The following is a 144,179-nucleotide window of genomic DNA, read 5'->3' as shown; positions in this document are numbered from 1 at the left end:
TTTCAAAAATTTTGCAAACCACTGAAGTTAGACTCACAGGTCTATAATTTCCCGCACTCCCTTTAGACCCTTTCTTGAAGAGCGGTGTAATGTTAGCCAGCTTCCAGTCCTCTGGCACTGTCCCCAAATTATAAGAAGCATTGAAAATGTTTGCGATTACATCTGCTAATTCCTCTGCACATTCAACTAAAATTTTCGGATAAATATTATCTGGCCCCGGAGCCTTAGTCTCTTTAATTTTTTTTAAATGAAGTAAAACGTCATCCCTGGAAAATACAAAGTCCTCAAGCACATGCACCTGTGCTTTTGTTCTCTTTTACATTTCTTTTGAAAAATTACAGTTGTTTACGTAATTAGCTAATCAACTGGTAGTCATATCTGGTATATGTCTAAACCTGCTGAAAATATGAAGAGGGGGATGGAGCACCTGCTCATTTGCTATCCTTAAGTGCATATAAACTACTGTATTAGGACTGAAAAAAATGTGTTAAAAACATGATTTATGGAGATGTTGATCCCTTCTCCCCTCATTCTGCAAACTGATACAGACGTACTGTACAAGAAGAATTTACAACAAAAAAAAAAGAAAGAAAGAAAACAACTTTGTTTTCACTAAGAAACCACCCTACATCGAGGTATAAGGCAGAAATATGTGAAATACACCGCCAACAAAGTCATTCCAGCCGAGGACTGCAGTTTCGTGTTTATTACCACACATCCGCCCGCAGCTGGCATAACTTACTGCAATTGAAAAGTTTTTTTCAAATAGGTAAGTTTTCGAAAAACCTTCAAGTGTCTCAATTCACTAGTTAGTCTTGGCGAACATTTATTCAAAACGGAACTAATGTTGTCTTTTTAATTAAAAATTTTTAAAAACCCTGACTGAGTTGCAACTGTAGAATCAAGAGGGAAAATTGAAAATCCTTTTAAAAGCCATATACTCTTAAAAATCAATTTCAAGTATTTTATTTGCTAACAAATAGAAACTGGCAACACATGAAAATTTTAAATCATTGCATTTAATTTCCTTGTCGGCCAACAATGAATTCGGTTATCAATCGCGTGAATAAAGGCTTAGCCATTATTAAAATCTGCTTTAAAAAACATTATAATTGGAATTCTATGTAACGTGGAAGTTCCAAACACATTCTATCAGACACGGAAAAGAAATTCTCTTGATTATGGTATTAAGTTTTGTAACTTTTTAAATATGTTTCCACTGCAAAAATCACAAAAAACTTTTTAGAGGTTTTTAATTAATATCTTTGTTAATTAATGTCATCCAAACACGCAGCCTACCTAAGAACACTCTCTATCAACTCTCCTTTCTAACAAAAAATTTTTTCCCAACATCGGTCCACCTGTTTAGGCACTAGAGTAGAGAGTGCCACAGACAGATACACACACAGACACATCAAACTTATAACCCCCTTCCTTTGTGTGTCGGGTCAGGGGGGGGGGGCGTAATGGTCTGGTTAGGTCAGGAAATAGTTCAACAAAGGAAGGGTATTTTTAACTTGAAGTTTGAAGCTATTACTAACTATTACTAATTTTTTATGCAATTTAATTTAAAGAAGTTTCTGTTTCACTGGATTTCATTATCAGCTTTAGGGAAAAGTTCCTAAGAAATATGAATAGTCGTAATTATGAAAAGTTAATTATTGGCTGCAAGCTACAGAGAGCTTTTGAGTGATGGCACATCTAACTAGTAAATTGCTGCAATGCCAGAAATTAGACCTAAAGATTTATCCTGGTTCGGAATCTCAACCAGCGTCCTGGGCCCAGTAACACGGCCCATAGGTACATGGGTTGGGAACTGCTGCTTTAAGCTGTTGTACACAACAATCACTTTTACCTATTTTATGGATTATCCGCAGTTAGTGTGCTATTCTATTCTGCGGATAATGAGAAGTTTGCTGTGTAGTTAATCTTACTACCATTATATTTGCGGAAGTTTGTCTGTATGGATGTATGGATGTTTGTTACTCTTTCACGCAAAAACTACTGAATGGATTTTGATGAAACTTTACACAATAATATAGTTTATGCATCAGAATAACACATATGGTAGTTTTCACCTCGTTATGGGGGGCAAATCCCCCTAGGGGGCGATAAAACCCAATTTTCGTATAAATTCTCTAATATGAGGATGAAAAAATACTTGCACACATTAACATTATATGTCCATCGGAAGCTCTGATTTTTCAGCTGAAGATGGCACCTGTTCCAAATTTCTAAGTAGAATAAAAAACAAGTTATGAGCTTTTTAGTTCCATGTTCGAAGGCTTTCCTCAACACAATATAGTATTTAGGGTATCATCTCAACTCCCTGTCGATAGCGACAATTGTTGTATTGTTGACTATTTTTGCTTTTCGTCTGACTGTCCAAGGCTTTTCTCAAGTCAAATTTTAAAGTAAGATTTTTTGCACAAGATAGGCAAATAATACATGGATTTGGCTGATTATTTTCCATTTTAATGCAACTTTGAGGCAATTAAAGGGTTTTTTTTTTTTAAATTTATTTGTGTTGACTGGGTATTTAATCGATCAACGGGAATCTAGCCAAACTTTTTTTGCGGAATCATGTCAATAGCTAGGGCATGTGGCAATTTTTTCAATTGTCGCTCTTTTTGAAGCTAAGAACTATGCGAATACTGTTTCTCATTTTTCCCCATGTAACCAAAATATCGCCATTTCTTTAATATTTCTTTCTTTATATCATTAGTTAACATGTAAAATGATCCGCCAGCTAAATTAATCAAATCCAGAAACAGCACAAGTTTGCACACAGTTTCAAACACAATTGCCAAACTTTACTACTTATTTTGGATACATTTCGGATAGCATCATTTCATGGTAACCAGATGTATCTCAATATTTGGCGATATATCTCTTCGATAAAATTTGTAACACAGTTTTACAAAGTAGGGAGGGGGAGACTTATCCAAGGTATCCCAAAACGATTACCGCTAATTTCGTGACATTTTAAATCGCAGTAAGGGATTACGGGCGGCTACATTTTTTAAAAGTTTGTATTTCAATAGCAGTATAGAGACGATTTTAGAATATGTTCAAAAAAAAAAAGGTAAATCGTTTTAAACAAGTGAAGTTGAAATTCATATTTTGGAAATCTTCAAATTTGTATATTCTTAAATGTCTGTTTTTTCGTTTCTAAAAGAGTGCTATTTTGTCCTTCGTATTTATAGCCTTTTTACTTTTATGGGTAAGGAAAAAGCTCAATTTTTAATCACGTCAAAGCAGTGTGTTTTGAGTTATTTCAGTTACAGAAGAAAACGTATAAAAGTAACTATATTGTTTCTCACAACTATTACACACCCAGGCAACGCCGGGTATTTTTGCTATGTACAACAATCTGGTAACTAAATAAAGAAAGTTATTAAATAGAGTTTGCCCCCTAACCCCAATTACCGTCGAAAAACTATTTATTTTTTACCAGGAAAGGCCAAATACTTGCAAAACATTTTCTTTGTAGCATCTTCTGTTCGGAATTAAAAATTAAGCAAACATTTTACGCAGTTTTAGACACTTGGCAAGTCTCTGGTGAATGTATGGCACTGTGGTCCTTTTTCCGATAAAGAATGGATTTGGATTATTTTACATTTTGACGCTGCTTTTAATTGCAAAAATAGATAATGAATTAGATTACATTCGTTGAAGAAAATGAATTTAATTGCAAAAAAAAAAAGACATTTCTAATACCTTATTCGATAGGCAGAGTTATGATAACGCAGTCGGGATGAGTGTTCAAAAATCTTGGTGCTACAGCCATTACAAAATTTGCATTAAAATGTAAAAACTTCGCCAAACTAATTTTGGTAAAAATATCATTAAATACTATGTATAGGGTATTGCGGTTAAAATTAATCCACCAAATTAATGAAACAAGACACTCAAATAACATTAAAACTGCTATTAAAATGTAAATTAATCCACCAAATCCATTTTATATCTCTAGACTCACCAGGCGACTACGTTAGCGCATTGGCAAATTTTTTAAAATTTTAATGAAACTTTTAATTTTCTTTTTTTTTTCTTTTTTTTTGTGTGTGTTTTTAAGATTAATGGTGCTAATTAGGATTTTGTGGAATTAATATCCCTACTTTAATAGCAACAATAGGGAATATTGTTCTTTCTTTCTTTTTTTTTAAATTTGTTTTTTATGCTATCGGACCTGTACTGATGAAGATTTTTGGAATTAATCATGAAGGAGATCTTCAGAGGGAGATGTTATTTGAAAATGCTGATATGACCATTCTAATAGAGACTTTAGGGAATGTTTCTCTTTCTGAAATGAGAAGTTTTTTGTACTATTGTCCTCATTTAACTGGGAACTTAAAAAAAAAAAAAAACTGTTGTTCTTACTCTGATTTTAATGGTATTTTTACTCTGAACTTTTTTGGTATTTTAATCAGGACTGTTTACATTGTTAAGAAACAGTTGATTTCCTTCATATGGGGGATTTTAAAGGTTTGATGTTCTCACTCTAAAGGGACATTACTAGAATCTGGATTTGTTGTGACTGTTGACCCTATTTTGGGACGATTTCTCTGGTAAGAAGCTATACAATAATTTAGATAGCAGGTGTAGCGCTGGACACCATTTGACAGGGGATGGGGATTATAAGGGAAATGGTTGACTTTATTTAAGAATTGTTGACCTCACTCAAATTGGAATTTTTGAGAATTACCCAAACTAACTTCTTTACAACTCCTGAACGTTTTCCTGATTTATGTTGTGTGATTTTTTGGGAGTCTTCCCAGTTTCGCCGACATTTCATAACCCCCCCCCCCTCTCCCTTGATTTTCAGTTTTCATCATATTTTTTAATATATTAAAGGGGGGAGGGGGGCATTTTAACTGTCGGCGAAACTGGGGAGAAACCATTTTTTGGTAACTATTTGACCTCTCCCTGTGTTGACCATTAACTTGAATCGATTGAAAAAAAACTACATCAACGTGAGCGAAGCCGCGTGTAAAAGCTAGTTATGATAATTTACATGTATGCGAATGTTTGTGATATTTTTAAGCTGTTCTACACAACAATCGCTTTTACCTAATTTGAATTATCGGCCAAGTAGCTTATCCCCGGGTAGCATGCCATCCTATTCCGCGGATAATCGGGAGTTTACTGTATAGTTAATTCATCACAGTTTGAATAATGTAAATTAAACCAAGACTATAGAAAAAAAGCAGATGGGCTAGGTCACACGCCACATTTGACTGTGATGCACAAATTACGGAGATTCAGCGTTTTGATCATTTTACATTTTCGTGACACTTTTTTTGGGGAATGGCAGTTATGCCGATGCGGCATTTCTACCAGAAATACTTCACTTGAAATAGTTTGACTTCAATATAATTTCAATGTATTGTTAACAATCTTGCAAGTTTAAAATACCGTTGTCAAAAATTTTGAACGTTCCATTCTTTTGCTAAACGAATTGTAATATTTGTAATTTTTTTTTTCAGATTACGAAGAACTATATGTAAAAGTTTGGCAGAAGCTGTACGCGAAAGTGAGATTGCCAATGCTGACCCTTCAACAGTGATGGTTCATGCAACAAAACAGAGGTGACTTTAATGTGTCTATTTTCGAAGGAAAATATAGACACAATTTATAATATTCTTCGCATCAGAAAAACTGTTGAGTTTTGAAAAAACATTTTAAATGTGAAGCCAAACTTTTGACTTTACCTTCATATAACTGTGATACTCTTTGTGCACAGCTATATTTTTATTGTAATTGCAAATTTAGGCTTAATTGAAAAAATCATAGGAAATGAAAGGAAATGCTTGTGAATAGAATGTACGAAGAGATCAAATTGCATTTAGTTTTGCCAATTACCACATCGTTTGTGTTCATTTTTGCAATTTATTTTTCTATGTTGGTTAAATCATGTATAATGTGTACAAAAGCTGTTTTGAATAAAAAATATTGTAACTATCTTTTGTGTGATTTTCATAAATATTTTATATGTTTTAAGACATTTAAGCAGTCTTAAAATTACTATTCTTAAGATAAAGTAGATTCATGCTTGTGAATAGGAATTGTTGGTGAACTTTAAACTTTTTCTTAAAATGCCTGGCTTCTGATTAACTTTAGGAAATGTTTAGTTTTTCTTGCTAGTATGTAAATTTTTTCCTTGGTCTTTTGTGCATTTAATAGTAGCTTATCTTTTGGACTTATTTAGGCTTACTGAAACAGCGAGGTTACTAAAAAATGTTTTTAGAAGGCCCTCATCTCATGTACCTGCTGTTCCTTTGGAAATGGAACTGCAACGTAAGTTGACTCTGCAAGTTTCTTGTTTTCTGTTGTGGGATCTTATTTTCTATTTCTGAACACATGCATGATTTTCACCAGTGATGTATGTTTTACATTTTCTGTTTTTCTAAATTGCATGGTTGCTTTAATGCATGCCCCTGCATTTTTGTGTGCTTTTGCTTCACTGCTATTAACAAAATGCAGCTTGTTAGTTTTGATTTATCAGGGGTGCTTCCTTAGAATGATGAATATTTTATTTATTTATTCATGGGGGCAGTTTACTTTAATGTTTAAAACATCTGTCATTATGCTGATTTTACAAGTTGTTCTGAAAAGTTTCTTACATTCCATCATTCATAATGCTTGCCTAATCTTTATTAAACACCTTAGTCCATAAGGGAAAAAAACCTTTCTGCAGAGGAGTAAAAGCAAATCAATGTTTTATGGTTATTAGCAAATTACTGCATACACGTGTTTCGGGGTTACATGGAACCTCTTTTTCAATGCAAAATTGTGAGCTTTTGGGTGTAAAGACATTTAAATCCAAAAGATTGCTATTTTGCATTGAAGAAGGAGTTTCCTGAAACCCCAAAACATATCTGCTAGTTTGTGCGATAAAACATTGTTGATTTTTCTTTTACCTTAGTGGTTCTTAAACTACCATCCTGTTTTGTTTTTTTTTTTTAATCTAATTTCAAGCATCAACAAGGATTTAATATCATATAAAAATATCAGCGAAAAAAAAGTCAGAGCAAAAATCATTAAGCATTTCAAAATCTAAAGTGGAATCAGAAAATGGATTTTCGATATGGAGGAACTGTGTTTTTCAGTCTTTCTTTTTGCATGTCTTCCTCTGCTTATTGTCTTTTATAGAGTAGCCATCTCTCTGAAACAAAATATTTTTTTTCGAAAGATCTCCACCAGGAAACTGCAGCCCTATGCTTAATTATTTTGATTTGAATAAGTCAAAATAAGTCACACATTTTCATTCAAATTTGAGCTTTTAGAAAATCTACACACATATTATTAGACTTCATACATGGTAAAAACTTGAATCCTATATGACTTGATCTAAGTGGTGGATATGCTTTTGATAAACTTGATTGGTAAGAAGTTTTGACTTGATAGGTCTATCAAATATATTGTTTTAATTTGAATTTCTCAAGCTTTGCTTTAAACAGTTCCAAAATGCCTGGCATTGCTTTCTCATCTGTAACCACTTGGCCAAAACTCGTCTTATAGCAAAGGACCAAATGAGATTAAATGAGCAGTTGTTGATTTGAATCCATATAATTGATATAAATGCAGCTGCTAATAAAAAAACATATTCTTGACTTTGGTTACAGAACGTCAATAGAATGAAACTGTTTGCGGTCAAATGAATTTTCAATTTAGGGGATTTTATGGAAACAACAAACAGCCCATATAAGGTATAGAAAATGTCTAAGTAGTGCTATGCGTTTTAACTTGATTTAAAACAGCATAGTGGTTAAACTCATAGTGGTTAGCATCTTTCCCCAAATTTGTGGGTTCAAACCCAGAGCTTGTTAGTGGGTTTTGAAGATACAGAAAAGTGACAGCATCCATGTTGTATAATTGTGGATCGTGTTAAAGAACCCGTGAGCATTTTTTGACCTTGAATTGTCTAAGCATGATTAAATTCCCAGTGCAGTTTCCCATCGAAGAAAGCCTTGATGCTTCCATCTTGTGGAGAAAGTATTTATCTTTGTAATCTCTGTCATTTTATGTTAAAAATCAATTTTTTTCCTTAATTGCATTTATTTAGAAATTTTAGCTGCATGTAATTTTCAAGAAAATAAGAGAAAAATATTTTCAAGAAAAATATTTTCATTGTGTAAAAAAAATCAGGAAAATATTTGTTTTTTTAATAAAGTTTTAAGAAATGCTTAAGTATGTTTGCAAATTTAGTTTCAAGTTTTTTTTATTATCATTATTATTAATGTTTTTTGCAATTAATATGATTTCATTTCAAGCAAAAAGTTAATTATTGGTGAAATTTTGAAAAAATAAAAGGCAGAAACTAATCAACTACATGTAATTGTTATTTTCAGTCTGAAGAAAATATTTATTTAGTTGTCTACTTATTTAAAAGAAAGGTTATTTTCTTATAGTTTTACTTTAAATTTTCACGTGTCGGTGCTTTTGATCAGTTCTTTTCTTTTTTTTTTCTTTTATTAGTATGAAGTTTTTGGTTTCAGTTTTAATTATAGTTTCTTTGAGTTTAGCCATTTTGACTGAATGAATTGATGTACTATAGCTTGTAATATGTCCTGAAATGAAGAGAACAACAGATGTAGAAAACATCAAAACCCATATGTTTAATGAAACACATAAATTTGGCTCTAGGAAGCTGTTTCCCTCAATTATAGTCCAAACAAAAAGTGTTTAAAGGGGCTAAAAATTCTGAAGAGTGTTTACTCTTATCGTTTTTTAATTGTACTTTTGTTTACGATGTCTCTTTAGCCATTGCTCCATACAAGCAATTTGTTAATCTCAAGAAAATGAAAGCTATTGGAAAAACTGTAGTATAACTTATGAAAACCTTCTGTGATTATGACAAAATATGACTCTTAGAAGCCTAACGAAAGAGAGTTTTGTATTTTTGATGAATTATTTAAATTTAATTTAATTGTTAAAGCAGTTGTATTTAACTCATCAAAATTTTATGCTTTGTATGTGTTTTTTTTTTATTTATTTTATCTTAATGCGTCATATTTTGTCATTTGTCTACTTATGATAGATTTGTTTGGAATTATGTATGAAATTCTGCAATTAATTAAAAACAATTTTTCTAATTCAAAAAATTTAGCCCATGAGTACTTTCAAAGTCTCTTTCCTGCGTTGAAAATCTCTGTTCTAAATACACATTAAAAAGTTTATAATGTAATGTAAGATTACATTGCAAACTTTTTGCTAACTTTCTATTGCTGACTTAAGAGCCAGGGTGCTTATTCCAAGCTCGAAATTCACCTTGCGAGATTAGTTCTGATCGTCTCACTAGATGGCGCTTTAAGGAAAATCGCAGTCTCGCAGTTTAAATCTCGCAAGTTCGTATTCTAAGCTCCAAAAGAAGGGGAAAAAGTGACTTTTCGCGCCTTTACTTGCGAGCGAAATCTCGACTGCCCCGAAGTAGGTGAGATTATGCGATTTTTGTGATACAATTATGGGAGTTTGTTTTTCTGAAAGGTATTGGATCAAGGAAAACGAATTTGGATGATGCCAATCTTGGAAATTGTTAAGGAAGGGGGGGGGGGGTTAAAACTGCACCGGGGGGGGGCAAGTGGTTTTCTATTCAATTTGTGATACAATTGCGGGAGTAAGTTTTCTGACAGGTATTTATTGGCAGGAGGATAACAAATAAGGAATTAGGATTTTGCCGGCGCCGAAAATGGTGCAGGGGGCAAGAGGGGTCGTAACTGTACAGGGGGAGTGGTTTTCCGTTCCATTTTCGTGCCGCAAAAACGGGAGTTAGTTTTCCGCTTGCCAATACATTTCAGAAAAACTAATTTGAATGTTGCGAACACCGAACATGGTGCAGAGGAGGGGGGGGGGTGCAAATGGTTTTTAGTAGAATTTTTTTGATAAAATTACGGGAGTTGGTTTTTCTGAAAGGTATTGGCACGAGGAAAACGAATTAGGATATTGCCAACCCTGAAAATAGTGCAGGGAAAAGGTTGGGGGGGGGTCATATAACTGCACTGAGGGGCAAGTGGTTTTCCGTTCAATTTTTGTGACACTAAAACGGGAGTTTTGCAAAAACATTTTGCAGGGAAGAGGGGGGGGGGCAAAGTGGATTTCGGTGAAATTTTCGTAATAAAACTACGGGAGTTGGTTTTTCTAAAAGGTATGTTATTGGTACGAAGAAAACGAATTAGGATGTGGCCAACCCCAAAAATGGTGCAGGGGGGGTAGAGAGGGGGGGAGAGTTATAACTGCAAACATAAAATAGGTATATATGCAACATTTCTCACTTTACAAATAGTTTTCAATGCTTAAAAGACTTAAACCCACTTTCACAACATCATAATACACAAATATCCGAATTAAATTGCAGACACGTGTTTTGGAGACATTAAGAGCTCCTTTTTCAATGCAAAAGATGTCAGTTTATGAATAAAAATGCATTCTCGGCTAAGGTTGTTTATTTTTATGGATTTCATTTTCTTTTAACCAAATCCATCACTCAGGAAATACGTTGGGCGGGGGGGAACGGGGACTTCCATTTTCAAGAAATAATGCATTTGAAAAAATTAAGGAGCTATGAATTTTCTACTCCCCTTTATTGGTTTTTGACCGCTTGACGGCCTGCACAAATGCGTCTAGGGCAAATTATATAAAAAGCGTTCATAATTTTTATTTGTCTTTTGTACATTATCCCACTTAAAATTTAGTTGTTTCACAAAAGTACTATTTGTTTCTGAAAATTGTATGAATTTCAAGTTTAGACAGAATATACAATCCCCCTTTTTTTGCGTTTAAGGGGGGGGGGGCGGTGACATCACAAATTACCCGCCCCGTCTGTCACCCATGCTAGGTACACCACTGACGAATGTAATTTTTTTTCTGTCTTCTTTTGCTGTAAAATCTTCCTCCCCCGTTTTTTCCCCTAAATTCTTTATTTGTTACTTACTGTCATTATTCAATTTCAATTGAATTTAACTTGTAAGAATTTTTTTTTTCTTTATTGAAATTTGATATTGATTAACTAATTACAAAAAAGTACAAAGCCTGGTAATTTCTGGGAAATTGTTTCCAAAATTTGATTTTCCATTTCGCCCCGATTGCTCCTTTTTTCATTTCTTCTTCAATTTAGAATCTTTCCTATGGGTTGAACGTTTAAAGTTCTTTATCAGCCGAAGTGAAACGATGATTAAAAAATCTTACTCCCTTTACGAATATTTTTCAATATAATTTACAGAAGCAGAGTATTTATTCATTTTAAACTGCTCTTATAACCAAGATTGCTGTTTTGACTTTTTAATCTTGAAGATAAAGATGAAATTATGTAATCATAGTTACAAGTTGCTTGTTTTGAAAAGGAAATCTAAAAAAGTACTGTTTTGAAGATATCTTAAGATTGGGTCTTGGAAAACAATACCTAGAAAAAATGGAATTTGAAAACAGGAATAATGAAGAAATAAAACTTTTTATTTAAGCATATGCTTATTAAATTATAATTTTAAAGAAAAAGAGAAAAAAACTGGAATATGTTTTTGATACTGAGATTGTTGCTATAATTACAAGTTACAACTGAGCGGGGGGAAAGGTTGGTTTTTACATTACCAATCCTAATATGGAAGATTGTATACTCTGTTATGACTGCTCTCATCCCCAAAAGCTCAATTAGCCCAACAAACCTTTTACATGTTGCAGGGGTGCCCCTCCCCCCAAATATCGCAAAGACTCCCCCCTACAAAAGCAAGAGCCCCCCTCCCCAATAAACAAATACCTCTCAAAACACCACCACCATCCCCTAAAAAATTCAATAGCGCAGTCAGCGCCATAACCTAGCCCCCCCCCCCCCCCTGCATTTTAGTGTTTTATATTCAATTTGAATTAGCAGATTTTTTTCATCAAGACTTTTGGATGCAGCTAAAACTTTCGCATTCGACACGAGAAACGACAACAACATAATATACAATCCCCGATTACGGACTATTAAAATTTCTTCATCTGCATTTATGATAGTTAGGATTTTTTTTTTTTTTTTTTTTTTTTTGATATCATGATTTTTTTCTAAAGTTATTATTATTATCATTATTTTGATTATAGTTTCTCGGGAAAAATATATTTCATACAAGACGTTCTTACTATTATAGATGGTTTTATATTATAAATCAACAAAATGTACGGTTAATTTTTTTTCTCATGTATGTATTGGCTTTTTTCCCCTCTTCAATTTTTGTTTTAGACACTGTAATATTGAAATACTCGTATGCATAAAATATGACTTACCTTTAGCCCTCGGCTCTTTTTTCCTTTGTGTACTATTTTGTAAAATTTTCGGTGAATTTATTTTTATGAATTCTGGATTTGCTTCTAGAAAATCTAAAAGTATTTCGATGTGATTCTTTGCAACGTAAAACGTATTCTTTGAAGTATGAGCCAATCGTCAAAATTCGCGCCTTATCTTGCACGGATGGAGCAAAACAAAAAGTATCTGCGCCTAAAGACCATTGGTTGGAAGAAATCACGTGCCTCCTCCCCTCCCCCCGCGCCGCCAAAACCGGCGAAAAACTCTTCCTTCCCCATCGCGGCTGGAACTTGGACTCGTCGCCACATCGCAATAAGAATTTTTTCCCCTCAGAATACCACTTTGTGAGATTTCTCGTCACGTGATCGGCTCTGACGTAACGTTTCGAACTCGAAAGTAGAAAATGTTTGGAATGACCTCCCAGTTGGTCACCAAAGATGGCGAGCATTCAATGGATTTGAATGAGGCTTTTAAATAGACCTGCAAACCAATCTAAATTTCGAATTTGCCTAAAATTCTAACAATACAAACTATTTTTCCAATAATAAAGTTTCAACTACTTTTTCTGTTTGGTTTGAAATTATAATTTTACTAACTGCAAATATTATGTTAGCTGCTTGCAATGTTTACAATGCATGTGTTTGGCATTTTATCATTAAAATTAATAGCACATCATATTAATAATTGCAACAAATCTAAATAGATCCTTAATAAATTCTTGCACCAAACATTTCACTGAAAGAAAATATATTTGAAGCAAGTATTTTTTCGAGTTTTGTGGAATAGTTCAATGAAAATGTTCCTATTTAATGGTGAATTTTTTAAGGTTTAAAACAGTCTTCAAGTTAGATACAATACTTTTTAACTCATTGTGCTCGACTGTTGGGGCAGCAATGCAAACATTGCTGCATACAGGGCTGCGCCGTCCCTATGTGCAAGGTTGTGCGGCGCACGACGGCGCCAGAGTCAAAAAGGCGCCGAGCTCTACCAATCAAAAATGCTCCAAATGGAGGAAAAAATTGCCAATTAAAAGAATAAAATTGAACTTTTCGGAATAAAAGTAGCAGTGAAATTATACTGCTCATTAAAACAAGCAATCCTCCTTGCTGCCTATCTAAAGGAAAAATTATAGCCTTGTTCTGTCTAAGCATGCTATTCAAAAGCGCAATCTTTTACACTGAAAGCACATGATGCTAATAAATGCATACATTAGCACTTTGCTTCATGTGTGGAGCCATAAATGTTATTACGTTATGTCTGTAATGTCACAAGGTTGAGCATTTTTCTTCAACTATTTATGTATCAAATTAAAGAAAGAGGCACCCTTCTGGTTGCACCGCCCCATGCCCCCTCCCCTACAGAATGCTTAGTTGAATGTTTTTCAAAAATATTTACTATTAAAGGGGGGGGGAAACGCACTTTTGGAAAGCAAAGTGACTTCAATACGGAAAGAATAAGAATGTTGGGATAAAGCTTTAATTTCTTTTAAAACTTAATACTTTTAAAAAGAAATCTTGGAGTTAAAAATTCTCAATAGTTTCAGGTAAGTGATCAACTACTCCCACTCCGTCCTATTTCTTTTCTTTTTTCCTTGTTGTTATTTTTTTTCTGGTTGGCTTGAAAATAAGAAAGTTTTCAAAATGCTACTCCTCTGAATCCCCCCCCCCCCCCAGCATTACGAACCATCTCAAATTTCGTTTCCAGATCTTCAATTTCGAAAAATTTTACGAAAACTCACGAATTTGAAACAACATTGCTTAAAACTGCGTTCGAAAATCAGTTAAAAGTGCGTTCTTAGAGTTTCAATTTCGAATGATTGCCAGTCCAAATGTTACTAATATGGTCTTATATTCACGTTTTTAAGACTTCAATTTAAGAAAATATTCGAACAAGGCCCTTCGAACCTCCTTCGTTTAATGTAATCAAAAATTAAGTTTTTCAAACATGACTTACGAAAACTTTAAGTTAGAATAGCCTCTCAAAGAAACACTTCTCTGAATATCATAGAATACTGCTTAGGTTTTTAGTACTTTAATTTTGAAAATTTTTCCAGGGGGAAGCTTCAGAATTCCTTCCTTGTAAAAATCTTCAAAGTTGTCTACAGTTGCGTTTTTAGAAGTTCAATTTCGAAAAATTGGAGGAAAGAAAAGGAATTGATTTCTCTGTGTAAAAAAAAACCGATCGGGTAGAATTTCAGAGTTCCATCCCTTATTCTATCGTCAATAAATATGGCCTATAATTACGTTTAAAGGGTTCAACTTCTATAAATTTCCGTGGAGCCCCTAGAACCTTTTTCTTCCATAACACCACCAAAGACGGTCTAAAATTGCGTTTTTCAAACTACAAGTTTCAAAACTTTCCCGGGGAGAAACCCCGGACCCCTCTTATTAAAATTAAAATTTTTTTCATATTGTGCCCCCTCCCCCCGAAAAAAAAAAACTATTTTCTAATTGCGCTACTGCTCCTGTTGTCATCTTTTGACAGGCATAAAAGTTTTGTTAATTGTTTATCACTTAGAGATTTAGATAGATATTCAAAGTGGCTTTAACTTAGATATTAAAATATTTTCTTCTTCCAAAACACATTATTAGCATATCAGAGTAGCTGCTGAACTCGGAATAATTTCGAGATATGAAGTAAAAACGTACATTATATTGCGAAATTAAATATTCACGCATTATGTTTTTATAAACTAAATGCCAAAAGTTTTTTTCCCATTTTATATTTTTCTACAAAACCTCCCTCCTAGTGTTAACTGCATTTTTCTCGAACGTCAGAGCATAAGAGAGCTCAAAAGACATTTGCACGACGGCGCCGATCAGGCTTGGCGCGGCCCTGGCTGCATACTTGCATGTAAAACGCTACCCGCCACAAACTTTAACTGGTAAGTTAATATTGCAAGTGCAATGGCTGTGTACAGTAAAAGAAAACTAAGTTGATAGGCTTAAGATGAAGACTAACTAAATTGATAATTTTAGACATAATATTTTTGTTTGGTTTGTTTCATGATTTTGTTCTACTTTTGAAAATATACATTCAGCAAGTCTATCTGAGCCCTGTTAAAACAAGGTACCAATAGCGTTTGTCATTGGCTTGTTGAGCTGATGCTCTGTTTTTCTTTAAACTTATCATCCTGGTTTGGGCTTAATTCATTTGTGCTTTGTAGTGGTATTTTTGAAAATGCATTTTAATCTAATCTATATTGACAATGGGATCATTTCCGAAATTTTAAAAATATTTTTTTCTGAAAGAGCATGCTTAAAAACATAGGATTTGACCATTTTTTAAAATAATTTGACAAAGTTTACTATTTTTTTTACATTGTTTAAATTAGTTCACAGGCTCAATTTTATTTTTTACGCTTCTGTGCATGACATCACAAATGATGATCTGCCATTGACTGTTGCCATTAGCCATGCAGTATTTAATTTACTTCTTTATTCTTGTGTACTGGCAAAGATACGGTTGATAGCAAGCGTAGAGCAAAAATGTTTAATTCACTTCTGAATTATCATAATGTAGAAATGCAGTAGACATCAAGCATAAGCATTCAACACCCCAGTGGAATATTTGTCTAAGTTCATCATTTGTGACATCATAAAGACCACGCCTTGTTTGAAAAATTGGACTTTTAAAAAAATTAATTAAAAAATAACTGTTGGGAAAAAGAGTATTTTCTGGGTCCATTTTATTTATTTATTTATTTATTTTGGCTCATTCTATCTACTTCAGTGACTAAAAGTAGTACTTTTGACTGAAGGAAACAACCCCATTCTGTATGCTCATAATTTCTTCGCTCTTTCATTTTCTTATATTTTTAGTTGCATATAAGACCGAGTTTTTCCGTCGGTTTTATCATGTAGTTCGCATAATCCAAGTTTTCAATAATCAGAGTTAATGTTGGTCCAGAGCAACTTGGATTATCAAGTCTCAACTGTAATTATATAAGCAGGCAAAGAGAGCACTTCCTTGAATTTTTCTTACCACTTTGTCAAAGCTGTGCAACTTTTTATCAGCCTCAACATACATACCCTAATTTTTTGAGCAAGTCTCAATTTTTTCTTGGGAATTTTCTACTTGTTTTTTTTTTTTTTTTTTTTTTTTTTTTTTTTTTTTTTTTTTTTTTTTTTGTAAGGATCATTAGCTATACATACAATGCAGTTAAAAACCTGTCTGATTTAGCTAAGTAAGAAAAAAGGTTGTAAAAATATCAATTGTTAGGAATGAAAACATGTAATTACAAGGTCAAACAACATTAACTTTTTTACTTCAAAACATAAAAAGACTCATTTATGGATCAGATTTTCTTTTTCTTTTTTTAATTATATAGGTTTTTTTTTATAATTATTTACCCTATCACAATCAGAGGAGGTTTGGTAATAACAGTTCTTATATTTTCAGTTGGTGCTCTGTTTTACTACACTCCCTTTAACAATGATCTCTATTTAAAAACAATTTTTTGAGAGGTCCTGTGACATAGGCGGCTCGTACGGATGGAAGGGGGCAACTGCCCTCGCACTTTCAAAAGTCAAAGGGCCTTGCCCCCTCTCTTTCGAGAGTTAAAAATTAAGGATTGATTAAAAAATAATATTTTACTCGGCAGATTTATTTAGTTCACAAAAATTAAGGCTAAATATTCCACAGAAATGGACTTTTCTCGTGTGTTTTCATAAAAATGGCACTTTGAATTGAAAGGGTCTCGTCTACAGTAGCCACCTGTCACAAATTTTGACATCACATGCAATTTTTAGAAGTCATTTTATCAGCAATGTGAAGATCCTATAATGAAGCAGACCCCGAAGAGTTCCTATTTTTCCTACTTTTTAGAGCTCTTTCAGTATTTTCCTACTTTTTCCTTTTTTTTCCTACTTTTTCTTTCTTTAGTATAGCAGTTGTGCATTTTTTCTTATTTTAAACAATGCCGCACCAATATTTTTCTGCATGTTTCAATTTTAAAAAGCAAAAGAATCAAGCGAATCCTAAGTTTTTAATTCACTGACTACAGTAATTTCTGGAAGGAACACCACGGCGTCTGCGTGTTTAAAAGTTAAATATTCGTAAGTGACTTTTATGCCGTTGCGGCGCTTAAGATCGACTTTTCTTTTTATCGCCCCGACTTCAGTCCTACTGTTTTAATGAAACAATAAGGAATTAGATACTGGCCCATTCTGATGCAATTATATATTATTTACCCCTCAATTAGAAGCTTTAATTAAAGTAAATGGCCGACTGTCCAAAAAGTGCAAGAAAAGCCGAATTTCCTATTTGCCAAGTTTTTGTATAGTTTATTAGAAGTGAGAGGAGCTCTATTTAAACAGAAAGGCAATGAAAAACCATAAAAAGAACGTAAGGAAGCATAAAATGAAAAACCTGTACACTCTACATATTTTATTGATGTTAGTACAAAATAAAAGGCACAGATAACAGAAATTCACAAAAACGGATCACTTCAAAAATAACACAAACTTTTTTCATACATAAATATGATTATTGTTCATTCTAAATCGTAAACATGATTATAAAATTTATAAAATTTCATTTTCTTTCCTTGCAAAGAGTGCATTTGCAAAAAAAAAAAAAAAAAAAAAAAAAAAAACACGACAAAACCTAGATGGGCAAAACGTTCCCGATTTTTGGAGGAAAACCGGAAATCAATTTAAAGGCGAGATTCCATTTTTATTTCTTTACATTTTTAAAAGTTGGGGGATAGAGCCACAAGCAAATATGTACTGTTATTTTTTTTCTTTTTAATAGGTATTTTTTACTCTGATATATCATCAATATGGAAGAGTTGCTCATAATTTTTATGTGCTATATTTATGGCAATGCGGCATTTCGGAACATATAAAAATTTTTTGACAGACTCTTACTCTTTCCGGGGTGCGACAATTATACCGATGTGCCATATATACTGTATGTTATTGTACTCAGGGCGCCTGATCAAAGGGGGAGGGAGGGTGGAAGAGATATATGCTGGCATTTGATGCCAGGTGCTCCCCCCTCACTCTCAATTTCGTGAACAATTTCCAAATGAATATTTTTGTCATATGATGAGGATAGAACGAAACTACATGTCTTCGCTTTTATGCACAGAGAAGCATTAGAAACTGATCTTTGACTTTAATAAAAATGTTATGTTTACCATGCATGTATTTTTCATTTCTTTTCAGTGACAAATTTTGGAACAAGAAAGAGGTAAAAAATCATCAAACCAATAAAACAATATTTGTTTTTATTGCTTGATTCAAATTAAAACTGGCCCGTCATTCTGATTTTTCCCCGAGGCTGTCTAGCAAAGGATGTATACTGAATGCAAATTTTATCTGAAAACAACAAAAACCGCAAACTTGTATAGTTAAGCATTAATTTGCCAAAGCCAGTGAGGGGAGAAATTGACCCCACTGACCCCCCATAAATGACGTGCCTGAAACAAAAATTTATGTTGAATGTTAAAAGTACACAACATAATGCAAACCCTATAGTTTACTTATTTCGTTATTTATTTAGTTTAATTATTTTATTATAACTTTTATGTCCCATATTTAAGAACAATTTTATTTTAGTTCTGCATTTTCAGTCTTTTCCCTTTTTCTTCAAATTCAAACATCTGCCTCTGTTTATGCAAGAATTGCATGTCAGCTGCTGATTATTTTTAGCTAACACTAATTTAATATTCGCTTTGGCTTTTTGTATCATAGTGTATGACAACAGGAGCTGAAAGTGTTAGTATTTTCAAATGATAAATGGATTCTCTCGAATGTGGTTTTTTTTTTTTTTTTTTTTTTTTTTTTTTTTTTTTTGACAAAACAAATCTTTGACAAAAATAGTTTTATTGCACCAAAATATGAGTTTTTCTTTTTTTTTTTTTATTCTTTAACACTTAAAATTTTTATTACTGTACTGTTGAAAATTGTTGAAAAGTGTTTCTTTGTTTGGATCTTATTTTCATGTATCTTTGTTTCCACCAGTTTATTTTTCATACTGATGATTGTCATCTTGTTTCTTTTGTTTTGTTTTTGCGACTCGTCCTTTCATTAAATCCCTTTAATACTTCAAAAGTACTGTTAGTTTATTTTTGGGACAGTTTTAAATCAAAAATACTCTTATTTTATTTTACACTAGTGGTACCCCGCACGGCTTTGCCCGTAGTAGAAAATTAAAAGGTCATTCGGTTCGCCTGTGTGTTTACAAATAGTGGATGACGAATTTCTAGCCAATTGGCTATGTTCATTCGCTTTCCCATTCCACATCATGATAATTTCGTAATTTACTCGTCCATCTTATGATAATTTTGTTCTTAAAATTGAAATAGAAAAAGAACAAAATCGAATTTTTGAAGAATCGCTTCAAGGTGCACACCCCTATGCTACAAACTAACTTTGTGCCAAATTTCATGAAAATCGGCCGAATGGTCTAGGCGCTATACGCGTCACATATATTCAGACATCCAGACAGAGAGACTTTCAGCTTTATTACAGTGAAACCTCCAAATAGCGGACAGTCAAGGGACTAGAAGTTTTGTCGGTTATTGGGTGGTGTCCGAAATTAGGAGGAGCTACTTAATTTACCTTTTTCAAAATGGGCTGTTCCCTTTGTAGAACACAATTGAAACAATTGCGAAAGGTTTGCCACATTTTACGTCAAGTGTGATTAATCTGTTTTTTCTTAATAAAGGTATACTAGCAGCACACACTTGTCTTAAAAAGCATTTAATCAATTAAAGTAATCAGTTAAAACAGTTTGACATCTCTTTTTTGCATTACAAGCCTGTTTCTCAATATATTTAAATCTTAGCAAGTCTTTCAGTGTCCCCTTTGCTCAGGAAAAAGTTCTTCAATTCTTCACTCTATTTCAGTGCTTCCGAAAAGTCTTTAATTGTGCACAATTTTCTAATTTCGTCTTTATCTTTTAAAATTTCGCTGATTTGAGTTTTTCCAACTTGAAAACGATCGGCAAAACAGCGCACACTTATTTTTTCTTTTTCGGCAACATCCAAAACATTAATTTTTTCTTTCAATATCAGCCTCTTTCTTTTAGTTGCCATTTTAAAACTCAAATAATATTGTCACACAAAAAAAATCAACTAAATCAACACACCTTTAGGGAAGTTTGCAACTGCAAAGCTGCGATTGCTGCATGAAAATTAGGTTCGCTTGCCTCTCACTTCATCTCAGGGTATGAATATCCCATTACCAACGGCGGTGATTCGGCGGTGCAACCCCCCCCCCCAGCCCCCCCACACACAATTTTTTATGGTTAATTTATTTATTTTATCTCGAGTATCACAATTGCATGATTGACAGTTGGCAATATGACCTTGAATATGGGCAAATCTTTTTCATGTCTAAAAATTAAACAACCCAACGAAACTACAGCTTCATAAAGCCGACTACTACCGGCGCTGGTCTGCTCAATTGCATCTCCTGAGAGCCGCTCTTAGAAAAAGCGCCCAGTTTCCTCATTTTTATCTTAACTTTTGAATAGTTATTGTGAACAAAATTCATTAAAATCTTAAGAAAAACGTACGTTAATTGTTAGAGAATGACATCAGTTTTCACATATCTGCTTCAATACTCTCAAAACTAGCCGTAACAAAATTATGACTTTTTTTCTTTTTCATTTTTTTGCTGCCCGCAAAAAGTACCATGTCTTTTAGTTCTTTTTTTTTTCTGCCCCCCCCCCCCCCAACTTTTTTAAGCCCCAATCGCTGCCTCTGCCCATTACCACCCTTTTAATTCCAAGAAACAGTGGTAAGGAAATGACGGGGGGGGGGGGGGGAATATCAGTTGTGGAGGATGAAAAGCTTTGTAAGGCAAGCAATTAATAAGATATTCTGTGAAAAAAAAAAAAAAACCGGAAGTGCTACGATCGCAAGGGAACTTTTTTGTGAAATAACTGTCGGTTATTCAGAGTGAATTACATGGAATGGCCTGTATTGAGGGACTGGGACTTGTAAAAATGTCCGTTAATTAGATGTGTCCGTTATTCGGGAGTGTCCGTTAAGGGAGGTTTCACTATATTAGTAAAGATTAGAAATAAAATTTACTCTAAATTTGTTTCCTCTTGACGTGTATGTAGTCCCATCTCTTCCTATTTTTTCCTACTTTTTTAGGTGATTTTTTTCCTACTTTTTCAATTTTTGATTCCTTATTTCCTACTTTCCCTCCCCCCCCCCCCAAAAAAAAAAAAACCACTTCGAGGTCTGAATGAAATCTAATTTTATTTTGAATAGAGAAATAAAGAGAACAAAATCAGATTTCATGGCACCTCCCTCTAGCTCCCACTTCTTTGACTCTCCCCCATTTTTGATGTACCAACCGCCTATGGTCCCAGAGAATCCATCATAGAAAAATCTCTATTACGGATCAAAGCATTTCTGTTTAATGTTGATTGTCTTTCAAACAAGAATCGAAATTCTTTGGAAAAAACACAAAAAAGACCGATTGACATTTTCTTTTCTCAACTTCGGAAGGATCTAAGAAATTTCTCCCACAATTCTTGGAGAATCAAGAAAAAAGTTTTAAGAATATTATCAAAAATCATTGTGAGTGTTGAAATAATATGGATTGTTTTTGCAGCTTTTACTTACTGGGGTTAAAAACACCATTTAAAAATACTGAAAGGAAAAAAAAAAGAGTGCTAATTTTATCCACTTTGATTAAACATCCTCTAAATATTAAGCAGTTAGTTTCTGCCCTTAAGCCAGGGCTAAGCAGAACTACTTGCAATACACTGACAGCCACAGCCCAGTTATGCCATCCAGAAACTGCAGTTTCGTTCATGTTATGAACTCAGTCTTGAATAGACTAACCATAGCTGAACCATTGCAATCCCCTCTAAATCAGCGGTCGGCAATCCGTCGATCGCGGCAATATTTTGGATTTTTCTTCCAGACAGAGTGCCATGGAAAACATAATTTTCTGGATAAAAATTAAATTTAATCAGAGCGTCGGAGTCCAGAGTCGGTCATTTTTTCTTTGACTATGCAGCCCTAGGTTATTTAACATTGAAATCGATAGTTATTTGAAAAACTTCTAAACTTTTAATGCTTACTGAAATTTTTACTGTCATCATTTTATCAATTTTAAAGTAAGAATAATAGTTGTTTGAAAATATTTTGATTCAAGTTAATAGTGTTCACATAACACTATTTTAGCAAACAATTTTTTAATAGCTATCAAAGTATGTTTTTATCAGAGTTAACGTACAATTTGTAATCAGTACTCTCAACTTAACCGTATGTGTGCAACATGGCGGTTTAAATATATAGTGTATACATCACCTCCTACCCACAGCTTTCCAGTTGATCTTTGTGTTCACCAAACTTAAAAAGTCGATCTTCAGTCAATTTAGGTTGCCGACCGTTGCTCTAAATAATCTTAATTAATGGGTGTCTTGAATCAGAAAAGTTTTGAAACACCTGCCATACACAATTTCAGATTGACTTTTTAAAGAAGAAAATGAAATGTATTAGGTCTGTAAAAGATGAAAAACAGCCTATCTAAGCATGTATTTACTTGCCTAATTAAGCTCATACTGAGCTATCAACTTCTAAGCTATCCAAAAAAGAATATGCTTGATTGGGACAATTGCTACTTGATTCCTTTTTCTTTTTTTAAAAAATCATATTTATTATTGATTTATTTCTTCAAAAATTGTCCTCAATAAAATCCCTTTCACACTTTCTCTTATGAATTTATTCATCTGTAAGTTTCTTATGTGATTCTTTTTTCTCAAACTTAACTAGATGGATTTGCCTTTTCCCAAGAAGAACATGGAGCTGTACCTCAGGTAATGTTCCTTTTTAATTAACTATTTGTTTCAAATTTATTTCATAAAATAAGCTATTATAAGACTTTTTAGGCGAGAATTCTGTGTTGGAATATTGGCTGATTTATTCTTATTAAAAAAAAAAAATACTGATTTTTAGAATGAAAACAGCTTCTTTTCAAAACAGAGATGCTTAATACTTTGTACTATTATTTTCTTAGGCTGTGAGAGCCTAATAATGTGGATAGCTAAAGAAAATATATTAGAAAGAATTTACAATTTTCATATAAAATTTAAACAAGGTGATTTAGAACTATTTTTAAGAAATCTACATTTATATCGGGCGCACAATAACTAACAAGAATCGTTTTGGAATATGTGGTAACAATGCAACACTGACATACTGCATGCCCACAAAGCCAGAAACTGAAGGATGCAAAACAGGTCACAAATAATAATTTGTCTATCAAATTGCGATTCTCGAAAAAATGTCCCATGCCTAACGCTAATTTTTTTTATTTTTTCCAGCTTACCAAAGCCTTCAAAAAAATAATGTTGTTGGGGAATAGTACATGCTTTAATATGCTATCAAAGCGTAACAGTTAATCCCATATTTAATTAATAGTTACTTGAATAAAATTTAAAAACTTAGCGACATTTTTTTCGAGAATTGCCCCAAAGATAGTTTTGCACTGTTTTTTTGTTTTTGAAAAAGTTTTATATCAGTTCTTCAAACTTGCAGCTGGTAGCCATAATCATAATGCAAACGTCACAATAACAATACAGTGACTGATAAAAAGCTCATCAGGATGGGTGGCGGTTGCAATGGATTGTCGTTGTGACCAGGGCTATGGAGTTGGAGGCACAATGATGGATTCTAAGAATTTTAAAGCCTTGGGCTCTTGACTCCTCTAACTCAAAATCACCCAGACCTACTCTACAAGCACTGGCAGAGTTGAAAACTTTGAGGGAAAACGACCTAGGAGCCTCTTTGTCTATCACAGAACTATGTAAAATATTTTATCTTGTGCATTTTTGAATCCCCTTCAAGGCCCCCATGTTTGTGGGGGGGGGGGAGGTTGGCTCGTAGTTGTGTCATAGTAAATTCGTCACTGATTGTCTTTAGTAATTTACCATCCTTTGTGACCTGTTTTGCATCTTTCACTTGCTGGTTTTGTGTGAATGTAAAAATTAAAATATAATGTGTCAGCATTGCACTTGGAACCTTGTGTTCCTATGTGATTCTGGCTTGTCATCATGTAGATTTTTGATCTACATGATGACAAGCCAGAGTAGATCATTAGTAGATCTACATGCAGATTTTTCAACCATAGTTCTGAATCGTCCTGCATATACTTTCAGTACTCATAGTAAATACTTTCGCACAAATGAGGCAGTGAGAAGCAAAGGGATGTAAGTGTCAAAATTAAAAATTTGTACATAACCAGTATAAATAATAGGGGAACCTCTTCTCTGTCTTTGGGCAAGAGATGGTACTAGTAGCCCTGGTAGATGCTGCTACACAGCATGATTTAGAAAAAAAATTCAATGAAAACCAACCTAGGATAGGACCACAACTTTAAACACGTTTTACTCAAAACTCACATTCCTTTGCTTCTCACTGCCTCAAATGTATACATACATGCTCAGTATGTGCAGTTTCATTCAAAAAAGAAGCAGTGTCCTATTGATTCAGTTATTTAAATTTATTAAAAACTAGCTGCGTTGCACAGTTTCGCCCGGTCCACCTTGAAAATAAAAATTGTTTCAAGTGATGTATATTCAACAATCAGACTTTAATAAATAAATAAAAAAACATCATGCAAATTTTCCCTTCCTAACAATGACGACAGATATTAAAATACTTTTGATGAATTAAAGTGAGAAAGATGGATTTTAAAAGCGTGGGAACACAAAATAAAGTAAGTTTAAAGAATTAAAATGCAAAAGAAAATGGTTAACAATTTGAATGGACATGAGATTTTTTGAACTTGATTTAAAAAGGTTTGTAACGTTTTTTCCTTTTGAGAGAGAAGCTTATTTTTTTGACCATAGGTCGAGATAGATCTGGAGTAAAAAATGTCCCTTTTTCCAATGGTGTCAAAAAAAACTGTGGGACAATTCCTTCACTTTTTATTGATTTATTTAATGAAGAAAGTAGTACCTGAATTTTAGCTAAGTAAGCCTAAAAAAATTCTATCTAAAAACGCAAGTAACTCCCGCCGTAGTTCAGTTAGAGCATTGAAAGAAATTGCGTAGAACGCAGAAAATTCTGCCCTTTCCAACGATATGTAACATTAATGTGTGCAATTAATTTTTCACCCTTATATCCGGGAATTTATGTAAAATCTGGGCCTACATTGGAATAAAAAAAAGAACTATTTATCGGATTTTTTTCGAATCATAGCCTATGTCACTCAGTAAGAAAGCACCTTTCATATAGTGAAGGAATTTTTCAAATAGGTGCAGTGGTTCCGGAGATTACCTCGGAACATATAAACACACAAAAATCCGCTCTCTCTCTCTTTATAATATTAGTATAGATAAAGTTTTTATGCCCTCAGATATCCATGGAATATAATTGTTGTATTTTTTCTCCTTTGCAGTTTCGCTTTTTGTTGAGATTGTTACTTGTTCATAGTGCATGGTACTCATCAAATTTTTTTTTCAAACTGGTCTGCAAACCTTTCCGGTTTTAAAACAAAGACACTGTGAAAATTTCAGCGAAATCGGACGGGTAGTTCTCGAGTTTTGCACGTTCAAACAAGCAGACGCTTTTTGGAGACTTCATTTTATACTATGTAGCGATAAAGATGCTGATGGGTGAAACTTTTAATCACATACCAGAGCCAGAGATTAATTCTTTTAAATGTTTGAAATGCGAGTCAAATAGTGAAGCAGCACACCCCTAATTGCCAACCTAGCTGGCACACAACAACAACAGGGAAATTACAGTGTCGGTAGTGTTGAGGACATTTGGAATAGCTTGCAAACAGCAGCTGTGCTTGATTGGGGTGAATAAAGTGGTCCTTGATATTTATTAAAATTAATAAATTTATCAGGACCAGGCCTAGCTGGGTCTGTTGCTTATTTTTTTTTTTTTAAATACACATAGTAATTTTTAATATGTTATTACTAGTCGACCCGTGCGGAACTCCGCACTCTGCTTAGAATCGTTTCATGTGGCATTTCTTTAAAAATTTAGAAAAAGAACATTATGAAGAAGAATCGAAAAAGTAAACGGAAAACAGTAAAGGCACAAAAGAAGGCATGTAATTTTAAGACATCAGCGACAAAACCTCGTTAAATACAACGTTGTGATGATGTAATCATCGCTCACTTTTTGTTTGTACGTATTTTCAATGCAAACATAAATATCATTAAAAGTGTGACTGAGTGACTCGTGGAAAAGCAGTAATTGTGCATGTGAAAAAATGGGTTGTGGCAAATACAATCCTGCCTATGTGAGCCTGTGACAGAAAAAAAAGAGGCATAAAAGAGATATGTATTGGCACGGATTCGAACTAGCGCCATTCTGATTGTCAGCATTACACTCCAACAACTCCGAGCAACTTCGCCTTCATTTTCGAGTGCTATTCATTGAAGCAATGTGTAATAAAAAACAGCCAAAAATCTTTTTGCCAAAAAAAAAAAAAACCATGCGTCTATATTTTGTCATTAGCCAGCTAATACGTTTTAAAATTATTTGTAAAACATGGAATTTGATTAAGGAATGAGGAAGATTTCACGTAGCGATCGAAACAAACATTCTAGAGAAATAATATATTAGATTGAAAATAAATGTTTTTATTTTGAAAAATCGATACAATTTCCCATAGCAGGCTGCTTTAACCGTTACGGCTTGAATGCCAGCACATGTTTTTCTTTTAATCGAACACTTAAAATTCAAAACCAAAACCAGTTGAACTGAATCCGTTTTTTAAGGGTAATTTTTCAAACGTAGAAAAATTGCATTTTTTTTTTCCGCCGAAAGCAGAGGATAAGAAAAGGATTTCTTATTTTTGAAGTTGATAATAAATTTAATGTTTTACATCATATTCGAATAAATAGTTAAAGGTTTACTGGGTGAGACTCGTAATTTCAATTTGGCATAGTAGATTTTATTTGTACAAAAGGTCAACAAACTTTCTTAGTAGTTTTTCAAAAATATTCCAACTAAAATCCGAGCCAATAACACATCTATTTTTCACTAAACTCCCCTAAAACAGGTAAACATAGTTAAGGTCACAGCTCAACTAACCAGAGTTGAACTATACATGTAATGCGTAATATTAATCTAAATTAGCTATAATGGCGGACCCGAAGTTTAGCCAATTTATAGCTGAAAGCTCTACCAAAAAAAACTTATTAATGAAACCGAACAACTAAGCCCAGTGCTTTTGAGCTTTATTTAAAAAAAGAAAAGAAAAAAAAAACAGATTTAATTGTGAATTTTTTTTTTCATCGAAAGCGGTTTAAAAAATTGAAAATTGTCTTAGAATTTTGAATTTAAAAAAATCTGCCTAAAGACTACAGGCTGCATCAAGGCTACGCAAGAGCAAGAGGCGTTTCCGAAAAATTGATTTTTCGACCGTAAGTCTGATTTTTGTCATTAGCCGGCTCGATAAGCTTTAAAATGAGAGGTAAATCAAAGAAATCGATCAAGAATTGAGGAAGATCTCGCGTAGGAACAAAAAACAGGCTACAGAAATAAAATATAAGGATCTCGCATACCGACAGAAAAATAATCCACAGAAATAGTATATAAGAAAAGATATTGAAGAGAAGAGTTGAACTATGTTCGTCTTTTACGGGCAGCTTTTCGAATGTAGTAAAAATGTGACTGGCTGTTTGTTTTTTGCCGAAAGAAGAAAACAATGATATTTTACCCATCAAGTTGCTAGTAATTAATTTTAATGTTTTACTTCGTATTCTAATAAATATTCATTGGTTAACTAAATGAAAAGCGTAATTTCAAGTTGGGGTAGTTTTTTTTTTTTTTTTTTTGTCCCAAGAGTCAAAAACTGTCATTAGAAGATCTACATTTTAGTATACGATTTTTTATCGGAACAAAAATTATTCCATTCTAGTCTGAAATCTTAAACCTGATACTTATATTTTCGCTTACATCATGCTTTATATTTCTGACCGGAGCCAAAGCTTTAAAAACAAACCAAAAACCTTATAGTTAAGAATCAATTGAGCTACAGGTTGTATCAACTTTTCGTAATATCAAAGAGCGTTTCAATCGATTTTATTTTACTCCCTCACTTGTGGTATTTGTCGTTTATAAATGTCCATGTAATGCATGATATTTGTCTAAATTTTCGATGCAGATCATCCAGGACGGGGCCCGAACACTCATTCTTCTGGTTACCAGTCGAACGCTCTGCCAATCGAGCTATTCTGCTCTGCCGATCACGGAGCAAGTTAAACTTATAAATTTAACTGAAAACCTCAGTTTGGTGCTTTAAAACAGGTTTTTAAATAGAAAAAATTTTTAGACTTTGGGTCTATTTTTCGTCAGTAGCTTAAACGATAAGCTTTAAAATGAGAGGTAAATCAAAGAAATCGATCAAGAATTGAGGACTATCTCGCGTAGAAACAAAAAACAGGCTACAGAAATAATATATGAGGATCATTTGCACTATCTTAAAATTCAACCCTCTCTCACTTTCTCCCCATGCACAAAAAGTTCCTGAAAGATGAAATACTCTTAAATCAAATATTCATCATTCAATCGAAATTTACCAAATTTGAAGTCTGTTTTCATCATATGACTGAAATGCTGAAATGAAAGCATTTTTTGACTATTGTTTTTTGCTATTAATGTTCAATTATTTCATTTTTATTTTCAAGAAAATAATATTCAAGTTAGCTTAAGAATAAGTAATATTCGTAAACCAATAATGTCTTAACTACTTGAGGCTCAGAAAGAAATGGCTTCACTAGATTTCATTGCCCCATCAACACAAATTCTTGTGTTCTTATTTTATTGCGGTACAAACTCACTGCAACATTTATAAATAGTGATTTTTAAAATGCATTTTTGCAATTTAAAAGACATTATTATTATGTATCATCAGTCGGGACAACTTTGCCATGTGGGAAAATTTTAGCAGTTTTTGAAAGCCATGATATTTAGTACTCTACTTACTTACAAAAGCAGCTAATAGATGAGAGTGTTTTTGTTAAACAAAGACCCATCACACTACCCATCCATCAGCTGGTCTTGGAACAGTCAAGTGCCAAATATCATCCCTTTCAAAAATTGGCTAAGTTGTCCTAGTTAATGCTACTCGTGTATGAAATGGCTTTCTGCAGATTTAGAATTTTGATATGTATTTGATTTACATCTGTATATTTGTCATATTTTCAAATAACTGAGCTTTATGAATGTTCATAATCTGAACAGTAATCTGCATTTTAATAAATTTGCAATAAATTTTAAGTTTTAAGTGAAAGCAAAGTTTTCATAGGTGAGAACATTTATCTACAATTAATTATTATTTGTAAAGGACTTGAACATTGCAATATGGTTAGAGCAGCAGTTCCCAACCTTTTCCTCCTTGCGAACCCCTTCCAAACTCCAAAAGAAGTTGGCGAACCCCTTGGGTACTGGGTAATAAGTAACAAGCAAAAAAAAAAAGTGTGCTCACACAACTATGCATGGACAATAAAATTTGTGAGATTTTTTTTTTTTTAGTTTGATGCCGCTGCATAGTTTATAACAAAAGCGAAAACATAATTGCAAAATACAGAATTACAAATATTGCTATGAACTAAAATGATCGCTAAAAAATGAATGCGAAACAAATTCTCCAAAAAATAAACACAATGATTATTCTGTGTTGAGCTTCATTCAACTTTGAAAAAATTATGAAAATGAGATATTTGGAGCAAAGAGGATCAAAAATTGGCTGAAATTTTTCTGACCCTAAAGAACATTTATCTCTATTATAACTAAATCGGAAGTCAATGAAAGAATGATGTTTAAAATACATTTCAGGGAACTCTCAGATTAACTAAATGAACTTTTTTCTTACAGTAAAATGAGAAAGATCTAGGTTTAAGTCTTCTTGAAAAGGACTATGAGCCTAGCTGTTTGATAAAGATTTACTGCTTACATTAACCGTTTGATTGCTGAAGAATTTTCTTGTAACTATGCTATAAGTGCGGAGTAAACTGCAGAGAAACCTGTGTATAAAGATACTGTCTATAACAATATTTTCCTTGGTCCCAGAAAATTTCAGCATGAATAATCAAACTGTCTCTAACGATAACCTGTCTATAACAATATCTTTTTAGGCCCCAACAGAATCGTTGTAGACAGGTTTTACTGTATATTGAAAAATAATAGAAGCGTCTATTTTCAATATCCGCATTTACTCTAATTTTTATACAAAAGGTAATTTTTAATAAAACAAATATTGTTAATTTCACTCGCTAGAAAAGAAATTTTGTACACAAATTTCATAAATTCCTTATTTACATATAGCGCAAATTAAGTTGCATAGTTAAATTCCATTGTCTTTTTGTTTTTTTTTTTTTCTTTTTTTGCGTAAACCTTATACCACCAAACTTTCACCCACGAAAATTTTCTATAGTAATTAATTTTTTAATACTTACTGTGGTATTTTTGGGTTGCTAGCCATTCTGTACCTTTTTCAACAGTAAAGCTCAAAGTAAATTGTAGTCTATGTAGTGTGAAAATTATAGCAACAAACAACAGCATGATCACACTTCTATCATATTTTTGACTCAACACTAGAGAAGAACGCTAGCTCTTCGTCAGACTCAAATAGTAAAGAAACTAAACATCAAATACTTTAGCTGCTTGTATATGTTTCATGCTGCATGTAATGTTTTCATCAAGTTTAATCAATCTTTCCGATCAAAAGCTTCTGAGAAAACGAACGCTTTCAAATTCTTTCACCTGAGGACATAGTATTCATAAGTGGAGCCTTTTCAGCATGGTTTCAGGGCTATCATCTATCATTGTCAATGGATGCGCTAAAACTGGCACTTTGCAATGACAGACTAAATTATTTAAATGTAAAATATGTCGAGAAGTATGCAAATATTGTCAAGCTAAGATAATCGAATGTGCGAGAGACAAATGAATAAAAAAGGAGCAAAATTTGCTTGAAACCATTTGAGCATGAAACTTCATCAGAAACAGGCATGTTAAAACTTCGCCATTACATTTTTTTTTTTTTTTTTGCGAACCCCCAGGGGTTTGCGAACCACCGGTTGGGAACCTCTGGGTTAGAGCATACATTTTGTTTTCCTCTTACTCATGTATAAGTCGACCTAACCTTTTCATCTCCAAATTTGTCAAAAATGTTTTGCCTTGTTCATAATTTCATAAATATATTGTAGTCAAACGGAGAACACTGTAGAACTAGTTTTTTTTTCTGTAAATTCTTCATTCAATTCACCTTTGTTTCATTAAAAGTAAATAATGAACTTTTTCTCTTGCAGTCTGAATTGATTCGTGCCTATGACACTACAAAAACAAAGCCCCAAGGCGTATGAAATCGAAATGCAAATAAAATCTGCCACTATTATGATATATTTTACTTGTAGAAAGTGGAATTACCAACATTCCATGTCATTCGAAGACGCTACTGGCATTCTTACATGGCTACTGCAAGAAGTGACAAGAGGCGTAAGATTTTACATTTAACATGGCAGATGACAAATTCACCTAATGAGATCGATGTTCACACCAGGTGTACAACAATTTTGCCTCATCTCAAGCCTGAATGATATTTGAATTTTATTTATTTGGATGTGGACTAGTGTAGAAAATTTTATGGTACTGGTGTGTGCTATATGGAAAGTATGCTCTGGCTGCTGTTGTGTTTGGCTTTTTGAAATGTTTTATGCATTGTTAAGATGTGGTTTGTATAATGTTTTTAGAACCATCTGTGTTTAGAAGTGTTCATTTGTCTTCAAAATGATCTGTGTTTACTTAATAAATCTGGATCAATCCATGTTAAATATTCAACTAATTTATGATGAGATAAATTTCTGGTGTGAACATGTTGATAAAGTTTTCTGTGATACTATTTTTTCTGTTTTTGTTTTGATATTGCAACATATGTGCTACTGTATAATTTTTTACATCTGTTGTTTTTAATTCATAATTTTTGTAGAATTAATGCATTTAGTGTTTTCATTTTCATTACAAGTTACAAGGAAGGTATTGAATTTGATCTGTGACAGTTTTTGTAGAATATTAATAATCATCTTAAACTTTATATTAAATTTTAACCTTTCATCTTAAACTTTCATTATAAGTAAATTGTTCAAAATTAATTAGTAAATTTCTAAATCATATGTTCTCACCTAGAGGTTTTACATTGAGATTAAATTTCAGAATTATTATGGCCAAATCCACAGAAGATACTAAAAACATTTACTTAATATTGTGCATTATTTTACATTAAGACTCAGAATATCATATTAAAATCCATAGCAGACATTTTTAAGAATCTTGTACATACATCAGGGAAATCCCCCCCCCCCCCGCAAGAGCATTGGTGCACCCTCCTTCCCAAATACCACAAGGATCCCTCCAAAAATATATATATAACACCCTACCAGGTACATGAAATACACCACCAACTCAGTCATTTCCAGCTGGGGACTGCAGTTTCGTGCTAATTAGCACTCATCAGCCCGGCATAGGAAAGTGACTGAGCTGGAGATGGAAAACCTCTTAAGGAAGCCAAGAGTGCCAAACAAACTGGTAGCTAATATGGAATTAGTGCAGACCAGACGAGTGACCGAAGCAATGGTTTGGTTCAACTCGAGGATTGGCTATAAATGACTGATCTGGGGGTGTATTTCATGTATTTCTGCTTTAGCCCTGGCTATTGGGCGGTAATTTACTGAATACCCTTCCAGATGTTTCACTTTTTTTGGAGGGATCCTCATGGCAACCCTTCGGCGGCAGCAATACCCTGCGGCATTGAAATTTTTAAAAGGAGGGGGCTACAAATTTTAATGCTGCAGTCTGCACCATGACACCCCCAACCCCTTTCTATGTTGTGTACCCCTGAATCAGAATGTAGTCAGATTTGCAAATTTCATCTGTTGCCATCTTCTACTTGTTAGCAAATAAAATGTTTGTAATTAGTTTAAGCAAGGCTTTCAAAATGATCTTCAGTTTCCTCTCTGATTCTATGATGGGATACTTCGATAATTGGAAAATTGGTGATGTTGTCAAATTTTTGTGTGAGTAATTTTATGTTGGTAACCCTGTTGTTTTATGGTGATTCTTTGCAAATAGATATTTCCCTACATTTTGTTTGGTTGGCAAAGGAAAAGCATTCCTCCCGCTGGTATTGGTGCCAGAAAATTTAACTGTAATGAATTAAGATCGCCAATTTCTCAATTATTGCGATCTTCCCGTTTTTGCAAATACCAGAATTTTGTAGTAGGAATTATACGTTAGATCCAAGAATTCATAATATAGATATGGAAGAAAGTTTCATGATGGCCACAACATGCTAGGTTTTTTTTTTATGTCAGAGATAGACAAGTTATTCCATTTATTCCATTTGGAAAAAGACCTTACAGAAAATGAAGGAAAGAGTTGACCTTTTTGTGGCTTGCAGTTCCTTTTTTTTTTTTTTTTGACTTATTAGTTCCAATAAAGTTTTACGTGTTTCTGCATGATGTAGCACATGTGTTGCAATATATTATTTCTGTTGCAATAGTAAAGATCAATTTTTACTTTTCTTATTATGAATTTGAAGTTATAAAGTTATGGTTTTTTCTACGAAAAAAACTATATATTTATGTATATAATATGATAATGAAATGTAATATGAAGTTTGTATGTTTTAAATTTTCTTCTGTTTCAGTTTTATTGTGTTATGCGTAATCCCAAGTATTATCCTCACTTGATTTTCTCTGAGCAATAAATTTTTAATTAAGGTACTGGAATTCTTAATCATGGATATTTTTAAAAATGCTCTCATAAGTTCTGACTACACAATGATTTGGCAATACTGAGAGTTGATGATGATTAGTGATTAATTGTGTAGAACTAGTTTATTTCTCTTGCGTTAGTTTAAAACGTGTCAACTATCAATCACCACAATTTAGTGAATTTTTTAAAAAGTATAATGTGGTTTTCTCTCCCTCTTAAAAATTATACCTCTATGATTAAGTGTGGATTATATTTGGGGACAGGTCTTATTTTCAATTATTTAATATGATTATAATAGTTCACATATTTTGAACAAATGCATTCCAATTTCGAACACTTACACTTTGTGTACATTTTCAACCAAATCGACTATGTCTACACTGTTTTTATGTTTTGTGTCACTAATTATACTTAAAGTAGGTAGAGTATTCATTGTAAAAAATATTTATTGTTTCTGATTAGCTACACATGGGCATATAGTTTTGTTCATTCAAATGTTGTCCGCCAAGTATAAGGAATATATTTGTCTCTGTTGCATTGTTGAACTGCTCTGCCGATTGATGCAAACTGTAATATCATGTGAAATGTTCATTATTGTGTACGTTTTGACTCAGACGCTAAGGTATTTGTACATATATGATCTGTACTGTCAGTTAAAATCTGAATGTATTTCTGCTGACTCATATCACTTAACTCTAATATGCCCATGTTTGGAATTGCAAGTACAAACTAAAAATATATATATATTCACTAAAAATATTTTGTATATAGCAAACCTAGTCAATTAGTTTCTGTCTATTATTTATTTCATTTAAAACCGAGTGATATTTCGTGTAATGTTGTCATTGCATATTTTCTGTCGACTGTATTAGTTTCATTGTTGCAATCGAAAAGCCTTTACATATCTTGGAAACGCTTCTTTAGTGAAATTTAAAGTTGCTAAATCTGCTCAAACTTAGTTATAAATTAAAAGATTTTTTTTTCAATGCTTAGAAGTATTTCATTGTAATATTTGTTGTAACTTATTTTGTAATCCTTTTGCTTTTGACTTGGAAATAATGCTGTAAAAAATAATTTACTGTTTGGTTTATGCCAGAAGTTTTTTTTTTTCTTTTTTCTTTTCTTTCCTTCTTAAATTATTTATTCATTTTTGGATGTAATTTTAAAACTAGAAAAAAAAAAACATTATTTTGGAAATCACAATGGTATACTTTTTGTAAATATAATTTTTTGACGAATATTAGCACATAATGCGAGAATTGTCCATGGTACTTTGCAATCTTCAACTTCAAGTATTTTTCATATTTTAAATGGCAAATTCATCTGGCCAGATATTTGCCTTTCAGCTTTAATATCTTGCCTGATTTTTGATAGCAAAATGTCTGCCTATTTAAAATTTTCTTATTTTTATTATTGTTAATAAAGCCACTAACATAATTTAATGTCTTCATTTTGTAGGGTGATCAATTGATAGAACAAATATATCAATTAGAAACTTTTTGCATAGAAACAGTTTAAAATGTTATAGTTTGATTTTAATATTTTTTAGTATCATTACTATGTTTTCCATTTTTTAATTTTATTGAGAAATGACTGTTCTTTTTTTTTTTCAAAATCAGTTTTGTTCTTAAACATATTCATACCCTATAAGATGAGTCACAACCGGATGCTTACTGCTTCTAGGTAAGTGTTTATAAAGTAGGAAATATTTGTTAAATGACAAAACTCCATTTTACAAGCTACTATGTTATTAGAGATTAGGATTACTTTGTTGTGAGAAGTTAGGATTACTACGTAATTTGAAATACTGATTTGAGTTAAGTTATGTATTATTCTCTGTCAACATTCTGTGATCGTGTATGGTTATTATTTTCATTTAGTTAATTACTGCGCATCATCTTATTGAAATTGCCTGATTTGATAATTAATTGATTTAACAATTGCGTATTAAACTCATGTAAAAAAGTTTGGTAAGACTTCCTTTGGGGGGATCTGTTCAGTTTTGGTATTGTTTTCTCAAAAAAAAAAAATCTTTATTTGATAGAGTTCAAACGGTATTTACTTGCTAGGAAGGATGCATTCAAAAGTATTTTTGGTTTTGTTTTGTGATGTTTTATTGAAGAAACGTTTTAAATTTACCTTTAAAATATCATTCAACCTTTTGAAAGAATTTTGAAAACTGAATTATCTGGTTTGAATAAAATAATTCACATGTTAAAGTTTAAAATAAATCAGTTTTTTTAAGCCAAATGCATTTTGGTTAATAACTCTATTTTGTTACATATTTAATATAAATTCATATTCATGAAGAGGGTAAAAGCACTTAATTTATTGAAGCAGCAAGCAGAAAGTTGCCCACTCATATTAATGACATTTAAGTCATTCATCTTAAAATCATTTTCATCATTTGATTTTGAAACAAAAGAAAATATTCAAATACATTTTTTTTTTTCCTTTTGAAACATATTCCTTTTTTCAACATAGCAACAAGTTTAATCATTTTACCAGAGTTTGGAGAACAAGTTTTTAAAGTGTGGTTTGATCATTTATTTGTAATGTGACTAAGGTATGGACGTGCACATGACATGAGTGCTTTTTGGAAAGCAATTGTCTCCTTTGTTTTGAAATAGATTCTTGTTCTCAACATGTGGCACAAAATCGATATTTTTAAAATGCTCACCCAAAACTGAACTATTTCTTGAGTAATGTAACATTTCTTTTATGTGTACATGTAACATATGCATGAATTTTTTTAACTTGATCAGTGCAGATGTTGAATACCTCTTTTGAACTTAGATTCAAAAGTTACTATTGTTTTAAAGGGGAAACAATATTGGATAATAAAGATACAAACTTACCAATGGTTTAGAAATTAAAAAAAGTAAAAATATTTTGTAGAATTAACTTTTAACGTACCTTTAAACATTGTTAATTAATGCTTTTCAGTGCACCTGGCTTTTTTAAGTATTAACAAATTGAAAAAGAGTCTTAAAAATCTACTCAATGTCAGATTCAAACACAATTTTCAAGATATTAGTATTGTTAATATTTGTATCATTATCATTCAGTAAAATGAAAAACAAAATATTTAATTTACCTTGTGGCATGTTTATTTTAAAGTGAACACTGATTATTATAATTATTCTGCATTTTTTCTGTTTTATGAGCAATTATATTTTTACTTTGTGTTATCAGTTCAGTTGTTTATTTTTATAGTGAATAAAACTTGTATATATTAGATTTATAAGTTTTTAACGCCTACTGCTTTTACACTTTAGGTATTTTGATACTATATGTTCAATTTTTTTTTTCCAATATGGGTTGCTTGCAATTATCAGGGAGAAATAGGTTCTCAATATATGAATAATGAGTGGTAGAAACAAAAAGCTGAGAAGGAAAATTGTATGGAGGGGTTTTTTTTTTTTTTTTTTTTTTTCAAATTTATAAAAGAAAAGAGTAAATAAAAATTGTCCTTCATGCAGCAAAAAAAAAAAAAAAACATTTGAAACAAATTGTTACAGAAGTAAAAACTAAGCATGGAAAGCATTATTTAGGAAAATGACCTTTTATGAATTATATTGAAATGGCTTTTTAAAACTAATTTCAATTGTAGTGTTTATCTTTGTACTAATAAGCATTTATTCAGTAAATTATTCATTTTACTAAAAAAATTACTCTCTTAGTTTCTATGGCAGACTACTCCTGCTCGCTACAGCTCATTAACCGCTGATCTTTTTTAGTTTGTAAATAATTAAATCCTCTGCTACGAAGAGTTAGATTAAAATATGCAGTGCAGTTACAACAAAATGAAAATTTAACTCGCCATCTCGTAGAAACAGAATTTAATTAAAAAAGAAAATTGAAACAAACTCCACCTTGTGCAGAAAAAGAAAAAAGCTCTTTCAAATCACATAAAGGGTGGAGGGATTCTTTCATCCCCTTATTAGGCAATCTGAAATTTTAGCTCAATAAAGTACTTACTAAACATTAATTCAAACTTAAAAGGCTCTGATGTGAAGACTTCTATGATTCGAAGTAATTTCGTAGCTAATTTCAAGGCTGTAGGTGCTATGGGGTCTCCTGAATATGGGACAGCCGCAGACACAATTACACAATTTTTTTTTTTTTTTTAACTTATAGAGATGTATATACTGTTAGATTAATTTGATGAAATAATATTCTTTAAATTGTTAATGACTTAAACCAGTGGTTTTCATTAATACTAGTAACTAGCAATAAAATATATAATCTTTTATTTGTGAAATTACGTTTCTGAAAATTGATGGTATAGTTTTAATTGTTCTGAAAATTTGAATGTTGATATTTATGTCATTATTCTATCAGTTTTCGTTCATTTTTGATACAAATAAATTTTAACACATGCCGCCATTTACAGTGAAAAACAAAATTAATCCTTACAAATTTGAAAAAACTCATTGTCAATGTTTCAAAATATCATTCTGTAAAAAATAATACTTTGTGCAAGCAATGTATATTTAACAAATCATAGAAGAGATAAAACAAATTTGTGAATCAAAAAATTAATCATGATTGAAATATTTTATAAACATTTTGATAAATAGTACTTTACAAGCTATAAAGCATTGTGAATTTTCTAAACACGTATTTAAAATGCTTAAGTATTTTTTTGAAAAAGATAATAATAAATGATGATAATAAATTTTAATACTTCTTCTCACCGTCCAACTTGGAAGAATTTATTAATAAAAAAAGCAGAAAACTTTTGTTCATAATTATTTTTATTTATTTATTACTTTCCTGTTAGTATTGATATAACTAAACATTACATTCATTTTGGCTACAAAAATCAATGTACAAAATGTTTGTTTTTCTTTGATTACTTAAATAAGACGTAGCATATTTCAAAACTTAATTACCAAGTGCTTAGAACACTAAGTCTTAAAAATTGATTTATGAATTATTTAAATAAAATATTGTTTTATGATATCCATCTTCACATAGCCAAATTTTTAAGTTTAATGTAAAACAATATTGAACTTTAATAATGAAAAATATATTAAGGATCAGAGTGATACTAGAAGGTATTTATTGGAGCATACCATGATGTTTCATTTTCTCCTACTGAATTTATTGTATTCAGTATTATTTATACTAATATTAATTATGTAACACTGAGTACCCTAAGTTTTTAATTCTTTCATTGTGTTCTTTTAAAGTAATATTTTAAATCATAGTCAAATTTGTCTAAAGACATTTCTCCCCCCGCCTCCTTTTATTTATATATATATATATATATCAATTGCTATTACCAGTGTAATGTTAGAAACACTTGGCTTGGCATTAAATTTATATATTTAGTGCTTGTATGAATGTGCAGTGTGAGACCCGTTGAATTTTAACTATTCATAGACATTTTTATTGCATTATTAAAATCTGAAAAATACTAGATATGCAGGAGTGCCCATCCCCACCAAGAGCAATGGCACACCCCTCCCCAATGCATTAAAGACCCCAAGAGTGGAAACTCCCCCCCCCCCCCTCCTGAAAATTTCAATGGCAGTCTGTCATGACCTTCCCTCCAACCTCGCTAGGTGGGCCCCCCTGAGATAAGATACTTTGTTTTTTGCCTTTTAGCTGTTTTTTAACAGATCCAAAACAAATAAATTTAAAAGAAATTTTCTCCTTAAACAGCAAAATTTAATTTAAAATTACCTCCAAAATCCATGCATAGCTTGTTTCTTCCCTCTTAATCTTTTACTTGCTTTACTCCCCCCCCCCCCTACATTTTATTTTTTTATCCAATGTAAGGAAAAAAAATTATTGGGTTTTAGTTCATTTTACTGTTGCTTCAAAGCAACAGTAGAACAGTAGGATATCTTACTGTTGTTCTCAGGCTTAGTTGTCTTACTAATGTCTGAGGCATATATATATATATATATATATATATATATATATAATAAAAGTGAAAAATATTGAAAAGACCACACCAAGAGCCCATAGATGCGCAACGCAGCAAAACTAAAAAGCCAAGTAAATATAAAATTAAGCAAACAGAATTACAAATATTAAACAAATTATAAATAACAAATGATGATAAAAAGGAAAAATGCAAACAGCTATTAAGTAGGAATAGATAAAGAGTGAATCCAGAGCTCATCAGCCGTGGAGGATTCATTAATTATGGTCAAAAGACCAAAATTTTTAACTATGAACTAGAAGAGACTGTTTAAGCTCCAGTACATGTAATATAGAGTAACAATGGGCAAACGCACCACTTGCTAAGCTAAAAACAGGCTAATTATCGGAACTTGTTTTCCTAATTAGTCGAGGCGAAACCCCCTGCTTTTAGTTTTAGGTTTGAGCTCTAGTTTATTGTTTTTAGTTTAGCAAGTGGTGCGTTTGCCCATTGTTACTCTATATTACATGTACTGGAGCTTAAACATTCTCTTCTAGTTCATAGTTAAACATTTTGGTCTTTTGACCATAATTAATGAATCCTCCACGGCTGATGAGCTCTGGATTCACTCTTTATCTATTCCTACTTAATAGCTGTTTGCATTTTTCCTTTTTATCATCATTTGTTATTTATAATTTGTTTAATATTTGTAATTCTGTTTGCTTAATTTTATATTTATATATATATATATATATATATATATATATATATATATATTGAAGACTTAATTTCTATTGAATATTATTTATCAATGTTCTGATCTCCATGTTGCAGCTAATAGTCTCTGTTAATCATCGATTGATTTTCTTTATGTATCTCTCTATGACTTGCTTTAAAAATAACTAAAATTAGACAGATGTGCATAAAATGGAGAATTTTTTTTCTGAATTAAAAATTTTGCATACAGAAAAACCTTTTCCATTTGTAGAAGGGTTTTCCTTCCTTGGCCTTTTAGTTGGAAGAAAAAAAAAAGTTAATTGTTTATTATTGAAATTTACCAACATTTTGATTGCACAACATAATTTCCTTGTAAATAAAGGCAAATATTGAGCCAAGTTCCATTCTAAATAGTTACTGTGAGCTTTTAAGAAAAAGTACAGCAGTTTTAATATTTTTGTAAATAGCATTAGAAATTTTGTGTGAATTCTCACTTAAAAAAAAAAATTCTTATATATGAGTGCAAATGCTCAAGTGCAATAGTTCTAAGATGAAATTTTTAAATTTATCTTTTAAATAAATTAACAGTTTTGAGTATCTAAAAAACTATGGTCCAAAAAGATAAGCAAGTCCTAGAAACTAATTTTTTTAATAATCTTCAGTGTAAAACTTGTTTTTAATAGATTGTATTGTGAAAAATACATGTTGTAAAAAACATATTTTTTTCTTGTTTTATTTAATTATTTATTCTTTTTATTCTAAAATTTAACAAGCCTTTCAAAAGATCAGGATGATTACTTGTGACTTAAAATCATTCAAAATAAAAAAGTTTAAAAAGGTGCACAAAATTCACAAATTTGAAAGTTTTAGAGCTCTTTAAATTAGAAAAGAATTGTAAAGGATAGTTTGTTTTCAACTGAAAAACTTTTTCTAGTAAAAAGCCTTGAAAACATTTTTCAAATCATACATAATGTATTTTTATATCCAAAAAATCTTGAAACAGTCACACGGTTCATGGATGCCAAATATATGTAAATGATTTCCATGAAGATAAAAAATTTAAATTAAATCCTTCAAAATTTCGAGCATGAACTCTATGTGAGATTAGTTGCAATAGAAGCATCAAAGTTGTGTACAATTTTTATGAATTTTAGCACACTTTGAAGTGTTTGCATAGAATGCATAATTCCTTAAACGGTTTGAAAAATTCTTTAAAGTTAGCTAGATTTTGCTTATTAACCTTGTGATTCACCTCACTCGGTTAAGAAGTTTGAATTTGAGAACTTTGTTCAGCTTACTTACCATCACTAAAACAATTTTGTGTGTTAACATTTGCTCATCAAATTTTGCATTCATTCTGCCTCTTGTGTGTAACAAATGTACTTTTCCAAATAAAAGTTGTTATCGTTGTTGTAATGTGTCTTTGACATGGCATACATTAATGCAGAACATACAGTGAAACCTGTATAAGTTGACCACTACTATAGCAGTCAACTGAAACAGGTAATCGACTTATAGAGGTTGATTTCTATGATATGGAACTAATTCTGTACCTAAAAAAAAAAAAGCGGTCAACTTTACAGGTTTCACTGTATATTATGAAAACATTGAAAAGCGAACCAAGGTGCCGCACAGTGGGACGAAAACGCCGAAAAGTGCTTATAAATGGGTTTTTGCCGCCTGCCTTGTCTAGTGGTCAGAGATGTCTGCCTGCGACAGGAAGGTCCGGGTTCGAATCCCGGCCAGGGCCTGATTAACGCACGGTCCGGCGGGTCCGTGGACCTGGGCACCACAAATTTAGGGGCACTAAAATAGCCTAAATTCACTTAATTCCTTCCTTTCCAGCTTTGAAAAGAATCAAAAATCCTGAGAAGCTGCGTTTCTCAGGATAATTTACAGGCATTCTTCTTATCGACCATTGAAAATACTGTGACACCAAAATTAGATTTCGATGATGTGATCGACACATTTGCCTCTGTTAAAGCCAGAAAGAAGCCTTTTTAAAGTTTAATGTCAGAATAAGTTTTTTTTTTTGCTATTTTCGCAGTTTTAAATTGTTTTTTAATTCATTTTCACCTTGAGGTAAGGCAATTTTGACTATGATTAGTATGGGGACTATCAAGTGTTTGGTATTCAAATCCCAGGTTTCTGTAGTAATGTGTAGGTTTCTAGTACAGAACATTGACTTTGAAATTGCGCTGATTTTCTCATGGGGGAGCAGAAATTTTTACTTAGGACCTGGGCACCAGTTTGTTTTGATCGGGCCCTGATCCCGGCTCGGGCATGTACTTACTTTCTCTCTCCTGTCCTTCTCCTTCCTTTGTGTGAATGTGTTGTTATGCTGTGAATGGTTGCCTACCCTATAAACGGGTCCCTGTGGCATATGTGTACTGTAGAAGTCGGACTTCACACCAAATAACGGTACAGTTGGAAAAGTGAAGCAGCGCACCCCAAATTGCCAGCCTAGTGCCAGCCGTTGTTGTCGTGTGCCAGCCTAGCTGGCACACGACAACAACAACAATGGGTTTTTTTTCCTATACTAAACCAATTGAGGATTAATAAATTTGCACAGGCCTACCTATTAGGCAATCAGAACTGGAATTTTAGAGCCCTTCATCCACTACAAAGCTGAAGGGAGAACTTAGAAAGTTAAAAAACCATGAGTGCGGGAATTTACAAAAATTGCTTTTAAGCAGTCTAGATTTTTTTTTTCTTATTAAAGGCGGGTATATTTAATTTCTCTCGTGTCCAACGATAGTAATAGGACGAAAAAAATCGAATTCTCAAACCGAGAATCGGTTCTGATCATCACCAAAAATTTGGGAATTCAAGGTTATTTTTTTTTAAACACTCTACAAAAAAATGTCCTCTTAAAAATTATTAATTAGTCATAAATGGTCTGTAGAAAGACCCTGAAAAGGAATTAGCTGCGTAAACCTGCGAACTTTGGACCCTGAGCCTAAACAAATCGAGAAAAATCCATTATAACATGACTGTGCAAACAAACCAGAGAGAGAGGTTTAAAAACACTTTTAAGCTTTTTTTTGGCGTTTTCGCCCCACTGTGTGCCACCCCGACTCCCCTTACTGATTTTTCTTTCAAATGATATTGTTTCCATTAGCAAAATTCTGTAAATGAAACATAAACAACCATTTTAAATATTTCTTACTAATACCAGTCAACTTTTTTCAAGCAATCCAATGTTGACACTTTTCTGAGCCCCACCACCTCTCTAACAACCGATTTTTCTCAGACCGGGGCAGGGGCGGATACAGAAAAATCTCTTGGAGGGGGCCCGGGAAATTGAATACATTTTTTTTTATTTATAAGATCCCTTCAGGCCAATGAATCTACTTTTAAATTAACAAATGTACTTTGAATAAAAAAACGCAAAATATCTTTAACATTTCAAGCCAATTAAATGCTAAACCCAATATAATGTCATCGAAATGCTATACAATGAGCAGTCTTAATTAGGAACATTGTCATAAAGATTAAAACAAAAGGGCGAGCTTATGAAATAAACCCATACTTCATTTGAGTTTTTATAAATTAATTTATGTTTTAACTAAAATATATGATTAAGAAAATCATAGCTTCATAACATATAAGTTTTATTGAAGAATTCAGAAACTATTTATGGGTGAATTTCAAAGTAGTTGCTGATTTTTTTTAAAGCCATGATACAATTGAGATAACATTTTAATACTACATGCCAATTCCATTAGTATCATGGTCTTGCCAAGAAACTACCATATGATTTCTTTCATTTCGCATTTTTATAAGCTGAAAAAGAAATCAATTATTTCGCAAATAGCTTTTTGGATCAAAATGACTATTTTAGGCACGCCTAACACATTTTTTTTTAAAAACGTTAATTATTAGTTCTATCAACGAAGAATTAATGGACGAATCACGATACAGTGAAACCTCTCTAAATGGCCACTTTTTTGCGCCACGGATTTTTTACCCCATAGACTTAATGTTAAAAACACCCCTAGCAACTGCCACCCAATCCTTCTGAACGGCCGCCGAGTGGATGTGTCCATTCCATTTTTCAGAAAAGTCTAATCTGCAGCTTTTCAGTTCAAAGAGGAGAACTCTTATTGGCCTTTGACAAATTCCGATAATTTTGGAGTAAAAATGTCACTCATGTTGATTTTATTAGTTGGTCAGTATGTATGTGTAATCTGGGTTGCAAACAACACTGTCGGAGATCATTTTATGAATCTCGAACTACGTATTGAAATTCTGAGCAATATGAACACGGTAAATCGGCGAGAGAATTAATAGAGTACGATTTCGAATTATTTCCAGCGCAAAACAGAAATGGGGAGCTTTGATAATTACATTGCCGACTGAAAGAAAAGTCTTCCGGTTAACAAGTCTGCGAAAATAAGCGTTTTTCAGTCAAATCTAATATTAGTTTGGGATTGGTTTAAATTAACTTATCAATTCGCGGAGTGTATTTAACGTCTTTTGAGCAAATACATTTTTATGCCTTTCAAGCACTAATTCGGCATCTGACAATCAATTTGCGTTTTGTAATCATGAGCAAACTAAATTTTCAACTGTAGTGATTTTGAGGATAATAAATAAAGTCATCGGAAGTTCAGATGCAATAACAAATAAATTGGTTAGAGCAATTTATTTATCATTTTGAATTGCAACAAGCAACATCTTGAATTGGATTTTAAAAACAATTGTTGGAGAAGATAAAAAACTTAAGTCACAAATTGTATCCTTTCTTCTAAAAATGTCAATAATATTTAAATAATCTACAATTTCCCTTTTAGAATGGTCTCAAACTTCATTTTGTCTATTGTAGAATTATATTGCAACTGTAACAAAAACCCTTTAAAGCGGCCACCTCCTCTGAATGGTAGAAATTTTGCGGAACGGAGGGGTGGCCGCTCAGAGAGGTTTCCCAGTATTACGTTCCCTTGAATTCGAAAACAGTGAGTTAAATGTGTTTTGCTACTCTGGCCTCTAACTCCAATATTACTTCTTTAGCAAACAAAATATTTTTGTACAAAATATACTGTTTGTGTTCTTTTTAAATAACTATAAAAATATTTGCTATAGAGAAGTCAATTAAAAAATAATTATATAGTTGAATTAATTCATCCTTTTGGGGGGTGCCCCCCCCCCCCTAAAATCCGCTACTGGACCGGGAATGGTTCCTGCTCAGAAGTTTCATGGTATTACATTGCATTTCACACATCCGTATGCAAGGGGAGGATTGTTTATAGGATTCAAACCCCCTCTGAAATTATTAAAAGCTATTCCCAAAAATGCTTTATGAAAAATTTCTTTTGTGCTGAAAAAAAATATATTATTTTTATCAATTTCATTTGAAAATTGAAATTAGCTTTGTTGAAAAAATGTATGAACTCTGCAGAGTTGATTTTTATTGCCCTTATTACAAACATTTTTTGTAACATAATATGGGCAGGGTTACTACTTAATTCTATGTAGCATTACAATCGAGCAAACATTGATATTTGTGTTAAGATTATGATGGTTTCATCATAGGAAGAAAAAAATATATGTAAATAAAAATAAGAAAGTAAAGAATTCATTTAAACTGAAGTTTTTGCTTTTATGATAGACATTTAAATATTTACAAAAACAAAAACTTATCACTTTTTTTTTCTTTTTTTGGTAGTTTACATATTTTGACATTGGATTTTTGTAACTTTAAAAAAAAATAATCGAAATTCCCTGCTCTTTTGCCGTCTTTAAGGAGATTTTCATGGATTTTCCCTGTTTTATGAATTTTCTGTATTTTTCCTTGTTTACAAAGTTTCCCTGTTGCATGGCAACCCTGATGGGGATTTTCTTAAGATTTTTAAGCCTGTCAAACAATTCCTACAAATATGTTTGTCACAGGAATACAAAGGTTGGGACTTGGGTTCTCATAACACTTAGGGAATAATTAATAAGTTTTTTTTAAATTACCCTGTTATATCTCAATGAGGATTAAGTTTCTACATACAATATACTAATGACCTGAAAATTGCCATTTTTGGACTCAAGTTAGTCTACTCCAAGTTCAGTATGTTATAAGGTCACTCTTTAAAATTTCTTTAAAAACAATTCAACTCACCCCACTTTCTTCTAATAATTTTAAGTAAGATAAATTTAACTCTCCAATGATTTTGAAAGTCTTATCACACCCTACTGACTATGTTTCAAAAGCATTTTACTTATTTTTCTGATGCTAAATGTTTATTGTCAAATGGTCCAAGGCACAGTGCGGTAGCTAGGCATTGATAGAAGGTAGATCACTTAATTTATATGGAAAGTCCTGAAGCAGAATACTTGACAACGTTCTGCAACGAAAAATTATTTGACCAAAATTGTTCAGCAAGTTCTTCAAGTATTGTATACACAAGCAACCAACATTACCTTTTCCACAAATCTGGAGCTCTAAATCACAACAGTTTCATACAGGAGGTTTTTTTTTTTTTTTTTTTTTTTTTGTTTTTTTTTAACTTCACTGTTGTTATGCATTTCTATAGAACCTAAACCAATTTGGAATCTCCAAAAATATTTTATATGCTTTCTAAAATGTATAAAAAGAGTAAAGATACAACATTTTATGAAAATCCAAACCTAGGGCTCAAACCACATTTTTTGGTTAATTTTTCATGGCATGAAAGAGTAATTAAAATAATGTTGATAAATTCATAAATTACTAAAAAAATAAATAAAATGAGTCAAGTTAGGGTATCATACAATAAAACAAAATAATTAAATATTTTCAGGATGTAAAAGGATTGAAATCTCAAACAAGCCACGCAATTTTCGGCGATGGACGTGTTCAATGTTGGCATATTTCCAAAAACATACATTTATGGAGGAAATTGTAGAGGTGAAGATCGATTGGGAAAAATAAGGAAAAGGGGAACCAAAAACGCTAGGAAAATCAGAATCTTTTCAGAAGTAGGATGCAAAATTTCTGCAGAAAATCTGTAGAAACTACTGATTTTCTACAAATATCTTCCAACTCATGATGGAATTTTGTACAAATTCTACCGATTTCTTTAAGTTCAAAATAATAAATCTAAAGTTGCTGCAGATGACTTACGAATTCAACATTTTTCGCAAGATTTCCGCCGAATTATCATAATTTCTGAGAATTTTATGTTTTTTTCTAATTTGAAGAAATCTGCAGAATTTGTGCAAAATTTTATCTTGAGTTGGAAGATATTTGTAGAAATCTGTAGAATTTCTGCAGAAAATTTGAGATTTCCTCTCACATTTGAACAGCTCAGGGATCTGTTCTGAGACGTACGTCACAAATTTAGCAGTATTCTGCTTTGGGGATGGAAAGTTACTCAAAAAAAAAAATTTCATAGGGAAGAATTTCACACTCGTGACCCAGGACTGTCAGAGGGTTAAAATAACTATCACAAAACCAAGTGATTTCTTTGAAAGAAAACTAATGGGTAACTTTTATAAATTAATCAACTATTTTCTATTCAATGTAATTCAATTATAAATATTAAAGTTCCAAAAATACGAATGAAATAATTTATTTTACTGGTTTCATTTACAAACAGAAAAATTTCAGTTAGTAAATATTAGTCTACCTTTAATAATCAGCCTTTCCATAATTTTACAGAAGTATTTCTAAATCAACATACATTTGGAAGGGTAGAAAACTCATATTGTACTCCTAATGCAAGAAGGTCAATAACACAAAACTGACTAGCTTTATTTTTAGGAGAGATGCTATAAAATTTTTAAAATTAAATTTTACTCCTGAGCAGGAACCAATAAAACATAAAATATTCCACAATAAATAAATAAATAACCCAAGTCAAGCATGAAATACTAGAAAATCGCCCGTCAAAGTATGATGGGTGAAAATTGCTTCTACATTTGAACAAAGCAATTGCCTGTTTGGTGATATTTTGATAGTTGAAATTTTAACCCTAACTCCATAGGATTAACACTAAACTCCAGTAGATAGCATTTAGTTGTTGACCACTTTTTTGTTTCTTCATTCTCCTAAACAATGCCAAAAAATATTATCAAATTGAACTGAAAGCAACTTAAGCAATGAAATAATGCCTTTAGGCATGCTATAGCACAAGTTTCATTGTTGCAGGGCTCGTACTCAATTTCAGAAATAAAATGAAGGGGCCGTGGTAGCCTGATCGGTAAGGCATTGGACTCGGGACCGGAGGTTCTCTGGTTCGATCCTCACTGGTCGAAGACCCACTGTCGTCATTAATGGTGACTGGGCGACGTTAAATATGCTCGTGGTCACAATGTCCTCCAAGTGAAACGATACCTCTGGGGGTGCCAGACTAGGAAGTTATTCGGCTCCTGGCCTGGTTCTAAATTGTCTCTCGAACTGTCCATAGATGGCACCACCATCTATTGTGTTGTCTTTGTGCTGTCCTGGAAAAACAAAATCCTGGAAACATTGTGGATTAATAGAGGTATAAGCTTCCCTAGTGGAATAGCAGAAACCTCAATCTGTGTGTGTGAAAGAAAGAAAGAATAAAATGAAGGAGTTTTCAGAAATAAAATGAAGGAGTAAAATGAGATTTTGAAGGAGTACTAATGTGCTATCCTTTAATGATGTCGCACTTTTTTCTCAACATGTTTGACCCCCTTCCTTTTTGTCACTAAATGTCACACTTCACCTTATTACTCCTCTTGTCATATGTCATATTACTATAATAACTGTGATTTCACTTTTTGTCACAATTTCATGAACTCGTCTCCCCTCAAGGCATGACATCACTTGTGAATGACCCTTTGTACAATAACTGTGATTTACTAAACAATTGTTTTTTTAACACAATCACTTAATATAGTATATCTACCTATTCCATTTTTAAATATTTAAATAATAATTAGACAAACTAACTTTTGTTGCTGAGAGTTTGGGAGGGAACAGCAATAATCATAAAACTTGAAAAAATAGCCAAGCACCATATAAGCATGTTTTACAACACTTATGAAATGTCTTAGTCATCTAATAATATTCTCACCTTCAACTTTTAAGACTTCTATGATCAATTTGTAAATCACATCTTTTGAAAACAGTATACGCAATTACTACATGAAAATCGTCAATATACCTTTGCCTTGTGACGATGTTAAGTTGTCGATCGATGTATTTTAAGTTACTGTCATAGAGGAAAATTATGTAGTCTTGAATTAAAAAAGAAGGAGTTAAAACCAAAATGAAAGAGTTTGAAGGGCCCTTCAAAAAAATTTCCTGAATGAAGGAATATTGGAGGAGTTTTGAAGGAGCGTACGAACCCTGTTGTTGGTGTCGTCAGAGCATTACTCGATCAGTGATCCTGGCTGTTATATATATGACGATTCCATTAAAATATAAAACTGAAAAATGACAACAGCTATTTCAGCAAAGGGATATTTTTTCGAAAAATTTGGCATGTTCAATGTGATTATAATTCCCTCATTTTATGAAATTATATATTTATCTTTGATTTTAATATTAGTTATGGCTGGAAATCACTGGAATAACTTAAAAACTGATAAAAATAAAGATATGTCATTAGTACATGTAAACAGGACCTGACTACTGAATAGGCCAACAAAGCTGTGCTCTAGAGCTCCTACTTTTTAAGTTCCCTCAACTGGCTAAAACTGTTTTGGCCAATAACTAAAAGTAAAGTTTGATTGCATGGGAGTCACAAATAAATGCTTAATCTAGGGCCTCCAGTAACTTAATTAGGCTCTACATGTAGAACAAATAAAAATATACCTAATTCTAAATTTACTGTGGTTTCTATCATTTGCTTAAGACCCTCTTGCATTGGGTGTACACTGTAAAACATATTGCTATCATATACAGGTTGTAAAACTCATGTTTTTGGTGTATTAGAAAGCACTTTAGCTTTTTCAAAGGGAAAAACTCTACACACAGCTCTGCTTCGAAGTAAACCTATAGGTACAGGTCCATAATTGCGAGAATCAGTAGAATTGTCTTTGTTGTCGCCTTCCAACCACACATGTCCTTTTGGAACAACATGAGTACTAAATCCTCTTCGAACTTTATCCCCAGGAATTGCTCGGACTCGTTTACAGATATACAGCTTGGGGTTAGAAGGTGACCTGGAGACAATGATGTCTCCACGATCAATTTTATTCAAAATTATTGACACATGTTCGGTTAGAATGATATCGTTAGAGTTTATCGTTGGTTCCATCGATGGTCCTTGACATATAACAAAATCGCCTACATATTCTAAAGTGCAATATACTATGCAGCCAAAGTATCCCATGTAACCAGCACCCAGGCAAGTTTTTGAAACAATCTTGCGAATAGTAAGCCATGATATTTTCATGTTTCGTAAATATGTGTAAATAAATTTGCAACAGTCAACTGCAGTTTATTTTCACAAACACAGCATGAACCAATTCAAACACTACAGCTTCATTTTTCTTTACATTAAAAACACATTCTGAAAGATATATTTCATCAAAAAACACGGTTTAGAAAGCAAATGTAAAAAAATGCTCTATAGGCAATTCGATCAGTCCTTGTGATCTTGAAAATTCAACACGGCTTTTAAAAATAAGTCACTTCTTTGGCCGGAAAAATAACAAAAGGCATTGTGCTGAATGTAAAATCTTTTTCCTCTTTTGTAGACTTCAATGTGTTCTTGTATCTAAAAATGACATTGACAAATTTTAAAATTTACAAATTGTTAGATTGAAAACAAATTCACTTCGTTTCATTTCTTTTTTGGTGATGCTGAGAAGGAAAATCCTCACAGATAATTGGACAACGGCTCTCCTCTCCAAATTTGACTCGGTACTGTTTCGAATAATTCGGATAGTTGGATTTTCTCAGAAAAAAAGGGTGGGGCGGGGGGGGGGGGGTCATACACATTAAATTGACGACTCAGGATTCAGCTGCAGATCTGGTACTGGAAATTTTACGAATTCAGGCCTGATTATATATCTCAATAAGGAAATTGAACTTTTCTTGCAGTTGTGTTAAGTCAAAGAAACAGGAGCTTTATCTACTAATTTATTCGCAACTCCAACGAACTATAGGGGACACTGAAGTCACTGTCTAATGGCGGACTTAAAAGCTAAAACAAACGCACATGGTAACGAAGAAAATGCTAAAAGTGTTGTGATTTTTGTTCGTACGTATGATTTTTTCGCTTTATTTTTTTTAAATTAATTTTCAAAGTCTTGTGGATATTCTGGCCCACGTAGAAAGAAATGAGAATTCAAGAAGCATTACTAAACGTCAAAGATTAATGCAAACTACGTAGTTCGTAGTTCTAAGCAGCTATTTCCACGATGTTGAATTCGATATTTATCAATTCTTGATAAAACTAAATAATAATTGTGGCCTGACAAGAATAACAATTAATGCTAGAAAATTCAATATGACATTACAAATTGTTATCGAAAGAAGATGATACTTTTTTGCCTTGCTTGGCTAGCGCTTATTGTTTTCCATTTGTATAGCTGAGTTATTTCTCTCGAATTCCCGAATCGGTTAATTTAAAATTTTCTGTTTCGATTTTTCTAATTTCTGAGTTACGATTTAACTGTGTCATGTTCAATCATCAACAAAATTCTCACGGATATATGGTGGTAGTTTTCTTTTCAGTTGATTGACCATTATTTCTTTTCACTTATCGAATTCTGTAATCTTACTACCATTTTATTCCACTCATGATAAAAATTAAAAATGGTTTAACTAAAAACGCGAAATCTCGCCAAGGCTACTTTGCTCGCACTATACTAAAACTATAACCCTAAACAAATGTGGCGAAACCTTTCAGCTGAGAATAAAAGGAATAAAGTAAATTCTTTCTCGGTTATTCATTTTGTTCTACGATAATATATTCAAGAAAATATTTTGCATACTGTCCATTCCAACTAAATAGCTGCTGTAAAATACGGTAAGTTTAATTAATTTAAGATTAAAAAAACCCCCATATTCTTACAAATTCATACAAAACAATAAAAATTTTTACCTTGTATAACGTTATCCAAGTTTGTTAATCCAGAATTTTCGCTTTCACCAATTATTAAGGAAATAATGAAAACTAACATTATTTTGAGAAGCTCGAGAATACTACTAAGGGACAAATTAATTTCTGTAGCTGAAAGCAAACTAAGACACATCGATTGCGTTAATGACTCAGAACAAACTGCCTGTGTTTACGTCAACAGACTCACGTGGAACTCAACGTGGCAATGTTTTAGTTTCATTTGCTGTTTTGTAAATCACCGCAAGGTAGCGTATTCGAGCGCTGGAGTTCCGAATTCATTTTGCCATTAGGTGGTAGTAGAGTCCAGGGACTCTAGCTGGTAGAGATCAAAGAGGGAGGAAAAAATGAAAACTATTTCTTTATAGGATGATACTTCATTTTAAATTTTTTTTTCAGACCGGAAACAGGAGAGCTTCTAAATCTTCCAACTTCCACAGCTTTCCCAAACAACATGCCAGCGCCTAAAATTGCATTTGTCAAAAATGGTTTCGAGAGTAAGCATCGAATAGATCAAGATGTCTCACACTGCTCTGCAACATGAAACAGGTTTTTATTTGATTGTGACATGACACATGTCGCGCCGCCACATTTCATTGAGTTAGAACGATATTTATCTCTTGGCGAAAAATGTTTCGTACAGCTCGTGTTTACATAATTAGACCAAAGTGATTATGTCCTAAGATATTAAGTATGATTAATATGTCCAAGTGGTTGGTTTGCTTCCCAGGTATGGAGTGCATAGGAGCTGGTTAAACCAACGGGCTAGGTGTATGAACATGGTACTCAAGGAAATTTGCGTTAAGCGTAGTATCAGGTTTATTGATGTGTGGAGTAAATGTAAACGAGATTGGATTGCTAGGGATGGCCTGCATCTGAGTTCTACAGGGGTCAAAATGGTTAGTGGTTTGGTTTTAGAGGCTTCAGAATCAAAAAACTAAGCTGGAATGGGGGGCATGGTTTAAAGAGCAGAATTCGAAAGGGTACTAACTATTGGGATTTTAGTAGAAACCGAAATAGGGTGGCTAATAAGAGAAAAGATTTTAACAGTTGGGATTCAAATAATCGTGCAGCATTAAATAAAAGTAAAATGGGCTTACTAAAGGTTTTTTTACACAAATGCTCGTAGTATTAGGAACAAGATGGAAGATATGAAAAGCATAATTATAGAGGAGAGGTTGGATATTATTGGAGTTACCGAGACATGGGCGACCGAAAGTGATGATGACTTATTATCTATTGCTGGGTATAATTTGTTTAGACAAGATAGAGTAGGTAAAAGAGGTGGTGGGGTTTTATTTTAAGTCAGAGACACTTTAATTTGCAATGAATTGGTAATTAATAATAAACCTAACGAGATTGATATGATTTAGCTGGAGTTGATTAGTAATAGGGGCAAAAAAACTACGTTTAGGGAACATTTATAGGCCACCCAACTTAAGCCAGGGTCAAGACGAACAGATGTTTAGTATTATTAGTGACATTTCTAGCAAGGGGTCAGTCATCATAATGGGAGATTTTAATTTTCCAGGAATTGATTGGAATAATTTTTACCATAGTAATAGCAGAGAAGAGGATTTTTTGAAAGTAATTGGTGACTGTTTCTTAGATCAAATTGTAACTCAGGGTACTCGACAGGACGCGGTTTTGGATCTAGTTTTCTGCGACATGGAAGGCTCTGTTCAGGGGTTATGTGTAGGGGAACATATTGGAGATAGTGACCACAACAGTATTAGGTTTGGGATTAAATTTGATATGCACAAAGTAGAGAATTTTAGGTTTGTGCCCAATTTCAGAAATACTGACTTTGTGGCACTTCGGCAGAGTTTGAAAGCAGTTTTTTCTTCTGGATTGGACAATAGCGATGTGAATCTTCAGTGGGCAGAGTTTAAGGAAAATCTAGCGAATACGGTTAGGGATCATATTCATTTTAGGAGAAAGGGTGTCAACACGAAAATTTGGCCAATGTGGTTCTCCAGGGAAACTAAAGACGCTCTAAATTACAAGCAAGCTGCTTTTCATAGGTTTAGAGAAACAGGTCACAGTGCAAATAGGCAGGGACGTAACTAGGTCATTTTCAAGCAGGGGCAAGACCTCGTTTCGGCGCTTCCCCCCCCCCCCCACACTCATAAGTAAATATCAAAAAATTATTATTTTAAAAATATAAATTGAAATTAGGCAGTGATAAGGATGCCGCATGTGTTGATAAGCGTATAAATGGCGACTTTTACGTAGTTATAAGTTTTTATAGTTTTATCACTGGATTGCATTTTTTTAAATTTCAATAGTAGGTAAAAATAAATAAATATTTTATTTATTACTAGCCGCCTGCGGCGACCAGCCGGTCCGCTTTCTTACGCCATTCGCCTTTCTATGCAAGCAGCCACCTACGGCGGCTGGTTGGCTAACTTGTCATTTAAATTTTTACTTCAAGTTTGCCGCCTTCGGTGGCTGTTTAAATAAATTTGACAGCAGTATTAATCATATATCTGTATTTTTTGTTGTGCCATTCACATTTTTACGCCAAGATTGCCGCCTTCGGCGGCTATCTACCTTTACGATCTTTCTCTAAATTTTCTTATCCATCTCTATTTATTTTAACCTCCCCTCCCATTTCCTAATAAAAACAAAGATCACTCAAAAAACCCATCTTTTTTTATTTAAGTAGAGCAAAAAAAAAAAAGTTATCTTCAAAATTCCCCATAGTGTGCAAAAAGTAGCGTTTGACAAAGAAAAAAAATCTGTTATTATTGAATTAAATGTGCATAACTATGAAATGTAACGTAATATAGATGCAGCAAAACGTTCCAGCTTGGAGGGGGGGGGGGGGAATGGAAAAAGAAATAAATGCAATCCCTAAATAAAACAAAACAAAAAAAAAAAGGAAAGAAAAAGCAAGCTCTGCCGGAAAACACGTGGTCATTACGTCATAAAATGTAGAAGTAAGTTGTATTGTAAAAACAAAAGATAAACATTGTTTGCGATTAAGATTCCATCGTAAATACCAAATCGAAATCCAAGTAGTGACGTCAGAGGCATAAAAGATTGAAGAACGCTTTTTTCGACCGATGCGTGGAAAGACATTATGTGTTCAGCATTAAAAAATTGTTTAAAAAAAAACTATTGCGTATTTTTAAGAACTTTTTTCTTCTGAAGAGGGTGAAATGGTTTTACTATTACCAACTTAAATTTTAGAAATGGGGCTTTGATACTTCTCGCAGGATGATATTTAAAAAAACAAAACCCAGAAAAAATGCAAATAAAAGGTTTTTTGAAAAATTCATAAAAAATACAAAAATTGCTCTGTTTTCAAAATTTTTTCATTCATCATATTTAAAATTAAATCTTCTACTTTATAGTGCAAAAAATATTTGTGTGGCTCGATTGTGGTTCGGGGTCTGTGAGGTAAAAAGTGCAAAAAAAACACATAAAACATTAAATAACTTTTTTTCTAATTAAAATATCAAAAATCGAAGCCCGTGGTGCACATCTTCAGCAAAAACTGCACCTGTATACCAAATTTCATCTTTCTAGGTCTTACCGTTTTCTCGGATGCGCGCCACACACACACACACACACGAACCCCCGAAGATTGCTTCGCAACCTCATTTGATTTGCGAAGATTTAAATCGTCTGTCAGAAAGAATCAGAGTGAAAAACACGTTATGAGTTCCGTTTAGAACAAAGTGAAAGTTCCCCTCTCCCTCCCATAAAAATAGAGTTTAAGTGAAGAACTAATTTTTTGAACACAATCCTACTCCTACCCGAAAATACAAAAATAGTTTGATAGAAACATGCATGAATGAGATGATATTTGAAAAAAAACAATCGCTTTGAAAATAGCATTTTTCCTCGTTCCAAACTAACTTGAACCAACTTGTACAGCTATAGGTGCTGGTGCTAAAGAGGCTCCTGAGCATTGCCAAACGGCAGTTTTGTACGTTTGAAAAACTGCTTTTAAGTTCGTGATCTGTAGTAATATATTTTGCTCTTTAGCTCCGGACTGAGTGTAGGACTTTTCGCTAAAATAGAAACCCTTATACCTGTTGTTCTAATTTATTGATAAAATTGTTACATGCTTTATTTGATGCAGAAAAAATCTTTTTGGAACAATATGAAATATTAAGGGATGTGAGAAATCTTTCATCCCTTTAAAGGCAATTTATGTGAAATTTTAGCTTAGAAAATTAATTACCAAAAAAAAAAAAAAAAAATTAGAAATTTAAAGTAAACAACCCCAGGTTCAAATTCTTGGGGCTGGAAGTAATTTTGTGCAAAATTTTAAGGCTGTAGGTGCTCTGAAGTCTCCTGGACGCAGGCCCGCCGCAGGCATCTTTACACAATTTCTTTGACGTTGTTTTTTTTTTATATAAATGTATCGAGATGCGAATTTAAAATTACCACTTCAAATGAAAACAATAAAACAGAAATGTTTTCAATTATTTATTTTTAAGTATTTATATTATACTACTATGAAGAAATTTGTAAGAAAATAACAATCTTTAACAATATGTCGCAATAACGTGTGAAATAATTTTAACTCTGATGAAAAATTTAGTGGGCTATTTGTCTTTGTTTCTCACACGAAATTAATTCAATATTGCTACAACTTAGTATATTGACTTTAATCTGACAACTTACAATAGCTCGAATCAAACAGATTGTCTTTAACATTACCTTGAAAATTTTACATGCAACACATTTTAAATTGTTGCAATCTGTACGTCAAATATTAATTATTAAAAGAGTTAATTTTTATAAAGGACGCACGTTCCCCACCTCTGGTATTTAGTATGCATCTGAAAAACATTTTTTAGAAAAACAGATATACCTTTTTTAAAAAACACAAATCTTAAACATATTAATATTACATGTTTTCACAGTGAGTTTCTTTTCAGGTATTTCCATTTACAGTACAACCTTATTTATTTGGACTAACTTGGACCGAAGGCAGTTTTAATAAACGGAAATCCGGATAATAAGCAGTAATTAATTCGAAAATAAGAAGACTTATCTTTTATTAGCAGCAAAAAACGATCTTTTGTAGCAAAATTACATAGGATTGTTACTCGCAAATGCTTGGTCATTAATAGTTCAGCTGCAGTGGTGTCAAATTGACGCTCCAAATACGTCACGTAGTTCATTAGATGAAATTAATTTATTGCACCACCTATATATAGCAGTTGTGTATTTAACCAAAATAAGCGAATATTTGGCACGTTTATAGTTTCGTTCTTACTATCATTAATTTAGAATTATCAGTTTAGTGACTATATTTTTTAACTCTACAAATTTGATCCGGATAAGCCGGATGTCTGGATAAACGGGTGCCAGATAAATGGGTTTCTACTGTAAATATAAATATGCATCAAAAGTACCAAAGCAAAATTTGAGAGGTGTAAAAAATAGTTGATTTCTAACACATTAACTGAAGTAGATGATTTAAGCACATTTAAAATATTGTGTGGGTGGTAAAAATATGTCGAAACTAAGTCTAAAATTTCTCATTTTAGCTGAATTTATCTTCAAAAACCTTAGTATTTTCTAAAGAAAAATGGGCAGCCTCTCGCACTTTAAGTTGAATCCACATTATTATAGTGCGAGATTTTTCACCAAGAATGAGAAAAATTGTAAACTAAACTAGGCCAATGGAAGTGTAACGATTTTCCCTTAAGCCAATGGGGTAGACAAGCTCTCGTCATTGTAAATGAGAGGAAGACATCATGTTGGCAGCTTTATGACGTTTAAATGCAGAAAAATGACATTTGAGCATTTTCGCTGTTTTGTACTTCCCATAGCCTTGTTCTTATATTCCTCTTCAGAGGAGCAGGTTCTTTAAATAAGATATAACAAGTGCTAGTCACTCTAAGAAAATACTTTCATGCTATTTACTGCGCCCTCCTCGCTCTCTTTCGGTCTATCTTTACCACTCTTTATCCACATTAAACTGTGCAAGCTTTCTGCCTGCGCCCGCACTGAGAGTTTTTTTTTTTTACTTCTAATAATTTTTTTACAAAAAATAATTTGAATATTAACTTTGTCAGTTTAGCGCCCCTAAAATCTGACGCCCGGGGCACGAGCCCCGTCTGCCCCCCTCTAGTTACGTCCCTGCAAATAGGCTCCAATATTGTAAGGCAAGAGTAAATTTAAGTATTTGGTACGGATTCACAAAAGAGAGTTGGAACAAAGACTGGCAGATAACATAAACAGGAATCCCAAGAGGTTTTTTGCATACGCTAATTCGGGGAAAGTTCGAAATAGTCATATTGGGCCACTGGTTGATGAGCACGGAATTTTAATTCAGGACGATAGTGATATTGCTAATGTTCTTAATAACTTTTTTTCGAGTGTTTTTAACGATAACTGTATCTCAACAGTTGACACCAACAAGACACAAGCTATAGTACAGCTTGAGGACTTTGTATTTTCCAGGGAGGACGTTTTACTTCATTTGAAAAAAATTAAAGAGACGAAGGCTCCGGGGCCATATAATATTTATCCGAAAATTTTAGTTGAATGTGCAGAAGAATTAGCAGATGTAATCGCAAACATTTTCAACGCTTCTTATAATTCGGGGACAGTGCCAGAGGACTGGAAGCTGGCTAACATTACACCGCTCTTCAAGAAAGGGTCTAAAGGGAGTGCGGGAAATTATAGACCTGTGAGTCTAACTTCGGCGGTTAGCAAAATTTTTGAAACATTGATGAAAATTAAGATAGTAAATTTAAGTATTTGGTACGGATTCACAAAAGAGAGTTGGAACAAAGACTGGCAGATAACATAAACAGGAATCCCAAGAGGTTTTTTGCATACGCTAATTCGGGGAAAGTTCGAAATAGTCATATTGGGCCACTGGTTGATGAGCACGGAATTTTAATTCAGGACGATAGTGATATTGCTAATGTTCTTAATAACTTTTTTTCGAGTGTTTTTAACGATAACTGTATCTCAACAGTTGACACCAACAAGACACAAGCTATAGTACAGCTTGAGGACTTTGTATTTTCCAGGGAGGACGTTTTACTTCATTTGAAAAAAATTAAAGAGACGAAGGCTCCGGGGCCAGATAATATTTATCCGAAAATTTTAGTTGAATGTGCAGAAGAATTAGCAGATGTAATCGCAAACATTTTCGACGCTTCTTATAATTCGGGGACAGTGCCAGAGGACTGGAAGCTGGCTAACATTACACCGCTCTTCAAGAAAGGGTCTAAAGGGAGTGCGGGAAATTATAGACCTGTGAATCTAACTTCGGCGGTTAGCAAAATTTTTGAAACATTGATGAAAATTAAGATAGTAAATTTTCTAGAGACTAATAATCTATTGACTAGATTTCAGTACGGTTTCAGGAAAGGTAAATCTTGTGCAACTAATTTATTACATTTCTATGACAAAGTTACCATGGCTTTGGACAATAAGAAGCCTGTAGATGTTGTTTACATTGATTTTCAAAAAGCTTTCGATAAGGTACCGCATGTTGCTCTACTTAGCAAATTAGCTGATATAGGAATAGGAGGGAAAACTTTCATTTGGGTAAAAAACTGGCTGACGGGAAGGAAATAAAGAGTAGTTGTAAGGGGAAATTATTCTAATTGGAGTGAGGTCTTAAGCGGGGTTCCTCAAGGATCAGTGTTAGGGCCTGTTTTGTTCATTGTCTTTATGAACGATATTCACAAAAATATTTCTGGGAACATGAATTGTTTTGCTGATGATGTCAAAGTTATGGGGACTGTAGAAAATGAAGAACAAGCAAATCAGCTGCAAGAGGATCTAGATCGTATTACGGAGTGGGCTGATAAATGGGGTATGGCTGTTAATGTTGGGAAATGTCAAGTGCTACATTTAGGGCATGGAAATAAGTGTACAAGTTATTATTTGCAAGGTTCAGTTATTAGTCAGGCAGACAAAGTTACTGATCTGGGGGTCTTAATAGGTCAGGATTTAAAGTTTAGCCAACAGTGCAGCATTGCTAGCAACAAAGCCAATAAGATGCTTGGGTTTATCAAAAGATCTATTTCAAACAAATCTAAAGAAGTTCTTCTGCCCTTATATAGAAGTTTGATAAGGCCCATTTGGAGTATGCTGTTCACTTTTGGTCTCCTTATCTTAAGAAAGACATTAATGTATTGGAAAGGGTTCAAAGGCGGGCTACAAGGCTAATAAGTGGACTTTCCCACTTAGATTATGATTCCAGGCTTCGAAGGCTAAAAATGTACAGTCTTGAGCAAAGAAGAGACCGAGGGGACATGATTCAGCTGTTTAAATTTATTAAAACGAGAGATGTTACGGGGCTAAAGTTTAGCACTGAAAACAGGACAAGGGGTCATTGTTTTAAGCTATTTAAATCTCAGGCTAACATGGATATAAGGAAAAATTATTATTTTAGCAGGGTAGTGGAACCTTGGAACAGCTTACCGGAAGAGGTGGTAATGAGCAAAGGAGTAGACAGTTTTAAGAGGGCCATTGATCTTCACTGGGGATTGTAAATTGACTAGGACCAGTCTAGCTAGGCCCAGAGCCTGTTGCTGGTCGTCACTTTTGTATTTGTATTTGTATTTAAATAGACAGTTAAGGGACGCTTCCTCTAGGAGGGTATAGACGGATTTTAAGGAATAAAATGTATAAATAAATCAGAGGTGCCCACTCCTCTAAGGGCAATGGCGCACCCCCTAAATATCGCAAAGGCCCCCCAAGTGCAAGAATTTCCCGCCCTCAACCCCCTCCCCCCCCAAAAAAAGAAAAAGTCCCATCAAAACACCCCCCAAGTTTTTTATGTATAAATCAAAATCGAATACAGTGCAGAAGCTCTCTATTCTCTACACCTTAAACCATGTTCAATTATTATCTCTCTATATACTGAACATGTTCACAATTGGTACTCGAGAATTCCTATGAATCAAATTGGAAAGATTGAAATACATTCACGATTTTATCACAATGGTTAAAAGGCAATAAAGAGAGGAAGAAGAAAAATTATTTTCCTGGATATTACTGCATCACATAAAGTCATTCAGCTGAGCAATGAGTCTGAAGTTTCTGCCACTGAACTATCTATCAAGAATCCAACCATTATATCAAGTTGTATTCAAGATCTCTAAAGTATGATTACCTTCAAGCAAAATGCGGCTGAGAATCACCTGGAAATATTTTCACTGGGATGCTGACACATGTAGGTACCTTGCAATGCAAAAACAGATTAAAAACAACTTTTTTTTAGGTACTGTACCGATAGCTGTATTGTAATTTTTTACTATTGAATGTTATATCAAACATTTTAATTAATAAAATAAATAAATAAATGCAGGAGTTAAGGTCTTTCTTCTTCTTCATCAGCACAACAGCCTGGTGCATGCCAAGGCTTTCTCCGTTTGCTTCCTCCAGGCGGTACGACACGTTGCCAGGTTTCTCCACCTGTTCGCTCTCAAAATTTTTAGGTCCTTCTCAACACTATCCAGACACCTTATTGCTGGTCCTCCCCTTCTCCTTGTACCCTCAATCTTCGAAAAAGTTAGCGTTTTAGTTTAGGTCCTACTTAGTTGAATAAGACATTGCATTGACTAGCGACCAATCCAAAATTCAGCGCCTCTATCTCCGTAACTGTACACAGGGCCGGATTACGAAATAGGCAATGTAGGCAGTTGCCTAGGGGCCCCGAGGTTCTGAGGGGCCCCGGAGAAATCTTAAAGTTGGCCTTCAACGGAACTTAATTTTTCTTCAAATTTCTCTTCGATTTTATTTTCCACTGCGATGAATCGGCCTTCAACTGCCTCAAACTTTCCTTCAATAGCATCAACTCGATGCTCTATCTCATTAAATTTATTTTCCATCACGGTCTTTACCGAAGTAAGATCGTTTTTAATTTCCTCTTGGTTAGAAACTAGGTCATTTTTCAGCACCGTTAAATCACTTTTCAATTGGTTTTGATTAGCCGCCATATCATTTTTTAATTGTTCTTGATTAGCTGCCATATCATTTTTTAATTGTTCTTGATTAGCTGTAAAACTTGCAGTCAAGTCACTTTTTAATTGTTCTTGATTAGCCGCCATATCACTCTTCACAGAGTTGATTGCATCAAGCAGTTGTTTTAATTGTTCATCCATTGCGCGAGTAATCACCATAAAAACAAAGTCCAAATTTAAAAAGTCTTTATGAAAAAAAATGTCCAAAGTCACACTTACTGCAAGAAAGTCCTGAAGTAGCCCCACGTTGGGCGCCAAATTGTAACGGATTCGGTGCGACTTCCACTTTCTTGAAATGAAGACACAGTTCTTGATAAAAACACAGGAAATTTATTTACACTATGTACAGGAAAGATCTTCAACAACTGCTAAATTATTCATCAGCAATTAAGCAATTATCACACAACACCGTAAACTCAACGTTTACACACGTATTTACTTCCAAATACGAAAACAACACAGCGAAATGCCTCGCTATAAACAGAGCAAAATGCTCTCCGTTCGAAATCTGAATCGAAACTAACTGTTTATCCATCGCTAACGGCTTAAATACACCGAAAAGAAATCGCTCAAATATTCCAAAAAAAGCTACGACGTTCTACAACTACACTTCCATTGATAAAATCAGTGAATGAAATAAGAAAAAAAAGAATAGGGGGTTGTATACTTGAGCCATATGTTAAGGGGTTGTATATTCATTACGGGAAACTATTTACAGGTTACGTTACTACAATAATTACTATTTACAGGATTTGTAACATTGCCCCCTTCCTAAGGACTGCACGTCCCGGGCAGTACAATCCCCAGAAAGGGTGCCAAACTTCTATCACAAGTTTACAAATATACACATTAATTAATAACCAATAATGCATAGGAAACACAATAATAACAAGAAATATTACTAAACATTAAAAGCCAAAAAATTATCTACAACTTTTATGTTATCAACCATGGTTGTTTACGTAATACTCATGAACTATGGCCATAGTATGGGGCTAACCGATCATAATGTACAACCCTAGGTTTTGCATTAGGTGATTTTTGGATCCTCACTACGACGTCATTTAGTCGTTTAAGGACTTTGTAGGGTCCATCCCAATGCGACTGCAATTTGGGTGACAGACCTTTCCGTCGGATGGGATTCCATAACCAAACCTTGTCGCCTTCGTTGAATTCATGTCCAATAGACCTTGTGTCGTATCGGGTCTTCATCTTCTCCGCCGCGATGTTGATTCGCTCTCGTGCGAAGTTATGAACGTCTTCCAATCGGTCCTGGAGATCCTGGATGTACTCCTCAGGCGATGCAGGCGCATCCGGAGGACGACCGAAGACGAGATCACAAGGTAGCCGAAGCTCTCGTCCGGAGAGCATCTGAGATGGGGCAAATCCAGTTGTCTCGTGGACAGCACTGCGGTAGGCCAGCAGGAACAAAGGTAGCTTCTTGTCCCAATCCTGTTGATTTCTGGATACCATAAGCGAGAGATTATTCAGGATTGTGCGGTTAAATCTCTCCACCATGCCGTCCGATTGTGGGTGTAGTGGTGTTGTCCTAGTTTTCTCAATTCCGAGAATTTGACATAGGCCCTTAAACACAGCAGAGATGAAATTCCTCCCTTGATCGGAATGAATCTGCAAAGGTGTTCCGTATCTCGAGATCCAATGTTGGACTAGAGTCTCTGCTACGGTGGTAGCCTCTTGATCTGGAATGGGAAATGCTTCCGGCCATTTGGTGAAGTAGTCGATGGAAACAAGAATGTATTTGTTCCCATCAGCAGTTCTTGGTAGAGGACCCAGGATGTCGATCCCAATTCGTTCGAAAGGAGCTCCAACGTTGTACAGATGTAGCTTCCCTCTGCTTCTCTTCTTCGGTCCTTTACGAGCAGCACAGGCGTCACAAGAATGGCACCACTTCTCCACGTCATCCTTCGCCTTGCTCCAGAAGAAGCGCTCCCGAACTTTATTAAGGGTTTTCAAGACACCAAAATGTCCTCCAGTCGCACTACTATGTATTTCTTTCAGAACATCTGAAATCCTTGATCGGGGAAGTAGTAACTGCCACCTAGACGTTTTGCCGTCATCAGATTCCCATTTTCGGTACAGTACGCCGTTCCGTAAATGGAGTGAATTCCATAAAGCCCAGTATCTTTTTGTTGCAGGACTAAAGATGGAAACGTCCTGCCAACTAGGTCGCCGACTGTCACTTTCCATGAACTCCAAAATTGGTTTTATGTCGGGGTCTTCAAGTTGATCTTTTCGAACTTGGTCATCACTCCATGGATCAGGTTCTGATGATGTTGGAGTCACTGTCACCTGATAGGCAGTAGGGCTAGTCGTTCCATACTGTTTCTCGATTCGGGAACAATAATTGCAGTTCTCAGGACAGGGTCTCCTTGATAAAGCGTCAGCATTACCGTGAGATAACCCTTTTCGATGCTTGATCTCCATGTCATATTCCTGGAGCCGCTGTATCCATCTGGCTATCTGGCCTTCCGGATTTTTGAAGTTCAAAAGCCAAGTTAATGAGGCATGATCTGTCCGAAGCAGAAATTTTCGGCCGTAGAGGTAATGATGGAAGTGTTCTACAGCTTTCACTATGGCCAGTAACTCCTTTCTGGTGACGCAGTAATTTCGCTCCGACTTTGATAAGCATTTGCTCCAGTAAGCGATGACATGTTCATTGCCGTCAATTTCTTGGGATAAAACAGCTCCGATGCCCTCGTTGCTCGCATCAGTGTCCAGGATGAAGGGTTTTTCAGGCTGAGGATAGGCGAGGATAGGCGTTGATGTTAAAGCCTCCTTCAGTCGTAGAAATGCATCTTCGCATTCTTTGGACCATTCAAACTTTTGCTTGCTCTCCGTCAGCTTATGCAAAGGCCGTGCAATGTTGGAAAAACCCTTCACAAACTTCCTATAGTACGTGCAGAGCCCCAGGAAACTTCGCAGCTGATGGATGTTTTCGGGACGACTCCAACTTTTGACCGCAGATACCTTCTCTGGATCGGTTTGCACACCCTCAGAAGAGATGATGTGACCAAGATAGTTCACTTCCCGGCGGAACAAATTACATTTGGACGGACTTAAACTTCAGATTGGCTTCCTTAAGCTTTTGCAGCACCTTCCTAAGATTTGCCAGATGTTCTTCGAAGCTGCGTCCCACGATAATGATATCGTCTAAATAGACCAGACAGGATTCGTAGGAAAGTCCTCTTAATACTGTCTCCATAAGACGCTCGAACGTAGCTGGTGCATTGCAGAGCCCGAAGGGCATCACTTTAAACTGCCATAATCCTTGTCCAGTTGTAAACGCTGTCTTCTCTCGGTCATCAGGGTGTATTTCAACCTGCCAGTAGCCGCTCTTCAAGTCCAGGGTCGAAAACCACTTGTGTCCGGAAAGAGTGTCCAAAGTGTCGTCTATCCGTGGAAGAGGGTAGCTGTCTTTCTTGGTGATTTCATTCAGCCGTCGGTAATCGACACAAAATCTGGTGGAGCCATCTTTCTTTCGGACCAAGACGATGGGAGAGGCCCAAGGACTGGATGACGGTTCGATTACATCATTCTCCTTCATCTCTTTCAGGAGGGTCTCAACCTCTTCCTTCTTGGCGAACGGTAGTCGTCTTGGATGCTGTTTAATAGGGGGGTGTTCTCCAGTGTAGATCCTATGCTGCGTTAAATTCGTACGGCCAACATCCTCCGATGTAGATGAAAACAGATGCTTGAAGTCATCCACCAATTGTTCCGCAGCAGTTCTTTGGTCTTTCGTTAATGGTGCACTCCCAATTAACTTCGATGTCAAGGACTCAGAAGACACAGTCTCGGGGGAATTGATTCTTCTAATGATGCAGTTTACTGGAGTACAAGTTGCTAACACTTCTCCTTTCCGGATATTCCTTGGCCTTTCACTCACGTTGGCGACTCTCACAGGAATTACATCCTTAGAAAGGTCTACAAGCGTAGATGCTACCAGCACTCCTTTTAGGTTATTGCTTAGGTTAGGGTATTCAATGAGTCCAAATCGAAAACTATTGCTTTCTTCAAGGGAGCCAGGTATTAATGATTCTGACCTTGAGGGAATCGATAAATCTGTTTGAGCTATTATTTGATGAGCGGATTTTACATCACTTTCTGCAGGGAAAACGGCTATGTCTTCTCTCATCGAGTGCAGCTCATTAGTCTTGAAGTCGAGAGTGAAGTCATATTTCTTCAAAAAGTCCAATCCGAGAATGAAGGGGTCCGTGATATTAGCGACGAATGCCGTATGATGGTAGGTGGCATTCCCAAACACTATTTCCAAGTCCACTTTACCGTCAATCTCAATTTTGTCACCTGTCACAGTCTGGAGACTTACGCGTGGCGATGTCCACAGCAGTTTCAATCCAAATTCACGAGCCACATCTGCCCTAATGATTGTCACATTGGCTCCAGTGTCAACAATCAGTCTGCAGGGGTTCCCATTTACATGTGCGTAAATGAAAAGTCCATCACTGCCACTACTAGAAGAGGAAATCTGCAGAGCTTTAGTGGTGGTGATTTCCTTCCCTCGCGTAGCTTGGCGAGCCGGACAACTCCTTCGCAGGTGTCCTTCACTACCGCATTTCCAGCACTTCTGCTCTTGTTTCTTTTGGGCTGTTATGCTGCTCAAATGTCTTGTCAAATCACCGAGTTGTCTCTCAAGTTCAGCGAGGTGGGACGATCTGGAATCAGACTCATCAGCTTCCTGAGTCCGGATTAGATGGCGATCCACACGGGTTGCTTCTTGGGCGGCCTCGTATCTCATCGCATACACAACGGCAGAATTCAGGTCTTTGACATCCGCCATCCGTAGAGCTTTCTGGATTTCCGGATCTCGAACCCCGTCGATGTAGTAGTTGAGTGCCAGGTTGTCTCGAACATCCGCAGGGCAGTCGTAAAAAGCAAGATGAGACAGTCTCTCGATGTCCGCCGCAAGCTCTTGCAGGGTTTCCCCAGTTTTCTGGAAACGGGACTTCAACTGGAGTCGGCTGAAATCTTTCTGGCACTTCTCACCGAAGCGAAGCTCCAACGCAGCTGTGAGGGCGGCGAAATCCAGGCGCTGGCTGTCCGGAAGGGTCTGGAGAATGTCCGCTGCGTCACCTCTCAGGGATGCTGCAAGATGGCAGGCCTTGGTAGCAGAGTCCCATCCGTTCGCTTCCGCCACTATCATGAATTGGGTCTTGTACACCTGCCACGAACTTTTCCCATCAAATGTGGCCAGTTTAATGGACGGTCGAGCAACAGATGTGGGAGCGCAAAACTGTACAGAGCTGTTTTCCGCGGTCGCCAATCTCCTTTCCAGGTCTTTAAAGATGTCTTCTTTAAGTTGATGAAATTCTCTATCTTCTTCTTCCAGTTTATTTTCTACAGCATTGCATGGGCCTTCAACGGAACTTAATTTTTCTTCAAATTTCTCTTCGATTTTATTTTCCACTGCGATGAATCGGCCTTCAACTGCCTCAAACTTTCCTTCAATAGCATCAACTCGATGCTCTATCTCATTAAATTTATTTTCCATCACGGTCTTTACCGAAGTAAGATCGTTTTTAATTTCCTCTTGGTTAGAAACTAGGTCATTTTTCAGCACCGTTAAATCACTTTTCAATTGGTTTTGATTAGCCGCCATATCATTTTTTAATTGTTCTTGATTAGCTGCCATATCATTTTTTAATTGTTCTTGATTAGCTGTAAAACTTGCAGTCAAGTCACTTTTTAATTGTTCTTGATTAGCCGCCATATCACTCTTCACAGAGTTGATTGCATCAAGCAGTTGTTTTAATTGTTCATCCATTGCGCGAGTAATCACCATAAAAACAAAGTCCAAATTTAAAAAGTCTTTATGAAAAAAATGTCCAAAGTCACACTTACTGCAAGAAAGTCCTGAAGTAGCCCCACGTTGGGCGCCAAATTGTAACGGATTCGGTGCGACTTCCACTTTCTTGAAATGAAGACACAGTTCTTGATAAAAACACAGGAAATTTATTTACACTATGTACAGGAAAGATCTTCAACAACTGCTAAATTATTCATCAGCAATTAAGCAATTATCACACAACACCGTAAACTCAACGTTTACACACGTATTTACTTCCAAATACGAAAACAACACAGCGAAATGCCTCGCTATAAACAGAGCAAAATGCTCTCCGTTCGAAATCTGAATCGAAACTGTTTATCCATCGCTAACGGCTTAAATACACCGAAAAGAAATCTCTCAAATATTCCAGAAAATGCTACGACGTTCTACAACTACACTTCCATTGATAAAATCAGTGAATGAAATAAGAAAAAAAAGAATAGGGGGTTGTATACTTGAGCCATATGTTAAGGGGTTGTATATTCATTACGGGAAACTATTTACAGGTTACGTTACTACAATAATTACTATTTACAGGATTTGTAACATTATGTATGGCTTCGTTTAAATTTTTATTCAATTTGATTTCTAGCAAAATGTCTTCAGTACGCCTAATTTTTTGGCCTGTTCAAGCATCAGTTCAATATACATATTGAAATTCTCAAGAAATTAGCATAGATGTATCTTCAAACCAAGCGTGGAACTTAAAAAAAAAAAAAAAAAGCCAATTTCAAAAAGGTGCGGCCAAAAAAAAAAAAAAAAAGAGGTGAAAAAAACTAACATGATGATATAATGACAAGCAATTATGGTTTCTAATGAAATCAGCACAAGATTTGGTGAAAAATGTTTTTCTGTATTTTTAGCCCTACATAATCTGGATTGGATATTGAAAACTGAAAATAAAACGTTTCAATTATAAGTAAAATGTATAGCATGAGGAAAAAATTGTTTTGCGTATAGATTCTAGACTATTCAGTGATAAAAAATGAAGCCCCACACAATTTTTAAAGTTACCTGTGTGATTTTGAAGAGCAAGATCTGAAAGGTGTGTTTTTATAGATCATTTTCATGTCTTAGGGGGGTTAGAGAATTATTTTCAAAGCGTAATGGGCAAAAAAACAAACTTTTAGCTGTACTGGCAAAAGAACACGACATAGGGCATAGATGAATTAGTAACAAGATTTCCTGCTCTCGCGGATTCAAAAAATCATGCATTAAAACTTTACTCAAAAGTAAAAACTGTACAATCAAGATGTTTTGTATATTGACTTATAGTGAAATTAATTAAAAAATTTTCATAAAAAATTTAATTGTTTTTAATGACTACTTCCTGTTGGCAGATGTGGGTTTTGTTCCGTATTGCGGCAATTCATATTAAAGACACTCGACCTCCCCCCCCCCCCCAACTAAATGCTGAAATGCCGCCTCTGGAATAGAGTACTGCATGACTTATTCCGAGATATCCTCCAATTTCAGTTAAGTTGTGGGTACTTTTTCTTAAGTAGCAATGAGTAATTTATTTTAAATAATGTGCTGTCATCCTGGTTTGCGATTCTGCTTATTTTTTGGTTTAGTAGAAACATCTTTAAATGATGATCTTTCTTTTTTCAATTCTTGCGTTAATTTGTTTCTACTTTTGTTTTAATGAAGTGTATAATATATAATGTTTCAATTTTAAAAAAAAATTCTTCTTATACTCAATTGTTTTTAAAGAGATGGCCGACCACTGGGTGCAGAGTTCGTTTTGCATTTCCAATAGTCGGTTATGACAGACCGATCACTGGTTTTATGCTGTTTGGTTGTTATACCCAGTTGCCGGCCCCGTTCTTAATGTGGATGGTATTTTGGGGACCTAAAAATTTGAAAAAAAAAAAAAAAAAAATCGCTCCTTCTAAATCACTAAAGATTGCCTCAAAATGCCGTTTCGAATCTTAAATTCCGAAAAGTTTCGGAGAGGGAGATCCAATTCCGATTCCTTTTCTCAACATTATATCAAAGATGACCCACACTTTCGTTTTAGAACCTCAATTCGGAAAAAAATGATGGTGAAAGGTCCCTCAAGGTAAGGGCGATCGCCCCGTATTCGTCCTTGCTTATCACTGAATCTGCCATTTTCAGCTTCAGCATACGTAAAGTTCAAAAATTGACCTAGGCATTCACTGTAAAACCAATTTAGACATCTTCCTGGAAAATAATGGACAGCTAATATTATGGCCAATTTTTGCCCGTTTCATATCTTGCAAAAAACAAGAACATTTTCCGATGAAAATCAATATTCTTCCAAAATTATCCTGGAATTTTATCTTTCTTAAAAACTGAGAAATCTTCCCGGGCAAAAGCCAGTCATGACTGTGGAACAAATCAGGAATCCTCTGAGATAATTTTAGTAGATTTATAAAAATGGCATTTCGCCTTCCTGAATTGCCAAGAGACAAGGTCAGATTCAACCATGGCCCAGCGCTCCAATTTTTTAGGGGCCCCCCGCCCAAATGGCTATTTCTTTAACCAATAGCTAAAACTTTTCGCCAATGGCTAAAATTGTAAGGGTTGACTACACATGGGCCCCAAAAAAGCATATGGCCTAGGGCCCCCTGATATCTTAATCGGACCCTAAAAGAGCTCCTAAATGATCCATGGCCAAGGCTGAGACAGAATTACAATTAGGTACGAAGCATCTTTCTGGCCCGCTATTCTCGTAAAACTACCGAATCCAGAGAATTTCAATTCGCCCCCCCCCCCCTTTTTGGATGGACCGTGCACGATCCGAAAATGAGGTGATACATTGAATAAATACGCTCAAGTTATTTTTAAATTAACAGTTAAAATTATTTTCTACAACAGTTGGAAACTCCACATTCACGCAACTTGTAACAATTCAGGAAACTTTTTTAGAAGGATACTTGATTTTCACAGCAAGTTGATGAAAAAAACGTGAAATCCCGGAACGTAGTCCGAAACTAATCTTTGGCGTTTCGGAATTTTCTTAATGTTGAAAGCGACCTGAAGAGTGGTTTGTGATAGTCATGTGATAGCTTAATATTAAAACACTTGTACTATGTCCTACTGATATTGTAAAAGCAATTGGTATTACTTGCCATCCTCACAAAGACGCTTCAGATAAATATTTGTTTATTTTTTTAATTTCATATTTTCTGACAATAATTTGTTTAACAGAAAGTTAAGTTTACAAATATTAATTTTTGTGTACGAAATAACCTACATTTTAACTCAGTTACCAGTTTTAGCTTCAGTATCCTAGCCAGCTTTAGTTTCAAATTCCGATTGTACTACCCTGTACTGGCCACATATGGGGGAGGTGGGGAGAGACGTGATCACATACATCAGTGTTTAAAGACGAGCGAAAAGCCTAAAAGGTTGAAACCCCTGAAATAAACAGTATTCGCCTTTGAATTTTCAATTATCGGACTACAAAAACTACAAAATTGTGGCAAGTGTTAACGGAACTTTTCTCGAGATTCCAAAACGTCAAAAAAAAAAAAAAAAAAAAAAAAGAAAAAAAAAATTGAGTACTTTCTGTGGGGTCCGACCCCCGTCGCGTTGTGGAATCCACAAAGCATTATGAACGGCATTTGGAACCGTTTCAGGTCTCTCTTAATAACCGCATCCTAGAAAGGTGAGATACATAGTGTTACTGACCTTTTTGGAATCAGTGCTTTCCGAAAAAAATTTTTTTTGGTATCCCTCACATTACTGTAGATAAAAATGCTTTTTTAATTGCAGATTGTAACTTCCGTCAGAGTGTTGCACATAAAGTCCAGGAACACCTTGAATGTTTATGCATATATGCGTACATAAACGGATGCTTTCCTTTAGTTCCTTATGTAGCTGTAAATAACATCGGGTTTGCATGATGTTTTGCAGTTGCAATTTGCAATGACTTATTTTCTTTTCAATACTACAAGCATTTTTTATTTTAGAAATTTGTGATTTAAATTTTGTTCGGACAACGTCACATCATATTGTATTTTAATTACTATTTTCTTAATTATGATGTATGGTCAGATTTCTCCTGTCATGTGAAGTTATAGCATTTTTAAAAAATAGACTTTCTATAAGAAGAAATAAAACAATAAAAATAAATTATTCTTTAATTCTTCGCATTTGCTAATAACTTTTCATAGTTTTAAAATATGAATAAACAACAAATAATTTATCCAAGAAATACAATTGGAGTTTCTTTGATAGAAAATAAATAAACATATGTCCCCTTCCCTTAAACTTTACGGAATACCAATGTTTAAAGCATCTAACTGTTCTTGAATGCTCTCCTTCACAGGTTGTGTTATTGCGTCTGCAAGCTGTAGCTTCAACCCATTTGTAACAAGATTAACAACAGATTCCATCAAGTAGTCCCAAGTCCCTAAGCCCTGAAGATCCAACCACACATGTCTAATGTCTTTAACATAAAGAGTGTCCAACTCAAGACGGCTCCCGGACTTCAGTTGCTGCTTGAGTCTCACGAATCCTTCAACGTCTTTCACTTGAATATCCATGGTTCCACTAGTTCTTACTCCCATAACGTCAGCGAACCATGAATAGTTACCAGTCAAGTTGTCGAATCCAAAATCTGCTTCGAGCTCAAAAGAATTGTTTTCGAATACAGTCACGACATCTCCGCGTCTGTTGATAGTCGACAGCCCGTGCAAAGTTCCGTTGTACATACCGATTTCTCCCCTTGTTGTCATGAAAAGAATTTGCCTTTCATAAACTTCTTTCAAATTGGGCAACGACATCGGCTCCATCTTTCTCTCCACCATGAAGGCTGAAGTTCGCTCCAAGATATTATCCACCAGATTTGTTGAGCCAGGACCCATGAAGCCATCAGGTAGTTGCTCGAACAGAACATCATCAAACTGGTGTTTTAAATAGGAACTAAGCTCGCTAAGTAGAGTGGGTTTGAGTTCTCCAAGTATCATCTCGCTTAGTTGATTTAAAAGGCTGTTGGATATGGAACCCCAGGCTCCTCCTCCCATAAGGTTCTCGAAATGCAGACTTATATCTTCAACCACGCTGTTCAGCTGGATGTCCCCCATTGCTAATTTTCCTGCTGGAGTTGTTTCGATGAGAGAATGCCCGGTGAGAATAATTGAAGTCATATTCATCCAGAATGGACCTTCTCCAGATATTGGGAAAAAAGTCACTGTCCCATCTAGGTAATAATGTCCAACAATGCTCAAGACTGGGAGGAACATTTCTGCTGAAAGATTCATCTGAGCAAGGCTCATCGACACTTTTTTCACGCGAAAGTCCTTCAGGCCATACAACTGCAGTTCTGTGAACATGCCGAAAACTTTGGTGATGAAGCCGTCGCTGGATATGTTGAACGACGACAGCGTCGTCGGATCCACGACATTTTCCGTCAGCAGAGCGTTCAAGTCCACTTCTCCAGACTCCGACCTGGCTTCTCGCAAAAAATCTCTGACTATTTTAGTAGGATCTGAATTGCCAGTTTCTCTCGGAAACCGATGCCTCTTGCTGTCATCTAAAATAAAATGAAAATATAAATATCAATGTTAAAAATATAAACGTTGCAATACTGAGCGAGCTATAGTATGTACTAGTTGGAGAATGGTATTTAAGAAGTCCATAGTCAACCACTCGAACTGAATATAAGTCTGCGGTGTATTTCACACACGAATAGTGTTATCACGGAAAAGTTGAAATAGGAATAGCAATCGAAAAAGCATATTGAGACATTTTTTGTCATAAAAGTATTTGCCCTCGTGTCTCCGTTATCGAGATATAAAGTCTTAATGTCTGTCGTAATTTTAAGAAAGTGCCAAATTTGAGGACTTGGCGAGAATTTGAAGATACCAATTTCTCGCTTACGATTTTATCGTTTGCATGTGATAGCACAGCCACCTGGAAAGCGTGTGAAAAATGTCTCTCATTTATCAATGAAACTCGCTACATTTTGGCGAGTTTTCTCATAATCTGGGCATTCCTTATATTTCGACAACGGAAACACAATGGCAAATAACTTATGCATCCAGGAACATATTTTATTATGCTCTTTCAAATGCTACTAATTTAAATATTTTTTTCATTATTACACCATCATATGGTTTCCTGATGTGAACAAGACTTTGTTTTCTGTAAGCACTGTAATAGTTTTATATTCATTTACAATTTACTTTAACCACAAAAGCACCATTTCACACATGATTTGAAACATTATGATAAGTAAAATATTTTCTACACAAGTAATCGGAAACAAGTGCTGATTCGTTTTTGGCGAAGAAGATCGAACTAAGAGGGGTTAATCTCCGTCATAGCCGCCGCGAGTTATATTCAGCTTAATTAATTTAACAATGTGACAGACGAATTAAATTTAAATATTTTCACTCGCAATCGGCTCAAGAACGGCCGAGAATTCGAGATCGAAGATGCTTAAATATTCGAAGTTTGCCAAAGGCACCCTTAAGCCCAATCTCATTTCTGGCTTTAATTACCGGAGACATTAATTAAACCCCGAATTAGAGTTGTTTCGGACTTTTTCATTGAAAACATATTCTTTCATTCAAAATATTGTTATCAATCAAAAGAATGAGTTTGTCTGCTTACAGTGGAATTTGTTTGGAAATTCTAATTTATATTACTTGAATCACAACCACACTGTAAAAAAAAAAAAAAAAAAAAAAAAAAAAAAAAACGGGTTTTCATCTTTTCCCCTTAAAATCAAGTATCTTCGAAAAAAAGTTTCCTAAATTGTTACAAGTTGCTCAAATGCAGACTATTCACTGTTGTGAAAAATATTTTTAGCTACCAGTTTAGAGATTGAAAGAGCGTGTTTATTAAATGTATTAGCTCTTAATTAGTCCTGTTCAGTCTGTACTAAGCTCCCAGTAAGAGCGAATAAATCACTGAATAGCTGCAGGGATATGCTTGGTAATTACTGCACAGACTTTAGCCATTTGCTTTAATGCTCCTGAAGCTTTCTTGGTATTTGAGGAAGGTTCTCGATAATTCAAAGTTTATAACTCGAATATTAGTTTATCTCAAAGCCTTCATCGGGTCCCAAACTCTTGAGGCTGTCGTAAAAACTTCCCATAGCTCGAACTACCAATAATTCGAATGTTTCAGCCGGTCCCTCGGGACTTCAAGTTATCGAGAGTTAATTGTACTGTACATCAAACCTAAATATTTTTTCTAGAACGTTCCCGAGACATGACTGGCTTTAACAGGGGATATTTCCTGATTCTTCATAAAATTTCAAGGATAATTTCAGGAAGGTTACTGACTTTTAGTGGAAAACGTTCCTGTTTTTTGTTAGGTATGTTACTGGCAGAAATTGGGCACATCAACTGCCCATCATTTTCCAGGAACGTTTCTGAATCGTTTTTACAGTGCAAATCTATCATCTAAAGGATTTAAGCAACACCACAAAGACAGATATTTGAGAAATTCATGCATTTAGAAAAAAATGTGAGTTTTTTTTTTCTTTAATATAAATTTTAAACTTCTCACACGGTTGGAGTAGTTTTGCTACTGTGTGGCAGACATCGCAAAATTCTCAAGTATCTGTTATCTTTTTCTTTTTGACAAGAAATAAAATACATGAAAATGATTTTAGTACAGAGGCAAGGCTATACTTGAAAATGATTTTCAATTTACTCTCGTGATTCCGCTTTCACGTAAAAATACTGATTTTTTCCATGGAGTTCGATAAAAACACTTTTGCATTTTTAATTAAAGTGGATTATTTTAATGTTATCATTATTTTAATATGGATTTACAAAGTACGAATTCCACGGGGAAATTATTTCGCGCCAATTTGCTATCTGAAATACTCAAATTTGAAATGACGTCAGAACTGATTAGTTGCGATAATACGTAAGATGCAAGAATTCATCAGACGTGGAAGAAAGTTTCGTGATAACAAAAGCATACAAGTTTTTTTTTTTTTTTTTGATACAACCTCTCCCACGGATCGTTGGAAATTGTTCTTTCATCAACTTGAGCCCAGTTGTTCATTGCTGAAATTTAGTCGAACAAACAATCTATCAGTTTAACTAGGGGTTCTCAATTTTTCAGGCTCTACGTCCTCCTTTGACCACTTAAATGAGGTCACGCCCCCTCCCCCTGGTACGTTTAATTTCAAGTAGTAGAATAGGAAGCTGAAGCTGACTAGGAGAACTGAAGCTTGTGATAAAATAAAAATCTAGATAATTACAATGCACAAAATTTATCATTGCAAAATAAAAAATATTTTAACACATAATTATTAGAACATATGAAATTCAAGAAGCAAAGAAAACAGGGGTGCACACACCCCTTCCCCAAGAGCAAGGGTGCACCTCTCACTATATAGTACGAAGCTCCCTCCGAAGAGCGAAAGCGCCCCTAAAAGAGACAAATAACCACTCAAAAAATCTCCTCTAAAAGTTTCGATGGCGCAGCCTGCGCCATGCTCCCCCCAAGCAAGCACTCTTGAAGAAAAACAACACGGTTTTTCGTAAATGAAAACTAGAATGAGTAAGGAAAACACTCGATTCTAAATTTTCTATGAACCACGAGAAAACTGCATCAATTGTCGTTTCATAACGTGTGGTTCTTTCCCATTTTGAACTCTCACATCCCCCGCACGTTTTCTCTCACGCCACGCTCTTGTTCTTTCTGAGCCTGAATTAGGCACATTCATAACAAAATTGTACATTTTAATGAAGAAAATATGTTTCAAACAACTAGAACACTGAAGAATACTGGTACTGCTTTGATTTTCACACGTGTAAAAATGAATGCTCTGTTGATAACCAACAATTGTACTCGGTGATCGCTATGTCTTAGTACACGCAACCACGGACAGAAAGAAAGAAAGCGGGAAGAGCGCACGTGCGTCTTTTCGTCACACAAAAACCAGCAAGGTTATTTCCGTCCACGCAAAAATGTTGGGGATCAGAATTTCAAAGTCCTCACATAAAAATTCTCACTTCAATAAATACATCCCCCCCCCCAATGTTATCTAGGATGTTAGTGAGGTTGGTATGCACCCATCAGTCACTTTCACAACATTAATGAGAGGACTGAAAATATTTAATATTCGCATGTGACCACAAAATTGAATAAATTACTGTTTTTACTATTTGTTTTCTTTTATGTTTTTAACTCTCGCGTGCTCCTCGAGGTTATTCTACGCTACGCCACAATGGTAAATTCCTCTCCCCCCCCCTCAACCCGAAATTGAGAATCGCACCATTCGTCATTCAGTAGCACAGCTAGAATTATATCCTGCGGTTTACCCCGCCCCAGTGGATATAATCCCCTGCACTCATTTTTCAATTTGTCAATTTACTTTGTCGTCTCGGTTTCATTGAAAAATGAATTTTAATCTAAATATAGCAAGGTCATTTAAATCGTCATGCATAAGTAACAACGAAAAATATTGCCCAATCCTTAAATGGAACCAAACCAAATCTTTTATCTGGTGCGTCTGATAGCAAAGATAAGATTTCATTGAAAAGAGGAATAGTTTGTAAATCATCCAATCATCACATGTTTTCCATGCACAGAAATCTTTTTATCCAAGTAGAAAATACTTTATTCGTGGTTTTGACGATTAATTGACAACGCATTCTTTTATTTTATTTCGAAACAATATTTGACTGCGTCTCAGATTTTTCCGGAGTTGGTGGTGACTGAATGTGACAAAATTCTTTGAAAGAGATGGCTGTAAAAAATGAACTAAAATAAAAATAATAATTAAAAAAAAAAGAGTTTTTGACATCTTGAGTTCAACTCGTCTTTCACAATATCCCGAAGGTTTGTAGGCGTATGTGTGTAGACGTGTACGTGTGTGTGTTCTGGTGTGTGAGTGTGTGCAAGTGTGCAGGTGTGTGTACAGATGTGTGTGTGTACACGTGTGTATGTGTGTGTAGGCGTGTGTCTGTGTGTGTAGGCTTGTGTATGTGTGTAGGCGTGTATATGTGTGTGTAGGCTTGTGTATGTGTGTAGGCGTGTGTATGTGTGTGTGTAGGCGTGTGTATGTGTGTGTAGGCGTGTGTATGTGTGTGTGTGTAGGCGTGTGTATGTGTGTGTGCAAGGCATAGACGCCACCGCCCAGGAGTGGTTCCACTGGCAGAAGCCGGTGGACAGTGGAGTTTGCAAAGTTAAATTTTAGGTTCAAGTTAAACCTTGAATGAACGCAAACAATTTGTAACCATGGCGACAAAAATGTATCCTCTTAATAAATATTTAAACAACGAACCAGACTTTTTCTCTTCGTCATGGCAATCTGAAAAATCAGAGCAACATCAATTTTTGGTCAAGTGAGGATAATAAGCAATTCGTGATTGCTCAAAAAATTAAAGAAATTCTTTGTGAAGCTGATTCATTTTTAATCGGTTTGGATGAAGTATTTTTGACCAAGAATAAAGAAAAGAAGAAAAATCGGAATCTCGAGCAACTGCTGAATTGAATATCTACTACTTGCTGTTCAGAATTAGATGTCTGGGAGCAGACCAGAAACCACAGAGCCCAAGTTTTGCGTATCCCAGAAATAGATGATCAATTAATTTTGCTTGCTCATCATAAAAAACATGATACGACACAGAAAGAGTTTAAACGAGCTCAGAACTGAAGTTGATTAAAATCTCGAACTCAGAGGTTGTTTCACACAGATATATATGCTATTCTTTTCTTTTTTATTTGTAAAAGCTCATTCTAGCGTGTGTGCATACTTTTAGTAAATTACCGCATGATGTAAAAGATTTATCCGCATTAATTTTAACTCGATTTTCTCGACTGCTAGGTTACGTATTTATTTACATGGCATAGTATTTTTACGATCAGTAATGTTTCTTCGTTTCTAGATGTAAACATGAAAATGTTCTGGCACAGTAAAAACAATTCAGAAACATTCCTGGAAAATAATGGGCAGATCAGATAATGTGCTCAATATCTGTAAGTAAAATGCCTTGCAAAAAACGGGGATATTTTTCGCTAAAATTCAGTTACCTTCCTGAAATTATCCTGTAATCTTTCTGAAATTATCCTGTAATCTTTCTGAAAAATTCAGCCTATCGTGTCTCCGTGACCTTCAGAGAAAACTTAGGTTCATTTGATATAATAGCTTGGCACCTTACTTATTTACCAAGAAATCGCCAAAAGCATTCCTGCAAATATGGCCAATGGCTACAGCTGGGATAGAATTGCAAGCGAGTGCCAAGCATCTATCTCACCTTTGCATAGCTACGGAATCCAGAGACTTATTATTCGTTCTGTTTGGGAGTTTGACAAATTGGGACGGGCTTTTATCGAACAGAAGCCGATACACTTCATAAATACGCTCAGTTAATCTTTAAACTGGGAGCTAAAAATGTTTTTCAAGACAGCGAGAAGTGTGCATTCGTGCACTTAGTAGCAATTGAGGGAACCTTCTGTTAAACATACATGATTTTCACAGAAAGTGGATGAAAACCTGTGAAATCCCGAGATTCCACGGAAATAATCAGTAACGTTTCGGAATTTTTTTTTACAACTGTGCAGAGCAATGATTTGTTCTAATATTATTTTCATCAGTACAAACCAACTTTTTTTTTTATTTACATTTCAGCTTTTGTGTAAGCAAGCGGGCAGTTTCACTTTATTCAGCATTTTTTACGCATTTTCGCCTTAGCTTTGGCCATGGTTGCAATAATGCTTTGGGAACTTTCGTAGTAAATCAGGAAGGTACCAAGGTATTACTTAACGCCTGCAGTGTTGCCCGATTGGGGGAAATTTCCCCATTTTGGGGAAATCTGGTGATCTCTGGGGAAATGAGTTTTGAGGGGAATTCTTTGGGGAAAAACTTTTTTTCTTGGGGAAAACCTGGGGAAAGAAAAAACTTCGGGGAAAAAAGAATTTTTTTCGTATTGAGATTCACGATAAGAAGTAGTAGTGTTACATTGTTTGTATTAAACATCGTTGGCTTAGCCTTAATCAACCCTATGGAATTCGCATTTCGCATTATGTGGAATATTATGCTACGGAATTCGCATTAATGTTCTGCGTGAGTAACTAGTTGATACGTGAAACAGGTAAAAATAAGTGTGATGAAGAATGTTCTTGAATAAATATATAAAAAAATCATAGTTTAAATGTACATACAGAAGCAGAGTAGTAAATGAAAGTAGGATAGAAAAACATTTGGCTATTTCTTATCTTTGGGTCAGACGCTTGAATTTATGACTAGTGGCACCCGCACGGCTTTGCCCGCAGTAGAAAATTAAAAGGTGTTTTGGTTCCCCTGTAAATTTACAAATAATGCATGATGAATTTCTCGCCAATTGGCTTGTCCACGTCACGGTTCCACGTTATGATAGCTTGGTAATTTACTCGTCCATCTTATGATAATTTTGTTTGGGAAAATGTTCTTAAAATTGGAATAGAAAAAGAACAAAATCGAATTTTCGAAAAATCGCTTCGAGGTGCACACTCCTACAAACTAATTTTGTGCCAAATTTCATGAAAATCGGCGTAACGGTCTAGGCGCTATGCGCGTCACAGAGGTCCAGACAGAGACTTTCAGCTTTATTATTAGTAAAGAAGATAAAGAAAGATAAAGATAAAGAAGGCAAAAAAAAAAGTGAAAATGGGAAGAAAAAAAAAGTTGGCGAATTTTGTAAGAAAATTTGGCTATTTGGGGGAAAAAAAAATTCAAGAGATAAAAATATTAATGGATGTCGATTCATTTTATAAAAATATTAGTAGAAAAATAATTTTTGAATTTGGGGAATTTTGATAGAAAACATCGCTTTTTGGGGAAAAGTAGGAAGGGAATTGGGGAAATCTGGATTTGACCATCTGGCAACACTGAACGCCTGTTTAAATATTTTTTAAAGGTCGAGTTGTTCCAGAGACATGACTGACTTTCATCGGGAAGATTTCTTAATTTTTCAGAAATTCCAGGATAATTTCAGGAAGGTTACAGACTTTTAGCGGAAAACGTTCCTGTTTTTACTTCCTTTTGCCAAAAAGCAAGTACTGTATTCGCGAAAAAAAAAAAAAAAAAATTCACTAAAAAATCGGCCCTAATTTCCATTTTGCTCGCCCTCCGAATGAATATTGAGCTTTTTTTCAACCCGACCACACGTGGATATATGTCTAAGAACGTATAGACACCTGAAATATCAATAATGACGATACCCGAGTTAATTGCAACGAGTTTTCTCATGACGTATGTATGTGTGTATGTGCGTATCTATGTCGCATAACTCAAGAACGGTATGTCCTAGAAGGTCGAAATTTGGTACGTAGACTCCTAGTGGGGTCTAGGTGTGCACCTCCCCTTTTGGTTGCATTCAGGTGTTTCTAAAGGGGTCTTTTGCACCTTTTTGGGGGGGGAATCATTGTCAATTTTGATGCAAACATCAGGTCGTATTTTACTGTATAACTGCTTCGAAATGATTGTAATTCGAACTTTTTGAAATGCGTTACATTGAAAACAGGGACAATGAACTGCAAAAAGAAATGTTCTAAATGTTGTCATGGTGGGAGAGTTTCGAAGATGCTTAATTTGAAAATAACTTAAAACTCCGTACTCCGGACAAACTGGGATTAAATCCAACAAATCGAACTAAATGGAAATACGAAAAATCCAAGTCACCTAGTGGGGTCTAGTTGTGCACCTCCCTTTTTGGTTGCATTCGGATGCTCTAAAAGGGTCTTTTACACCTTATTGGGGAGGGGGTTAATCATTGTTAATTTCAATGCGAACTCAATGGTCTCATAATTTGGCAAACACTTGCAATATATCGTCAAGCTTTTGGTCGCCAACTTGGCGACAAATTTGGCGTAGTTTTTTTTTATTTTATTTTTTATATATAAATCTGGTTTTAATTTGGCCACTATTAGCAATATTTAGAGAGTTTATCATTGAAAAGCATTAAAATTGCCAATATTAGGAAAATTAATCTGTATAAAACATAGACTGAGACTTTTTTTTTTTTTTTTTTTTGCTTCGGTTAGCAACAAATTTAGGGTGAAAATATTCGAAGTGTTTCTTTGCTTACTCCAAGTCCAAGGCACTATTATCATTAAATTAGCGTAAAAGGGAGTCAGGTGATGCGCACGCACATCAGCTCGTTTGCAAGATATGTTTCTGGCAAAAAGTGGGCACATTAGCTGTCAATTATTCTCCTGGAACGTTCCTGTGAATTAATTGTAAATTGTGCGTTCATGCTCGTTATTATGTAAAAAAGCGGAGTTTCATTCTGCCATTGAGAATTTTACATTGCCATTGAGATTTTCACCCTTCCATATACCGAAAATTCAAGTTCGGGGAGACTGGATTCAGCCGTAAAAATGTAAACGCAATAAATGTAACGGACTGCAAACGAAATGATTTATTAGAAGCACTTTGAAAAAAGAAAAAGTTTGATCAATCCGTGGAACAAGGTCTGGATCTACGTACTCGTACACCTCACACTACCGGAGGGGGGGGGGGGGGGGACCACTGAAGGAGCCTGTGGCTCTTAGTGTGGCATACAAATCCAGTTAGGGGCTCTGCTAGTTTTTTGCAGGGGGCCCAAAATTTACAGGTCCGGGCCTGAGTGGAACTAAATAGTCTTTTTAAAAAACTTTTTTTATATAAAATAGCTAAAATATTTCAAAAAAAAAAAAATCTTGATTAAAAGATCACTTTCTTAGCGTCAGTTTACAAATTCCATTTCATATCATAATTGCCTCAGTGCCAGCGGGTATAAACAGCGCTATCATTTGGAATCAATGGACATAAAAAAAGACGGGAGAATGTTATCAAGCTTTAAAGAGGAACTACAATATCTGGAGATAAACAGCAAGTATTTTTGTATTAAAAAAGTGAGCAGGAATTTTATTTATGATAGCATTTTTTCATCAAGTTTTTTGGGGCATCACATTTTTGTTTCCGTAAACATGCGGTATGTCCTATTTGTAACGTGGCGGCGTTCAATGGATCTGCGAATGCAATAACACAACTAATTTCTATATGAAAGTTACCTTACACAATAAACCTTACATTGCTAACTAATTTCTACACATTTAAGCAGGGATTTTAGGCATCTATGCCTAAAATACACCTCTATGTTATTCTTCACCTCTCGTGGGTTGAACTTTTGCTGCAACTCTCTCTCTCTCTCTCTCTCTCTTTCTCCCCCCCCCCCCCCTGCTGTTTTGAAAATACTGAGTGACTTTGGGAAACTGCTCTCTCTATGAAAAAAAGACTGAAATCAATCACATTTGTTTCCTATATTTGGAGCACCATTAAATTAATTGTGAAACTACGGGTGAGCCAAATATGAAACGATAGTTGATAAGCATCCGTAAAATTTGGTGGTAATTTCAAATTTGAGGTAGCATTGCTGGTTGTCCTTTGAAATTTAAAGTAAATTCGATGATATTTAAGGTAGACCGGAGCACGTTTACGCACGGGGCAGGTATACGCAGTGCCCTTTTTTCATAACGAATTATACCTGCCGAGAGCATACAGTCATAACAGCTTGATGCTGCTCCCTAGCAAATATATTCACAAGTTTTTGAGCATCAGTCGAGCTTCGGCATAGCATGCAAAGGATAATGTGTTTTGAGAATTGTATTTATATGAACTGAATTATTATTTTTTTTTTTTTTACTCATTAAAAAAATTTTCAAACTTGGCGACGGGACAAGTTTAAGCGTTGAAGTCTGAGCACCTTTACGCACGTTTTTACTGTGTCTTACTTCTAAATGTCCCTTGATGCTTTTTTTGCTCTGAACTATCTCAAACCCTTTTAATACTTTCAGACTATTTAGTTTTTAAAATTACCATTTAATTTTTAACTAAGCTACAATTCGTATCTTATAGCTTACAATCATATAGTGCTGTCTTCATACCCCTTCAGCCTTAACTTTTATACACTATTCAGTCTGTAATAAATTTGCTTTGTTTTAACGATGGTAAGACATTATGTTCAAAGCACTAACAGAACCACGTTAAGTGTCAAAATAAATAAGCGCAAACGTGCCCCGTGTCCGAGGCAAGTTTACGCAACCGACTTGGTCCGAAAAAGATTTTTTTTACGGATAAAAACACAAACCGAGCAACAACTAAATATACCAATTTTGACTCCATTAACTGCTTCATAAAACCGTAATGTCTAAAATTTCCTAAATTAAAACATAAAAATTAGAAAATTCATTGAAAAAAATCCGCGTAAAGGTGCTCCCGTCTACCCTACGATGATGGTGTCTACAGTTCACAAAACCAAATAGAACTGCAAGCGAGCTTTACAAGTCTCGTTTCATTCTTTTACAAGCATTTTGTTTAAAAAAATGAAAGTGTGCCAAACCAAGGGCGACCACGAAGGGTGTCTAATGGGGGCAGACTGCGCCACTGAAATTTTTAGGGGAATGTTTTTAAGGGGTATTTTTAATTTTTAGGGATCTCATTTTGAGGAGGGTATAGGTTGTATTATTTGAGGGAGTTGCGCCATCGTTCTTTGGCGAGATGCACCCCCCCCCCAGCCAAAAACAATACAGTTTTAACCTAAGTTTGGTACATAAACAGGGGAGCCATGATGAGAGGTCACTGTGACCTCCATTTTTTTTTAATATCACCCTGCGAATTTTGTCTGATGAAACTAGTACTGCAATATTGCATTTTTTAAAAGGATGTCTAGTTGTCTCTTCTCATTAAATGTAAGAGATGTGAGATGTGATGCTCGTATTTTATCATTCCGTAAAATTCGGAGTTTAATTCAAAAAAAAAAAAAAAAATTATCACCCCCCCCCCCCTCTTTCAATAAACAAATATATAAATGAGTTTAAGCAGGGCCGGATTTAGGGGAGGGCTGGCGGGGCTACTGCCCCGGGGCCTCCACAACAAAGGGGCCCCCACAATAAATTTTTTACAAAATATCCAAACTTTCACGGGTCGAAAATATCGGATATATACATGTATATTTCAAAATATTCGGATATATATCAAAGTATCGGATATTTTCGAAAATATGACCTTTTCGAACCTTGATTAGAGGCCTCCACTCCTTCGTTGCCCCGGGGCCTCCACACTTCCAAATCCGGCCCTGAGTTTAAGGTTACCTTCCACTTAAAACAGTGTTCAGCAGTTTCTATTAATGCGACAAAGTTTATTGCCCTTTGAGCCCATTATTTCTAAAATGATTGGAAGATGTTTGACGCTTCTCTTTAAAATCAGACCAAGTCAACCGATTTCTGGACATGTTTTTCGCGAAACGCATGGTTGGGAACACTTGTTTACACCTAAGTAAAAAGTAGTTAGATGTTTTACTTCCTTGTGTTAAGTAAAGGAAGCATTGTTTTCACGAAAGAATTTTCACTCTAGTTTAAGTCTTTTCCAATTAAAATTTCCATTGAAATAATTCTGACAAGTTGTTCAACACGTCCGTACATACAGTTAAAAAAGTTCTCGTCAAAATGCATGAGAATTTCCTGAAAATGATGTAGTATAGGGAAACTGGTGTACATTTACATAGAATTAAAAGCATAAAATCTACAAAGATTTTTAAAAAACGAGAGAGAATACAAATAATTAAAAACAAGAAAATTATACAGATTTTTTGCGCTAACACAGACACTCACTGCAAATTTAAAGAAATGTATATGTGTGTGTAGGCATGTGTGTTTGTGTCTGTGTGCAGGTATGAGTATGTGGGTAGTTGTGTGTATGAATGTGTGTTGGGGGGGGGGTATGTGTGTGTAGGCATATGTGTTTATGTCTGTGCAGGCATGAATGTGTGGGTAGTTGTGTGTATGTGTTTGTGTGTGTATGTGTTTGTGTATGTGTGTGTAGGTGTATGTGTGTGTATGTGTTTGTGTGTGTGTAGGTGTATGCATGTGTGTTGTGTGTATATGTTTGTGTGTGTGTACGTGCGTGTATGCATGCGTGTAAGTGTAGGATATGGACGCAACCTGGAGATGGTTTTCGCAAGAGGAGCAGCATCGTGAGGCGGCCGGTCGACGGTGGTGCTGCAGAGGGTGGCGGTGGGAAAATAAAATCATAGGAACCCCCAAAACAGTCAAATGAAAGCAATAAGCAATCGTGATTGCTCAAAAAAAACCAAGACTCTGTAAATTAACTGAAACAAACGCATCGAAACTCCTTCGAAATAAAATTTTAGTTTCAAAAAGAAAAAAAAAAAGAAAAGAAAAACGCTATAAATAAAAATTAAAATAACATATTTCGTAAACTTAACATTTACGCAAGTCAGAAACAAATATGACTGAAATTAAAATGAAATGAATTCAAAGCGCAAATACTTTTACCAGGGCTGCGGACTTCGTTAAAAAATGACCAATACCCGGCTCTGACTCTGACTCCTAAAATTTTAGGGCCTTCTACTCAGACTCCCGCTCCTGTACCCCTAAATCCGCCTGACTACTCCGAGTCTCCTCAGGTTTGGCAGAAACACAACAGATTTGGTGGGAAAATGAGCAACACCGGTTCTTGGAATTTTAAAACCTTTTAATGCCTTAAAATCATTCCGACTCCAACTCCGACTTACGCAAACCCTGTTTTTTACTGTGACATAATGATTGTTGATAGAATTTGCTTTTATTTTATTTTTTAGTTTTAATTAATTTATTTAAATTTTGGCAACGATGATAATTAGTAGGACATTTGGAGAGTTTTATTTTTTACTATCGGTACCCACACGGCTTTGCCCATTGTAAAAAATTAAAAGGTCACTTTATTTGCCTGTATATTTACAAATAATGGATGATGAATTTATCACCAATTTGCTATGTTCATTTTCTCGTCCACGTTATGGTAATTTGCTCTTCCACGTTACGGTAATTTACTCGTCCACGTTACGGTAATTTACTCGTCCACGTTATGATAATTTGCTTTGTAAAGTGTTTTTAACATTGAAAAAGAACAAAATTGAATTTTCAAAAATCGCTTCTAGGTGCTCATCCCTATGATACTGTGGGGCCGATTTTGACCTTCTGCCCCACAATACGAACTAATTCTGTGCCAAATTTCATAAAAATCAGTCGAACGGTCTACGCGCTATTTGCGTAACAGACATCCAGAGATCCAGACATACAGACTTTCAGCTTTATTATTAGTAAAGAATAATTTATTTTACTTTTGGCAACGATGATAATTAGTGTAGAAAATTCAGAGAGTTTTAATTTTTATCAGAAAAAAAAAAAAAGAACTGTGCAAACGATTTTGTCGAAAATTAATTATTTGAGAAGACATTTTATTATTTATTTTCTAAAGTATACAGTAGGCGCCGCTTAATGTGATCACGGTTAATGTTATCATTCGTTTAATGTTATCAGAATCACGAAGTCCTGGAACACTTATATGTTAACACACGTTAACATGATCAGCGTCTTCGTTTATTGTTATCACTTTTTCATTAACTTTCAATTTTTCCCCGGTTTTTGTTCCTCAATTAACAGAAATACATAGGCAAACCCTGACGAGACTAACTTTCTGTGTAGGATTTTGTGCTTTTTAATAGCAGTTCAAAATTTTTCTAGGAATGAAGCTACAGAAAGTTCGCCCCCAGTGACCACTGACTCCCCCTAAGAAAACTTTCTTTTGCACCTAAAAAAATTTAGTCGCTGGACATGGCATTGATGTAGGACCTCCGGTTGTTGCCATTGCTTTGTAAACTATTAAAGAACAGTGTCGAGATTGAAAACAAAGCGAAGTTAAAGTAAAATTTAAACAACAAGCAAAACCATGCTGGAAAAGATAGAAAAGCTGAATGTGCTTTGAAACTGGTTTACGAATGTCAGGGAAAACGGTCATATTTTACTTCACCTATTACTATGCGATTAAAAATTGCATAGTTTAGCTTTAACTTTTTATAATGCAGATATTTCCATTCTGTTAATTTTAAATTTATAATTTAAAACCGCGTTCAGTTGAGTCATTGTGATTTTAATTTGAGGTTGCCAAAATAAATGCACCTAAATCATTATTTTGTTTCTCCTGGATTCTTTTCGGTTATTGTTATCAGTCGGTTATCAAATTGTATTTGTCCCAAAGTGATCACATTAAGCGGCGCCTACTGTACTTTTTTTCTTTTTTTTTAATAAAATTTATTTATTTTATGAGCCATTTAATTTAAAATCTTTTATTTTCCTTCCCTTCTCTTTCCTTTTCTTTTTTGAAAACGCTTTAAGATTTTTTTGTGGAAAAAAGCATTTTACCTTTTTCGTTGAAAAGGTGCTATCTACTATGCATCTATTTCATCAGATGAGAGAGGAAGATTTTGTATTTAGAAGTCTGCTTAACATCTTAAAAAGATACGTTTGAAATAATCTGCACTTTTAGCTAATGGGGTCGGTTCCAAAATTTTAAAAGTATTTTTTTCTGAAAGAGCATACTTAAAAATATAGAAACTGACCATTTTTTAAATAATTTGACTAAGTTTAATATTTTTTAAAAATTACTTAAAGCGGCACGCTTTCATTATTTACGCTTCTGCCGATGACATCACAAATGATGATATGCCATTCACTGTTGCCATTCAGAAGAGCAAAATATTTAATTCGCATCTTTACTCACGTGTACTGGCAACGATATGGTTGATAGCAAGCGTAGAGGCAATTTTTAATTCGCTTCTTGATTATCATAACGTGGAAACGCAGTGAAAGGTGCACCAAAGGACATCATTTGTGACGTCATAAAGCCACGCCTTGTTTGAAAAATTGGACATTTTAAAAAATTTATTAAAAAATTACTGTTGGGAAAATGAAAGTATTTTCTGGATCCATGTTATTTTATTTATTTATTTATTTATTTATTTGCTTATTCTATCAATTTCTGTGACTAAAAGTAGTATTTTTGACTGAAGGAAACAACCCCATTAAGAGAATATTGACCAGATGTTGGAAAGTCGACAAAGCATACGGGAAAGTAGGCTAGTTTAGTTCTGGACGGAACTTCTTGTTCTGTTTATTACTTATTTTTTGAGACACATCATAGACATTACGATATAATATTTAAAAAAGTATTCCGTTAAGTGTGCTCGAATGGCGCCATACTTGAACTGTTATCGAAGAAAGCCTACAAATGCAGCAGATGAAATATTTCCGAGTTCGATTAATCTCGAGTCACCCCCTATTCTGTCATGAAAAAGAAGATAAAACTCTTCATGTTCTGTGCGAACACCGGATGTGCCATTGCTGGGTGTTTTTTTTTTTTTTTTTTGCAAAGGTATTTTATTCTACATCACAGGCTCTCAAGTATCGCAGATGCATGAGATTGGAGAGCAAAAATAGAATCAAAGAAACAATGATAACAAATTTATAAATATAAATCGAACCGTAAAATTATCAACAGTAAAACAATAAAAATACAACGATTCAAAGGAGCAAAATTGCGCATAAATTCATGAACTACCAAAGAATAAGAATTCAGTCACTAAATATCCCATCATCATCTCGCTGGCACACCAACGGGGGTGCCCCCCCCCCCAAGCTCAATGGCACAAATCCCCCCCCCCCCAAAAAAAATCTCACATTCAAATAAGGAAAAAGATAATACTTTTTAGAGCTTCTAATTCCCAGGCAAATTAACGGGAGGAGGTAGGGGGGGATAATGCTAACTACTGCCATCTGAACCGAAATGTTGTTGGATTATTGACTTGTCTCACCTCCCAAAGGTTACAATATGGCCCTTGAGTAAAAAAGTTTAGAGATTTTTTTTTTCAAACGTATAAAAAAATACAGAGATAGTGGATTCACCTTTTCTGGTTTGGGATGGAGTCATTACTGGATGTACGCAATTTGAACCTTGCTGAAAGTATAATATTCAGTCAGATAATGTGGTCCAGGGGTTTCTCCCCCGGAAAATTTTTGAAATTGTAGTTATAAAAACACAGTTTTAAACGATAATTGGAAAGGTTAGGTGGTTTCGATTGGAAAGATTCGGTGGTCCCTCCCCGGTATTTTTTTCGAAATGCAATGCATCAAAAAAGCAATTGCATACACTCTTTCGTTATGTAAGAGAGAGTGGGTGGGTTCGGGGGCTCCCCCTGAAACATTTTTAAACTTGTAGCTCTAGAAACAGTTTTAAACCATCTGTGGTAATGTTAGGTAGAGTAGAGATTCGGGAGGTCTCCCTCGGAAATTTTTCGAGATTGAAGTCTTAAAATCGCGATTTAAGGCTATCTATGGTTAGGGGACAGGTAGTTCTGTGAAATTGAAGCTCCAAAATTGCAATTGTAGCCGAAATTTGTGACGTTAGGTAAAGGAATTTTCGGAAGCACTCCTCAAAACATTTTTCGAGATTGAAGCCCTGAAAACAAAATTTAAGACGATCTTTAATGATTTTGACGAGAGTTGGGTAAGGCAGAGGGGCGCTGCACTTAAATTTTTGACCCTGTTGCTTTAGAAACGTAATTTTACAAATACAAATACAGATACAAAAGTGACGACCAGAAACAGGTTCTGGGCCCAGCCAGGCTGGTCCTAGTCAATTTACAATCCCCAATGAAGATCAATGGCCCTCTTAAAACTATCTACTCCCTTGCTCATTACCACTTCTTCCGGTAAACTGTTCCAAGGTTCCACTACCCTGCTAAAACAATAATATTTCCTAATATCCATGTTAGCCTGAGATTTAAATAGCTTAAATCAATGACCCCTTGTCCTGCTTTCCGTGCATCCCCGTAACCTTTTTTTCTTTTTTAATAAATTTAAACAACTGAATCATGTCCCCTCGGTCTCTTCTTTGCTCAAGACTGTACATTTTTAGCATTCTAAGCCTGGAATCGTAGTCTAAAGGAGACAGTCCATTTATTAGCCTTGTAGCCCGCTTTTGAACCCTTTCCAATACATTAATATCTTTCTTAAGATAAGGAGACCAAAACTGAACAGCATACTCCAAATGAGGTCTTACCAAACTGCTATATAAGGGCAGAAGAAACTTCTTTAGATTTGTTTGAAATAGATCTATTGATAAACCCAAGCATCTTATTGGCTTTGTTACTAGCTATGCTGCACTGTTGACTAAATTTTAAATCCTGACTTATTAAAACGCCCAGATCAGTAACTTTTTCGCCTGACTAATGACTGAACATTGCAAATAATAACTTGTACACTTATTTCCATGCCCTAAATGTAGCACTTGCATTTCCCAACATTAACGGCCATACCCCATTTATCAGCCCACTCCGTAATATGATCTAGATCCTCTTGCTGCTGATTTGCTTGTTCTTCATTATCAACAATTCCCATAACTTTGACATCATCAGCAAAACAATTCATGTTCCCAGAAATATTTTTATGAATATCGTTCATAAAAACAATGAACAAAACAGGCCCTAACACTGATCCTTGAGGAACCCCGCTTAAAACCTCACTCCATTTAGAATAATTTCCCCTTACAACTACCCTTTGTTTCCTTCCAGTCAGCCAGTTTTTTACACAAATGAAAGTTTTTCCCTCCTATTCCTATGTCAGCTAATTTGCTAAGTAGAGCAACATGCGGTACCTTATCGAAAGCTTTTTGAAAATCAATGTAAACAACATTTACAGGCTTCTTATTGTCTAAAGCCATGGTAACTTTGTCATAGAAATGTAATAAATTAGTTGCACAAGATTTACCTTTCCTAAACCATACTGAAAACTAGTCAATAGATTATTAGTCTCTAAATAATTTACTATCTGAATTTTTATCAATGTTTCAAAAATTTTGCAAACCACCGAAGTTAGACTCACAGGTCTATAATTTCCCGCACTCCCTTTAGACCCTTTCTTAAAAAGCGGTATAATGTTAGCCAGCTTCCAATCCTCTGGCACTGTCCCCAAGTTATAAGAAGCATTGAAAATATTTACAATTACATCTGCTAATTCCTCTGCACATTCAACTAAAATTTTCGGATAAATATTATCTGGGCCTCGGAGCCTTAGTTTCTTTAATATTTTTCAAATAGTAAAACGTCATCCCTGAAAAATACTAAGTCCCTCAAGCTGTACTATGGCTTGTGTCTTGCTGGTGTTAACTGTTCAGATACAGTTATCGTTAAAAGCACTCGAAAAAAAGTTATTACGAACATTAGCAATATCACTTTCGTCCCGAATTAAAATTCCGTGCTCATCAACCAGTGGCCTAATATGACTATTTCGAACTTTCCCCGAATTAGCGTACGCAAAAAACCTCTTAGGATTCCTGTCTATGTTATCTGCCAGTCTTTGCTCCAACTCTCTTTTCTGAATCCGTACCAAATACTTAAATTTACGCCTTGCCTTACAATATTGGAGCCTATATGCACAGTGACCAGTTTCTTTAAACCTATGAAAAGCGGCTTTCTTGTAATTTAGAGCGTCTTTGGTTTCCCTGGAGAACCACATCGGCCAAATTTTTGTGTTGACACCCTTTCTCTTAAAGGGAACATGATCCCCAACCGCTTTTGCTAGATTATCCTTAAACTCTGCCCATTGAAGATTCACATCGCTATTGTCCAATCCGGAAGAAAAAACTGCTTTCAAACTCTGCCTAAGTGCCACAAAATCAGTATTTCTGAAATTGGACACAAACCTAAAATTCTCTACTTTGTGCATATCAAATTTAATCCCAAACCTAATACTGTTTGTGGTCACTATCTCCACTGTGTTCCCCTACACATAACCCTTGAACAGAACTTTCCATGTCACAGAAAACTAGATCCAAAATCACGTCCGGTCGAGTACCCTGTGTTACCATTTGATCTAAGAAACAATCACCAATTACTTTCAATAATTCCTCTTCTCTGCTATTACTGCGGTAAAAACTATTCCAATCAATTCCTGGAAAATTAAAATCTCCCATTATGATGACTGACCCCTTGCTTGAAATGTCACTAATAATACTAAACATCTGTTCATCTTGACTCTGGTTTAAGTTGGGTGGCCTATAAATGTTTCCTAAACGTAATATTTTGCCCTTATTGCTCATCAGCTCCAGCCAAATCATATCAATCTCATTAGGTTTATCATTAATTATCAATTCATTACAAGTTCAAGTGTCACTGACATAAAATAAAAACCCACCACATCTTTTACCTACTCTATCTTGTCTAAACAAATTATACCCAGCAATAGATGATAAATCAGCATCATTTTCGGTAGCCCATGTCTCGGTAACTCCAATAATATCCAACCTCTCGTCTATTATTATGCTTTTCAACTCTTCGATCTTGTTCCTAATACTACGAGCATTGATATAAAAAACCTTAGGTAAGCCCATCTTACTTTCATTTAATGCTGGGAGAATATTTGAATCCCAACGGTTAAAATCTTTTCTCTTATTAGCCATCCTATTTTCGTTTCTGCTAAAATCCCAATAATTAGTACCCTTTCGAATTCTGCTCCTTAAACCATGCCCCCCTCCCATTTCAACTTACTACCAAACGGCAGGACCTTGAGGGTAACGGATTTAGATAAAATCCTAGATATAGGTCAATTCCCATTAGGTATAAGTCCAGGTAAAGCGGTTTGGCTGCATAAGCCCTAGTTCGGTAGCCGCGGGGGTCCGAAGTTGGAAATTTGAACCAAGTATTGCAATGGAATTTCTTTCAGAATTATCATTTCTACCCCTTTTTTCTGCTCTTGTACTGCAGTATGCAGTGGCGGCTCGTGCCTTAATTTAGCGGGTGGGCTCGCTGTATAAAATTTTCACAATAATATTTATACAGATAAAATGGAGAGAACTGCAGTTAGTAATGCTGGACTTGCAGTTTTTTTATTTTGAACTTCTCTTCTAGCGTCAAAGTTGAAATTGTTTAGAAAAATATCCACTTGAGCATTTTTATTATAATTTCAAGGTAAACAACCAAAATTTAAAGACACCCACCCCATGCAACTAGTAATATACAACACACAGCATTAATCAAACTACTACATTACACTTTTGATGCCAACACGATCACATGATCACGCAGCAGCATTAACTTTCGTTTTAGCATGCTTCCTTATGTCAAATTATGAAAAAATTGGTAACTATTTTCTTCTAGAAGAACAAACAGTTTCCTCAATCGCCAGTATATTCTTCATATATCAAAATTAGAATTAAATTCAATTTTTATTGTGTGAAACTACATCACAATACCTAGGGGTCACATCCCATTCAACGCACTTTTTAAAACATTTAAATAAAATATGTAATTCCTTGGAATATTTGTATGCGCTTACTTATTAGCCAATAATTAATTTTCATGCCTGTTAAAAAAAATCAAAGCAGTGAAGAATATTTCAATTTTTTAAAAGTATAAATTTTGAGACCTTAAGTTCAAATTATGGTTTTCATTATCGCGGATCGCGATAGGAGGAGTTTCTTTTTTCTACTAATGGCTTTTATCGCAACCATAGTTTGAATTCATGACATCAAAATTCAAATGGATGCAAGGGGATGGATGTTGGATGTTATGTGCTTGATACTATTTTCACGTAAAAAGGATTGTGTAAAATTGTGAAGGTCGATAATAAATAATTTGATTCCAAGGCACATGAATTCCTGCATTATAAGAATAAAAAAATAAAATCAAAGGCAGACGTCATTCAACGGTCAAGTAAAAACTATAAGCAATTCGTAATTGCTCAAAAACAGTTCGAAATCGATAAAAGGCGCATCTAGTATGAGTGACCTAACGCTAATAACTTTTTAAATAATTCAACTAGAGCGTTGAAACTCTCTTCATAAAGTTTGAAACAATCTGAAGTTTTAAAATAAACAATAAAAAGAAATCGAATAGTTTGGTCATTTTTGAGGTTATGTGGCCCTACGTCTTTAAGTACTTAAAAATGCAGAATTGAAGAATTAATGCTAATTATTAGAATTAAAAAGCATTGGAAGTAAAAGGAGCAAATATTACTAAATCTTGAGACAAGCAGTAATTTAAAATAAACAAGTTACACACTTAACAAAGCACTCAGGGTTAACAACAAAGAAATCAGCACAATTTAGGCTTAGCTTCAAAGAATAGAAAAACACTTTAAGAAAGCAAGTAAATCAAAAATAAGACTTAAAAGCATAAAAATGCTTAATTATATGATAAAATACATTAAAGATACTGAAACTAAAGCAGTAAAAATAAACAATTACAGTAAAAAAATCACTTATCTCTGGAGTTGCAAAAACTCTCAACAAAAATTTTGATACATCTTTGGTATTGTTAGTGGAAGGAAAAGTTCGGGGGCATTCACCCGGCAATTTTTCGAAATTGAAACTTTAAAATGACTTCTGTAGATTGTCTTTGAGTGTGTAAAGAAGAGGGAAGGATTCAGGGGCTCTCCCCATAAATTTTTCGAAATTGCAGTTCTGGAGACGCAGTTTTAGATGACTCTTGACTCTTAATGACCAAGAGGGCGTTTTTCGGGCGTTACAGTGGAGGCGCTCTCCTGGAAGTTAACCGAAATTGAAGTCGCATATCCAAAAAAGATGGGTCACACACACAAGTACACTATGACAGACATTTTTCGGAAATCCTCAAAATTGATTCAGTTATTCAGCTCACATCGAAATTCGTAACTCGAGAACTTCCACGAATCTAATACTTCCTTTAATATTGTTACAAATCCTGTAAATAGTAATTATTGTAGGAACGTAACCTGTAAATAGTTTCCCGTAATGAATATACAACCCCTTTTTCATTCGGCTAAAGTATACGACCCCTATTTTCTTTCTTTTCATTGATAACGGTCTACTACTTTATAGAAGCGTGTGGAATATTTGAGAAATTTCTTTTCGGTGTATTTAAGCCGTTAGCGATGGATAAACAGTTAGTTCCGATTGAGATTTCGAACTGAGTGCATTTTTGCTCTGTTTATAGCGAGGCATTTCGCTGTGTTGTTTTCGTATTTGGAAGTAAATACGTGTGTAAACGTTGAGTTTACGGTGTTGTGTGATAATTGCTTAATTGCTGATGAATAATTTAGCAGTTGTTGACGATCTTTCCTGTACATAGTGTAAATAAATTTCCTGTGTTTTTATCAAGAACTGTGTTTTTATTTCAAGAAAGTGGAAGTCGCACCGAATCCGTTACAATATATACATCTTAGATATAGAAAAAAATAAAAATGATTTAAGAAAAATAATTAAAATACCTTAAGAACAAATTGTTCTACTTCCAACAGTGAAACCTAACATCATTGAAAGCTTTATAAAAATTATCTAATGATAAATTGGAAGAACAGTCAATTTTAAAATGGTAGAAAAAATGAGAGTAAAGTGAAATGAAAAATTCTATATAAACTGAAGCTAATTTATGAAGAGAATATATTAATTCTCAAGTTATTGGCTAAAAAATATGTTATTCGAAAACTTCAAAACTAATTTTTAACGATTGTTTTGGTGCAAATGAATCCATGAAAGGGTAGAGCATAGTGGTCAAAATTCTTACAAACAATAAATAAATAACAGGTAAAAAAACAATTTAAAAACTTTTTATTTTAGCCATTTTTGACCTCCTTCTCATCACTGCTACACGTATTCCTTATACTGTGCTGCTTCAAGATACATTAATATAAATAAAACAAAGAATATATGTGCATATATGTATGCATATTCCCGATACAAATCCAGTTTATGTCGGATCTCGACCAACTTTGACAGGGATATAGTTGGGCATCCAACAACAAACGTAGATGGATTTTCAAGCGGCAAAGAAGTACCGAACCGTTGGATTTAGTTTTAGCACCTTAAATGGCATTAAAAGGCTCTTTCTACCTGAAATAATTATCCGATCGGTTCGATTTTAGTCTCATTCGAAAGCCCGCAAAAAACGCCCGGAAATAGATTTACGTACTTCCTTCGGATTTCAAAATCAGTCTGTAAAATCAAAGGAGAGAAAATTATACGCATTTTTAAGTAAAGGAACATCAATATCAAATCGGAAGTTTATCGTCTACTGCGAGCTCAGTTTTAATTATCGTCAATAAAATCATTGAGAAGAAAGAACTGTTGTCATTTTTTTTCTTCTCGACTGTGGAGAAATAAAATGCTTGCTTTTGGTATGAGGCTTTTCCTGTAATTAGAGGAAAATTTTCCCTCTCTGGTTATTTTTCCGCGATTCAGTCGAGAAATTTTACAGATTTTTTTTTTCTTTTTCTTTTTTTTTAACCCTGATTGTTAAACACGCACCACCTTGCTTAAATTTTCGAGGTAGATCTTGCAAAGCCGGGTGACGCAGCTAGTTTATGATAAATTAAAAAGAAATCATATTTCTTCCCGACTTCAACATTTGTTGTTCCGGATATTTTTAAAATAATAAACAACCTCAAGATTTTGGCATGAACTACATGATTTAAATATTTTCCACTTCATTTTACATAGTAAAGGAAGTATTGTATTCGAGAAAATTTTTTCACTTAAATATCGGTTTAAATTAATTTTTTTCTCACCCCTGAATGAAGAGTTAATCAACACGAGTTTTCTCATGACGTCTACATGTATATAAGTATGTATGTGCGTTTGTATCTCGAATAACTCAAACACGTATGCCGTAGAAAGTTGAAATTTGATATGTAGACTCCTTGTGGGGTCCAGTTGAGCTCCATCCGTTTTGGTTGCATTCGGATGCTCCAAAAGGGGTCTTTTACACCTTTATGGGGGAAAATCAGTGTTGATTTCAATGCAAACTTTAGTGGTGTTACAATTTGGCAAAAAATCGCCATGTTTTTGGTCGCCAAATTAACGACAAATTTGAAGAAAAAAAATATTTTTCGATTTTTTTTTTCAATTTGGTACTTTTGGCGATATTAAAAGAGTTATCTATTGAATCACGTTAAAATTGTCGATATTAGGCGCTGTAATCTCTGTAAAATTCTTTTCGCATCGGTTCGCTACAATCTACTTCATATTTGTAATGCTTTTTAATGTGAGTGACGCGCACGAACACGAATCAAGTAGAGGTTATGGTATTAGTGTTTTTCTGAAAGTGTTTATTAAATACCACATCAAAACATTTTATGAATTTAAGAAACATTTGAGGCAGTGAGAAGTAAAGTGATGTAAGTGTCAAAATTGAAAATTTGGAGATAATCAGCAAATGGTAAGAGAACCTCTCCTCTGCTACAATCAGCCCTGGTTCAAAAAACTTTTCAATGAAACCGAAACTCAAAATGGGAAGGTTATTGGGGCGCTGGGAGCAATGGACGTCGGGAACATTGGGCGCCGAGCACATTGGACCCAATGTTCCCCGGCACCCAATATGCCCGGCGCCCAATATTCCTGGCGCACAAAGTGCTCGGCGCCCAAAATGTTCCCGGTGCCCAAAATGTTCCCGGTGCCCAAAATGTTTCCGGTGCCCAAAATGTTCCCGGTGCCCAAAATGTTCCCGGTGCCCAAAGTGCTCGGCGCCCAATGTTCCCGCGGCGTCCAATCTTCCTATGATCGGAACTTTGAACGCGTTTAACTCAAAACTTGAAACGCACTTAAATCCCTTTTGCTTCTCACTGACGGAAATCTGAAAAATCAAAGCAACATTAACTGATTCTTATACATATATTAGCAAGTTAAGATGCTATGAATTAAAACTTAAGCTGCATGGGAAAAAGGGTGAACGTCCCCATCATCTCCTCTGCTTTTGAGGAGGGCATCTCTCAGGCAGAAACCATTTTTATAATAAAGAGAGTAAAATCACTAAACAAGTTTGTCAAAAGTTTTAACGTTGTATGAAACACATGACTAAATAAGTAACATTTTAAACTATGTACAACGAAAATCTTACCTTTTATAATACTCAAAGCAGCAACAAAATATACAATCGTAATAAAAGTAAAGGTAAACAAAATAAAATTCATTGTAGAGAGTGTACAGATTACAAAGACGAAGAATAAAACTGAGTCGAGCCCATCCTGTAATCTAGGAAAATGTATCAATAACAAATAGCAATCTATGACCTCTGAGGTCAAAGAATTGACCTTTGTACAAGCAGTGGACAGCTGCTGTTTTGTGTGACGTCAGTCTGGAAATCAAAACCTTTTGTTTTCGGAAATCAGGAGCAAACCTTTGCTCCCAAAACGGGATTTTGTAAAGAGTTGATGATTTAAATAATTTGGATGATTGTTTAGCATATAGCGTCCATTTTACGTTTTCAAACTTTTAGGGGAGAGTTTAATTTACGGAGCTCCTTTATGAAGCAATATCTATATCGTGGTTCAATTTAAATGGTTTTCTTTTAAATATGTTCTCATTTTACCCTTTAAAAACTGATTTTTTATCCAAACATTTCCATTATTGGACGATTTTTTTTTCTTTTGTTTCCACAAAATTTAAGGAATATATAATTTAAGTTATTTTTCGAAAAATAGTAATAGCTTTTGCAAGAATAAAATTATTTTTGTAGTTGAATTTTCATGAGTTTGAATAATTTATTTTGAAAATAAGGCATATCGTTAAAAAAAAATATATGAATTTTCGCCCTTTCTTCTCGTTTCAACTCAACTTCAACTATCTATTCTAAAAGCAACTCAACACAGCCCATTGCGCGAGAAGCGATTGCGATTAGCGCCAGTGATCCATTAATTAGTTTCTTTTTATAAACTGAAGAAGATTGAGAAATTGTGAGGAGCCAAAAGGATTATGGCTGAAGCTGTGGAACTTCCAACTCCTACGAAATATTTTTGCCATCAATGCTCGCGAGAAGTTTCTCCTTTGCACCCTGTAAGTAATGAAATAGAAAATTCAATTTTTAGTTATATTTATTTTTGAACGCTTCTTTATGTTGCTTCTGTTTGCATTGCTTTGGAATGCTTCAAATTATTTTTAGATAAGAACTGTATCAATTGAATCACGTTGGATTATACTGGCAACTGTTATTATCTTTTTTTTCTTTTTAGTACGTTTCTGTTTTAAGTTTCCGAATATTTGTTTATAGTTGTAGGGAACATTTCAAGTCCTTCGAGCATGCGAAGTGAGTTCTGTTCACTTAAGATTTTTTTATTCATCTGAAAGCATTTAAAAAAAAAAAAAAAAATCTGATGGCGAAGTATTCTGTAGTTATCTTTTTGTTATTTTCAGTGGCGCAACTAGTTTTTCAGAAAGGGGTTGCGCTTTGTGCACTCAACAGTTTGAATTTTCATATTTTTTGAAAACCTTTTAGAGTAAAGTTTTCCTCATTTCGCTATACTAATTTATTAAACAGCAGAAATATAACTTAAATTTACACAGCAAGCACGGCTTTTTGAAAAACAAAAACATTCTTGAAGAGGAAGTACTAATATCTGGAACATCAGTAATGTCAAATGGGAGAAAGCAAGTTTTGTTTTTAGAAAAGTGTTATAAATAAGTCGAGTTTTTAATGTTAAAGATAGTAACTTTTTTGTCGTGTAAGCAAAAAGGTTAGAATATTTTTGATGAGACATAAGCACATGTAGTCAGTGTAACTTTATGTAGCTTGTATTTAGTTTGGTTCCTTTTTTTTCCATTTACATTTTGAGTCCTTGATAATGCTAGAATTTTATTGTACCAATAGTGTGCACCCTGAACTATTGTTTCAAAACTGATTGGTGGAAACCAGGGGTTTCCAAGGTGGGTGCCGGGGGGGGGGGGAGAGGGTGTCGTAGTGATATGTTAGAGCCACAGCAAAATCTCCACAATATAAATAGAAATATGTACAATAAAGATAGACTAAGGTGCTGTGAATCTATTGTAATTCTTCAGGGGGGGGGGGATAAGAGGGTGCCGCAAATCGAAAAAGTTTGGAAACCCTTGGATGTTGACTATAAATCAGGGTTGCCAGATTTAAGAACAGTAAATACGGGACAGGCTTCGAGGAGTAAAAGGGGCAGGAGGAAGGGGTATATTTTTGAGATTGAGGGCAATTACTGGTTATATATTTTTAAGGGGTGATAAACAACCATGTTTTAATAGCTTTCGGAAGATTCTTCTCAGTATGTTTATGGGTCAGCACATTTTTGGAGGAACTCTAACTCAAAGAATAAAGCAAGCAATAGAACGAAGTTCAGTAAACAGATCGACGTTGATAGGAACAGGTGCTAATTAGTTTTTTTATTTGCGTTCGCTATAAGTTCGACGGTGCAATTGAAAAATTTTCTCATTAAATGTGACTACTTTATCTGAAATAGTAATGCACGGAATCGGAGAACAAAACTTGGTTTTTAATGCCATACCAGCCAATGGAGAAATCTGAACATAGGCGTGCACGGGGCTTCAGAAAGGGGGGTACCACTGTACCAGGAGGTTGAAATTGCGCTCGGAAAGGCTTCCAGACTTGCTTGCTTAAGGAAAATTTTCAAATATTGTGAGTCTTAAAGCGTATGAGGTAAAAATTAATGAACCTAAAAATGTAAAATTTTAGCCACTTTCGTATTAACTTTCATTTCTATACACTAATGGGGGTACCACGGTACCCCTAGTGACCCCCGTGAGCACGCCTATGAATCTGAATGAGTAAAGCAATTTTAATGTACCATTTGCCACTTATCGCCAATGTTCATAGCTTTTTGTGCAACTTTGCTATTAAGAACTTTTTTTATTGTGAAAACTCATCGTATAGATCATCTACTGATACTTTATTTTCAATACTTAACTGTTCTTCAATAGCTGACAATCAGAAAACTACTTTATCCATTAAAGCCATTGGTCTTAAAACAAAAAAGGGATTTTTATTTGTGAAACCAAACTACCTTCTCATGTAATTCACTGCTATTTCAAAAAATGTCTGGTATCCCTCAGTCAGATATTGTATTTTTCTACCGTCTAGATGTTTTAAGGTTTTGTTGACGAACGCTTTATAAAACTTATCTTCAAATCTGCTCTCTAGCTGTTTTACCATATGTGTCATAGTATCATAAAGTTATCAGCTGCAGTTGTAGATTTATTTTGAAGTTTTTTACGGGCAACTTCAAAAACGGGGGACACATTACTAAGAAAATGGAAAACTAATGGAACCTCATTGGTTTTTCAAATATTGTAGCTGTACTTTCTTCACCTAAAAGCAATAATTTTCTGAGAGGCTTAGGGATGGATTCTCATTCGCATATAAAATAATTTATGAGAGCAGGCCAAGATTTAATGAGTCGATCTACAGCAGGAGCTAAACTTTGCCATCACGTCGGGATTTGCTTTAGTACCTAGCTCTTTAAACTCTAGGTTAGCAAACTCCTTCGGCTCATTCCGCTTAACTGCAGATCTAGAAAAATGTGAATAAATTTTTAAAATAAGTTTTGACATCAATTTCTAAAGCATCAGCAGCATGGCGAAATGCAGTGTTAACTATATGAGCTAAACACCCTGACATAAGTACATTTTTGTTTTGCTCTCTAAGTAGGGTATATTTTGACCGCTTTGTTTCAAAATTAGCGTTGATATTGTCGGTTGAACTTTAAAATAATGTCGCGTTTTGTAAAATATTGTTATTAGCTAGAATACGGGACTTCAGCTGTCCCATATGGAAGTTCCCCGGGACGCGGGACAATTTTTCAAAATACGGGACTGTCCCTTGAAATCCGGGACGTCTGGCAACCCTGCTATAAATGTCGACAATACCATTTAGTATATGTGCCCCTTTTCTGTTAGTTTTTGAATAGAATTATGTAGAGACGTACCGAGTACTCGGTAACTACTCGGTACTTGCCAAATTTTGATCAGGTACTCAGTCAATACCGAGTAGTTGTAAAAAATGTTTGAATATTGTTCAAAGTAGATTTTACAATTAATAAAAAAGTGCAAGCATATAATATACTGCAATCATTCACAATTCAAATTTACAAGTGAAATTAAAATTTTGAGCATAATGAAGAGTTATGCTTCATGGAATAAATTTTTACCTTAATTCCCCAAAGTTAATGAAAATTATTTATTAAAAATGGGGCAAAAAATGTAAGTACAAAAAATATGAGATTTTTATATTATTAAATGGATTTTTGCCACAAACAAAATTGTTCATAAGAAGCATAATTCCTTTTCTTAAAAAATAAAACAACGTTAAAAGCACAAATGTGCAGGAACACTGCATACACGTGTTTTGGCATTACAAGGAATGCTTTTTTCACTGCACAAAATGTGAGCTAATGGATTTAAAGAGAAAGACAGACGACAAAAGTCGGATTTTTTTACATTCATTTTATGCACTGAAAAAGACATTCCTTGTTATGCAGAAACACGTGTCACATTTGTGCTTTTAATGTTGTTTCATTAGCTTAATTTAAAAAATAACTTATTTGTAAAATTATTGACGCAAACAAAATCTTTTAAATAATGCGTAGTTAAATTTCAGCTGGAATTTTGTTTTAAAACCTATTATTTGGACATAGAGATCTATACTACTATTCCAATGAGTTCAAAATTCGTCATTTATGTGTCGGTGGTTCTTCTTAAAACATAATTGAAACTCGGTACTCGGTCGAGTAGTGAAAGGCCGAGTGCTCGGCTGCTAGGCCAAAGTAGGACTTGGTACGACTCTAGATGTCTCAAAACGGGCAGATATTTCTTTTCTGTTTATGCGTCACTTGCTTGTTTTTATTGTTGTTTTCTGGACTCTTAATTGAAATATGGAGTTGGATTTTTCTTGCAATATCAGGGGTCTGTCCAGGGTTTTTCACAGAGTCCGTTTTTTGTGAAAAATCAAATAATTTTGTGAAAAACAGAATAATTTTGTTAAAAATAAAAAAAATTTGTGAAAAATGAAAAATTTTTGTGAAAAATCAAAAAATTTTTTGTGAAAGATCGTTTTTTTTTTCTTTTTTGTGAAAAAATAAATTATTTTGTAAAAACAAAAATTTTGAATTTATAGACATTAATAAATGCGTTGGGGGAGGGGAGGCTCATGGCGCAAACTGCGGCATTGAAATAATTTTTTGGGAGTTTTGTGGCATTCCTTTTTTCTGGTGCATTTTTGAGAGTTTTCATAGCAATAGGGAGGTATCATTCTCCAGAGGAAGGTCAACCTTGATGTATCAGTATCTATATGCCATTCCACATCTTGTTAAATTGTACTAGAAATTTTTTCTGAAGATGTTGTATGGAGAGTAAAAACTTAAAATAATTGAAACTAAAATTAATTTAGGCAGTGGTTCAGTATTTGGCTTTTTGGCCCATGAAATTTTTACAGAACATGGAATTTCATTTAAAACTTTTAAAATTTGTAATTTTAACAAAAAATAAGTATAAATTTTATTTGCTTTCCTTTGAATAAAGCGTAGTAAGCATCAAAAATGCGAAATATTCAATTCCCATGCGGATGCAAAAAGATTGAAATTTTTGAAATGAAGGCATCAAAAGTATAAAAATGGATATAAAAGAATTTATTTTAGTAAAATTCTCTTCAAATTGCATATTAAAGGTTAATGATAAACATATTGTTCATGTCTATCAACATAGTTGAAGCAAAAATAAAATTAAACCATCGAACCCTCTGGACACTTTAAAAAGAACGCAAAATTCCACTTCAACTAATGATTTCACTAAAAGTAAAGAGAATTTTCATTTGTTTGTGCCTCATAACAAAGCGTAGTTAGCATGAAAAATGAATAAGATTCGATTGTCATACCGGATGCAAAGAGATCGCATTTTTCAAAATGAAAGCGTCAAAAGCAAAAAAAAAAAAAAAAAACAGCAAATAAAAGAGTTTATTTAAGTAAAACAATTTTAGAATTGCATTTTAATAGGTTTACATGATGAATGTTATTAATAAAAAATCGATCTTTTCGCCGAAAATTCGGAGTAAGAAAAGAAAAAAAAGGAGGTGGGGAGATGTAACATAATGAACAATACCAGATTCCCATATTGACATAGGAAAAAATACAGGGATTCCGGTTTATAATCGGTACCCAAGCACCCCTAGTTAGCATAAAATATTCAATACTAATATAATTTCTTCTCAAGATAACGTTAAAACATCACACCATAAAAGCGCAAAAATTGCCAAGCTGGTAAAATGTTAGGAATATTTTCCAAGTCCCTGTAAAAGGTTTACTAGATGTTTATTTAGCGTTAATTTTAATTTTATAGGTAGTTGGTAACCATATCTGAAGCGATCACATTTCTTCCCCACCCTATAGCTATTCTATTCTTTAACAGTATCAAGTTCAATGGCAAGTTCATGAGGTAAACCAGCCAATGACCCTAATAGTTATAGACCAATCGCACTTACTAGTATCTTTTGCAAACTCATGGAGAGGATTGTCTTACATAGACTTGCCAATTATCTTGCTCATGGTAATTTTATTCCCTCTGAGCAGTACGGGTTTCGTAAAGGTCATTGCACAATGGATCAGGTCTTATTTTTTGGCCAGAATATCAGGGATGCTCATAACTTGAGTCCCACCAATCATACAATTGCTGCCTTTCTGGATCTATCCAAGGCCTCTGATAGGGTCTGGAAGAACAAGCTTATTTGCAAACTTCATACTATTTTCAATATAAGTGGGAAGATGCTGCCTTGGCTGGCTGATTTCCTAAGAGCTAGATATATACGCGTGAAATTTAAAGACATCATTTCAAGCAAATTCAGACTAAGTCAAGGTATACCACAAGGATCTGTACTCAGCCCCACCCTGTTCTCCTTATTTATAACCGGAATCGAGATTGGGGATAATACTAAGAAATGTACAGGACTGTATGCTGATGATATAATTATCTGGAGCACCAGCGGAAGTCTAACTACTGCTCAAGAGGACATCAACTCTTCTCTCGTTGAACTTGAGAAGTTTGCTATAGAGCGCAAAATTATATTCAATCCTTCTAAGTCTGTTGCAAGTATATTTACCACAAATAGACATTTTTATAATTACGAGCCTGAAGTTTTTCTGCTGGGAAAACGGCTGAAATGCGAAAAGCACCCGAAATATTTGGGTTATATCCTTGATCAGGAAATTCTCAGTCATGCACATATAAATAACTTGGTCCTAAGAGGCAAACAAAGACAGAAAATTTTAAAATATATCTCTGGCAGGACCTGGAGAGCGGATGCTCAGACACTTCGAAATTACTGCGCTCATTCGTCCCGTTTTGGAATATGGGTTTCAGGTATATCGGACTGCCGCTGTCAGTAACCTTGAAAAACTGGAAAGGGTTCAGCTCTCTGCTGCAAGAATCATCACTGGCCTCCGAAATAGTTGCCCTAAGGATATTGTTCTGTATGAGGCTGACCTGCAACCTCTAGGACTCCGAAGCAGATATCTCCTGGCTAAATACTTTGCTAAGCTTGTTAGTTATGGTGACCAGAACAGGACCTCCAGTTATGTACGAAACTGGAAGAATAATCAACGCCTTAAGAGACAGAGTCCACTTAGCTTTGCTGAAAGCGAGGGTTTCCTTTTTAATGAAGTTGAATATGTTTCACTGACTTGTGGTCTGGATGCTGCCCCATCATTACATGAAGGAGTTTTCTTCAAACCTCACTTGTGCTCGTACACCAACAAGAGCTCCCAACACCCGGAGTATCTTAGATAACTTCCTTTGGAGGTTATTCACCAATTCCCATGTGATGCATTGCAAATATATACTGACGGTAGCAGGGGTGATGGCGCTATCTCCGGTAGCGGTGTTTATATCAGAGAAGGAAACGGCATTAAGATTTGTATTAAAAACCCCGATTTTTGCTCCGTCTTCCGGGCCGAACTTCTAGCTATTGAGGAGGCTCTGAATTATTGCGTCACAGAGAGTGTCAGTACTGATATTTGGATCTTGAGTGATAGCCGAAGCTCTATTCAGCATCTGTCTGAATGGTGGAAACAAGGTGACAAAACAACTCTGAACATAATCCAACATCTAAAACACTTGAGTAAACATCTCACCATTACTTTTCAATGGATACCGTCACATGTTGATGTATTTGGAAATGAGATTGCTGATGGGCTGGCTCGTCACGGGAGCCGAGAGATCTCTCCCCATAACGGATGCCTTTCTTTTTCAGAAATTGCAACTTGTGTTAAGCAAAGCATCAGTTCCTCTTGGAGACAGCCCCCTATTCATGAATGGTACAAAGCATCCCGCCCTGGCGCTGCTTTACTTCGGGCAAGTAGTAGAGAACAACAAACCGTCCTAGCCCGACTGAGAAGTGGACACACTTGAGCACAGCGACATGTGGCTGGTATTAAGGTTTTCCCCTTGTGCCCAAAATGCAATTTGACTCAGGCTGCTCCCGCCCCTATTTTCTCTTGCATCGGCTGTGACCTGAATCAGCTGTATTCCGATCCTTGTGCTGTTTGGGAGGGACTTTCTTTGCACGGCTTCATGGACTTGGTATGATGTTTCTGTCTGCCAAGTGGGACAAGCAACAACATAACAAGTTCAATTCCCTGACATGTGTTATTATTTAGATTGAGAGCAGAGGGAGAAAGGTGCTGAGGTAGCAATATCAAGATGCAGGTCAATAACATTTTCAGAGATATCTATAACAACATCCTTGCTGGCTATTTTGATTCTGCTGTGATAAAAGAAACACTAAGCATCACAGAAATATGCGGACATTTCTTTTGAAAAATTAGCCATTGTTTGGATTTTAGATTTGCTTTTACAATAAATGATTTATGAAAGATCCGTTTTTGTTGATTAGAATTTTGTGAAGGGTCCGTTTTGGTTGATCGGAATTTTGTGAAGGGTCCGTTTTGAGTGATCGTATTTTTGTGAAGGGTCCGTTAATGGACCCAAATTTCCTCTGGCCAGACCCCTGAATATATTTTCTTGTTTAGTTAAGCCTGAAAGCTGCTTTAAGGTTTCTGATAGCGAAGCACTGCCATGACCAGGGTAAAGTATTCAGTATGATTGAGAAATGCAAAACTTACAGTTTTTCAATCTCATGTAAGATGTACTGCAGTGCTTGGTCAACAAGTAATGCTTTAACTGAGAATTCTAGAATTTATTTGTTGAAAGATTATTTCAATAAAATTATTTCGTATCTTTTACTAAATTCTAAAAATCAATGTTTGATTTATTTCTACCAATTTAGTTTGTGGAATTGATATGTCCTGAGTGCTCAAGTGGTTTTATTGAAGAAGTTTCTCGGGACCTATATGAAGCCCAGTATGTATCCTCTATTTTGTTTACTTAAAAAAAAATTTGGAACCTTCAACATTTGTAAAGAATAAACATTCTGTCTGATATGATTATAATAAGGCGATATTTGAAACTTTTATTTTGAAACATGATATTAAACCCTTGTCCTGTGTACACCTCTTTATTGTGAACAATAGCGCATAAGAGGGATTTTACTGTGCATGCAAATACAAATGTAACGACCAGCAACAGACTCTGGGCCCAGCTAGGCTGGTCGTAGTCTGTTTTTTAGTCCCAAATGATGATCAATAGGCATTTATAATAATTGATAAAAATTGTGGATTAGTGTGTTGCATACATCTTTTACAAAGAAACTAAAAGTATTTTTTCTCCTACAAAATGTGTCTTTTTTTTTTGAATTAAAATACCTTTTATCAGTACCTACATTTTTTAGTCTTGGGGATTATTGGCTCACCCCTTTCAATCAATATAATCTCAATCACTCTAAATGAACTTATCAGCAAAAAATCAGTCTTGCAAATAAAACCCTACTGCTGTCAAATTTATGCAAGTCTTCCATGCAATGTACAAATTTTTACAAGTCCTATTGTACGGAACATTGCTCATCTTGTATGGATTTTGAATGCTACAGTATAGAAATTTATCAATTGTCAAAAACTAGTTTTGTTGGTGTTTTATCTCAATTTTGCAGGTTTTGCAGCAAAATGGAAACCACATTGTGACTATAACATGAATTAATAATGTAATGAACAAAGATTTTGGCACATGAAACATTTGAAGTGCTCTTAAAGTGATTTTTGATGCTGATTTCAAATATTGGAATTTTTTCATTGCCCCCCTTTTGTGCAATCTTAGAATTTAAGGTTTATTTTCCCCATATGTTTCTACGTAACGTAATGTTAAAAGCCCATAATTCACAGTTAAAATCCTGTCATGAAGACTGGAAATGTAGTGATAGATAGTCAAATTTGCATTGGTGTCATGGTGATAGTCTCATTGGCTGTGGCATAAATAGCACTCCCAGGGTGCGTGAATGTTGAATCCAGAAAAAGTAGTATTATGAATTACAATAAAACTATTAACTTTTTTTCAATATATATTTTTGCTGATATCAATATTACCCCTAGGCTTTCTGAATGATACCTCGACGAAAACATTATATGGCAAAATTAAGACCTCTGCCCATCCTTTCCGTCTTCTGTATGCCTGCATATTTAGTGTTTGTCCTGGATATATTTTGTAGGGTGATGCGCTTTTGTCTTTTTTGTATTTCTTAATATGCCTTTCTTGCTTCTTTTCAAGTTTACTATGGTTGATCCAGGTTTCATTTCTTGTGTCCCCTTTTTGTGAAAAGTTTAAAAAAATTTTAGAATTTTCTTTATTTTTTTGAAAAAAAAACTATCTTGAATTTCTTTTTTTTTTTTTTTTTCATGGAAAAAAGTTACATCAGGTAAAATTTTAAATGTACGCAACAGACAAAATTTGAATGTTTGTTTTTTTTTCCTCGGAAAAATCTTATGATACTTTTTGAACATTTTTTTTTTTTGTTGAAAATCCTGACTTTCCAGGTGTACCATGTAAAACATATATTTCATTTAGAAATATGATCACTAAAGCAAAATAAACCAGCTGAAGTTTTCAAGGTTGAAACAGCACTTTTATGATAAAAGGTCAGGACTAAAAATTTTCGAAGTGGCCAGTGAATTAAGCCATTAGAATTAAAACACTTAGTAGCTACTACTGTTACCAAGTTTTGAAGTACAAAAAACAGGGGGAAGGGGTTAGTGTTTACTTCTCTCATAAGAAAATAAATTAATAGAACCTTGCACATTCTAAAACAATTACTTCATACCTATTTTCTTACAAAAACATACATTTTTGGAAATTTCAGTTAAAATAGGTTTTTGAATTATTTAAAAATAAATGAGAAGTTGGCAGGAAGATGCATTTTTGATGAAATAGTTGATTTTAGTTCATAGAAAAGCCTCCAAAGCAATGAGGATCAAATGCAGTTGTGCAGATATAATTTCATTTTTCAAGGACTAATTATTTTTTTTTAAAAAGATGATTTGTGACACATTTTGTGAAATTTTCTATAGTTTGCTTTGAGATAAGCATCTAATTCTGTTTTTGGAAACTTTGGCATTTAATAGTCTTGTCTACTTCCATCTTGTGAATGACCAAAGGCAACTACCCAAAAAATTTAAGATAATAAATTTTTGAATTTGTTGCACAAAAATAATTAATTAAAAATCCTAATAAAAAAGCCAGTTTTTAGCACATCAGCGTCTAAAGCAATGTGGCGATATATATATATATTCATGGGATGAAGTAACGCTGTATATATAACGTATATATGTATTTTTTAGAGAAGAATATATTGCTGAACAAGAAGATGAATTTAATCCTGCTGCTGACTGGGATCATCATATAGCTGATGAGCTGATGTTACAAAATGTAAGTATTTGTTTTGATGTATAAGTAAGAAAAAATGTCTGTCCACACACACAAAACTCACAACTATCTGGGAAAAATAATATTGGATAGACAGTTTTTAGTAGAACAATAACTTTTACTTTCAATCATGTATCCATGAAAGCAAAAGGTGAACTATTTTCATTAATTTATCAAACTATTTCAAAGTTAGTCAATGTATAATATATACATATAATAAAATAAGATGTTTGTGTGTATGTGTGTGTGTGTGGCGCGCATCCCGGGAAAACGGTAAGGCCTAGAAAGATGAAATTTGGTATACAGGTGTAGTTTTTGCTGAAGTTGTGCACCTCGGGCTTAGATTTTTGATATTTTAATTAGAAAAAAAGTTAGTTAATGTTTTATGTGATTTTTAACACTTTTTAGTACTTTTAACCTCACAGACCCCGAACCAATCGCGCCAGACAAATATTTTTGGTACTATAGTGTCAGAAATTTAATTTTAAATATGATGAATGAAAAAATTTTGAAGATAGAGCAATTTTTGCATTTTTTATGAATTTTTGAAAAAACCTTTAATTTGCATGTTTTTCTGGATTTTATTTTTTTCTAATATCATCCTGCGAGAAGTATCAAAGCCTCATTTCTGAAATTTAAGTTGGTAATAGTAAAAACATTTCGCCCTCTTCAGAAGAAAAAAGTTCATAAAAATACGCAATAGTTTTTTTTTTTTACAATTTTTTTAATGCTGAACACATGTCCTTTCATGCATCAGTCGAAAAAAGCGTTCTTCAATTTTTTATGCCGGTGACGTCACTACTTGGGTTTCGATTCGATATTTACGATGGAATCTTAATCGCAAGCAATGTTAATCTTTTTTTTACTATTTAGCTTACTTCTACATTTTCTGACGTGATGACCACGTGTTTTTTCTGCAGCGCTTGCTTTTTTTCTTTCATTTTTTTTTGTTTTATTTAGGGATTGCATTTATTTCTTTTTCCATCCCCCCCCCAAGCTGGACCTTTCGCTGTATCTATATTACGTTACATTTCATAGTTGTGCGCATTAATTCAATAAAAACAGCAAGATTTTTTTTATCTTTGTCAAACGCTACTTTTTGCACACTACGGGGAATTTGAGCTTTTTTTTTTTTGCTCTACTTCTTAAATAAAAAAAAGCGGTTTTTTGAGTGTTCTTTGTTTGTATTAGGAAATGGGTGAGGAGGTCAAAATAAATAGAGATGGATAAGAAAATGTAGAGATAGATCGTAAAGGTAGATAGCCGCCGAAGGCGGCAATCTTGGCGTAAAAATGTGAATGGCATAAAAAAAAAAGATAGAGATGGATTGATTAATACTGCTGCCAAATTTATTTAAACAACCGCCGAAGGCGGCAAACTTGAAGTAAAAAGGTAAATGACAAGTTAGCCAAAAAGCCGCCGTAGGTGGCTGCTTGCACATTGGATGTCAATGCCCCCCTCCCTCCCCCACATACCCCATGACTTTGAAAAAACAATGCTTTCACATAAAAGTGGAAGTGCTTTTTGTTATTTTTCGACAAAATTTGCATGAAGAGTACGTCGTTTGTGTCTCCCCTCCCCCTCCTTTAAAAATATTCCAAACGACGAAACTGGAGACAAATCTAGAAAATATTTTATTCAAATTATTAATGATATAGATAGATATAGATTGATTGACACCGCCACGAAATTTATTTAAGCAGCCGCCGAAGGCGGCAACTTTGGCGTAAAAAAACGAATGATAATACTGATTTATAGAGAAAAACATTGATTAATGTCGTCGTTAAATTGTTTAAGCTGCCGCCGAAGGCGGCACCCCTGGCATAAAAAGGCGAATGACGTAAAAAGGCGGACCAGCTGGTCGCCGCAGGCGGCTAGTGTATAATATGCATATTAATTAACAGTTATATGGCATTGCACTTATCCACAGCATCTGTGCCTTCACAGAGCAAAAGTGTAGACTTGGCATGCGCCAGTGTGTATTTATCTGCCTCATGTTTGATGCACATAATTTTTTTTTTTTTTTGACTTTTGGAGTTCATCTCCGATTAATTGTTGTAAAAGAATGATTTAATACATGGTGAAAAAGCTGTCATTTTAGTACTTTTTTTTTATCTAGAAATGGTAACATTTTATTAATGAAAAGTTTTCCTCTGGAGTGGTAAAAGATATTTTCGATTGACACTTCACACTCCAGGGTACTACCACTATTAGTGGTTTAACCAGTTGGATGGGACCCTGAAGATAGTTCTGATTTTTTGATCCAGTCCAGAAGCCGAGCCAATCCCTGATCCAGCACCCCCAGAGGTATCGCTTCATTTGGAGGACTTTGTACGAGTATATTTAGTGTCCCCCATTCACCTTGAAATGAAGACGGTGGATCTTCGGCTGGTTAGGATTGAACCCGGGGCCTTCTGGTCACAAGTCCAATTAGCTTTACCAATCAGGCCATCAGGGTCAAAATTATTTTTAATGGGTGCATATTAGGGTGCGTCTTATAATGCACTTTTTGAAAAAAATTTGAATTTCTTATGGAGCACCCCTTTAATTGCTTCCTCTTGATGAAAAAATACCCACTTAAAAGTTTCATAGAATTTTAACAAAATTTAGAGGTTGCTACCAGCGATTAAAACTACCTTCATTGTGCAAAAATAGAGTAAAAATATATTCCCATTTTTCTATTGCAGTATTTGACATCAACATGAAATTGGGTTTGTTAAGGTAGAAACATAACCCAAATATTTATTTCCTATATATATACAAAAAATAATAAGCATTTCATGGTTGCAATGCTGTGTAATAATGTCAAACAAAAATCATGCAAAAGTTCCACTATGCCATTCATATCATTGGTTTACAATTTCAGTCTTTTACATTCACCAATATTGTAATTTTTTCCCCTTTGTTTCTAGTGATGTGAAATATACAAGCCTTTTTCTGATTGCTACTCATCATGCAAACTATTTGATAATATCTCTTCAAAAAAACTTGATGAAAAAACCTTTATGGTAAAAAATCTGAATGTTAGTAATGAAATCCTCTATTTTGATTCCTTTGGTTTTAGTTCTACAACATCTGCTGTTCAGTGTTTCTTTGGAGGAGTTGTTCTTTTAGGTTTCTTTAAGAAAGAAACCAATTTGGAGTTTCTCTCTTCAGAAATGACACATAGATGTCAAATAAAATTACTTGAAGCAACAAATTCCTTCTTGTAAGTGAAAATGCTTTTCAACAACAAAAGACCAAATCTAGATAAACTTTATTGTAAATTCTTGTTCTTCAGAATCAGTTAAAGTACATTCAGTTACATCAGTGGCTTTAAAAGAAAGAAAAGAAAAATTAATTTGAATTTTGACATCTTGAATTCAAATTATGTTTTTCGCAATCACTAGTGTGTGTATGTAGGCGTGTATGTTTGTGTGTCGGGGGGGGGGGGGGGGGGGGGGGGTATGTGTGTTTTTGTGTAGGGGGGTATGTGTATGTTTGTGTAGGCATGTGTTTGTGTCTGTGCTGGCATAAGTGTGTGGGTAGTTGTGTGTATGAATGTGTGTGTGGGGGGGGGTATGTGTGTATAGGCATATGTGTTTGTGTCTGTGTGCAGGCATGAATGCGTGGGTAGTTCTGTGTATGTGTAGGTGTCTGTATGTATGCGTGTGTGTATATGTGTGTTTGTGTATGTGTGTGTAGGTGTATGTGTGTGTAGGACATGGATGCAACCTGGAGACGGCTTTCGCTATAGGAGCAGCATCGTGAGGAACCAGCCGATGGTGATGTTGCAGAGGGTGGTGGTGGGAAAATAAAATGATAGGACTCCAAAAACAGTCAAGTGAGAACAATAAGCAATTGTGATTGCTCAAAAAAAAAAAAAATACTTTCACTACAATTGATTCAGATTCTTCATGATTTTCTTTCTTTCAAAATTTCTTCTTTTGACACAAGTTCTGTTGCCTTTTTAAATAGAGATTTATTTGTTACCAATTTTGCCTTGTCCTCCTTGTTTTCTTTCAGTTGGAAATAATTTCTCTCCTGGAAATGAAATCTTGCGTAAAGTACCATCAGCAAGAGCAAGGTCAAGCAAATAATCTAATGATGGATTCCAATAATTTTGTTTTTGATTATTGAAATAGAACTCTTTTAATTTTCTTTTTCAGTTCTTAACTGACAACTTGTGTTTCTTTGAGTTGCTAACCAACAGTTAGTTAAGAGGTTGAGAGTTGATTGTAGCTACAGTTAATTAACATGATTTAATAAAATGAAATAATTTCAAAGTCAGTAACAATCTAATTTATTACTAATTAAAATTAATAACAAAAAGATAACATAAATAAATGTTTTAATAATCGATGAAAAAAAGAAAAAAAAAAACAGATTTAAAATTTTGCAGCAATGGTAGCAACCTTTAAATTTTATTCAATTTTTATTTTTAAGATGTGTGATTTTTTTTTTTTTCATCCAAAGGAACGAAATGAGAGGGTGCCTCATGAAAAAATAACATCTTCAAAAATAAGACGTACCCTAGTGCATATATTGTAGAGTAAATTTGGTGTTTGGCAGAGATTTTAGGTTTTGAACATTTTCTGTATCCTTTCATTTTACAAACTATTCTTAAATATTTTTCCCCTGCTCAAAGTCTTTGTTTTATAAGTATTTTTTCAATGACTTTTTATAAGTATTTTTTAAGTTTTGTAAATTTTGATTCAGATAATTTTTGATTTTCTAAATGGTTTAAAATTATTTTTGGTGTTTCTATACTCATAGGCTTTTCAAGTTCAGGGTATACTTAACCGGGCATTGAACAACATTGGAGTTGATGAAGATGAAGATTCTGAAGCTTCTTATGCAGAGCATTTGTTTAGTATAAAGTGAGTATTTAGCTCGAAAATTTTACAAATTTCTAAAAGCTAATTTTAAAGTTTTTTTAAAAATAAAATTTAAATGGCAAAATTTTGCAGAAAATGAGTAATTCCAGTTATTAGTTTCTTACAGTGTACAAGTTTATTGCAATGGATTTCATATTTTTCCTTTCATTTAAATAGTCAGTCATTAACATTCAAATACAAATACAAAAGCGACGACCAGCAACAGGCTCTGGGCTCAGCTAGATTGGTCCTAGTCAATTTACAATCCCCAGTGAAGATCAATGGCCCTCTTAAAACTGTCTACTCCCTTGCTCGTTACCACCTCTTCCGGTAAACTGTTCCAAGGTTGCACTACCCTGCTATAATAATAATTTTTCCTAATATCCATGTTAGCCTGAGATTTAAATAGCTTAAAACAATGACCCCTTGTCCTGTTTTCAGTGCTAAACTTTAGCCCCGTAACATCTTTCGTTTTAATAAATTTAAACAGCTGAATCATGTCCCCTCGGTCTCTTCTTTGCTCAAGACTGTACATTTTTAGCCTTCTAAGCCTGGAATCATGATCTAAGTGGGAAAGTCCACTTATTAGCCTTGTAGCCCGCCTTTGAACCCTTTCCAATACATTAATGATACATATTGTGTCTTGTTTGTATTTGCATTGTAGGGTTTTAATCAATGAATCTCACAATTCCCAGTGATTCTTTTTAAATGTTTTAAATGAATCTGCATGTTATTACATACTTGAAACTCTCGCTTAACACAATAACAAATTTCTCGGGGGGAAAAAAAGTAATTACGTAAAAAATTGCAAGTAAAACTGGTACCACAGCCAACAGAGAGTAGTTTTCAACTACAGAAAAAGAGTGATTAAAAGTTATTTTGTTTTTAATAAAAGTTTTTGAGAAAAAAGAAATTGCCATAATGTAGTTACAGACATCCAAAGTAGCTACTGCTTTGGGTATTATTATTGATTTGGAAGAGGGAAAGGTAACAGCTTTTTTTTAAAAACTACTCAAATATATAGCTGTATTTGCTTCCGTCTAATGTGCTAGTAGCACTTGACAGAATCTTTTAATTTAGATCAGTTTTATTCCTGCTAGTTCTGGTATATAATAGAAATCGATAAAACAACTTAGTCGAACCTCCCTATATCGAACTTCCACATATCAAAATTTTCTATATATCGAAATCCCAGTAAATTTTTATGTTTATTACATAGAAAAATTGTTTCTATATGTCGAAAACCTCTCTATATATCGGATTTTTGAGACATTAGTAGGTTTTTTTTCCATTTTATACTGTTTATCTCCTGAGAAATAAAGGTTAGGGAAGAAAATTATGTTCACTAAAGGTTGCTATGAAACTCATAAGGAATCTGGGGTTGAGGGGTGTGTAGATAGGTCTTTGTTTCGTTTTAGAGTTCTTAAATTCCCTCAAGCTGATTTCAAATATTTTAGTTTCAACCAGTAATGCAGTAAAATCAGTTTCAAGTTATCCCTATTACCTGTTGATCATCATTCCTATTCTTTTTAGCTTCAGTGAAAATCATTCAAGTTAAGTAGATTGATTTTTTACTTTTCTCTCGATTACATTCTCAAAACAAAAATCCCCTAATGTTGCGGATCAAGTTGAATTGCCGAAAAATAAAGATGTATGAAGGCGCAAAAATGAAATTTCTGTTATTTTTTTAATTATTAACTTTCATTTAATACTTGTATAAATTAGAAACTAGGTTTCATTCATGAAAATTAGCTTTAATTTTAATGTTTCAGGAGATTTTTAGGATAAAATAAGATTGTTTCTATATATTGAATTTTCTACATATCAAATTTTTTTCCGGCAATTTGCTACTTGGATATATGGAGGTCCAACTGTATTCACCTTTTAACTGTTATGCCTGAGATGATTTCGGGGACAGCACTAGGATTCCAAACTGTCAAGCTGCATATTACTCAGAGTATTTTTTTTAGTGCATTGTGGTGCCATGCCCCAAGATATATCTAGATAAGTTTATTTCAGTTTCATCTCTTTTTCAAAGCCAAATCTTGAAAAGTTAATTTGCACTCAATTCAATAGGTGACAGCTTTTTCAGGGTTCCCACGGGCCCTCAAAAGCCCCTTAAAAGGATCCATTTCCAAGTATTGTTTGTAGGGACCCTTCTAAAAGCCATATTTGGTAGTCAAAAGTCCCAAAAATTAATCAAAGCCCTTTTTAGGATTTGGGTCATTCCATGTCAAATAAATAGATAAATAAATATTCTCATCCTGAGCATCTCTGATTTTCATAAAACTTTCTGAAATTGAAATCTTTGACATCTTAAATTTACATACATTTTTAAAAATGTATCATTCATAGTTGACGACTATTTATTATTTTTTTAAAATTCGTTAAACAGTACTTTTTATACTTCCCAGCAGTGTTATAAAGTTTTGTTTTATAGAAGTTACGAAGTTATATAACAGCTCATTTTAAAGACAGTATGTCCATTAATTTCATATATGTAATTTGAATAATTTTCTAGAAAATACCTTTTTAAAAAAATAAAATTTAGAAATTTTTAAGTGTTCTTTAAAATATGATTTTTTGTATTTTAATGAATACATCAAAAGATTTGAGTAAGACTGAATGAATCAACTGTTGCGGCAAATAATGTGGAAAATTTTCTGTTGTAAAATGTTATGAAATGAGCAATTATAAAATTGCTCTCATAAAACTCAAATTTTATGCAAGTTATTTTATAATTGCTGATTTCATAAAGAATTCCATGTTCTTAAATTTAACATGTTACTTAATGATTTCAAAAAAAAAATCTTTAAAAATTTAAAATTAAAATATCTTTGTGATCATATCCTTTAAAAAGTTTTTAAAAACTATAATTTTTAACAAATAGAGTAAAACCTGTAAAGTTGACTCCATTGTAAGTTGACCGCCTTTTTCAGGTACAGAATTAGTCCTATATTATATAAATCAACCTGTTTACGTCGACCACCTGTTTAAGTTGACCACTAAAGCAGTGCACCGCAAGTCGTCAACTTACACAGGTTTCACTGTACTTATTTAAAACATCCAAAAATTTTCAGAGTGGGGCCCCGAAAAGATTGGCAGTTGCTAAACATTTTTTGCAAACATTAGTTATGTGTCCTACATTTTTGATGTAACTGATAATCCTTGCATGTGCCCAGTCTGAAATTTTACATATTCTTTAAAATACAAAATATTTTCTTTAAAACACAAGAGCTACAAAAAGTTCCTCACTGTTTTAGTTTAGTAAGCTTTGTGCTCTGTACAGTTCCTAAATCATTAAAACAATGGCAACCCAGAAATGGATGCTAAAAGATTGTGCTAAAACTTCTTAGTGTCTTTTGGCAAAACAGATAAAAATGAGTTAAAATACAATGAAATAGTTGTTGTCCATTGTGTATATTCATTCATTTTAACATTTAACTTTATGAGTAAGTTTATATTCAAGAATAAAATTTGAACTTCTGTGATACCAATTTTTAAATAATTGGTTTTTGTACATTAGGCAATTTTCAAAATTTTTGTGAAAGTTCCGATTTTATTTCATTTTTATAGAAGTACAGACTTTCCTGTACAATTTTTTTTGAAGGTACTGAAAAAGACCTCATTGGGACTGTAATGGGAATATTTTTATTGGTATCTTTCAATTTGTTATATGCATACACTTTTGTCCAACTTTTTTATGTTACTGTTTATTTAATTTTGCATTTTTATGTATCAAAGAAACATAACTACGGTTTAAAGTAATCACTTAACCAATGTTTTGAAGCACAAAAATTGCAAATTACTGCAGACATGTGTTTTGGTGTTACAAGGAACACCTTTTTCAATGCAAAGAAGTGTGAGGTTCTGGATGAAAAGTCATCTGGATGACCGAAACACGTGTCTGCAGTAATGGGCCATTCCACCGTCACGTGCGGGACAAAAATACGCTTAAATTTCATTAACATTTCGTGATATCTCTTAATATTTTTAAATGAAACATGGGTAAGCGATTTTTTAAATCTTTACATTTGATACAAAGATACTCTGACACAATTATATTTTTATTAAACAATTTTGTTATTTAAAATAAAATTTATTTACATGCGTCACGTGCGGGACATCCAAAGTCAACCTCTGGTAACTTGCTTATGAATAAGCCAATATTTTTGCTCTATTAATACAGCAATGACGAAACAAATTGTAGATTTTGAAAGCTATGTTTCCAACGTAAAGGAAACATATCTCATTAGTTTAGAAATAATTATTTAAACCATTGGAAAAAATATGTATATGCCCATTCCATTGAAAATAGTCATTTTGTCCCGCACGTGATGGTTCCTATATTTCATAAGAAAGAAATAATTTTTGAAGATAGTTTTTTCTTAAGAAGTCACACATGCGTTTGTGATTTCTTACGCAACAAAACTTTTTTTCATCATCCTTTTAAATTATTTTTTATGAAATATATGAAACGTCACGTGCGGGACAAAATTACCGTTTTCCGTGGAATGACCCTAATGTGCAATTTTCAAGCTTCAAAAAGTTGGTGAATTAATTGCTTCAATTTTCAGTACAAAGGTATTTATTAGTTACTACAATGCTTTGGTTTGAAGTCACAGAGTATGATCTATAATTTATGACAATACTGGTGCTTCTTGTGCAAAATAATGTTAAATACAAAATAAGCTTCTGAAGTCAAAGTGTTTGGTAAAATCTAATAAAAGCTAAAGTTGTGTAAAATGTGTATGACAATTTTCTGTATTTTGACATGAAACACTATTTGTTTTTGAAATGTTATTTTGTTTTACTTTAGTGAACTGGAAAATTACTTTAATTATCGAGCATTTGGTAAGAACATTTGTTATATCAAATATCGCTTTTATGAAATTGGTGAAATTTTTGTAGTTCTCCTTTTACCAGACCTATTTAATTCAAATTTGTCCATAACAAGCTTTTGAAAAATGCAATTTTTCTATATTTTAAAAGTAGCATTGTCAACAAAATTCCAAAATTCTGTCGGGTGGTGTGCATTCTAGAGACCTCAAAGCCTTTTTTTTTTTTTTTTTTGAGCTAAAATTTCACCTAAATTGCCTATTAAACAGATGATGCTGCCAGGAAAAAAAAATGTTTCAGAAATGAGCAAATTGGTTTAAATATTTTATATTGTTTCTTTTTTAAAGAGCTGTTTTTCTTTGAGAGGTTAAGTACATGTATATTGTCTGTTGTGTATTAAGGCTAACAGAAGAATGTGGGAATAGACAAAAATGTTGGCAGCAGAGTAAAATAGCTTTAAAAAAAAAAGGTCTTTTTATTCCCTCTTTAGTTGTTGTAATATGCAAATTTTTAATGTTTTACTTTAATTATAGTTAAACTAGTATTAGTTAAAGCGTATATTCTGCAAGAAAGTTTTACTGTTCCTAATTTAAAAATACATTCAAAAATTTCTTTAAATATTTTACTCATTTCAATAACATGCTATTATTTATTTCTATGTAAATATTGATTGAAAATTTGAAGTGTAACATTTTTCTTCAAAAATATTTCTTTAACTTTATTTGCGAATTACTTTAATGTATGTATATTTTAATGTTTCAGAAATGACAAGGGATGGCTCAAGGTAAGCAATTGAAATTATATTTTAGTACTGAAATCCTGTCACTTTAAAACATGGTAGAACCCATTGAGCTACAACACTTAAGAGGAGAGAGAACTTCCCATTCTTCAACGATGAAGCTCCCTGTCTCAATTTTGAGCGAGTGTGGCAAAACGCTTTGCACAATTAAACATCTTGTTTAATAAGAAAAGAGTGCTTCTTTTGCTATACAAAAGGGAACAGGTTAAGGACTCGAAAAATGCATGGAAAAACGCTTTACAGAATAAAAATTGAGTTTAAATGCGAAAGTAGCACTTCTTTTGCCATACTTGCTTGAGCTAAAAACAGACCACCAATTTCACTTTCCTCTTAGCATGGTAGAGCCAATGTTTTTGATGGATTTTGGTTTGATAGGACCAACTCGGTGGTAGGACCAATTATACAAAACTGTTTTTCTAATGCTTTGTTTACTCAAGGTCTGTTTTCTTGAATTATTATTTTTTATTTATTTATTTATTTTTTTTTGGTATTTAAACAACATCACTTTAATGTCACTATTTCTATTGTAAAAACCAAACTATCTGTACATTTCGATCACTCCCCCCAACCCCCTTCCCCTCCCCACCCCATACATCAGTAAATTTCTTGAGAATTAAATGATTCTAGTTTTTAAGCATTGTTAAACTGGGAAGCCTTTGAATGCAAAAGTAAAGTATTGCTGTATTAAGTATTTATTTCATCTTTATGTATTCATATTAAAACTAAAGAAGAAATAAATAAAGTTAATGGCATCATAAATGACATAATTATGATCAAAATTTACTATAATATATTAAATTTACACTGCATTTTCTGGCTAGTGTGATATTTGTTTATGTATAAATGATCACATCGCATTTATAGTAGTTGTTCTGAAAATGTGTATGCGTTAAATCAGACTTAAAACTTCAACAGTCTCTTAATAGCCATTTTAAGCATCCCTCTTTTATCCGAAGAATTTACGAAAGTGGGTTGGTTCCCAAATGCTTCGGTTAATAGACGTTCAACCGTGTTTACATTTTGCTCATTTGGAAGAAGAGCTCCGCAATACAAACTTTTTAATTTTCTTGTTTTTTTTTTTGCCTTAAGGCCTTCACGTTATCTTCTTTGGAAAATAACAGATTTTTTGTTCCAATGTTAACCACTAGAGAGCACCGCAAACTTACTTTTCTTAACGCAAATTGCCTGACGCTTCTCCTGTAAAATTTCATTACTTCCTATTGTGGCACTCTTCCTCCTGTTATACCATTTCATGATGTTTATCTGCAATTGAACCTGGTTATCTTTAACCTGCTTATCTGGAAAACCTCCCTTATTTGGAAAATTTCTCATTTCCTTGCATTTGTTGATGGAATGTTTCCTTCCTGAGAAAATAATGCTTAATTTCATGTTGTCAGATCTTTTTTCGAAATTTCCGTCTGAGTGCAATATTTTAAAAACCTACCGTAAAATCCCGTACGTAAGCCCCCCCCCCCCCTATTTTCAAAACAAAACTTTTTAATTTCAGAAGGGGGGTTGTAATCGAGATTTTTTTGAAAAATTAGCCAAAATAATTGTTTTTAGTAGTATTAATTTTAGAGTACAGAAAAGAAATAATAAGTGAATAAGAGTTAATATTAATGACAGAGTGACAAATTAATTAAAACCTGTCATAATTTTCTCGTAATAAATTGCACGTGGGCACCATTTTTTTTTTTAAATTTTGCACCTTAAGTTAGCAAGACCCCTATAATTTATCGCTTGAAAATTCATCATGTTCTGAACGTAATAAGGTTACAATAAAAGAAGCAAAAATCACAATCGCTGCCGCAAATTCGTTACCAAAATCGTAATTTCGAAAACTGCGCTTTACAAAATTCGCGAACATAAAAACAGACGAATCTCTTACTCAATTTACTAAAATATACATTTCTGATTATCCTAAACTCGTTCAAGTACTTTATTTCTCTCTTAAAGAAGGTTATTTTTAAATTTCGCGCCACTTTTTAAGCAACGCGTTTTCAAAATGGCTTGAAGATTGTTTATTTTCACAAGTCGGAACAAAAATGCTCTTTCCAAAATGAATCAAAAGCAGTACAAGTGCATAAATTTATTTTGTAATACATATGAACAAAAAAAAGGGTGCCCTTGCATCAAAAGGAATCAACATTATCGGTGGAGGAGGACGACATTATCCCTGCAGACCTCTTTTTTGTTTTGTTTAAATAATTGTTTTCTTTTCTTTCTTTTTTTTTTAGAAAAGAAAACCTGCACATGGAGAGGGAAACTAAACCTCTGTAAAGGCTTTCTAAGTAAAGCAGAAAATGCTATCTTTTTTTCTTTTTTGGAGGGAGTGGCAAATGAAGATGATAGGAAAAATTTTAGGCGAAGTGGGGGGGGGGGGGGGGGTTAAATTCGGGATTATAAAAGTATTTCATGTTTCACAAAAAAGGGGGGGATGGCTAAATCGATAGGGAGGTTACTTTCGGGATTTTACGGTATTTCATTCAAATTATGGTCTTCATGGTCCTTTAACTGTTGCTATTCTTATGGAATTAGAATTCTGAACGATATGCATGTATTTTGTTTCCGTATGAACTAATTACTGTTTAATTTAAGAAAAAAATATTTAAAAAAATATTCTTCTAAAATCATTAACTTGTTTCAATGTTTATTCTTTTAATAGTTTTACAGATTATCTTCTGGAAGATAATATAGATACACTTGTCACACAGGTAAATTATACTGTACTTTTTCCCCTTGTAAATTGTAGTGATTCATTTGTCTTTATGTTTCTTAAGCAATGTTCTTCGACTTACTTAAGTATCTCTTTTATTATCACATTTTATGTTTTAAAATATAAAATTGCAAGGGAAATCTTTTTTAACTCATAAAGTGGAGGAAATGTTTTGCACTTGTATTATAATGACTGTCGTAACTTGATACTTGTTATTCACTGGAGGTATTTATAATTATTGCAGAACTAAATAGTTTAAGTAGGAGTTGAATTCATTATCATCAGTAAAATGTGGTATACTTTTATCAAAATTATACCATGTTTTATTAATGTAGAATATTTTAATCAAACTGCAATTGAATGAAAACAGAAACAAAATAACAGTATTTGAGTTTGAGTACAATAGGAACTCAAACTGGAGGATAGGTGGTGTGTATGGTTTTCACACTTTTAAGCAAACTTGTAAACTCCTTGAAATAATGTTTCATTTTCAAGGGCTTGAAAACCTTCAAAATTTATTTGTCAAGTTCAATTTTATGATATATTTAAAAAAAGGTACACATAAAAATTCGCAACTCCAGAGCTCGAATACGCTACCTTGCGGTTATCAACACTACTACCAAAAAAGGAAAAACATTCCATTCCACGTGTTTTCTTTGGGGTAAATTACTGGCTTCAGACAGTTTGTGGTGTAATGTAATTTCAGAAGAATAGAAAAGAAAGCTTCCCACAAACACGATGAAAAATTACTGCTATTCACTGAGCATCAAAGCAAGTTATAAGTTACAGCATTGTTTGTTTTACCTTTTTCATCCGCCATTAGACAGTGGCTGCAGTGCCCCCTATGGCTTATTGGAGTTGCGAATACTTGTGAAAGAAAAATCAGATGCCCTTTTTTTGCGAGATTTCTTGTATTTTATCGACACAAAAAAAGCATTTTTTTTCCCTTTGAGCTTGTGCTTCACTGAAAATTGCATGTAATGTTCGAGAATTCAACCCTTTTGCATCGTAAAAATTTGATTATTTTTAAAATTTAGAAGTTATTTTACAGAGAGCCTTTCATTCTGGGAACTAGGAATTCTCAGGAAATTCTTAAATAACACTAAAAAACTGAGAAAACTCTGAAAAATGTGCAATTAACTCGGGGAAGTTAAGATTGGCAAGGAATCAGCTGTTACAGCAAATGTGGTCAAGTGATTTTCCCCCAATGGGCTCTTTGAGTGCAACTCTGGCAAAGTTTTAAAAATCTCTTAGGGCATTTTTTCAGATTTTATAATATTTCTAAATTTAAATCGAGATTTTGTTTTACAATTCAGGGCACTATTTAAACATTTTGGGAGATTTCTTTTATATTTTATAAGGGGGGGGGGGGTGAATGCAGTCATTTTTTTCATAAGCAATTGTTAGAATATTTTTACTTTTTCACTCTCAATATCTTATAGAGTCTAATCAGCACCATACTTTACATACTGTAGAAGAACTACCTATTGTTTAAACTTTAATTTCAACTGAGTTGTTCAATTCAGCTTTCAGAAAAAATCGGATCTGTAGACGTTGAAAAAACTTCACCCATCTATAAAAAATTTCTTTTGGACAATTTATTCAGATGTTTCTTCTCGACGATTTCTTCATAATAATTTAACTTAGCTCTTGAAAACAATAAATATCCAATTTAAAATTGATTTTAACTTACATAAAAATGCTTACAACTTTTTTCGTGGTTAATCGACTTTTGGAGTGTTTAAATCCGTAAATAGAAAACCTTAGGCTATATTTTACGAGCTTTCTAATGAAACTAAAATTAGTATGATAAAATTGTTTTGGGCAGAGAGAGCCATTTTTGTGCCTAAAATTAAAAGTTGAAACTTTCTGTGCTTTTTTAGCTTTTGGAAACCCCCTTTTCTACTTAAACTGGATTTATATAGGAAACATGTACATATCCTGAACCTCGGAGGGGTACAACACTACGTCCATTTTCATAACTTTACAGGAGAGTTGTTTTAACCACATGGTGTTCTATCCCTAATAAGTGGAAGTGGGCTTGGTATTATTTTAAATATATCCATTAATTAATAACTTGTTTTTTGACATAGTGCTCTATGCCTCTAGGAAATATGAGAAAAGCTGATTTTAACTCTGTAATATCATTTTGGAAAAAAATGGACGTAGTGTTGTATCCCTCCGAGGTACAGATATACTCTCTGCTTAAGCTATATGTATTTATTTGTTTGTTTGAAGTTTCTTGATGAAGTAGAAATTTCTGGACCACCACCTCTTCCAGAAGCTCAAATTAAATCACTGCCAACCAAAACAATCTCAAAGGAACATGTAGGTAAGTAATTGTTTTACTACTGGCATAAAAACTAAAATCTATTAATAATCTCGATTTTTGTGAGGAATTCTTTTTTGCATGCATACTCTCTGAAAACCTTTTAGCTTTTTATTTTTCAGTAGCTTTTGAATCACAAAGGGATAATATATATATTTTTAACCTTGAATCTTAAGGGATGTTGACGTTTAAAAATTTATTGCACTGAACCGAATGGTATGGGCCTGCCATCTCGTGAAAATGAAAAGTTATAGAGTTGTGTTGAAAGGACTTGTTATGTCCTTTTGGACAATGACAAAGGGGTAATTCGAAGAGATGAGCCATCCTCCATTTTAGTGTTCTTACGATCAAAGAATGGCTCGTACAGCTCTGTAAAATGAATGTCAGGCTTACATTTTTTTCTGTTTTAAGTAAAGTTTTTATGAGCCATCATTAATATTTCATAACTCCATATATATATATTTTCTTTTCTTTTTTTAAAGCTTATTGTAGTTCATCAGAATGGAGCTCTAAAAGTGAGAATACGCTAATACCCAGTAGAATAATCCAACTAAGATGGCCATTTACATTTAATATAAAAATGGAATGAAAATCATTACTGGTTGTTGAGAAGCATGTTATCGGTTAGTTATGTCGCAATAATGCAGGTTTTTAAAATTTTCAGATTCCAAATGGATCTGTTTTTGATAATCTTTGACTTTTATTGATACTTGAGAAGTATAAAAATGTATAAAAGTGGGAATAAAAATTCAAAATTGAAGTCAATAGGGGCCGGCAAAGTGGGGACTCGGGGGGGGGGGGGGGTCTACTGTTTGACAAGATTCCAATTTTCCTGGTAATCTAAACATGAAATTAAGGTTGATTCTTATTAAACAAGGATGTAGAATTGTCCATACGGAGCAGATTTGGAAAACAAATTTTGCATACAATGGCTTCTTTTTGAAAAAAAATATTCTTTGCCTCTTTTTTTCAACTTTAGTAATTTTTCTAAAATAGAAAAAAAAACCTATGTGGAGGTATAATTGATAGTATTAAGAAAGTTTACCTAATTTCAAATAAATCCATGCATTAGAACCAGGGTTGGCAAAAACCCGGGTTTTTTTAAAAAAGCCCATGGACCCAGGGTTTTTTGGGTTTTTTAAAAGAAATGTGGGTTTTTTTGTCTTTTTTTAGGGAAAATGTGGGGTACTTGTAGCATATTGTAGCGTAAGTATATGGACAAAGCGCAAAAATTGTCTTGGGGTAAAAAAGCTGGAAAACTAGTTAAAATTCAGCGTTTTATGAAGAAAAGTATAAAGGACGACAAAACCCAAGAATCAAGAATGGTGAAATTTCAGATTTTTTTAGTTTTCATGATTACCAACAGTTAAGGCAAAGTTACTTCTCGAGTGAGAAAATCTATTGTTCGTTTTTAATTGCTACTACTTTTTTTTTTTTTGCATTTTACTTTCCTGTATTTCATTTTGTTATGCAAAACTACTGTAGAACTTCAAGTAGTTTTTACTCAATTTTTACTGAATTCCAGCTTAATCAAGATATTTCTTTCAATTTTATGTTGCCAGTTTTTCTATTTCTGTTTACAAACTAAGAAATATTAAACTTTTTTGTAAGATAATGAAAATACTGTACATCCTGTTCTGTTTTCTGCCCGACTGTTTGAAAAACCTGTTAATTTCTAAAAATTATACCTTGTGTTTATTCGAGATTTGCGACGTGTTTGTTTGCAGGAAATAATTCACATGAAAGCCTTTTAGCTAGAGTAGTTTCCTCTGTACAATCTGCAAATATAGGGAAAATCAGACGTGACAGGACTTAGTCAAAATAGTTTGAGTCCATTTATTTATCAGTTAAAGAAAAAAGTTTAATATATTTATTTAAAATCTTTGAAACATTTTTTTAATGCTGTTAAGAGTTGAGAAATACTATTTCAAAAAATTCATTTTTTATGTCCAATGTCTGTGGTGAAGAAGAAATGAAAAAGAAGTTTAAATTGTGAAAGTATTTAAATTAATTTTTTTAAAAACTTCTGAGAAAATTTAAAAAACACAAAAGTGGGCTAAATAATAGGTTTTTTTAAATGGGTTTTTTCAAAAAAACCCATTGGGTCCGACCCAATTGGGTCCAATCCGGCCAACCCTGATTAGAACTTGGGATATCTTGTCATCCGTATTGAAAAAAGTAGTTTCGAGGAAAACACGTTTGAAGTTTGCAGTTGCATTTCGGGCAGTCTGAGTGGTTTAATGGTATGCTATACTCATATTTTTTTTGAACCACCATCCCAGCCTTATACATTGTTCCTTCCCATACCTCAAAAGCTGTATTTCTAGCAGAGCTTTCAGCCATAAGAGCCGTTCTGCCTTCTTTTGAATCTTCAGAAGCTCGTACCTCGGAGCGTTTGTTGATCTCGTTTGCTGGCTTTTTCTTTGTCTATCTAGATGCAAATTACTTCCTCTTTAACTTTTTTTAAATCCATTTTATATTTAAAATTTGAATTTGACCCTGAAAAAATACACTGAGAAAGTACATATACGTGACTTGATGGTTGTTTGTCGGATAAATATTGTGAAAAAAGAATTTATCTCAACAAAGTTAACTAACTCCAAAAATAATTCGAATTTCCGTAAATCCTCTTAGGAGCTTATTCTTAAAGATCTAAACTTTAAAAATATGAAAAGGGAAAAATTCTATTTTTTTGAGTTCCTAGATTAGAATACCCCATTAAACCTTTGTTTTTCAAGTCAAACAGGACAAACAAGTTACAATCATATGCAACTAAAGTAAGAGAAAACAACGTTAGAAGAAGCACAAATTTGTAAATTACAGCAGACAAGTTTCGGCGTTACAGGGAACGCCTTTTTCAATGCAAAAAATAATGAAAAGACCGGATGTCTTTTCATCCATCTTCTAACATTGTTTTCTCTTACTTTACTGTTCAGCACAAAGGTATTTATTTATCTCATATGCAACTAGTCTGGAATTTTCACAACAAAAAAAAAAGTGGAAAGCTTGGAAATTTGATTTTTAAAATAGTATGAATTCTGTATTTTCTTAGTTTTTTTTAAAGTTATCAATTTTGATTATTATTATTATTAAAGAATTTTACTAGTTTCATCTGTATAAGCTAAATGCTTGTGCTTTTATTTCTATTTCTGACCAACAAGTATCAACAATTGCTGCTTAATGTTGCTTGAAATGCAAGAAGTGAGGCAAGATATTTATCAAGATGACTGTATTGCAATAGGTTGTAAAATGTCACTATAATAAGGTGCTTTTTTTTTTTTTTTTGACTAATATTTAAAAGTTGAAATGTACTGAATATGAAACTTTAAAACTTGCTGGGGAAGAAAAAATATTGGCAATTCATTTGAGCATAATTTTCATTGGAGTAAAGCAACCGTCTCATATATCAGAAAAAATAGTTTGTGCTTATCGCACAGATATTTATGTCCTTTTTCTTAAAACTAAATGTAGTTTAGAGTATCAAAAATACTATGAAAGGTACTCTCTGGAGTGCTAAAAAGCTTGTCTTTGAAAAGTGTGTACACATTTTGTATAGTATCTTTCTCCTTAATAGATAAAGGTGTACAGTGTACGGTCTGCATGGATGATTTTGCTTTGAGAGAAAAAGTTAAATGCCTACCATGTCAACATTTTTACCATGAAAAATGTATAACTCCATGGCTAGAAAGGGTGAGTAGCCTTAGGTTGCATTAACATATTATGTTTAACAGTGATTGCCAATTTATAGGATGTGTAGAGATTCAGTTTAAGTTATTTGCAGTGATGTTCCGATCAATTTTTCTGAGGGTATACTCCCAGTGATCCATTAGGCACAATTTGTGTATGTGATCATATACATAGTATGTCATAATATGAAAATTTATGAAGCTTGCGGGTATACGCTATATCTCTAAAAAATGTTTGAGAATTTACGGCATATATGGAGTATAATACCCTATGGGAACACCACTGATTATTTGAAACATCTGTGAAAGGTTTGAGACTGCAAATTTCATGAAAACTTATACATTGTATTTTATGTGGTACGATTCAATAAAATTGATATTGCATTTAATGGTCTAAGTATATAATATTCATATCATAAGTAAAATTAATTTAAAGGACTTTAAATAGAAAATTCGCTTACTACAAGCACACACAACACTGGTATGAAAGTGAAATCAAGTTTATAAATGTTTGCCATTTGATGTTGACATAGTTTCAAAAGCTACTCGGGTGGAATATTTTTTTTTCTGAAGACTGCATGAAACAAGGAAGCAAAGAAATTCAGTGCAAAGAATTTTTTTTTGAACAGTCAGTATTGGCTAGCAATGCTGTTGAACAACTGCTTTTGAATCTGCCTTAAGGGGTTACAGTACCTCAAAAATGATCAAACGATCAAAAAAAAATTTATTGGTTATTTCAGAATTAAGTCATTTCAAACAAGGGAAAAAAGTTTCATCATTTTAGTTCAAATATTTAAAAAGTTATGAGTGGTTTTTAGGCCATGTTCGCTATGTGTTCCTATCCCTAAGGACTTTTTTTCTATTGAAGATTCAGCTTTAAAGTAATACTTTTGCAGTCAGGATAATATATTTAACAAAAATGTGCATTGGATATGCATTTCATAAAAAAAAATTAAATTTTTAGAGCAGCGGTTACCAGGCTTTTCTCCTTTGCGAACCCCTTTCAAAATCCAAAGGAAGTTGGCAAACCCCTTGTGCAATAAGTAAAAATAAAAATAAAAATTCTCACTAGCAATGACATTTGGGAGCAGTGTTTTAGTTTAATTTTGCTCTATGGTTTATTGCAAGATCGAAAACATAACTGCTAAATTATAAAAGTACTAACAATGCTACAAACTAAAATAATAATAGAAAATGAATGCAAAACAAATTCAACTAAAACAATCCGATTATTTTTTATTGAGCTTCAGTCAACTTTGAGGAAAACTTAAATGTGATGGTTGTGGATCAAAGAAGTTCAAAGTTTGGGATAAATATTGGACAGTCCGTCTTCCATTAAATTCAGCACTTAATTTTTTCTATATTCCCTGTATATGTTGTAAATTCTTTTTCAAATAGCAATGTTGTCAAAATGACTTTTTCTGACCCAAAGGTACATTTATTGGCAACACTAAATCAGAAGTTAATTAAAGAATGATCTTTAGCATACCTTTTAGAAAATTATCTCAGATTACGTAAATGACCTTTTTTCTGCCAGTAAAGTTAGAAAGATCTTTAAATTTGTATCTTCTTGAAAAAGACTAAGAGTCTGCTTGTTTTACACAGATATTCTGTGTACATTATTCGTTTGAGTGCTGCATACTTTTCTAGTCTTTATACCAAAAGTGCGGAATAAAATGCGTAGTTATTCTTATTTTTCTTATTTAATTTTTGAAAAAATATAAAACGCCTATAACTAACTCAAAAAATTGCATAACAGGTAATTTTTACCTAATTGAAAATATTTACTTATCACAAGAGAATTTTTCTGCACAAATTTCATGATTTATTTATTTATTTTTTTTTTTTTACATACAGAGAAAATTAGGGTTACAAGGCCTAATTTCATCAATTTTTTATTGCGTACCTCACACTGTAGCAAATTTTCACCCAGAATTTTAAAAAAAAGTAAAATGGTTTGTTTTTATTTTTACACCTCCTAAGGTATTTTTTTACATTTTATTAAGAGATTTTCAGGAGCAACCACAATTTTCTTTGTTTTGACGAATTCGATGATGTGAACCCTTAGTTAGTGGGAACTTTTTGTTGGTCTCTTGGAGTTTAATATAAAAGTGCTCTACTGTAAACCACTCATTTTGGTGCATGCAGCAACAATTTTTTTTCTGAAAATACAGTGGTGGTAAAAAAAATTGCATCACCCGCACCACTAAGGAGAGGAATATCATCCCGACTGTGTTCAACACACAGTCAAGCAGCTCGTATCCCAGATGATTTGGTGATGTGTTTCTGATCAAGGAGTTGGTGGGCTTCACTTTGTGCAATGAACAGTAAAGGCTTAGGTATATATTGGCATTTTGGAGGAGAAATTGCTTTCTACTATTCGGGATCACTTTACTTCAGTTCCAAACGTCATTTTTCAGGATGATTCTGCTCCACGCCATAAAGCAAAACTGGTAGGTAACAATTTAAAAACCTTTATCCTGCCATTAGACTAAATTTGACATGGGGTTAAGTGATTTTTTTTCTCTAAACTCACACTCGGGTTCAGAAATGGAAAAATTAGCATGGGGTCATCAGTTTGCCTTGGCCCGGAAACAGCCTCAATCTACGTAAACAATTATCAGATTCCTGCTGTCAAATGTTTATTTCATTAAGTTTTGCAAAATTTCACATACATTCATCGTTAATCGGTCGACCAAAACTTCTCGCATAATCCCATTGTTGTTAAAATAGGAGGGTGATGCAATTTTTTTTACCAGCACTGTATTTGCTGTTGTTTCAAACGTTTAAAGGTTTTAAAACTTTGATTTCATATTTCAGCATGCCACATGTCCAAACTGTCGGGAAACCATAAAGATTCAGCCAAACTGTAGGGGCAGACGATCTGTTAGCTGTCCGAGGTCAAGCAGACATTCAGATGAAGAAAGTCAACACAACTCGGACTCTTCAGCTTCCTCATCATCATCGTCCTCGCTCAGTGATTTTTTCTCAACCAGTATAAATCCATTTCGATTTTTGCATTAGGAAGGTGGTGTATGATAGTGTGCAACATGGGTGAAATTATCATCTCTGTACAGGTTAAGGACTTGTAAATATGCTATTTGATACAAAATTTTAAGAGACAGTCTTTGAAGAATTGAGTGTTCTTTGTGGTTTGTTTTATATTAGGATTTCAATGCTTAAGTCATTTTTGGAATTTTTAAGTGTTCTGCAATTTTTGGCAAAAGAAGCAAAATCTAAATTAAAGTATTTATCCTGCATTTTATAACAATTTTGCTTAAAAGTTATATAACATCTAGTTTGCTTTTATTGCTGAAATTATTTATCTTTTCAAGCAAGCTTCGTTTTTAAGAATTAAATTCTGTGATTCTCCCATACATAGTTATTAAAACTTGGTGCCTTCTCAGTAGCAAATCGCAAGTTTTTATGCTAATTTGCCTAAATTTGCTTAACGTGTATTTAGTTAAAGTAAAAATCTAAGAAAAAAAGCTTTTACTTAAATAGTGTAACTTCAAACTGGAGTGATCACTGATAGTTGAATTTGGCATCTCAACTGTGAGAGATTTGAAGAAATTGATGTTTTTCTTTCACTGGGTGAGTGAAATACTGCTCATGTAAGATATGTTGGCTCATACTATACAGAAAATCTATGTTTATTTTTTTTTTTTTTTTATTTGAGACTTTGTTCCTGTATGATTAATACCAGTGTTAGAAAGTATGTTTATAATTTAAATACAGTAGAAATCTAATTTCTTATTAAAGTATTTCAATTTCTATACATATCAAATAATAATACTGTGATTGTTTAACTAAGATTCATTTTTACCGTCTTGTTTAAAATTTGATATTCTTGAAAAATAATTTTACTGTTAGTTCTTATACTAATATTCTAAGTTCAGGGGTGCTGAAAATTTCCAGAGCTTAAAATTTCCCTGAAACAAAATTGTTGCTCAATACTGTACTTGCATCATATTTACAGCATTACAATGTGGGAAACCTAGTAGTTTCATTTATTATTTAGCATGTTTGATATGTCTAATCAATCACATTTGTCAAATGTCTTACATAAACACCATCTGTTAAAATTAAAAGGCTTAACTGGTTATAAAAGCAAAAATCAATGTTATAAAGTTATAAATCTTTTAAAAAATGGATCCTCTAAAAAAATTTTCCCTAAAAAGTGCAAAATTTTTAACCTAAACTAGTTCAGGCATTCAGACCTATTTTGCACCCCTGTCTAAAATGTTATAATTTAAATTACACCATCAAAAATTATCTTGCCTTTTAAAGACATTTTAAAACATGAACTTCCATTGGAAACCTGTGGTGAAACATAATAGAACTTTTGAGTGTGATTTTACAATTCAAGTGCCTTTTTTTAGAGTACTTACTTATAATCTCCTTTTGATAGGTTAAAGTTTAAATCCAATTATTCATTAAAATGCAAAATAAATAAACATAAATTAGTAAGATGAAATTAATAGAATTTTAATAAGTAAAATATCACTGAAATGATTAACCTAGTTTCTAAATTATATTTGTGGAAGAGAAAATTCATTAAGTTTTGCATCAATTGTAAGACAGTTTCTGCTCAAAAAAATGCCTATGGCATTGCACTTCTCAGAACAGCATAAAAATTATGTTTCCACATTCATGAAAACTATGTTAATCAATATATAAAAATAAAAATTAACTTTCTTGTACTTGTATTGTTCATGAGAAGTTTTATGATGATAATGCTTCTATTCATGGTATAATCCTTCGAATACAAACCTTAAAAAGGTTATCAACTTAAATTAAGAAAAAACCTGGCATCATATGTTGCATTAAGGCCTCCTTGGTTTTATTTATCTTATACATACATATAATGTAGAAATATGAAATTATAATTGGTTAACATAAGAGACGCAGCATGACAACTATTATTTCTGATTTTTTTGCAATTAAGATTTTAAAAAATATTTTGAATTGTTGGTTCAAGAATAATTTAATTATTTTTAAATTTTGGTTCAGACTATTTTATCAATGATTTTCATTTAAAAAATTGAAATATTGGGTTTTTGCTGGAATTGCATTTTTCTCTTTTTATTTTTGAAATACAATTTGTGTTCAATGCCCCAGAAAAAAAATTAAATATCAGTTATGCATATGAAAAATAATAAATTATATTTGAAACATGAGTGAAATGTGCGTTTGTTTAATGCTTGACAAAAAACAACATTCCTTCACAGCAGATTTAACCCTCTGACAGTCCTGGGTCGTGAGTAAGATGTGTGAAATTCTTCCCTATAAAAATTTTTTGGGGGGTTACTTCCCATGTAAATCAAGTGAACTACCATCTATCAATGCTTAGCTACCGCCCTGTGCCTGAGACTATTTGACAACGAACATTTAGCATCGGAAAAAAAAAGTTTAAAATGCTTTTTAAACGTGCTCGCTAGGGCGTGATAAGACGTTCAAAACTGTCAGAGTTAAGCACGGGTGCCAATTTTCTGTCCTAGGAACAATTACATCTTTAAAAGAATCGGCAGACAAATCTCTGTCCTTCAATCAAAGGGGTTTTTTTTAAATGTGTAAATTTATTTATTTTATTATATATTTACAGCCAAGACAGAAGTGCAAGTCAGTCAAGAATGTAACTCGTCTGCAGACTTATTTGCTCCCTTTGGCAGCATGATTAATCTAGGCCAGTGGTTCCCAACCTTTTTTCTCTAGCGGACGCCTTGAAAAATCAGACAGAAATTGGCGAACCCCTTGTAAAGTAAGAAATAAGTAACAAGCAAAAAAAAAACAATCGCACGCTCACTAAAATTTAAGAGACTTTTTTTTAGTAATATTGCTCAATAGTTCATAACAAGAAAGAAATTTAATTGCAAAATATAAAAGCACAAATATTTCTACAAACTAGAATTATAGCTAGAAAATGAATTTAAAACAAGTTCAACAAGAAACAAACATAGTGATTATTTTTTGCTTTGAAAAAAAATCTTAATAGGAAAATTGCAAAATAAAGAAGCTCAAAGTTTGGCTCAAGTATCGCTCAAATATCTGCTAGTTTTACAATTTACTTCAGCATTCCATTTGCTTCTATATTTATACTCTTTTACATGGGAACGTTGTTCAAAAGGGTAAATAATGTTTAAAAAGTATTTTCTGACATGAGATGTCTATGGCAGACACAAGAAATGCCTAAATGAAACATCTGGGAGTAAGTATGCTATGACCAATACAGAAATGGGTTTATAACTTGCACTCTTTTGGTGATCTTGGATGACTTAAAACCTTTGGTAGAGGGTTGGATGGGGTAAGAATAGTGATGTAAAATGCCCGGGCATTTATTTTTAGAGGTTAATACCCAAAGTGGGTATTTACCCGGGTATTTATTTCAAAAATTTTTATTCATCTAACATACTTTTCTGTATGTATTCCACTATGTATATAGTAAACAACCATATACAAAACAAATTTTTGCCCAAAAATTGTATTTTGATCACATATTGAAAAGAATTATTGTGTGAAACAACTTAGCAATCTAATATGATATTCACATTAAATGTGTTGGATATGCCTTGGGTTTATAAATAGATCTATTTCAAACAAATCTGAAGAAGTTCTTCTGCCCTTATATAGAAGTTTGGTAAGACTTCATTTGAAGTATGCTGTTCAGTTTTGGTCTCCTTATCTTAAGAAAGATATTAATGTACTGGAAAGGGTTCAAAGGCGGACTACAAGGCTAATAAATGGATTTTCTCATTTAGATTATGATTCCAGTCTTATGAGGCTAAAAATGTTCAGTCTTGAGCAAAGAAGAGACCGAGGAGACATGTTTCAGTTGTTTAAATTTATTAAAATGAAAGATGTTACGGGGCTGAAGTTTATCACTGAAAACAGGACAAGGGTCATTGTTTTAAGCTGTTTAAATCTCAGGCTAACATGGATATTAGGAAAAAATTATTATTTTAGCAGGGTAGTGGAACCTTGGAACAGCTTACCGGAATAGGTGGTGATGAGCAAGGGAGTAGATAGTTTTAAGAGGGCCATTGATCTTCACTGGAGATTGTAAATTGACTAGGACCAGTCTAGCTGGGCCCAGAGCCTGTTGCTGGTCGTCACTTTTGTATTTGTAATGTTGATAGTCAAATTTCAGATACAAAAAAGCCATTCTACAAAAAGTAAAAAGCTTAACTGGTTACAAAAAAAAGCAAACATCTTCTCCAATTATGACATTGAAAAGATTCTTTGGTTCACGATATGTTTCTTTCATAATTTCATCAAGTCTTTCAATAAAAAATATTATAAACTGTGTAATACATATGTATGTATCAGTTTTACCAATTATTTCATATTTAGATTTTTAAAAAAATCCCATTCACTTTTTGCATTTTTGCATAAAATACCCAGGCCATGGGTAAATACCCCAAAAATATTTACCTACCCACTGGGTATTTACCCGATCCACATCACTAGGTAAGAAACAATTGAATAAATGAAAGGGAAAAATGCTCGGCAACCATTTTAAAATCCCGCCATTACAATATTCTTTTCGCAAACCACCGGTTGGGAAAATGTGGTCTAGACGGACCGTAATTGAACTGAAGCTGATACACTTAATAAATATGCTCGGTTAATCTTTAAACTGGGTGTAAAAAATATTTTTCATAACAGTGAGAAGCCTGCGTGCAAGCAACTTGTAGCAATTCAGGACACTTTAACTTTTTGACAATTATATTGGATTTTTTGAGGAAGTGGATAAAAACCCTTGAAATCCCAGAACGTTACACGGAAATAATCAGTAATGTTTCGGATTTAGTTTACAGTGTCTTTTTCTTTTGTTTCAGCATAAATGCAGCTGTCTCATTCCACCCGACTCTCACTATTTGTCATTCGGAATATTTTTTAAATGATAAATAACCTCAATGTTTATCTTTGAGTAATGAAATTTTAGGAGACAGAGGTAGTTTTTAATTAGGAGACAGAAATGATGAACAGTTTTTACCAACCATAGTGTAATAATTCACTTAAGTTTTCACAGAAAAATATTTCAAGCACTAAAAATTGAGACGTCTCTTACATTAAAAAAAAAAACCTTAGTTATTTCCTCATCAGAGACTTTGATTTCTCTTGTATGTTTACATCAGAACAAGGCCATTTATGCGCTCTTGATTAACACTGCTCTTTAAATAGGTCTGCACTTAAAATATCAAAAATTTCCTTTACGATTCATATCATCTTTTGCAAGATCCATTCTCCTGATGGAATCGAAGCACGGGAACTCACTAAATTATTTGAGTAAAATTCGATCATTGGTCCCATTTCGGAGAATTCTGATTTGATGACTCTGCCCTAGATTAAACATTTGAGTAGGGCAGGTTTTAGGTAGTTGCAGTGGGGCAAGTAGACTTGAAACTGCAGCTCTTACCAGTCTTTCTTCAAATTTCAATGTCAAGTTTCAATTAAAAGAAAAAGAAACATAAATTATATTTATGAAGCTTAAAGCAAGTTTTTCACTAAGAAATTCTACATGTGAAAACTATTGCTTAAAAAGCAATATAGATACCAAAGCCAAAAGTTATAAACCCTAAAAACATAATTTTAAGCTATTTTTGTAAATGGTCAGAGGAAGGACAGAGCTGGGGGATCATGGAAGCTCTCAAGGAAATGCTTGGAAATCAGTCTTAAAAACAGTGTCAGTAAATCTTTTATGGGGGAGAAGTAAGGAAGGGAGATCCTTCCCTCAGAGAAATTTTCTAAATTGACGCGAAAAATTTTAATTTGTTCATTTTTTTCGTCACATTATGGAAAAGTGAATGGGGTGCCTTTCTAAATTTTGTTCTCAATTGGAATCAATTACAGACTACGTTTGGTGAAGTTAGGGGGTCTGGAGCTCCTCCCAGAAACTACCTGAAGTAAGTTTTAAAGACAAATTTTTAGGCCATCTTGACTGAGAGAGGTTAGATGAGAAAGCGGATGGGAGGTAATGAAAGCTGTCCCTAGGAAAACTTTCAACATTGAAATCTTAAAGGCTCTGATGTTACCAAGCGCTTCTATTTCGAGGTATTTTTGGTAGCAACGCTAAGGAATGGGTAGAGGTTTGGGGATCTTTCCTTGTGAATTTATTGAAATTGACATTCCAAAAACGCATTTACTCTACAGGGGTGATTGTGTTCCGGTATTGTACCGGATTTCCGGTATTTACATCTTGATTTCCGGTATCTTCATCTTCGAAAATACCGGAACCATCCTTTATTTTCAGAAAAACCCACTTTTGTAATATTTAGGTCGATGTTTAATGAAACGCCGAAAGTCCAAATTGAAGACGTTTCGTTTGGTATAAAGCGTAAGCTACCGTCATGTTTTGCAATCTCTATGGTAATTATTGAAGAACAGCTGGGGTGAGAGATGGAATGAAGGCTAGATAAGAAGAGAAAGGAGCGTTACTTGATATTTTTCCCCTTAATATTTTCTTTTCAAGATGTCTAATATCGTTTCTCTGTTGCATATCTTAATATGCAGATGATGTAACTAGGGTTGCCCATTCCCCCCGACTGCGATGGCACCCCTCAACAATGGCGTATATATGTTTTTATTTTGGAGGGAGCCCATATTACCAAGATTAGCTCTCCCCCCACTTTTTTTTTGAAGTTTCAATTTTTGGGGGGGGGGGGCGGGGGACAACAGTGCCCTGATTTTTTCATTTTTTTCATAGACTTCATTCCGTCACCCATTGGCACGACCGAAGAATAGTTTTAAGAGGGCACTCTTAAAAAATTCTCACATTAGATGGTTGGTGTGGAGGGGAGGGGGATCCAGGGGGGGTTTCAACCGGAATTTTTTTTAAATATTAGGTTTAAGAACGCCTATTAAGTAAGTGATCTCTGCTGATGCTACGGGGAAGAGAAAATTCTGTGGGACTTCTCTGGAAATTTTTTGAAATTGAAGCTTTAAAAATGCCATTTTCGGCTATATTTGTTGGCGTTAGGGTAATGAAAGATATGGGACTTTTTGAAGTTGCTCCCGATCGATTTGAAAAAAAAAAAACCCTAAATAGATCATCCCTCTGCCCGATTTTTCAAAATTGAAGTTCTAAAAATGCAGATTAACTTCGATTATTTCAGACTAAATTCGATGATGCTAAGGGCAGGACGGTTCTGTGGTTTTCCCCTAAAACTATTTCGAAATTGAAGTCCTAAAAAACGAAGTTTTAAAGAGAAATTCAGTGATATTAGGTGGGGGGATTTAAACACTCTCCACCTTAAATGTTTAGAAATTGGAGGTCATAAAAACGCGATTGTGTACCATATTTGGTAACGTTAGGGGTTCGGGCATTTAAAAATTGAAGCTCCAGAAAAGCAATCTTGAGCGATTTTCGATGCTATTAGAAGAAAATTCGTTTAATAATTATCTCCTGGAAATTTTTCGACATTGAAGCCCTGAAAACAAGATTTCAGACGCTCTTTTAGGGGTTTTTTTGGGGGGGGGGGGGGGGGGGGCTTGCGAAGTGTAGCATTTTGAAGACTTTTATTTTTAGACAGACTAGGAAAAAGAAAAAAAATGGGGCGAGAGGGGGGCATGAAAGAAATAAGAGCTTATGTTCGTAATTACCTGAATAATAGTCAGTAACTTTTGAAATTTTTATTTTAAGATTTTTTTTCATAAGAAATTCAGATTTTTGTCCCAACATTAAGCAATCTTTGGAAAGGAAGAGTTCGAGAAGAAAGGTTAAAACGCAATTTCAGGTTATCTCTCGAGAATGGAGTCGTTTAGAGGTAAGGAGAGGTTAAGGATCTCTTTCCGAAACTTTTCAAAATTGAAATCTTAAAGGGGCACAATATCAGACTATTTTTGGTAGTGAGGATGGCCGTTCTAGGACTCTCCTCTAGCAATATTTTAAAATTGCTGTCCGAAAAACGCCTAAATAAATGCGTTTTTAGGACATCAATTTTCCAATATTACTCCAACCAAACAACTAAAAACTTATTTTAAATTTTTTTGCAGGGGACGAAAGTTAAGGAGAGAAACATTTTGAAGATTCTTCTTTTCAGATAGACAAGAAAAAAGAGGGGGAGGGGGGATAGTGAAAGAAAGAGAGGGGAAATTAATTTGCTAAGCAATAATACGCATCTGTTAAACGTTTTTAATTTAAAGTTTTCTTTTTGAAAGAATTGAGATTTTCTCCCCCGCATTATTTGCTTTTCTTTTTTAAAAAATTACTTCGCTTTCCCAAGACACGCTCTCTTCTTGAGAAAGAGGTGCAGATTCCCTGACTCCTTCTGAACACCATTGACTGGTGCCCTCTAACGCAGAGGGTTCCTAAACTCTAACGATTCGCGACATCCTTTAAAGAATTAAAATTTTCTCACGACACCCTATAGTCTAGTTTTATTACATACTAGAAAATCGCCCGTCAAGGTATAACGGGTGCAAATTGATTCTACATTTGAGCGAAGTAATTGCCTGTTTGGTGGTAGTTTGATAGGTGAAATTTTAACCCTAACTCCAGTGGATTAACCCTAAACTCCAGTAGATACACTGTTTAAAAAAATTTCCTGAAAATAACGGATAAAGTACCGGCAGCAAAGTTGCCGTAAATATTACGTTCCGTTAAATTATTTTCCGTGACTTAACAGAAGTTCCATTTCTCATTTCTCCGTTTAGTTCTGTTCTTCCATTTATAAATTTTCCGTGATTTAACGAAAATTCCATTTCTCTTCTTTCCGTTGATCTATTTTTCCGTTTTTTAAATTTTCCGTTCATCTATTTTTCCGTTTTAAAACTTTCTGTGTCTTTACAGAACTTTCGGTTCTTGATTTTTCGTTGCGCTATTTCATCGTTTCTCATTTTCACATATTTTACTAAAATTTCATTTTCGTTTTTCTATCCTATGTTTAAAATGATATATAATAGAAAAATAGTTTAACTATTCAAAAGCTTTTTTTTTAATTTGTATTTATTACTAAAATATATTTTTAGTGAAATTTTTGCTTGATAACTTACCTTTCAAGCATCTCGAAATTCGAATCTTCAGATGAATGAAAATAATCGAAAAGTACCAACAAGGAAATTAGTGGATTTAAATATAACACCAATTTTTGATGCTGATACTGCTCGATATTTCCTTCGACTTCTTCTCGTACATATTCTGGCGTGGCATGGAAAAGCATACATGAAAAGTCAAATAAAATGAGTCAAATAAAATACCATTAAAAACCGGTTGACTTTATCATGGAATAATATACCTGATGGAGAGTACCGCATACCAATTTACTGTGTTTAAAAACAGAATCATTGACATACACGTGAAGAATTTTTTGCTCAGATGATGTATACCCCCCCCCCCCCCACCCGGTGATTTCCGCATTTTTCTCTCATTGGAATAGCAACATAGATTTTTTAGTGCATAAGCATTATACTTAGGCTAAACATATCATTCAGTTCGTTTTACCCGAAATGTTTTAACAAGAAACTTGCAATAATCTCAAATAAGTTATTGGATGAGATCCTAAGGAAATAAGTTAAATAATTTAATATTTTTTATTTATAAATGAAATCCCGAAAGGAGTAATGAATGTTTCCAGATTTCTAAGTAGTCAAGAAAACTTATTCTTGTCAAAATTGTAATTGTATTTTCAAAGATTAACAATCTGCTATGCCTTTTCGCAAAAAATATAACAGCAAGACATACTTTTATTTAGAGGTTCAAAATGTTTACTTTCAATCTGTCAAAAAAAAAAAAAAAAAAAAACTGAGTGACTTTTTTCTGTCTTGCTCGCACACCACGATAATCTCCGGTTGATACGAAATGTTGGCATTTAATGTTTTAATGACTTTCAAGAATACAACGCGTTAGAGCAAAAACAGTAACTTTATAATAGTTCTATAAATTCCAAATCAGCTACCATCGGAATTCTATCAAATGCATATTAACAAGAAAAATACATTTGTATATTAACATGTACAAAGATATTCTACAATACTTACATGTGACCAGCGGGGGCTAAGTTTAAGTGTCTCCATTGCGTCTGTACACAAGTAATCCAATAGCCTTTATTTTAAATGGATAACACGAGATTCTAAAGCTATTCTCACCGCTAGAACACACAATATGACTAACGAACAGAATTGTTCGAAGTATTGAGCAAAATTATACACCGCAATAATATTCTAATACTGACTCAGTAAAACTCATATCAAATCACCAGGGCGATCAAAACACAGCTGCCTGTCTGAAATGGCGCAAACATTTTTCCAAACTTACAAAGTCCAAAGGCGTAAAAACAATTTCGACATACGAGTATATTACTTTCCAGACATGAAATAGCAAGCTATCTATTTTGTCTTCGACATCTGAGTTGTTATTCTAAATAAGCTTTTAATTAAAAAATGTAACAGTGCGATTTAATAAGCACTATCAAAAAGCGATGTTTATCATAACTTGAAGGCTAATCAGGATACTAACAAAGTACAGCACAGCGGCAACCCTAGAAATGGAAAAATTCTGTTTTCGTTACTTCTTTTCGTGATATTTCTGTTTTTGGAAGGAAAAAATACGTTTTGAAGCATTACGGAAATATTCTGTTAAAATCAGTCAGAAAACTACCTGAACTTTCAGGTTTTTTTTAACAGTGTAGCTTTCATTGTCGACGATTTTTACGTTTCTTCATTCTCCTAAAATGAGCCTTACCAGTAAAACAGTCGAGTTACCGGATCCAGTTCAGCCCTGTCGAAATAAAGCATTTCCCTGCATGTCAAATATTACCAAAAAATATCAAATTATCATGCCGTGGCGCAAGTTTCATTGTTGATGACGTCAGCGTTACTCTATCATTCGCTGTTATTTATATGAGGATTATTATTACTAGGGTCTCTTCGCGGCACCCTTCACCTCTTCCTGAGCCATCCAGCTCAGAAATCCCTTATATAACGTATTAGTATTATCCCTATCATTATTGTATTATTATTGTTCTGTAGCTGAAAGTTCGGAAGTTATTTGTGAGCAAACTAAAACCAAATAATAACTACCTTTATTTACTTTTTCCCCAGATTTTGGAGGGGGCCCGGGGCCCCCTCAGCCCCTCCCTTATATACGCCCTTGCCCCTCAATTTTACCAAGCCCCCTTTTCCCTCAAGAATTGCCACCCACTAATAAAAAGACTTA

At 34.0% G+C, this 144,179-nt stretch overlaps 3 protein-coding genes across 3 annotated transcripts in view; 2 read left to right on the top strand and 1 right to left on the bottom strand.

Moving 5' to 3' along the window:
- The window catches only part of LOC129227982 (phospholipid-transporting ATPase IA-like), an 85,020-nt gene extending 79,137 nt beyond the window's left edge, over positions 1-5,883 (top strand). The window contains exon 24 of the mRNA XM_054862608.1: positions 5,490-5,883. Coding sequence (XP_054718583.1) covers positions 5,490-5,595 — 106 coding nt within the window. The 3' untranslated portion in view covers positions 5,596-5,883. The remainder of the gene's footprint in view (positions 1-5,489) is intronic.
- A 66,660-nt stretch (positions 5,884-72,543) lies between these two features.
- On the bottom strand, positions 72,544-99,223 carry LOC129227726 (uncharacterized). Its single transcript, XM_054862329.1, has 2 exons — positions 99,092-99,223; positions 72,544-73,926 (listed from the first exon to the last, which is right to left on the bottom strand). Exons 1-2 carry the CDS (start codon positions 99,162-99,164, stop codon positions 72,665-72,667), a joined length of 1,335 nt encoding a protein of 444 aa, XP_054718304.1. The 5' UTR covers positions 99,165-99,223; the 3' UTR covers positions 72,544-72,664.
- A 638-nt stretch (positions 99,224-99,861) lies between these two features.
- On the top strand, positions 99,862-135,091 carry LOC129227981 (E3 ubiquitin-protein ligase RNF115-like). Its single transcript, XM_054862607.1, has 10 exons — positions 99,862-100,026; positions 108,278-108,351; positions 110,715-110,802; positions 115,555-115,658; positions 120,475-120,509; positions 121,257-121,278; positions 123,959-124,007; positions 126,248-126,341; positions 129,913-130,028; positions 132,845-135,091. Exons 1-10 carry the CDS (start codon positions 99,946-99,948, stop codon positions 133,046-133,048), a joined length of 867 nt encoding a protein of 288 aa, XP_054718582.1. The 5' UTR covers positions 99,862-99,945; the 3' UTR covers positions 133,049-135,091.
- Positions 135,092-144,179: the final 9,088 nt, after the last annotated feature.

Source organism: Uloborus diversus, chromosome 8 (genome assembly GCF_026930045.1).
Source record: "Uloborus diversus isolate 005 chromosome 8, Udiv.v.3.1, whole genome shotgun sequence".
In the NCBI taxonomy this organism is placed as follows: Eukaryota; Metazoa; Arthropoda; class Arachnida; order Araneae; family Uloboridae; genus Uloborus; species Uloborus diversus.
The sequence above is the reverse complement of the archived record's forward strand: the minus strand, read 5'-3'. Positions and strand labels throughout refer to the sequence as shown.

What these genes read in the sequence shown, in the direction of transcription:
- LOC129227726 (XM_054862329.1), bottom strand. Translation starts at nt 99,164, where the DNA reads ATGAATTTTATTTTGTTTACCTTTACTTTTATTACGATTGTATATTTT. An exon ending in TGCTTTGAGTATTATAAAAG is followed by an intron (nt 73,927 to 99,091) that starts GTAAGATTTTCG and finishes ATTTTATTTTAG; the next exon opens with ATGACAGCAAGAGGCATCGG.
- LOC129227981 (XM_054862607.1), top strand. Translation starts at nt 99,946, where the DNA reads ATGGCTGAAGCTGTGGAACTTCCAACTCCTACGAAATATTTTTGCCAT. An exon ending in ATGAGCTGATGTTACAAAAT is followed by an intron (nt 110,803 to 115,554) that starts GTAAGTATTTGT and finishes CTATACTCATAG; the next exon opens with GCTTTTCAAGTTCAGGGTAT. An exon ending in AATCTCAAAGGAACATGTAG is followed by an intron (nt 126,342 to 129,912) that starts GTAAGTAATTGT and finishes TCTCCTTAATAG; the next exon opens with ATAAAGGTGTACAGTGTACG.